General features: G+C 47.1%; 2 protein-coding genes across 8 annotated transcripts; one reads left to right on the forward strand and one right to left on the reverse strand.

Annotated features, from left to right (window-relative positions):
- Positions 1–26155: 26155 nt before the first annotated feature.
- Positions 26156–46099, reverse strand: RNASET2 (ribonuclease T2). The gene is made up of 10 exons (XM_033100474.1): positions 45970–46099; positions 45602–45778; positions 43420–43480; positions 38337–38392; positions 37125–37182; positions 33952–34022; positions 32005–32118; positions 29002–29047; positions 27583–27657; positions 26156–26553 (listed from the first exon to the last, which is right to left on the reverse strand). Exons 2-10 carry the CDS (start codon positions 45688–45690, stop codon positions 26353–26355), a joined length of 771 nt encoding a protein of 256 aa, XP_032956365.1. The 5' UTR covers positions 45691–45778; positions 45970–46099; the 3' UTR covers positions 26156–26352.
- Positions 46100–77128: 31029 nt separating this feature from the next.
- On the forward strand, positions 77129–106307 carry CEP43 (centrosomal protein 43). Of its 7 annotated transcripts, none has more exons than XM_033100418.1 (13): positions 77129–77335; positions 77974–78027; positions 81256–81310; positions 81650–81738; positions 82428–82565; positions 85089–85169; positions 88048–88107; positions 94945–95171; positions 97147–97259; positions 99387–99455; positions 103869–103908; positions 104796–104892; positions 106075–106307. In XM_033100418.1, the coding sequence occupies exons 1-13, from the start codon at positions 77234–77236 to the stop codon at positions 106153–106155; spliced, it is 1206 nt and encodes a 401-aa protein (XP_032956309.1). In that variant the 5' UTR covers positions 77129–77233; the 3' UTR covers positions 106156–106307. The 7 variants fall into 7 exon arrangements, with proteins under 7 accessions (XP_032956309.1, XP_032956310.1, XP_032956312.1 ...); XM_033100419.1 differs by having other exon boundaries at positions 94948–95171; XM_033100421.1 differs by lacking the exon at positions 88048–88107 and having other exon boundaries at positions 94948–95171.
- Positions 106308–140716: the final 34409 nt, after the last annotated feature.

Genomic DNA, 140716 nt, shown 5'->3' on the forward strand with positions numbered 1-140716 from the left:
TGATGTTTTCTACTACATTTTAATGAACCATCTGTCCAGAAATTATTTTCAAAAATGGAGACATTTCGTAATCGGGTAAATTATGGACTTGTTGCCGCCTGTATTACTGGTTGTGATCGAATGGTTGCCATCCAGCTAAATGTTCTGGGAAATGAGGAGGCGACTGTAGGTTTGGAAGTAGGACCCCAGGCAGGCGGCTCGAGGGATCACGTTAGGCCTACAAGTGTGACCTGAAGGCCACACACTCTCCAAGGGGACAGGGATGCACATCACTGTGCAGCCGTGAGAGCATTTTCAAGTGGATTCAAAACAAAACAAAACAGCTGGGTTCATGTGGACACAAACAGAGTCAAGAACAGAGGGTGCCCGTGACTCACAGAATGAAATACGGAGCCAGGGGGGTGGGGACCAGGAGCCAGCACTGGGGCAGCCGACAGCAGGCGATACACGGCCTGAGTGTGAACAAGAGAAGGTGTGAAATCCACCTACAGAAAGAACACAGGCTGGAGGAAAGGAGAGGAAGCCACCGAGTCCAAGCCCTGTCTCCATCACTTACTTATCACGTGACCTGGGTCGCTGGCTTCCCTTCTCCGAGCTCAGTCTCCTCCACAGAAATGAGGAGACTGGTGTTATAGTAACAGCAGCAACAAGCGACCCACCTGAAGACCGCAGCCCCAGGTGACCAGGGAGCTTCCCCAGCTCCACGACTGGCCGATGGAGCACTCCCGCCTGCGCTGCCAGCAGCCCCCAACCCGCAGGTGGGAACGCAGGGCCCAGGAAGGAAAGGCAGGACGAGTGGAGGAGGCACGGACAGCTCTCTGTGCACCGGCCGGGAGGGAGCTGAGCTTGCGGAGCATCAGGAGTGTGTGGGAAGTGAGTCCTGTGGGCTGACAGAGCGTTGCTCTCAGTGGTGGGCCTTCAGGGGCCAGGGGCCACCTTACGACCACGAACCCAGCGGGCGTGGAGAGATGGGGACTTTCCCCCTCTATCAATCTCACCAAGTCTTGTGGGGGTCAAATAGGTTAATGTTTGCGCAAGTGTGGAGGCTTTTCAGACCACAGTCAACTATGGGACATTAACGTATTCCATCATTGTTGGCAATTCATTACTCGTACTTGAAGTGTTCCTTCAAAATGTGCTTCCCCTGAGGCTTTCCTGTACTCTTCCAAGGCCATCGTGTGCCGCTGTGCAGGTCGTACACAGCACAATGCTGGGGGGCTCTAATGCCAGTGGTGCACTAGCATCGTCCTGGGCCTCCACGGCTGTGCAGTGCCCCCCCCCACCACCACCACCGCCGGGCAGATTTGTATGGTTCTTCTCTTAAATCCACATTGGACTTCATTAGGACCTTTACGACAATTACCTACGTGCCTTATACGCACTTTCGCACCTGTTCACTCTTCTGACCTAGAATCCAATTCATTGCGAACAGAGACCTTGAATTTCTGACTTTATCTCTAACATCTACACAGTGCCTGGGCATTTGCCTAATGAATTAACGATATGAGTTTTTATTGTATTACAACTTGAAATCTGCTTCCATCACAGGATGATCAAAGCTCCTTTCAGGTGGGACTATGTGCCAAGTGGCCCAAGGGCTAACGTGCGTCAGCAAACGGATAAGCACCTGGGCCAGGTGGCGGAAGGAGGGTGTCACGGGTTGGCTGGGAGGTTCCAGGCTGGACCCAGGCTAGGTCCAGAGAGGAAGCAGAGGGATGAGCGGTACTTTCACGTCAGTTCTACGGATGGGGATAGGGTGAAGAATTAAGTACATTGCATTTTTTTAAAGAAAAGGTAAAGTATGATTCATCCCTCAATGGAACAGCCTCCCATAAGTAACAATTGCTGACTACCGTGTGTCCCCAAAAGTAAGACCGGGTCTTATATTAAGTTTTGCTCCAAAAGACGCATTAGGGCTTATGTTCAGGGGATGTCATCCTGAAAAATCATGCTAGGGCTTATTTTACGGTCAGGTCTTATTTTCGGGGAAACACAGTACATGAGAAAATACAAAAACAGCTCCCTGAAGACTCTGAGAGTAAACTAAAGCAGGCAGATGCTGGAAGGGAGACAAATTTGGAAGAAAAACGCCACATGGCAAGCTCCTTATTTTCTGATTTTTTGTTCCAGTCACAGCATGGTACAGCTGAAAGCTTGGATTAAAAATCCAGAGATTTCTGTTTCCAGCCAGAACGGAGTAACGTGCTGGATTTACTCTTCTATCTTAAACTAAAAGATATAAGAAACAAACATATTTTTCAAAAAATGTGAAACAATGGATATGGGTCATATTTTCCTGTTTCTTTGCATGGCTGATAATTTTGACTGAACATTGGACATTTTAAATTTCAGCTGAAGACAGATTGCATTGACTACTTGCTTGAGAAGAAGGAAACAGATACGGCAAGCCCTCAGATTTCCCCACATTACTGCCTGGAGAGTTTCCAGGTGACGGAGCAGAAAGCATGTCCAGACAGAACCTGGTGGTCCCTAAGTTGAAGAGACACAATTAGAAGACCCAATTAGAAGTAACCGTTTCCCTGAGTTCTGGGGGCAACTCTAGCAAATTAATTGAACCCAAGGAGGGGGCTGTGGGAACCTCTGATTCATAACTGGTCGTCAGACGTACAGGTAGCACCGTGGACTTGCCACTGGCTTCTGAAGGCGGGTGGGACAGCCTTGTGGGGCCGAGCCCTTAACCTGTGGGGGCTGTGCTGTCTTCAGATTGATGGAACAGCATTTAATTGACTTGTAGGACACCCACCTGAGGTCACAGAACTGCTTGGTGTGGGGGCAAACCCACACATTTGATGACTAAAAGTGGCATACAAAGTATTCTGTGAATTAGCAAATAAGCGGAAATGAGTTCTTTTGTACAGGGAGCCATGAGCCAAGAAAGGCAGGAATCCTACGGAAACTGGACAAAGCAAGGAGACAGGTTCTCGCCTGGAGCCTCCAGAAAGGAACACAGCTCTGCTGACACCTTGATCTTAGCGAAACCCATGTCAGACTTCCATCCTAGGGAGCTGTAGATGATAAATGTGAGTTGTTTAAGCTGCTGAATTTGTGCTAATTTGTTACAGCAGCCATAGAAATCTATTACAGCCAATTTAAAAAATATACAAAAATCACAAATACTGGATGATTCTAATTTTGTTCTAATTGGCTAACCTAATTTATGGTTAGTTCTAGCATTGGCTGACCTAATTTATGATGGGAAAAAACTCAGAACAATGGTTACTTGTGGGAATGGGGGGTGGGGATTACCAAGATGGGCGTGAGAACCTCAGGCCCAGGGCTGGTGGTGATGCTGTACCCATCGGGTCAGGGTGACGAAAGTGTGTGCGTTTGGTCAAAGCCCGGTTAATGGACACATAAGATCTGTGCGTGCCACTGAGTATAAATATTACATCAAAAGTAAAAAAGTAAACAAATGTTGAAATTTAGTTCATGGTATACCTGACAAAGTGTTTATGGGGAAGTGTGGAGATGTCGGCAATCTATTTTGAAATGGGTCGAAAGCAAACGGGTCGATGGATGGATGGCGGGATTGGTAAGAGGATGGACGTGATTACACAAGCACCGTGACGTGCAATGGTGGGTTCTAAGTGGTGAGTATGGAAGTGTTCACTGCAAGAGTCTTTCAGCTTCACCGTTTGTTTGAAATGGTTCATTTCTTTAAAAAGTAACAGGTTGGATCTGGATGAAGAATATAAGCAGAACTATGAATCAGAAAACCCAAAGCTTTAGGTCATTGGTTGGAACATTGAGGAAGCTTTAAAATGTCATGCCTGAGGCACCCCAGAGTTTGAGACAATCGGTCTGGCCATGAATGATATTTTTAAGACACTTCAGTGACTTTAGTTTGTAACCAGAATTGAAAGCCACTGTGTTAGGGGAGAGAGTCAAGGAGAGACATTTTTTTAAACAGTTCCCTTTGCATTATGGGATCATGGCTAAATTTTATTTCCTTCCTTGTACCTATTTGTATTTTCCAGATTTCCTTTAGTAACCATGTATTCTATAATAATTAAAAGATTAATTTTAAAAGCCCAAGGTTGGACCGGCCTGGTGGCTCAGGCGGTTGGAGCTCCATGCTCCTAACTCCAAAGTCTGCCGGTTCGATTCCCACATTGGCCAGTGGGCTCTCAACCACAAGGTTGCCAGTTCAATTCCTGGAGTTCCGCAAGGGATGGTGGGCTCCTCCCCCTGCAACTAAGATTGAACAGGCACCTTGAGCTGAGCTGTTGCTGAGCTCCCGGATGGCTCAGTTGGTTGGAGCGCATCCTCTCAACCACAAGGTTGCTGGTTCAACTCCCGCAAGGGATGGTGGGCTGCGACCCCTGCAACTAACAACGGCAACTGGACCTGGAACTGAGCTGTGCCCTCCACAACTAAGATTGAAAGGACAACAACTTGACTTGCAAAAAAGTCCTGGAAGTACACACTGTTCCCCAATAAAGTCCTGTTCCCCTTCCCCAATAAAATCTTTAAAAAAAGAAAGAAAGAAAGAAAGAAAGAAAGAAAGAAAGAAAGAAAGAAAGAAAGAAAGAAAGAAAGAAAGAAAGAAAGAAAGAAAGAAAGAAAGAAATGTGACATGGCTCTTTAAAAAAAAAAAAAGAAGCCCAAGGTCAATGTCAGTGGCAGAGTCACTGCCACGGGTGGTGTTTGCTGGACCCACACAACCAGGCGAGGACCATGTGTGAAGTGCAGGACAGCCAGGGTTTAAGAGAATATGCAACGTGCTGGCACTGTCGCATGTTCTCCACCAACGCCACCTCGTTTCTACCAGTGTTTTGAAAATACAGATAGTGTGTCTCTGGAATTAAGGAATTTTTCATCTGAAGATTTGCATCGGGTCTGTGAGGGGGAAACAGAGAAACACAAGAAAGGGCTCTTGACAGGCAGGACCCCACAGTAGAGTCCAGAAGAGCAGGCAGAGAGGAGGGCTTGCTGGTCTGCATGGCCACCCGTTCCCATGGGGCTCCCTCCGGAGAGACACATGCCTTCTCTCATCTCTGTTTCCCCCGCGCCCAGGGAAGGACAGCTCAGTGGGTCCTCAGAAATGTTGAATAGACAGAGACTGAGGGCTCCTGACTGATCTGGCCGGCTACACAGTCACGCTCAGCTGTAGACGTCGCACCTACAGACCCACTCACGCTCAGCACTTAGCTGGAGTCCCACGAGCCAGGGTGGTAGCCCCGCTTTGCAAATTTAACTTCATGCTTCAGGATGGTGAAGGGACTTGCCCAGGATCACTCCAGCTGGTGGCAGACCAAAAACTTATGCCCATCTGTCTCATCCAGAATACTGCTTCATGCCTGTGGTCCTGGCTGAAGAAAATTCAAATGAGAGAACCTCTGCTCTTTTCTGAAGAGAGGAAATAAGGGTAAATTCATTGAGATCCCTGTATTCTACTTTTCAGCAGACACCTCCCTGTAAAACAATTAGTCCTAAAAAAGTGTTGGCTGAAAGCCCATCTGTTCCAAGCAAATACGATTGCTCAAATAACACCCTTCGTTACCATCATGACTGCTCATTTTCTTCCAAAAGTATGACCTCTGCTTTGAGGGGGCAGATGGCACCTGAAGCAGAGCCCAACAAGGATTAGACGATATGTTTTTCCCTTTATAAGCTCAGGTAGTAGATGAAACATAGTATATGCACGCACATACATGGACAGACACACACATCGGAATAACGGAAAACTGGCATTGACATTGAGTACCAGGTTGAATGGTGTCCTCCCCCAAATTCAGGTCCACCTAGAACGTGTGACTGTGTCCTTCTTTGAAAATAGGGTCTTTGCAGGTGTGATAAGCTAAAGCCATACTGGATTAGGGAGGGCCCACATCCAATGTCTGGTCTCCTCATAAGAAGAGAGAACTTGGGATGCAGACACACAGGGAGGAGCCATGTGACAATGGAGGCAGAGATGGGAGCAATGCGGCCACAAGCTGTGAAGCGCCTGGAGTCCCCAGAAGCTGGAAGAGGAGGAAGGACCCTCCCTGGAGCCTGCAGAACGAGTGTGGCCCTGCTGGAGCCTTGGTTTTGGACTTCCAGCCTCCAGGACTGACTGGGAGAGAATAAATGCCCACGTGTGAAGCCATCCAGTTTGTAGTAATTAGCTGTGACAGCCCGAGGAAATGAATACCAGCAGGACATCTCCTTCAAGCTCCATCGCCCGTGCTCAGTGGAAACGGGCAGATCTGCAGTCCTGGCAGGCAGTGACACAGAGTGAGAGCTGACGCAGCCGCCCGGACGCGCTCCCAGGGCCATCTCTGCGTGGCCTTCACTTCCACAAGAGCGTCTGCCTGGAGGGCGTAGTTACCCTGTCCGTGTGACTGATAACACGGTGGCAGCTGGCCCGGTGCCCACAGGACCACGGATAACTGAATGCTGGAGGTCTAGTCCCAGGGTCACCCCTGTGCAGAGGCTCAGGGGACAGACATGGTGGCAGAAGACATGCAGAGGGGCTGCGGTGCTGACTGTTCACTTCTGTCCCTAGGTCTGCGATCTGTGCTTCAGGGGCTTCCAGGGCCACGACACGTCTGTCTGTCCTGAGCTGAGAAGCTGCATAGCCAGTTTCCCTTCCAGAAGCAGCTCTCACTGGTGCTACCTGAAGGCTGAATCCTACCCAGAATGAAGCTGGACTTTTGCCAGCTCTCACTCATTGAGGAGAGCTTTTGGTGGGTTTATTGACCACCGATACGAGCAGGCGCCCAGATTTAATATTTCCTCCCAGGGTTTGGAGAGGATATGCTGGGTTCATCACTATGCGTCAGAGTTTGGGAACACAACAGACACCAGATACTGAAACCAGAGACTCACACGTGGCCCAGTCGCTAGTTCTGGCCAACAGATGTGAAAGAGGTGAGTGTCCTTTCCCAGAGGTGTTAAGAAGTAGCTGTGCCGCCTTCCAGTCAAGATGGCAGAGCAGGTAAACGCTGTGCTTGGCTCCTCCCTCAAACACATCAGAATTACAACTGAACTACAGCACAACCATCATTGAGCACCACCTGAAGTCAGCTGAACCGAAGTCCTATAACTAAACACATATAGAAGAAGCCACCTGAAGACAGGTAAGAGGGACAGAGACATAGAACAGGCTGGTCCCACACCTGTGTGCAACAGTTAAAAATCATGAGGGATTTCCCAGCTGCAGAGGTTCTCCCCTGAGGAGCGCGGGGTCCCAGGGCCACACCAGGTTCCCCAGCCCAGGGTTCCAGTGATGGGAGAGAAGTCCCCACAGCTTCTGGCTGTGAAAACCAGTGCAAATTGTGGCTGGGTGAGACGAGGATGGCTGCAGTCACAGCCACTCCTCCTAAAGGACCTGCCCAGCTCTGTGCCCCAGTTGTGTCACCTGAACCCACACTTCTCACATGTCCTCTGGGACCCTGTTAAAATGCAGACCTAGGAGGGGCCCGAGTCTGCATTTCTCACCAGCTCCCGGGTGGTGCTGATACTGCTGTTGCCTGGGGGCCACACTGGGTGACACTGACCTCCAGGACCTTGGTTTTCTAGCCTTTACAAGGAGCATGAGCTGAACGCGCTCAACCAGCTCCCTGGGCTGCCGAGGACCACGTGTGTCACAGCAAGAGGAAGCACTGAAGCCACAAAGCACAGCTCACACCTCAGTGGTCTGCTCACTGCCTTGGGGACCTTTGGGTTCCTGCTGCCAGTCTCTGTGGAATCAGAGGGGAGAGTTAGCACCTCAAGAGGGATGATGGCAGGGGCTGGCTGGCTGCCAGGCCACACAGAGGATGAGGACAGACAGCAGGGGCCAGCGAGGATACAGCAGCCATGAGACGCCACTCATCTGACGGTTCCTGGCTCAGCTCCCGACAGGGGTGACACGGGCTCGGAACAGCACTGCATGTTACAGTTCTAGGGGCACAGTGTGCCGGTAAATCCCAGGCTAGGATGGGGCTGGGGTGGAACTGAAAGGTGAAAACACTGTGGCTCTGGCGGTCTGTCCCTTGCCTTTTGAAGGTTTAACTTTAATAAATGTTAGAGCCACTGCACACCTGCTATGGGGTCCCCACAAAGGCAGCAACCAGTCACTGGCCTTCTGGTCTACCCGGTCATGCTCTGAGCACACACACAGCTGAGAAAGAAACCTCCATGGCTGGGTGCCGGACGCCGGGCAAAAGAAGGAACATGGGCACGTCAGCGGGCTGCTGCCTGGGAGCTGCACCCCGAACCCTAGCCTGACCCCAGCCAGACGTGGGCAGTACACCCTCAGGTCACACTTCCCAGCGCTGAGAGCACAAGTGCAGCATGGAGCTCTCTGTGCTTTATGGCAGAATACATGATATTCTATTCCACTGCTGGCCTCCTTCCTGTCTCGGCGGGAGGGGGACCACTGGCTGAGCAAACGGGGCTTCCATGGAGGTGCCACATGCTCTGTGCCCCCCACCCCACCCCAGCACTCTGCTCTGGACGCAGACAAGAGCGCGTGTGTAACACCCACAGCGGTCAGCAAGGACAGCCAGTGGTCTTTACTTCCTCAGACGCTTCGGGGCTTTGCAGAGACAGATTTCATTTTTTTCTCTTCTGGAAACCATGGAGACAGGGAGGGGTAGAATCTCTACTGAAGAAATCAAACAGAAGGTGGGAGCAAAGAGAAGAGACACGTGGGTGTCCTGAGCGTGGCCTGTGACATCCTCAGTGGCTTCCTGTGCCCCAACGCTGTGCCGGCCCTGGCTCACCCTCACCACCCCCATCACACTGGGCCATTTAAGTGTCGGTCTTCTCTGGTCAACAGAAGAGGGAGGGGCTGCACTTCTCCTGCTCACATCATGTCCCAAGCCCCTGGCTCACTCCTTACCCCCCCAAGTAGGCACTCACGAATAAATAAAAGTGACGCCGAGTGGGAAGAATGAGAGTTGCAGAACCAGACTCACTGGAACGTCTCCTGTCACCATAAATACACCCACAGCACACGTGTTTCCTCACAGTCCAACTGTCTGCATCGTATCCCTTGCAGAGGCCTGATTCATTGCCGAGTCTACGTGGCTGCTCATACCACCCAGGCTTCTGGGAGGCCCTGCCTCGCTCTCCCACCTGTCAGCGTCCTCCAAAGCCAGCTCAAATCCCATCAGGGGCCGCTGTCCCTTCCTCGTCGTCTGTACCACGTTCGGGCCAGCTCTCATTTCCTGCCTGTGCAGCGAGTTTTTCTGAACGTGCTGTCTGCCCAGCTCTATGACAAGCCCCTGAAGGCTGGGGCCATGTCCCATTCTCCTCTGTACCCTTTCTGAGGCCTTACATGGGGTCCTACGAATGAATTGATCATGAAGATACTATGAAGCATCCCCTGGGCACATCACGACAAAAATGTCATTCACTCCGAAAAATCAGGGGCTAAAATAAGCCAGGTGACAGGCAGGACCCCCCCTGAGTGAGCAAAAAGTCTGAATTATGCACATTGCAACAAACTCTATCCCGTAATCAGCACACATGAATTGATTACAGCCACGTTTCTTGAGCTTATAGTCAACAGACCCTCCTGCCTGTGAACTGGTTTCCCTTTTCACACAGTAAATACTCTCGATCCTGACCACTAAGCCTGAATTATGAGGTTATTCCTGCTGATCATTACTAGTAAGTCACTCAATATCCAGTGTCCTCTTCTTGTGCACAGATGCACGGTCCCTGTACAGGAAGGGGGCCGTGATGGGCAGGCAGCTCAACCCTTTCGAGGAAGGTGCGAAAACTCAGACCTTCCGGCTCCCGCTGAGAGCCTGCAGGGCACAGGGAATGGAGGTGCCGCTGACAGTGTCCCCTTTCAGCCACAGGCATGCTCCAGATGCCTCCCGGAAGGCCCTGAGATATCACGATGAAAAAATCCTTTCTTTAGGGGGATCAGACGCCCCCAAGATGACTGTATTTGGAGTCACAGGCTCAGCTGGATTTGGTTCCTGCTAGAGACCGAGTATCTGTGTTCCCAAATATTCATGTCGAAACCTAACCCCAATGTGATGGTATAAGGAGGAAGGGCCTCTGGGTGATTAGGTCATGAGGGGGGAGCCCCCATGAATAAAAGGGACCCAGAGAGCGCCCTGGACCTCCACCATGTGAGGACACAGAGAGCACAGCGGTGAGTGAACCAGGAAGAGCGTTCTCCCGACACAGACCCTGCTGGCGCCCTGATCTCAGGCTTGCACCCCCCAGACTGCGAGGTATAAAGTTGTGTTGGTTCTAAGCCTCCGTCTGCGGTGCTTTGTTCTGGCAGCCGGACGGGCTGAGACAGTCCCAGCCACAGGACGAGGGTGGTGTGTCCCGGGCACTGGGTCTGCTCTCTCAGTGGCCGCACTTCTGACTGAATGGATACCCAGAGTTTCCAACATGGCCAGTGGCTGCATCACCCACAGAAATGGGTAAAAATGATCACGGATGCCTGGCTGCGTATCTGGATAGAAGAAAACTGTCACTGAGATGGGACAAATGGCAGCGGGGCTTCAGACTGGGGCAGGCCTGAGCTTGAATCCTTGGCCTGGCATTTGGCATCCGTGTGGCCTGGGTCAGGTCACCTCATGTGTCACATCTGCTTAGCACTCAGACACCCTTTGTGTTGTGAAATCACGGGCAAGATGGAAGGTGCACACTCGGCAGAAGCACTCGAGCGCCAGTTACACATTAATACATTAATAATAAACATTACAGAATTCATGCGAAAGGAATAATTAATTACAGCCATGGATGAGAAGGTCAAGGAGGCGGTGTACGGAGACGGACGAGTAGAAGGGGGGTGCGGTAAGGGTGGCACAGGGACGGGGAGACGCACCGGCCTGGAGGGGTCTGGGGGCAGGGCCGGCACGAGGCAGGGAGCTGGTCGTGAGTGGGGCAGGCAGAGTGACGGCTCATCCGAGCCTCTGACGGGAGGAAAATGAAGTCACGGGTCTCCTGCACGTGCTTCCCACAGAGGCATGGGGTGCACACCAGCTGGGCCCTAGGAAGCCGTTGTGCCGGCATGTTTGGGGTGCCAGTGCCCCCTCAAAGCCCTGGCCCAGCAGACGACAAGCATAGCGGTGTCCGAGCTGGCTAAACACCAGTGGACACAGGTGGACGAGGCTGGCTTCCCACGGGCTGCAGGGTCACGAGCCGCTCTACCCCCTCCCTTCTTGGATGAAAACGCCCCTGACACTTTTCTTTCATGCTGGTTAGTGAATCCCACCTGACCGACTTTCTCCTACTTTAACACATCTCGCATTTTGTGAGTGCTGTCAACGGCTTCTCACAGCAACCTGAGAATCACGGTGGACATCTGGCTTAAGCTGAAAAGTTAGTCCTCATAATACAAAAGATTTAAAAAGAGGCTTTTATTCCCTCATCTCCTGAACGTCCCTCTCCACTGGGCTCTCGTCCTCTGTCCCTAAGCCATACGCGCCCCACTACCCTCCGAATTGCTCTCCCGCCTTGGGGACACCATGCAAGTATTGCTCTCAGGCGTGACTAGACAAACGACAATTGAGTAGGAGTCGCAAGCTCACATGGCCGCTCCCTAATAAACACCCTACTAGGGATCGGTGGGGCCCATGAGTTCAACAACGGTGTTTGCCAGGATTTCCTCAGCTTCATTTTGACCTCTTTTGACCAAGACAGACCACGTGGGAGACTCAGGTGTGAGGACCAAAGCACAGGCATAGACACGACTTGGGGGTGACGGGCAGATTCTGGTGGCCACGTGCTGTGCCTGCCCTTGGCCCCTAAGCCGCTGATGGGCATGTGATGGTCGGTCGGGGCGGGCACTGGCTGAGGCTGAGGGGCAGGTCTGAGTGCCGCCTGGCAGGGCCCCTGGCGTGTTGCACGACCCCTCTCATGACTCATAAACGAATGACAGTGTCCCCCTCGTTCCACTGGGGGTGAAACCAATGGAAGACGGCATATAAACAGCAGGGGAGTCACGTACTGAATGTCCAGCGTGTCAAAATATGGAGCTTTTCACACCCAGAATTTCTGCTTCCTTGGTCTCCTACCTTTGGGGATTTCTGTGGTAAATCGGAGAGGGAAAGATGTTTTCAAAATGACCCTGCATGCTACACACCTCCACGTGACCTCTGGGGAGAGACGGTGCCCGTGCCATCACATGGCTTCACTCAGGCCACCCTCGCTGGACACGTGTGAAGCTCAATGGTATGTGCAGTGACGTGACATCTCTCCCCACAGCTCAAGGTCATTTCTCTCGTGCTGGCTCTTTAAGAAGGCAGGGCGCCTGCTCCTCAGCTTTCCTGGACCCTTTCCCTCCTGCTCCCTCGGGTCACCTCCAGGCTTCCAGCTGACACTCTCTCCTGGGGACGCACATATCCGTGGAAGGCCCCAGGGCCCCTGCCAGTCAGCCCCGAAAGCAGATGTGGCGAAACAAATTATTTTTAAAAGGTGTCATGACATCATCACCAAAGTCCAGGATAAAGGGAACCAGAAACGCCGAGTCGGCAGGAGGGGACTCCATGCCAGCTGGACCTCTGCCCGGCGGGGAGATACCTAGGCAGCCTCCACATTCATGTAACACTCGGACGAGGCTCTTAGCAGCGCCCCAAACAGCCGTGCACGGCAGATAACTACGCTGCAAGTATTTGAGCGTTAGCTGTTGAAACACTTTTATTACCACATACAGGTCCTCCTCTTTTCTTACCACTTCCGTTTTACATCTTCTTGAGAATTTCAGTGCCCAAACATGCACGTGCACGGACTTCATACACTGTAAAGGGCAAACACTGTAACAATGCCTTGAAAGGTGCTAAAACTTCCCTATCTCTCCCCGTCCTTTCCTCCTGCCTTCCCTCTGGGCTGTTGGGGACCCCAAGAGGATGAGGACGACAGAGGCCCAGCGTGGGGTGTCAGACTTGTGCACAGTGAGGACACATCCCGGATCTGAGAGGAACAGCAGCTGGGACAGGACATGGATCGATCAAATAAGCAAAGACATGGAGGATAATGGGAGCCGAGTTCATTGACATTAGGAAGAATCACAGAATGGAGAGGTGACAGCCCGTCATCGCGGCGTGCCTGGGTGGGACTGGAATGTTGCTGTGAACTCAGGTTTGCGACACACGTGCATCGGTGAAGAAATACATGTAGATATCAATAGTACAAGGCCTTTTCTTCTTTGGAAACACGGCTGGTTCCAGCGTTCGAAAGCCCAGCAGGAGCTTGGGACACCCTCCTACATCAGAAAGTAAGAAAGTAAGAAAATGCTCACACAGCGGCATGGACATGTGGAAGGACACGGAAGCCAGCCTGAGGGCCCCACGGGCCACATCAGGGGCTATTTAAGCATCAGAACAAATAGTGAGAGTAATGAATTATAACTCATGGAATGAAACAGAAGGCTTGAGTCCATGTTGACTAAATGAATTGAAAATATGACGAAGAATGGGATATTTTCGTAACTTCAGAGTCTTTCCACACAAAAAAGTTATTAATTACAAAGAAGACATGAGAAACCCAATAGTGGGGCAGCTAACAGACAGCAGTGTGACGGGATGTGTAGGAGGCAGGCGCCATCTGACAGGGTGCCCGCTGGGGCCCCGTGTCCTGCTGCAGCGGGCTCGCCAAGCAAGCACCAGACCTGAGGAAATCCGGGCGAAGCCATGTGGAGAAACAATCCTCAAAATAACCTACCTACAGCTTCACAAGTGCCAAGGACATGAGAGTCGCAGAAGCCCCGAGGAACGTTCCAGACTGAAACTGACTAAGGGGCACGGCCACTAAGTACAAGGAGGGGGTCACCTCAGCCCAGGCAGGGTGACCCACGAAATTCACTATCAGTCTGCTCTGAGCCTGCTCATCTTTCTTGGAGGTGGACGGGAAGCCCTGCATGGAGGGGTCATGTTATCTCTCCATTTGCCCTTGAAAAGGAGAACAGGAACCTCATGAAATCAGCTGGGTGCGAGCCTGGCAGGTGTGAAACAGACAATGTTATCTTCACCCAAAGTGTATATATTTGTCGGGGGTCCCCAGAGAAGCAGAACCAATAGAACCAATCTCATTTAGGGGACGGGAGGGGAGATTGATTTAGTTTGAGGACTGGCTCATGCAGTCACGAAGGCTGGCAAGTCCAGAATCTGCACGTCAGGGCTGAAGTGTTCTGGAGAAATCCCTCTTATTAGGGGAGCTCAGTCTTTGTTCTCCCCTGGTGGGCCGATCAGATGAGCCCCACCATTTAAAAGTTAATCTCATCCAAAAGCACCCACACAAACATCTGGAATAATGTTTGCCCACGTACGTGGGCGCCGTGACCCAGCCACGCTGACACGAAATTCACCCCCACAGTGGATCAAGACGCTGTTGGTTAGAAAGACCAAAGGGAAAGTAGAGCAAGGTCCATGTTGCCATGTGATAGGTTCATTCTCTTACTGCAGAAATGGTGCACTTCACAGCTGCGGTCCAACGTCAGTGCCTCCCAAACATCCACACCCCTGTCCCCTCCTTACCACGTACGTAAAGGGCACAGTGACCCCAGAAGCACTGAAGATCACACAGAGCAGAACCATTCTGAGCTCAGGTTAAAAATGACTGACCAGTCTGTGCAAATTAAAATTAGTCTAAGATGTGCCACATTCAACAGGCTCTTTCCAAGAGAGAGTGTCAACTACAGAAAATCACTGATGGAAAAACATGGATCCCATCAGACAGGGAAGAAACAACGTTAGCATGAAGACCAAGGGGAGCTGCACAGCAGGGTCTGCTTATGGGCTGCCCATCCTGTTTTGTGAACTAAGGAAGGGGGCGGGGAGAGGGCGGGGGAGGGAGAGAAGCCTACGCTAAGGCTTCAGAGGAAGCCCACATTTCCTGCTCAACAAGCCGGACTCACCTGAGGAAACACTAACTGCCACCTGCCTCTGCTTATAGCCTCAGGCAGTTAGCATCCATTTTCTTCTAACCCACAAATAGGGCTGTCACTGGAAAATTAACTCTGAACAGGTACATGAACGCCCCTGGTCCCCAGCCGCCTGCAGTGAAGGGAGGCCAGCTGAGGACAGGCTGAGACCCACACGTGCTTCCAGATCCAGTCGGCGCCTCAGGCTTAGGCTCCTCTCACCCAAATCTGACGTGTTTGGTGTACGTCGAGATTTAAGAAAACGGACTGTGACATGAGGCAAATAGCACACAACCAGGAAACAATTTTGCTTCAGTCTCAGATGGTCTTCGGAGAGCTCATCCCCAGGACACAGATGTCAGGGAACCCTGCCTCCTACCTTCAGCATAAAAGGAGGTGGAGCTCTCACTCACTGGACGCAGTCACTGCAAGGCTGGCAGCATGTGACAGGCACCGAGCAGACAGCGCCAGGCCTGAGTCACCACCTGCCTCCTAGTCTCAGAAGAAAGATGGAGAAAAGGGGGTCATCACACACCCAATTTGCCCTAGTGTAAAAAAAACTGCTCGGTAGTGAATCGCATTCCCGGCCAGTGGCAGGGCTGCCCTGAGCGCAGCCTGATGTCTCTGAGCGGGAGTAGACGCCCAGGTCTCAGTGCATTCTATGAGTCGCACTTTGGCGAGTGGGGACTGCTCCCTGCCCAGTGGGGAGGGGCAGTGTCTCCAGGAGCCCTGTCCTGCAGCGCTCCCTCACTACAAACGTGGGCATGTGGGGTTTGCACCTTGTACTTTGTGCAAAGCCTTGGTGTAAGAGCTACCTGTCCCAGGACAGCCCTGCCAACTCCTCTCTCCCTGTGCAGGAACTGGGGCCCAGAAGAGAGGGTGATAAAAAGGCTCGGCCTCAGGGCAGCTGGTGAGCTCAGTTGGTTAGAGCGCGGTGCTCTTAACAACAAGGTTGCTGGTTCGATCCCCACATGGGCCACTGTGAGCTGTGCCCTCCTCAACTAGACTGAAACAACTACTTGACTTGGAGCTGATGGGTCCTGGAAAAATACGCTTAAAATAAATAAAAGTTTAAAAAAAACAAACAAAAAAAGTTTCTTCAAGAAAAAAAAAAGGCTCAGCCTCAACCTCAGAGTTAGGGAAGCTGGAAGGCGCTGGCAGTGGGCGGCTGTGTGTGCTGAGGATGGAATGACTGCGTCAACTCAGCTCCACAGTGCCAGCTGTTTGCACAGAGCCCCGGTGGCTGGCGGCGGGAAGTGCCCTGCAAGGCAGCGGCTGCTCCCTCTGCCTCCTTTACTCCTTTCACAGAGATATCTCGGAATCTGCTTCGTGGTAAGGAGTGGGCTCAGCTGGTGCTTTGAAAAGTTCAAACGCTTTTCTTAACTCCAGGCACCATCACTGTGTCCCTAGGAAGCTGGGTTAATTACCTATTCCTGTTTTCAGGTGAAATGGCAACGATTATACCCTGCAGGGCTGCTGGGAGAATTAAGTAAGAACATACACAAAAAATACCCAGATTATGGCTTTAGGCACTTACTATATATTATAACCAAACATAGAACACACAATGTGGTCCTTTCACTACAATCCTCTAGCTCTGAATAATGCCTTAGGAAGGGGACCACCTGTCCTAACGCCTGCATAGAAAAAATGAGAGAGGCGTCCGGTCAAGACGGTGGAGTGGGTCAACGCTGTGCTTGCTCCTCTCACGACCACATCAATTACAACTGACCCACAGAACCACCATCCTTGAGAACCACCTGCAGTCTAGCCAAACAGAAGTCCTGCCTCTAAGGACACACAGAAGAAGCCACTTTGAGAATGGTAGGAAGGGTAGAGACGCGGAATAGCCTGGTCCCACACCTACATGTGGCGGTTAAAAATCAGGAGGGGTATCTCGGCTGTGGAGGTCCCCCCTGAGAAGTGAGGGGTCCTAGCCCCACACCAGACTCCCCAGCCCAGGGTTTCAGTGCCAGGAGGAGAAGTCCCCATGACTTCTGGCTGTGAAAACCAGTGATTGTGGCTGAGTGACACAGAGGGTGGCTGGAGTCCCAGGCACTCCTCTTAAAGGGCCCACACATGAACTTACTCACTGGCGGACTTACTCACTCTGAGCTCCAGGACTGGGACAGCAGCTCAAAAGGCTCCAGGAACATACAGGGAGGAACTGAGTTGTCTGGCCTGAGAGCGAGGACTGGAGGGGTAGCTTTCTCCCAGACAGAAGTGCTACCAGGTGCCATTGTTCCTTTGTTGAGCCCTCCCCTCTCCTGGCATGCAAACACAGGTGGCAGCCATATCTGCGTTTCCATCAACCTGGCTAACACTGTTCACCCCAACCTGGTGATTCCCTGAGACCCTGCCCAACTTGCGGACCCACCCAAGCCAGTTCCAGTGGCTTTTCAGTGCAAATGGCCTGTTTTAGCTCAAGCTATGGACTTTCCTAAAACTTCTCAAATGTTCACAAACCCCAAACAAGCAGCATCTCTCCTCAACATGTCTCATACTTCTTGATAAGCAGCCCTGAGCCCAGCATTGGCGGCAGCTGGCCTCAGTTTACAGCTTAGGCTCTCTTGGGCACCTCCAAGCCTAGCACAGGTGGCAACCATCTGCAGATCACATTGTAGCTCATATCAACTGGCCCCAGCAGGGCACAAGTGGCAGCTGATTCTGGCCTGCACCAGAGCCACTCCTAAGAGGCCACAGAACTAATACAACTGGTGGCCAGCTTCAGACAATATCAAACCACCACCCAACCACCTCCACAAATGACACACACAAAGGGAAAACTGGGCAGGTACCGAGCCCTGCTAAAGTGAGTCCTGCTCTGTAGGGTCAGCCCCTGCACTACAGCTCCTCCACTGTAGTCATGGCCAGTCCTCACAACCAACCAGCCTGAGGGTCAGTCCCTCCCACTGATGTGACAACAGCAACCAAGGTTCAACTAAAACAGGAGGACACACACAACTCACACAAAGTAAACACCTGGAGTACCTGGCTCAGGTGACCAGGGAGACTGCACCACTGGGTCCCACAGCACACCTGCTACATAATTTCACTCTACTAAGACTGGGAGACATAGCAGCTCTACCTAATACACAGAAATAAACACAGGGAGGCAGCCAAAATGGGGAAACAAAGAAACATGTCCCAAATTAAAGAACAGAGCAAAGCTCCAGAAAGAGAACTAAACAAAATGAAGAAAAGCAATCTACCACTCACAGAATTCCTAACACTGATTATGAAGATGCTCAATGACTTCAGCGAGAACTTCAACAAAGAGATAGGAAACATAAAAAGAGAGATAGAAAACATAAAAGAGAACCAGTCAGAAATAAAGGATACAATAACGGAAATGAATAATACATTTAGAAGGAATCAACAGTAGGTTAAATGAAGCAGTGCATTGAATCAGCGATTTGGAAGATAAGGTAGCAGAAAACACCAAATCAGAACAGAAACAAACAAAAAAAAGAATCAAAAAAAAAAAAAATGAAGAGAGTTTAAAGGGTCTCTGGGACACCATGAAGCATACCAACATTTGCATCATAAGGGCACCAGAAGGAGAAAAGAGGGAGCAAGGGATTGAGAACCTATCTGAAGAAATAATGATGGAAAACTTCTCTAACCTGGTGAAGAAAATAGACATACAAGCCCAGGAAGCAGAGAGTCAAAAACAAGATGAACCCAAAGAAGCCCACACCAAGACACATAATTAAAATGCCAAAAGTTAAAGACAAAGAGAGAATCTTAAAAGCAGCGAGAAAAAAAGCCATTAGTTACCTACAAGGGAGCTCCTATAAGACTGTTAGCTGTTTTCTCAACAGAAACTTTGCAGGCCAGAAAGTACTGGCATGAAATATTCAAAGTGATAAAAAGCAAGGAATTACAAACAAGATTACTCTACCCAGCAAAGCTATCATATAGAATCAAAGACCAGACAAAGAGCTTCCCAGATAAGAAAAAGCTAAAGGAGTTCATCACCACCAAACCAGTTTTACAAGGAATGTTAGAGGGACTTCTTTATGAAGAAGAAAATAAAGATAAAAAATATGAATAATGAAATGGTAATAACTACACATCTGTCAACAATTCCTTTAAATATAAATGGATTAAGAGCTCGAATCAAAAGATATGGGGTGTCTGAATCGACAAGAAAACAAGACCCCTAAATATGTTTCCTACAAGAGACTCACTTCAGATTGAAAGACACACACAGACTGAAAGTAATGGAAAAAGATATTTCATGAAAATGGAAACAAACAAAAAAAGCTGGGGTAGCAATACTTACACCAGACAAAACACACTTTAAAACAGAGCCTATAACAAGAGACAAAGAAGGACCCAATAGTCCCACTTCTGGGTATTTATCCAAAGAAACCCAAAACACTAGTTTGAAAAGACATGTGCGTCTATATGTTAATTGCAGCATTTACAGTAGCCAAGATATAAAAGCAACCTAAGTGTTTATTAATAGATGAATGGATAAAGAAGACCTGGTACATATATACAATAAAATATTACTCGGCCATAAAAAAGAATGCAATGTTGCCCTCTGGAACAACATAAGTGGACCTAGAGGGTGTTGTGCTGAGTGAAATTGAGTCAGACAGTGAAAGACAAATACCATATGATCTCATTTATATGTAGAAAGAAGAAAAGCAAAATAAATGAACAAACAGAAACTGACTCACAGACACAGAGAACATGCATCTCATGGTTGCCACATGAGAGGGATTGGGGAGATGGGTGGATAAAAGGGAAGGGATTAAGAAGTACAGATTGGTAGTCACGAAGTAGTCACGGGGATGTAAAGTAATGCACAGGGAACATAATCAGTAATATGGTAATAACTATGTGTGGTGTCAGAAGGGTACTGGGCTTACTGGGGCAATCACTTCATAAATTATATAAATGTCTAACCATTAAGCTGTACACCTGAAAGTAATATAATATTGTGTTGTATGTCAACTGGACTTGAAAAATAAAAATTATTTTAAAAATAAATAAAAAGGAATTATTTTTAAAAAAACACACACACATGAAAGAGAATAAGGATACGTTTAGGGAGACTTGATTTGAGGGAAATGTTCTGCTTTACGAAGGAAACGACTTGGAACCTTCCGGATGGATCAGAGGCCTGGCCATAGTCCGTGTAGAAGGCCGGGCAAAGCCGCCACGTGGAGGATGACAGAACCCAGCCAGCTGCGCAGTAACTGAGCTGGACCCCTGATCACATTGTACCTGAAGGCAAAGTTCTCAATTATCTGAGCCAATTAACTGCCTTCATTTTTAAGACAGCTTCCACTCTTCTGTTATTTATAACTGTAAGGGTCCTAAGTGATAAGTATATATGTACATCGTGTTTCCTTGAATGTGTATATTTCTATTTACTTTGGTGATACCTATGATAAATGTAAAAGAAATATCTATAAATGTGACGGGGGTCACAAAGTCACACACTCACAGGGCAAGCGTCTCCCAGGTCTAGTAACGTGCTTTCAGCAGTGCCCGCCTGATACCACCCTACACCGCAGATCTCTCACCCCTCTGCGCCAGAGAAAAACCCTCCCGCTAACACTCAAGTCTGTGATTGGTGGGGTCCCATGCACCTGAACAAGGGAAAGATGCTGGTGGTTGGCTAATTTTCCACATTCAGCTATTGGTGGCTTTTGATGAAAAAGGTCACCTTTGGGCCATTACTGACCGTCTCTCTTCAATTCTGGTTAAACATTTGCTAAGCACCTACTCCGTCCAAGCAGCTGTGGGGCACTGTGCCAGCACAGGGAGCTCCCACCTCTAGGTGAAGACCAGAACGTACCCCAATACTAGAGAGAGCAGGGCAGCATGACCGGGCCACCCGAGCTGCACCAACATCTTTGCTGTAAAAATGGGGTCGTGGGACTCTGCAGGCTCTTTGCAACACCAACAAGAAATAGGAAAAGTCCTTGCATAATCTCTGCTCCCTGAAAAAAAGGGATTGTGAATGTATGAAAGCTGCACAGGTCTGAAATATCCGAGGCAAATTAGTGTAAATTCAGTGCAGCTGGTGACAGCTCTTAACCTCACACACCTGCAGTTTTCTAATAACCTGATCATGAGGCTGAAACACTAATTCTGTCCTTTAGGTCTAAAATGAATGGAAGGCTCATTACAGTTAAACCCCCCAAAAAAGAATTCCCATCAGAAAAATAGCGTAAAGTTGCAGTGTTTCTCGTTGTCTGTCATAGGTTTTTGCTTAGGATAAGGAAATCCTAGCTACTGCCTGCTCCCTTCTGTGGGAAAATCGGCCCACCCCATAAACAATGTAAGACGTGTCTTCTTACCAAAACACAATTTAAAATCTGGGACTGTGGCCACTCATTTCATTTCATGAGTCAGAGCCTGTGAAGGATCGCTATCTTAACCTCATCTAAGTGTCTTCAGCGCTCTACAATGATGAGTACAGGTAACACAGTTGAATTTTGGAAAAATATTTACAGCACAATTTTCAATTGTCTCGGGACCTGGATTAAATTCTCTGTGTTCCTGGTCCAAAGTTCACAAACACCACCGAGCAAATTCGGCAGCTCATTGCTTTCCCGTGTGGGCTCGGTGAGAAGCGACTGGCTGCTTCCCCCTCAGGACTGGGTCCCACAGCAGAGAGACGAGGGCCATCTGTCATAGTGCTGAGGTGCACTTATGACAAAGACTCGTCTGCAGTCAGTGAGTGGTGCTAAGTCAGCGAGGAAAAGGAGGAAATGAATACGCTTAAGAAATACTTTGCATGATCGAGGGGAAACAGTAACGAAAAAGAAAAGCTCCAAGTCAACTCTGTAGTTCTCACCTGGGTGAGAGCGGGGACAGTGACATCACTGAGACCGAGGGGAAGAGGTTTCCACGGGGAGATGAACTCAGCGAGTGCGCCACAGCAGCAGGGCAGGGTGGTGGGCACAGGTGTGATGCCCTCGGGCTGTGAGCCCCACGGAGGCTGTGCTACCCTGAGGCCGCAGACAAGCCCCGGGATGGGGGGGCCGGCCACCTCCCGAGGCCACACACAGGCCTCAGGCGACCCTGCCGACCAGGGGCTGTGGTCTCTTCTCACTTTGCTCAGCGTGTCTTTCCACCACAGACACTGTCCTCTGGCTCCACTTCCAGGGTCCCCTTTTGGATGCTCCCAAAGACGAGCTGCTCCGCCAGCCCCCAGCAGGGCCCTGGGCTGCCCTCCTCCTGGGGGGCGTCAGTCTGTGGTCGCCCCTCCTGCCCCAGCCCCGGCTTGCACACCACCCCTCCCCGGACCCTCCACCCAGCTCGGCCCTGAGGCCTTGAGCGGCCTGTCAGCGACCACGGCCGGCCCAGAGCTGCGTTCTGAGTGGTGTAATCACTTGGTGCTGAGCCCTCCGGATGCAGACCTCTACTTCCCCATCTCTAGGGGTCATCGTCATGCCTTGGACTCACGCGATTCGAGCCAAGTTACCAAACATGTACTTACTACCGGCTACCATGCTCTCCTCCAAACAGAAACGTTGATAAAAAGTCACAAGCACTTAGGGAGCCACGCGCACGTGACAAACGGCGAAGCTTTCTCGTGGGTTCTACTCCGTGTGGTCCCCACAACAGCTCTGAAGCCTGCGACCCACGCATGTCCCACAGCCCGTCCCTCTCACCATTATGCCTCCTGTTGAAGCCCAGTCTACCCTCAAGACATGCTCAGCCTGGTACAATAATACATATATCTTACTCTTATAGGAACAGCTTATCAAAAACCGAAACAGTCCATTTAGGCAGACTGACGGTGCCAGACCTGTGTGCCTCGATTCTGCAGGGCAGAAAATAAACGCAACCAGGCAGGAAGTTTGTTTAAATTCACCGGCTAGTCTGCAAATAACGAGACGTGGAAACCCCAGCCGTGAATCAGGTATTTGCAAAAATGATTCAAAAGAAACAGCCATCTTTGAAAGGACTCTAAGGTACAAAGGTCCCACACGAAGGGCAGTGCCGGAGGACAGGGGCGTAACAGGGACAGCGTACAGGTGACGTCCCTTCACGTTTTCACGAACAGCCCAACACAGTGACCAGTCAGAAGAGAAGCACACTCCGGCCGGGGGCCCGCAGGAAACCCGGGAGACAGGGCTGCACACCTCGGCGACGCTGGCAGGGGACGCCTCTCTCCCACGGGGCTGCACCGGGCCCCCACGCACAGCACACAGAAAGCAGGGCCGAGTTCCTCCCTCCATTACAGAAAAAATAAAGGTACCGCTTTTATCAAACTCCTGATATGGCCACTTTGTGAGCCATCTGAAGAAGCACCACCCGGCACCACGTAGCATGTTTGGGAAAACCTCAGGGTGGTGCTTGCTCTCCGGCCTGACCAAGCTGTCGCTGCCCGAGCGCCCCCGGAGACGTGGACCCCGCCGGGTCTGGTATGAGGGCCACGCCTGCTTCCCTGCTGTCTGCATTACCCAGCGAACCTCTGCCCTGCATGTACTTTTTGCTTTGCTGAATGATGCATTTCAGGTGTGTCTCTTTTACACACCATGGAGCTAGGCTTTGCTTTTGAGGCAATTTTAAGATCTCTTTTGAAATGGCCAAGTCCACTCACACGTATTTATGTGGCTATTGTGTCTGGTGTCAGGTTTGTCATTCGTATCACGCTGCAGTTACTCCGTGTATGTTGTATGCACCGTTTCCCTATGTGGTGTGTCCTTGCTTTGTTAAAAATTTTGGTACTTAGGAAGGTTTGTATTTTCACTCACGTGGCTACCATTAAGACTCTGCACAGTGTATGTAATTGCTGCCCCTAAAAAGGAAAAGCACTAACAGTTATAACTACAATCCCTGAAAACATTCCGGAGATAAAGGATGAGCCTCTGCACGTGGGAGCTCCCACTGGTACCAGGAGAAATTGACTTCAGGAACCGCTGAGACACATCCCGGCAAAACTTCCCCAGGGAACCAACGTCGTGGGCCTTACCAGCTACCACGTCCTCTCCCCAGGGTTAGGCTGTTCGCAGCCTTCTCTGTGCCCGTTTATGCATCTGTCAGGGTCCCGGGTGCCAGTTGGCTGTGACTACACTGCACACATCTTGAATGTACCTGTCGAGACTCTATTAGGTGTGATTATCTCCGTTTAGTCTTTACACATTATCAGAAAGGCAAAGTCACAAGGGATAACCTTCGTCCTGTTTACAGAATCCCTTCAGCCCTGACCAATGAAGCCAACTTGATTGCACGGGTTTTACCTGCGTAAGACCCTTCAAAGCTCTCGTTCTGTGACTCCCACTCCTCGTTTTCTTATGTGGATAATTTGTAGCGGGCTCCTCTTTGGAGCATTTAGACATCATGCCAGTAAGAACTGAAAAACACAAAGACAGGCAGCCAGACCGGTCCTGCCTGTTGGTAGGTGTTGTGGGTGAACTGTGTTCTCTAAAGACATGTCCACATCCAAACCCACGGCTCTGTGAAAGGAACCTTATTTGGAAATGGGGTCTTTGCAGATGTGATTAAGTGAAAACGAGGTCACTAGGAGGTACGCCCTCTTCCATGTGGCTGGTGTCGTTCTAAGAGAAAGGAGAGGAGATTTACATACAGAGACAGACACACATACAGGGAGAAGCCATGGGACCAGAGGCAGCGATTGGAGTGATGTGTCTACGAGCCAAGAATTGTCAGAAGCACCCTTCCTATCAGACCAAGGACCCTCCCTGAGCCTTCAGAGGGAGCAGCCCTGGCCACGCCTGAGTCTCTCAGACTTCCGGCCTCCACACAGTGGGAGAACCCACTGCTGGTGTTTTAAGCCACCATTTGTGGTGATTAGTCACGGCAGCCCCAAGGACACACAAAAAGCCTTAGTGATTCACCCTGCTGGGAACTAAAACCCGATTTCCTCTGATGAGGAATTCAGTACTTTTTAAAGTCTTTATGCTATTGGAATCAATCATAGCTACGTGTTAGCTAAGGATCGTTACAAAACATGAAAAGGGAAACTCTGCTCCTAACAGGATCACCCTGCAGAGTCATTCAATGACAGCAGTCCCCCCCATCTATGGTTTTGCTTTCTGCAGCTTCCGTTACCCAGTCAACCATGGTCTGAAATATTAAATGAAAAATTCCAGAAACGATTCATAAGTTACAAACTGCTCACCATTCTGAGTAGTGTGATGAAATCTCACGCTGTCCCATTCCGTCCCGCCCAGGGTGTGGACCATCCCTTTGTCCTGTGTCTCCACGCTGTACGCATGTACATACGAGACATTTTTCAGAGAGAGAGAGACCACATAACTTTTATTACAGTATATTGTTCTATTGTATTATTAGCTAGTTGTTAATTTCTTATTGTGCCAAATTTATAAATTAACCTTTATCGTGGGTAGAAATGTAGAGGAAACACAGTATATGTAAGGTACGATATTATCCGTGGTTTCAGGGTCTTGGAACGTGTCCCCTGCAGATAAGGGCGGACAACTGTAATAGGTTTTTTAAGACAGGATTATTTTGAAAATATGGTTGTTCTGAGGATTAAATAAATTGATATATTAAAACACACAGAGCAATGCCTCACAAATAGTAAGTTCTATTTTAAGTGTTTATTAAATAAAATAGATAGGACATCAACCTGATTTAGACAAACAGGTGAGCTGTATTTTAAACCCCACAGCTAAAAACATTAAAAAAGGGCGAAGACCAGGGAGAAATAATGGTAGCAGGCCGTTTTAACAAAGCCTGGGAAGTCCACTAGGTGTCCTCGTTTTACAAGCCCAGTCCCACTGCCGCAGGTGGGACTCTCAGAGCCACCTCATCATCCACCTACAGGAAGGGCTGCACGGGGCCACATCTCATCAATATTTCTAAGTACGGACTTACCAGCAGCCCAGGCCACCTTCTGACAGAAAGCACGTGAAACCTCTACAAACTGACCTGCAGGTCTTGTTCTCCAAGGCAGCATGTACTGCCTGGACAGGAAGCCACCTGGCACTTGGTAAAGCACCCACATTTCCTCCGGCGAGAGGAGACTCCTGAGCCATCCTCAGAGCACCTCACTTGGAGGACCAACGCCATCAGAGAGCACGGCTGTGCCCACACCAGGCCACAGAGGGAGACGCTCGTTCGCAGGTGACCATGTTTTGTCACCCCTGGCTTCGTGGAACAATGAGAACTGTCAACCCTGAGGCAGGAGGCAGAGACACCCTCCAGCTTGAGAGCAGGTCCCAAGATGCCCCCACCGCCCCCACCTCCAGGCCAAGAAGGCAGCTTCCTGAGGAAACTGGCGAGAGTTGTCCTGGGTCCGTGCCATCTGCCCAAACACCCAGGTGCCTGCCCTGTCTTCCAAAGATGCCACAGAGATTAATAAAGGAAAAAAAAAAGAAAACCTAAGCTTTATTCCATGTTCTACAAAAATCAACTCACAGACTGGAAGTGAAAAGCAAAACAACAAAACAGGCTGACATTATAGGAAGTTGTAAGACCGTGATTTCACATTGGAGTTGCCCTTTGAAAAGCAATGCTTTGCGAATTTCTCTTGCTGTTCAAAACAGAGTATTTCCAAAATGTGGACATCAGCGGTTGGTCTCCTGGGGCGGGGGGTAAAAGACGGGGCCGTCCTCACAGACCTGCAGGTTCATGGCTGCCCCTGCCGGCTGTGCTCCCTGCCCGACGGCCACAGGCTTCCCAGGCTTCCCAGGCTCCGTACAGTTTCGCAGCTGCAGGTCCTTGGTGAAGCACAGCTCGATCTGCCCGATGGTCTGTACCTCCTCACCCTAAAGATGGGCAATGGAAGACATGTTAGGATTCAGAGCTGGGATTACGGTCACAGCTGTACGACCATCACGACTCTGAACCCGAACAATAGGCAGCTGCGACCTGGGGTCTGGGCTCCAGGAACAAGCTCCTTCCTTAATGCTGAGCTGGGCAAGGGGCCCAAAGCGCCCGCTGTGACGCCAGGTCCGCACCCAGAGGCTCTTGCACCAGCCTGACGGCCGTCTGTGAAACACTTTCACCTCAGAAATCTGCACAGCCAGGGAGGCAGTGCAGACACAACCACACACGTGGCACAGGCGTCGGTCGCGATCCCAGGGAGCACAGGCTCCCGCAGACACACAGGTGGAGAGCATCCTGCCGCTGAAAGAACTGAGTCTCCATCAGCTGACAGAGCAAACCACAGCTCATGTGTAGTTGGACAGGTAACCCCAGCTGATGTCACTAAGACTGACAACGTGAACATCTCCACCCCCGAAATGTTGACTACAGCAGCACCCCACTTCCCACTCCACTGGCCCTTCCAGAAAGATGCCTTCATGGGAGGGGAAGTCAGGAGAGAGCAAACCCTGTCCTAGCATGGTGGCAAAGGACAGCCTGCTATTTCAACACACACAGCACACGTCCCGCACATGCCCCAGTGCAAATGCACACATATGCACGCACAGCACGCGCCCCGTGTACGTGCCTGTACAAATGCACACACGTGTACACACAGCACACCCAGAGCATGTCCCTGTGCAAATGCAGATGTATGCACACACGTGCACACACGTGCACACACAGCACAAGCCCAGTGCAGGCCCCTGTACAAAGGCAGACGTATGCACACACATGAACACACAGCACATGCCTATATGCAAATACACATGTGCACACACAGCACATGCTCAGGGCTTACCCAAGTGCAACTGCACACACGTGCACACACATGCAACTCCACCCCAGGAACTCCACAGAGAACACAGCCGCCAGGAAAGGGGGACTTGTGTTCTCAGTAAAGACAGAGAGGACAAAACAGCACATCGCACCTGCTTTGGCAGAAGACACTGGATCTTAGGTATGACTCCATATAAGCCAGCTAGGGCATCTTTGATATCCGCAATCTGAAATTCAAGAAAGTACATTAGAAATGAAACTTCAACAGAGAAAATCGAAGAGCTGTGTATTCAGACAGGACAGATGCTGAAAACGAGCCCCACCCCCCCCAGGAACAGGATGTGGCCTCCACCCACCCACCATCACTCACTTTCTGTTCTCCTCTATCCACTCTTCTGTCTACACCCAGAGCCCGCGTGCCAGCTGCAAAGCAGACAATCTGCTGATGGTAAATCACACCAGCTCTCACAGGCCAGCACCGACCTGTCTCGGTTAGGCATCGCGCTAGCTCTGATACCTGACTGCTTCCAGCACAGAGAAGCTCAAGAACACTTGCTGTCATTGTCGCTTTTATTATCATTGAAATTGTTCTCTGCACGTCAAGTCCGGGCAACAGCGTAACACACATTCCCCTTATCTACTTGAACGTGTCCTGATGAGAGCCGAAGGGATCACACACACACCCGCAGGGCTTCCTGGAAGGGGGGTCACAGGGCAGCCGATGCTGTCCCCAAGGTCACCACCGCCCCCGCCTCTACGCTCCCCGCAGGGAGGGAAATGGGCTGCCAGCGGAGGCAGACACCACAGGGCAGGACAAAAGGGCATAGATTTCAACACCGTCAAGACCCCTCAGATGCTTCCATCTCGGGCCACGATGCCAGAACCACAGGGTTACTCTCAGAGACTAAACTTTTCCATCCACACCTGTGATAAATATAGAAACTATCTCCAAGAATCTGATATGTTTCTCTAAAGCGAGTCAACAAGCTTCTCCAGTAAAGGGCTAGAGAGTATGTCAGGCTCTGCAGGTCACGCAGTGTCTCTGCCGCACGGCTCCTCTGGCAGGTACCACAGACGACAGATCGGAAAAGGGCAGGCGTGGCCAATGCGACACTGCTTAGAAAACAGGCTGCCCCGAGCTGAAAACAGCTACCTTTTGTGTATGCTTACCAGCCAGTAAGATCTGGTCATGCTTAAGTTTCTATAGTTTTATCCTAAAAACAAAAATCATAGTTTCATCATAAAAACAAAAACAAATTGCATGTTTCTTCCTCAAAAATAGAAAACCGAATGCTTTCCAAACTTATTCCACCTGCCCTGTCTGAACCTGAAACACACCTCTGTGCTTCAAAATCACTGCTTTAGTAGTCTCCAGTCCATACCCACTGGGCACAGGAAAACAAAATTGAAACAAAACCTATTTAGAAACGTAACAGTCATGTAGTAAGGGAGCTTGTTTGGGTCCCTGTAACACCCACATGCAGCTAGCTCACAGGCTGAAGTGACAGTTGTGTTGCCAGGTGCTCCTGGTTACAAGAGGCATTTGACAAGAAGCTGAAAGCAAGACTCACCTGATAGTAATTGCCAGAAGGGATTATCCCCAGTTTCTGCAGCATGCTAAAAGGAAAAAACAGGAGCTGTAGAATGAAGCTACGTGTCCTTCACTGTTCCTTTCAAACATCACATTTCACAGTAAAAATTAAGACGCTCCTAAAGGTGAGTGCTTCCTTCCAGGCCTTTGGGCAGTAAATCTCTTAACAAGGACAGTAAATAAGGGCTCCCGCACCCCAGGCCCCACTGAGCAGGCTCTCTCCAGGCCCTGGATTCTCTCTCGTGTGGTGTCCAGGCAGCCACCACCAGCTGAAGTCGGGGTGTGCACTGCCACCCACTGGACACCTCCCAGAGTATGCAACCAATTTGGATTCTAGGCTCATCCTGAGAAGGCATTTGGCCAAGTCTTTAAATGCGTTTAACACCTGCAGCCTGGAGGCGTTCCCTAAAGCAGCTTCAACCTGCTCTGGCGAGTCCTACCGAAGTACCAAGTGCTTACCTTACTACATTATGGAGGTATATTAATAGAATTCTTAGCTTCCAAATTCCAGACAACTACTCCAGCCCCATATCGCCCCTCGAGTGACAACCACAGGGCCGACGTGGGCACACGGGCTGCCTCTCTGAATGCGGACGTCCTTGGGCAGTGAGTGACGGCGGCCTGGGAAAACAAGCCTGCCCAGGACGCGTCCTCAGCCATGACTTCCGACAACCGTATACCGCTAACACGACAGCTTCTCAGGACAGCTGGTCTCCAGGTCTGGGCTGTGGTACGCCTGCAGCAGTGGGGGCAGTGGTGGGGTGGGTGAGGGTCCTTGAAGCCCCTAAACAGACTTGCCCACTGCCTGACCTTGTGTTGTCAGCGTGGGATAAACTTCAGATTTCAAAGACTTTGTGCCCCAAGAGGCAAGATTTCTCAAATTTTTATACTTACTACAAGTTGCAGTGATAATGTTTTAGATATGTTGTATTAAACAAAATATAAATTTAACCTGTTTGTTTTTGCTCTTTTACATGAGGCTACTAGAAAAGTAAAAAGTGCCCATGTGGCTTGTACCTGACATGCCCTGGGCTGCACTATTTAGAACCCTCCTGACAGGTTGAGGAAATAAGGGAGAAATGTTTGGGGAGGCGGCCTCTCGCCCCAAACAGCGCAGTGTTTTCCCGCGGAGCTCAAGCTGGTCGGGCATTCACCCCAGGCCCACCCCGTGGGTCATCCGACAACGTCCCGGATAGTTTGCATTTTGTCGGGTTGGCTACCTTCACATTCTAAAGTGAATAAAAACTCCTGCTTTATGATAACGTGACAGCCTTGCCTCTGAGAAAAAAGTCTGTAGCAATGGTTTATAATAGAGAGAAAAAATACAAGGGATTTTGAGGTTGCACGTAATGTTAATTTTGGGAGTGCTAAGATTTTAGATTTTCCTTGGAGAAACTGGAAAGGAATATGATTTCTCTGTAATTGTCCTACTTAGTTTTTGACAAACAGGAGCTCCCCAGTCACGCTCGTCCCTCGGCACACACCGTGTCTCCCCCACCCACGGTTGGGCCATGCTAGCTTGCTTGTGAGCATGGGACGTGCCACTGTGCACACGTGTGTCCACATGTAAAGCTGCCGAGATCCAAAGGTGTGAACAGAAGTACTTAGTGAAGAGTCGAGATATTTAAATCTTGCAGCAGTGTCAACCTCTTCTCCTCGCCCGGGGCTGCAGGCAGCTGGAACTCACACAGGACACGGTCTGTGCCTGGACATCTCGGCTCACAGTGGACTCCCTCAGTCCTGCTTCTCCCTCCCTGTCCTCTCCGCTGCCCCCGGCACTGGACACTGTCATTAGTTCTGTAAGGACCTAGGAAGCTGACGTCACCTACATTCTCGGGCAAGGGAACGTTCCTGCGAGAAAACACGGCTTCCCGGACAAAAACCTAGATAATCACATAACCACACTACACAGGACTGGGATACGCTGCTGTCCCCGCCACGTCCCGAGTCCATGTACTCAGTGCTGCAGACGGAAAAGCTGGAAGGGACTGCAGAGTCTGGGGAGCCCCAGCTATTATCCCACAGCATGGAAAGAGGCCTGAAGAGGAAGAGGGCAACCAAACCAAAGGTCCAGCTGGTGGGTCAGGGCACAGCGGAGTCCCGCAGGAGCTCGGTGAGCTGGCCTGTAAACCGTATGTGAGGGGCAGTCCTGCTGTCCCATCCCAGGCGTCACAGCAAATGCGACAGTATGTGTGGGACAGCGACGGCCTTGGGGACGCCTCCAGACGCTGCGGGGCGGAGGCTCAGCCATCTCCAGCAGATTTCATTCACAGCCGATCAGCAAAGATTCTCCACAGTGCTCTAGCTTGGTCTAACCAACGCACGTCTTCTGTTCCGGTTCTGAGAACTAGTCAACGGTTTATTATGACCACTTACACAAGGGAGAGTAAGAAGTCACAACACCAGAAACGCTGCTCGGTGACGGGCCAGGCCTGACGAATGGGCTGGGCTGGCCCTCAACAGGACAGCTTGGTGGTGGTTTTTACAAGTTTGGCAGCTCCTGGGCGGTGACCTGCCCGTCTCCAGGGCTGAGACGAGGGGCAGGCAATGGCAGGACTGCGCAGGTCTGGCTACGTTCTGAGGCTTCAAGGACCCTCAGCCACCACCTCTCCTTGCTTGTTCGAGGACCATACAGCAAAGACCCAAAGGGTACTGCTCAGTCCTGAGAAGCCGATATGTTAAGGTATACTGTTGTCGGAAGTCATGGCAGAAGACGCGCCCCGGACAGACATCCGTGCCCGGAGAGGTAGCCCAAGTGTCCGTGTCCACCCTGCGTCCACCCTACACGGCCATCACCCAGAGTGACTTGGGAAGGCCTGGCAGGACACGCGAATATTAGACAGATCCCACTGGCCGTTCACTAGGGTCCCCAGCACTCGAGGCAGGGCTCTGCTGTCATCCCCATGATGGGGACCGTCACACCTGAGCGTGTCAGGTGCAGAGGTGACGCACCTGCATGGAGCAGCAGCTGAGCATCACCTACCTGTTTAGGGCGAGTCCCTTGTACAGATCCAGACCTTTCCCGAAGTATTTCTTTTGTGAATTGAGAGCGTCCAGCTGGGCCGCACAGGTCCCGTGCTTCTGCCACTCATGCTTCCTGTGGGAATGTTTAAAACAGTCTAGTTGAAAAGTAATGGAACTAATAAAAGGTTCACAGGTTCTCTCCTAGTACAGGGTATTCACATGCCAGGGACATTTCACTTCTTTCACGAAGTAGGAAAACTAAAAGTCCTTGTTTGTAACAGGCCGTGAATTAAGCTTCTTCTCCTCTTAGAACAAGGCTGTGATTTAAGCTTCACCGTCCGCCCAGGTCTGCACGGCCGACCAGCTCCATCGCCTCCTACCATTAACCACAAGCAAGGCTGAGAGCAGAGCAAACGCCACGGCGCCCGCACCACCGACACACGCATTCTCCTGCCAGAGCTGGTGCTCTGCCCAGGGCCTTCCACGGCAAGGGTGAGGCACACGGCACTTCTAAGCAGCGGGCAAGAAAGCCAAGAAATGCCCGAGGCCTAGTCCCCATTTCAGCCTCTGCTCACTAGGACAGCCTGTACGGCAGTGTAACCACAGCCAAACCAATGTCTGCAAACACACAGCCATTTGTATCCAAGAAAAATGTTGTTACCGGTAATAATCCCCTACATTTATTGCAGATCAAAGTTTTACAAAATGTTTTCACAATCTTCATTTTCACAACTCTCTAATGCAAAAATATCACTGCTGGTTTAGAAATGGGGAAACTGAGGCTCGGAGGAGTAGCTGGCTGCCTTACTGAGGGCCACTTGGCCCGGCAGTCCCAGGGCTCGCACTTCAGTGCCGTTCTGACCCCACGTTCAAGGCCATCCCGTGTTGCGGCCACACAATCCTTCCAGTCAGGACTGAGGGTAATTACAGCCACTTCAGAACGGCCACCAGCCCGTCAATGCAGGCGGTAGCCACTGTGAGCACGCAACATGAAACGGCATCAGGTTTCCGGCGGCTTTATCAGCGGCTAACCCATGAGGTGTCCTAAGTGACATCCAGGCGCGCTTTCACGAAGCGCTCGGACGCAAACCACCAGGACAGCACCAGCACACGCTCCCATTCACTAAGCCCGGCCAGGGAGCTCTTCTCAATGCCTGCAGTGGCTGGGGGTCAGCCCGTCAGACCCAGGCAAGCCGCGAGGAAGACCACACATGGTGATTAACCAATGCTCTTCACCTAGAACAGTTTCTAGAACCAGTTATCTGATGACTTCCTCTATTCTGTGGAGCAGGAATGGGAGAGTCTTTCCAATAACTGAAAATGTAACCTGAATTGTCGGTGTCTTAGTTTCTGCCATACAGGAACCATCGTCCTGGAGCCTTTCCCTGGGGTGTTGGAGGGGTGATGAGAGGAAGCCCCCATTTTTACACTCTGCACAAGCAAAAACACTTCCTAGCGCATAATAAATATTCGATGTCAACTATTACTATTTTTGGAGCAGGTTTAACTCAACAGACATTAGGGAAAAAAATATATTAAAGTATCAAGATTAATATAATTCAAAATATTTAATCACACATCATTTGGAACTGGACACTTTTCAGGTAACAGAGTTGTCAGTTACCAATCAGAAGTGACTGTCGTGTGGCCCTCTCAGAGCCCCAACCCCGCCCAGGCAGGGCCCAGGAGCAGATGCTGGGATCACCCTCCCGCTGTCACCTGGCCACCTCAGGGATGACAGGCAACTAGGCCTAGGGACTGACCGCTGAGGCCCAGGGCCACCTCGCACTGCAGGGCTGCCTCCCCAAGCTGGGCATGGCTCAACTCGGGTTGTTTTTCTGACAAACCAAAACAACAGACCAAACCCTATGCTGCTGAGGGTTGTGTACATAGCATTTTTAAATTCGGCTCATTTTACTAATAGATTTAATCTCAGGAATGAGCTCATGAGGGCTGTCAGACTCACCAGAAGGAGCTGCGATTAGCAGATGAGTGGATCACATCAGGCCAGTATATCTTCATATCTTGCAAAAGATCCTATGCATATAAAAAAAAGAATGTATGTAAGATCTAACACCCAGAAACCTAGAAGGCAAACTTGAGAAACTGATACACTAAAAGAACTGAGCTCTGTTCACTAACAGTGCTCAGGTGAGTAAAATGATTCTATGCTTCTTTTGCCCCAGTGTTACATATCTAAAGAGAAATTTGAGTAATGAAAAAAGTGCATTTGAAAATACAAGCTCATAGGTGAATGGATAACAAACTGTGGTCCACCCAGACAAAGGAATATTATTCAGCTCTAAAAAGAAAGAAGCTATCAAGTCATGAAAACAAAGTGAGAGAAGCCAGTCTGAAAAGGCTATACACCGCGGGTTCCAGCTATAAGACGTTCTGGAAAAGATAAAACTGTGGAGACTGTAAAGGGATCCACGATCGCCAGGAGGTGGACAGGGGGACGCAGGGACGAACAGACAGAGCACAGGTTTCAGGGCAGTGAAACTATGTGTGACACCGTAATGGTGGGCACAGGTCATTGTACATTTGTCCAAAACCCACACAATGTACGACACAAAGAGGGATCCCAATGTAGTCTACAAACTTGAGTTAACCATAAAGTATCAACACTGGTTCATCAGTTGTAACAATGTGCCACACTAATGTCAGCCACTTAATTTTCCTCAAGATTTCTAAAACCACCGGCCAACTGAAACAAACAAGAAACAAACAACACGAAACACAGCTCTCCTCCCTTGGGGCTGGGCAGTCTGCGCCCCTACACTGTGCGCTAACCTAAAGTGAACGGTGTTCCAGTGTACTTTTCACTTTCCAACACCCGCTACACCAAAAGAGAAGGTTCTGTTAAAAAGGTGCACAAACCAACAGGATGAGTTTCTCAGATTTGTCACCACGCGCAGTGTGGGGGCCCTGCCATCAACCCCTCAGTGCTGAGCAGATTCAGCCCCGGCTCCCTGCCCGCCCAGGCAGCCGTAGCCTCAGCCTCAGCCTCCGGGGGCTGAACATTTCTCGGGAAGCTGTCTGCGTCGCTGTGTGCATTCCCACCTCCACGATGTGGCTTCGGCCCCCACGAGCCCTGCGGGGACGAAGTACGGTGACTGGGCAATACATTGCCCGAACTAGGCCACTTTGGCTTGGGACAAATGCTCACTGGGACACTCTGCTACAAGTAAAGCAACACTACCTGAACAAAGCCTAGGTCACGGTCACCTCCCTGCTTTGACAAAGGGCATTTCAGTGCCTTTCACAAGCCTGTTAACGCCCTCAGGTTCCGAACCTCCTTCTCCCGGCTGCTCCTGCTCCCCCACTTCCCACTCGTCTCTCCTGCTTTTCAGACACCAGGCTCCTGGAGGCTTGCTCGTGCCTTCCTGCCCCATCCATTCATACCCACAGTGTGAATTTGGCGTCTCTGTGCTGATTAAGTTCATGGCCAGCCCAGACCTCTCTGGGGACACACTCAACCCACCTGAGCTGACATTTCCTGGGCACTTCGAGCACAACTCGTCAATCAAACCTCTGCCAAAGCCCAGTCCCTTACCAGTGTCCCCTGTGCCTGGGAAGGAGACTGACGCCCACTGCACAAGCTCATAAGCACAGTCCTGCCTGACGCGGCCTCTCCAGGCCAGTCAGTGAGCCCAAGCGTCTCCTTCTAGGACCTCCTCTCCCCTCTCCTTGGCACAAGCGGCCTCCATGTAGTCAAGTCTTCACTCCCCGCACCGACTCTCAGCACTAACACGACAGGCAGGCAGCACCAGCAAGACCCCCTGGACTATTTGTCCTCCGGCTGCAATGCTTCGAGACTTCCCACTGGGACTTAGGTCAGAGAAACGATTCCTCCCACTTTCCCAAAAGCTCCGTACTTTCTGACCCAGGGCCTTTGCACATGCTGCTTCCGCAGCCTTCCTCGCCTTCACCTAGCTGAGTCGGATTATAGCTCGCGCATCACTTCCTCAGAGGAGCCGCGCTCAGTCCCACCGTCCTAAGCTCTGGCCACTTTTCTCTCCAGACACCCAGGCTGTAATTGTGTGTGTGCAGTGACGTCATTACTGCCCGTCCCCCGACTGTGAGCAGGTGGACCAGACGCCCCGTCTGCTTCTGCTCACCGTGCGTCTCCAGCCCTAGCACAGCACCTGGCCAACAGCAGACACTCAGCACAGTTACTGAATAAATTCAGTTCTAATTCCACTTATAAGATCACACAATTTACCCAGAAGCATCCCTAAGGTATTCGGGGAGGTGCAGTGAGACTGGGAAGAGTGTCTGAGGAGGCAGATGTCACCAGGCTTTGGGGCGCACTGATTTCTATAGCTGGCCCAGCCTCTCGGGCCACCTGGCCCAGGCCACGGAAGGACAAGGTAGAAAATCATGCCTTTTGGCCCAGAGCCTGAGAAGGCTTTAGAACTAATTACTTTGTCCTTCTGGGGGCTGCACATTCCTGGGAAGGACACATCATTCTAGCAAATCCTGACTCTGCTGGCATCGTCAGGGAGGCCCCAGTGATCTCGGGGACGCTGCCCTCTAAGTTCAGGTACCAGTTACCCTGACAGATGACTGGTTACACACAAGGCTTGTTGGCACACGTGTGTGTGTGAGTGCGCGTGCACGTGAGGCAGGCGTCTCTCCAAGGAGCACTTCCGCTAACACCTCTCTTCATTCCGTCCTGTGAGTTACCTGGTAACACAAGCCCTTGGACTGACTGGTAAGGCTGGCCCATCACTGCCCCTCATCCCCGTGCCTCCTGAAACCTACCCCACCCACAGCCAGAAAGGCCAGCCATGGGCACCGCGTGCCTGTTTCCCAAGCCCAGCCGTCTGGAAGTCCCTGACCAGGAGTGACAAGATGGGGGACTGTGGAGCTGGCAGGCGAGAGGCCCCCCCCCCCCGGTGCTGATGGCCGCTTGCACTTCCCAGTGGGTCACTCCCCACGGTTTGGGCCCCGGACAGAGGTTAGTTCTTGTGTAATTTGTGGGGACAGTTTAGATACTCATGTGTACTAAAGTACCAGGAGTTCAATCCTGGTGAGCACATTCACGATCCCCTCATTTTGCAACTCGACTTAGAGGGCACTAAGACAGGACCTCGTGCAGTGCCCTGCAGCAGTGATCTAATTAAAGGTTACTACCTTAATCTCTTCTAAATGAAAGTGCCAGGATCGATTACATTCTTCTGCTTTATCGGGCCTGAAAATTAAAATGAAAAGGACAGAGAGAGAGAGATTAGTCCTAGGTTGGGGTGGGTTCCAAATGACATGAGAAAACAATGCAAACACATCGGAAGACTGATAAACACCGGAGCCGTTAGGGTTTGCAGCTGGGTCCAAGCAACTGCCCTCCGCAAATCCCGCTCCACAAACACAGCATCACAACAGCCGTGTTTCCGCCTCACTAGATGGCGGCACGATTAAGGGGACAAGGTGATCAATGGGCCCAGTGCCTGGTAACGGCAGAGGACGGCCCAGGGTGATCTTTTTACACCATCAAGCACGTTGCCTCACACGTAACTCTGTCCTCACGTGTCAATTCCGCATGTGTCAACTCTCAGTCTTGAGATGCGCTTAGTCCACGAGGTCACCAACTCTACTCCCTAGACCCCTATTGTGTGTCTACCGTCAACAGCTGGCCCTGACCTAAAACCAGCGTGACCCAGAGGGAGGGGAGCGTCACTGCACTGTCATCCCTGCTCACAGGTGAGGCAGCAGAAGCATCAGAAAATTAGGGTCCCAGAGACCTAAGTGTCCAGGTCACCGACAAGCCTGGGAGAAGGTGGGACTCCAGGCCGGGTCCCCAGGCCCCAGTTTAATCTGCCTCCTGCTCCCCGTTTCCGCGGGACACACGTGTGTCAGCAAAGGCTGGACAGGCCTCCTCTTACCCCAGCAGTGGGATAGGACGATCCCTTTGATGGGACAAGCTACTGTGCACACTAACGCCACGAAGACAAGTGCAAGTAACGAAACAGTAAAGAGAATGCAGGCAAAACCAGAAAAATAACTGGGCGTCTGCGAAGTGTGCACGACAGTAGAAAAAACCTATATACACACATTTACAGATTGCTCCAAAAGAGTAACATGAGGAAATTAAAATTTGGTGATGCTAAAATAGACCCAGAATCCTTACATGCATATTAAACTAGACTGTTACTGTTCTATCAAAAGAGAACAGAATTAGCGTTATTTTCAAAAGACTAAAGATATTTTTAAATGAGGATCTAGTCTAATGAATGAACTACAGGGTCCACTAAAATAATATTAAAACCAAGTCCTAACAGAATCACAGGGATAAACGTGAGCCCAGACTCGAGCTCCAGTCTCCAGTTCCCAGCACGTTGAGTGCTTTACCATAACCCGTGTATCGTCCAGTAATCCGGGGGATTTCTGCAGTCATTTTCAACTTCCTAGGGAGCAAAGACACAAAGAAAACAGTTGGGTCGTGGCTTATTTAAATTCACCTAGCAACCTAATTTTCTTTTGACGTGCATCAGTGACATACAGTACAGGACCAACACAAAATAAATTCCGCGTTTACAGTAAACTCATCTGGCGGTACGTTCATGGGGAAACCACACAGGGCCAGGTGTTCTATTTGTAATGAGGGGACATTGTTCAACCTAAATAACAGAATTAAAAACCTATGTTAGCTCTTTTTGTACGTGCTCAGAAATTAAGTATATCTGATGCTCACTCATACTTGCCCAGGAATAATCTTATCATATAACCATAAATAAACGTTTGAGAAGACTGATGGTAAAGTAATAGACTCAAGTTTGTTCAGGCAGCAAGTTCAAATACATCAGTGACATATAAAGCATTGAAAATTTGGAGCCATAAAAATGCCAAGGTGAGATTAGGAGAATGTACTTAATAACAGAGATAAAAATCTCAGTCTAACACTTTTTAGGGACCTCCAAATTGTTCAGCTACAATGGAGTTTTCCCCAAATAAACAATCATTAAGAAACAGATTTTCACTTTCAAATCCCCGTGGTGACTGCACAGATAAAAAGCAGACGTCGGTGGTGAGCAGCACGCGAGGCGGCATGCCACATTCTGGCCCCCTTCCTCTGCTATCGCTGTGTGAGGGGAGGCAGCTTCTTTCCATGGGTGCTCTGGACATGAGGTCTGGTGGGTGACTGAAATATCTGATGTCAGGAGGCTACAGAGTAACAAGGCAGAAGAGCAGGTGACAAAGCGCGGGACCAGAGCCACAGGTCCCAGATGTCGCCCGTTTCATCCCTAAGAAACCACAGGCAGAAGCAGACAGGTCATTTCCCACAGTGCCCGGCTGGTGAGGGGCAAAGCCAGGACCCAGGGCCCAGCGTGGGTCTTCTGCCGGCTCTTCGTCCAGGGTCTTGGAGGTGCCTTTACGGGGTGACTGGGGCCAAGGGTCGCTCTCTTTCACGGGCAGCAAGTATTCACCTGCTCCTGGCAGGTGCCCGAGGTGTGGTGCTGAGCACAACACAGCTGTCCCAGAACCTGCGGTGCTCACATCACTCATGGGGAAAGGCGCCCAGACGCCCGGTGCCCAGGGGACACCTTGACCTTGTCCGACTAACAGAACCTCTGCCATGGACTCCGGATTGAAATTAATTCCCTAACAATGGCACTGCACTAGTAATTCATTTTTTAATCTCATTTCTAAAGCCTCAGGCAAGAAGGCACTTCCCTGCATATTTGCATCAGCACACAGGCACACCCACATTGTGTCACATAAATGCCTCACCCACCTAAAGATACCGTGTCCCACACCCAGAAGGACAGAACCTCCAGCAATACCCAAGACAGGAGCTCCCGGGCATAGGTCCTGCCTGCACGAAGCAGGGGCTGCAGCAGTTCCTAACTGCCCGGGGGCCAGGTTTCCAACAAAACTGAACACTGGGACAGACAACTGCACTCGCCTCGTCCAGGGCCACTCTGTCCCAGAGCAGGGACAGCGGCGGAGGGAGAAGGGGACAGGAAGTTGCAGAGAGAACGAGAGCAGAATGGCCTCACACAGTCAGTGCACATTTTAGAAATGAGTTTCCACATCGAGAGTATAATTTGGTGAGACTAACAAGTGAAATTTCATTTTCACTTGTGAACAGGAAAATAAATCAGTGAGGAGTGGGAAAGAATGCCATGGTTACGGAACGCTGGAGGACAACCATTCTGAGTGCTCCAAACGGCTGACAAGTCAAAACTACCCAGCAATTACAGGCTGCTTCCAGCTCATAGAAATTAAAAGACCTCTTCTGATTTCTTGAGTGAAAATATCAGAAACACTGTCAGTAAAATTAGAGATAGCCCAGCAATATGATGAAACACATGCGAACTGGAATGCATACCAGCTTTACAAACTGCCCAAAAGTCAGGTGAGCAGGGGCAGAGCCTGTAGGGAGCAGGCTGAGGCAGAGCCCCTCCACTGAGCCAGGGCCCCCTCCATCTCAGGCAGCCCCTCCACTGACACAGGGTCCCCTCCATCTCAGGCAGCCCCTCCAGTGAGCCAGGGTCCCCTCCATCTCAGGCAGCCCCTCCACTGAGCCAGGGCCCCCTCCATCTCAGGCAGCCCCTCCACTGACACAGGGCCCCCTCCATCTCAGGCAGCCCCTCCACTGACACAGGGCCCCCTCCATCTCAGGCAGCCCCTCCACTGACACAGGGTCCCCTCCATCTCAGGCAGCCCCTCCACTGACACAGGGCCCCCTCCATCTCAGGCAGCCCCTCCACTGACACAGGGCCCCCTCCATCTCAGGCAGCCCCTCCACTGACACAGGGCCCCCTCCATCTCAGGCAGCCCCTCCACTGACACAGGGTCCCCTCCATCTCAGGCAGCCCCTACACTGACACAGGGTCCCCTCCATCTCAGGCAGTCCCTCCACTGACACAGGGTCCCCTCCATCTCAGGCAGCACCCCTCCACTGACACAGGGTCCCCTCCATCTCAGGCAGCACCTCCACTGACACAGGGTCCCCTCCATCTCAGGCAGCCCCTCCACTGACACAGGGCCCCCTCCATCTCAGGCAGCCCCTCCACTGACACAGGGTCCCCTCCATCTCAGGCAGCCCCTCCACTGACACAGGGTCCCCTCCATCTCAGGCAGCCCCTCCACTGACACAGGGTCCCCTCCATCTCAGGCAGCCCCTCCACTGACACAGGGTCCCCTCCATCTCAGGCAGCCCCTCCACTGACACAGGGTCCCCTCCATCTCAGGCAGCACCCCTCCACTGACACAGGGTCCCCTCCATCTCAGGCAGCCCCTCCACTGACACAGGGCCCCCCCCATCTCAGGCAGCCCCTCCACTGACACAGGGCCCCCTCCATCTCAGGCAGCCCCTCCACTGACACAGGGTCCCCTCCATCTCAGGCAGCCCCACCACTGACACAGGGTCCCCTCCATCTCAGGCAGCCCCTCCACTGACACAGGGTCCCCTCCATCTCAGGCAGCCCCTCCACTGACACAGGGTCCCCTCCATCTCAGGCAGCCCCTCCACTGACACAGGGTCCCCTCCATCTCAGGCAGCCCCTCCACTGACACAGGGTCCCCTCCATCTCAGGCAGCCCCTCCACTGACACAGGGTCCCCTCCATCTCAGGCAGCCCCTCCACTGACACAGGGTCCCCTCCATCTCAGGCAGCCCCTCCACTGACACAGGGTCCCCTCCATCTCAGGCAGCCCCTCCACTGACACAGGGTCCCCTCCATCTCAGGCAGCCCCTCCACTGACACAGGGTCCCCTCCATCTCAGGCAGCCCCTCCACTGACACAGGGTCCCCTCCATCTCAGGCAGCCCCTCCACTGACACAGGGTCCCCTCCATCTCAGGCAGCCCCTCCACTGACACAGGGCCCCCTCCATCTCAGGCAGCCCCTACACTGACACAGGGCTCCCTCCATCTTAGGCAGCCCCTCCACTGACACAGGGTCCCCTCCATCTCAGGCAGCCCCTCCACTGACACAGGGTCCCCTCCATCTCAGGCAGCCCCTCCACTGACACAGGGTCCCCTCCATCTCAGGCAGCCCCTCCACTGACACAGGGTCCCCTCCATCTCAGGCAGCCCCTCCACTGACACAGGGTCCCCTCCATCTCAGGCAGCCCCTCCACTGACACAGGGTCCCCTCCATCTCAGGCAGCCCCTCCACTGACACAGGGCCCCCTCCATCTTAGGCAGCCCCTCCACTGACACAGGGTCCCCTCCATCTCAGGCAGCCCCTCCACTGACACAGGGCCCCCTCCATCTTAGGCAGCCCCTCCACTGACACAGGGTCCCCTCCATCTCAGGCAGCCCCTCCACTGACACAGGGCCCCCTCCATCTCAGGCAGCCCCTCCACTGACACAGGGCCCCCTCCATCTCAGGCAGCCCCTCCACTGACACAGGGTCCCCTCCATCTCAGGCAGCCCCTCCACTGACACAGGGTCCCCTCCATCTCAGCCAGCCCCTCCACTGACACAGGGTCCCCTCCATCTCAGGCAGCCCCTCCACTGACACAGGGCCCCCTCCATCTTAGGCAGCCCCTCCACTGACACAGGGTCCCCTCCATCTCAGGCAGCCCCTCCACTGACACAGGGCCCCCTCCATCTTAGGCAGCCCCTCCACTGACACAGGGTCCCCTCCATCTCAGGCAGCCCCTCCACTGACACAGGGCCCCCTCCATCTCAGGCAGCACCTCCACTGACACAGGGCTCCCTCCAGCTGACTGCTCCACGAGAGCCTCAGTGGTGACACTCTAAAAGGGCACAGGATGAGACAGACACAGACAGACCAACCCACAGGGGAAAGCAGAGCCAAGGAGGCAGGGAACTGCGTCAGCTCCCATCCTCTCTTGGGAGACATTGAATAAGACTCGCAATAACACAGGGAGAAGGCAAGTAGGTGCCTGTGGGGGGTCGAGTGTGTCCCCCAGAAGTTCTGCTGAAGTCCTGACCCTCAATATCTGTGAATGTGACCTTATTTGGAAATAGGGTCAAATGTCATCAAGGTAAGGTGAGGTCAGACTGGATTGGGGCGGCCCCAAATCCAATCTCTGGGCTTCTTAGAGTAGCAGAGACACAAAATGGACAGCAGCATGGGAAGACGGAGCAGAGACTGGAGTGACATGTCTACCAGCCCCGCAACAGCAAGAGCGAGGAAAAGGCCTTCCAGAAGTGCTGACCCTGTCATCCTCTTAGCTTCAGACTTGGTCTCCAGAGACGCGGGACATCTTTGACATTCTGAGTCACCAGTTTGTGGTGCTGTGTCACGGTCCCCAGGAGTCTAACACAGGCCCTCCTGGAGAAAGTGTCCTGAGGGAAGGCCCCGCTGTGTGGGAGCAGCTCGCTACCCCCACCCCTGGCAGGACAAGGGCAGGCCGCAAGACTGTCAGCCAGAGGAACTCAGGGAGAAAACATCACATAAACCAGCTCTTTACGGGTTCCCCGATCCAAGCGTTTAGTGGAGGCTGACACACTCACCTTGCACACTGTTGCAGGCCAGTGATGGACCATAATCAGTTTCTGCCACTCTTGGTCACCACTGTTAAAAGATGAGAAACTCATTTTTCAAGAACTTTTTTAAAGTAACAGAAAAACTCATCCATCCATCCATCCAACTATTCACGCCATCATTCATTCAAGAAACACTGAGTGCCTGCACAGGCCAGACACTACGATGGGAGGCGTGCAACACCCTGAGCGCAGGGCGAGTCCTGTCTCCTGAGGCGCACGGGCCTGTGAGGGCGTAAAGCACATTCCTGGTGTCTGACAGTGAGAAGTGGTGAACACTGTACCTGAGGAAGCAACGGACATGGCAGGGGACGAGACGGGGGGCTGGCGTTTATTTAGAATGGCAGCCAGGAGGTCCTGCGGGCAGCAGAGACCTGCAGTGAGGGAACAAGCCGCCAAGTGCCTTAGCGGCACTGGTGAAACCCACAGGCCCCAAACACAGGACTGTTTGGTCGTCCATTTGGCAGCAAACAGGACCTGCATTAGCCTGCGGAGCTCCAGACAGCACCCACTCGGTGTGAAGCTTCCCTGGTCTGCAGAGGCGACGTCTGATCCCCAGGAGCTCCTTCAGACCCCAGGCTCTGTCTAGACCTGGCTAGGACTCCACCATAGGGGACAGCAGAGCTGTGTCACACTGGGAACTCTCAGCAGGAAGCACCAGAAGGAGGCAGAAAGGGCTGCAGGCGAAAGCACTGACAGTACAGATGGAAAGCAGCAGCAACGGAGTACGGAGTACGCAAGCAGATGCTTCATTCGGGGACATCTGAGGCAAGAATCACAAGTAAAAGAGAACTAAGTCCTTACACATTCGCTTTTGTAAATAAGTGAGCACTGCTGAGTAAGTACAGAACTCACAACACCTGAAACTTGGTTTTAAATAGGAAATACTGATGCAAACGCTCAATACGAGAGAGAGGAACCACAGCATGAGAATTAGAGCGGGGGAAGTGTTAGAAGCTTTCACCGCCCCCAGGTGCAAAATCCTTGTTTTACACAGGTGAATACTGAGGCTGGAAGGTTAGGCCATGGCCAGGAGACGCGACCATCAATCATTGTGCCATTGACAATACAACTATCAAGACTCAGAATGTCCGTCTGTAACACAACGTCCACCTGCAACCCAAGCAAAATGCATGTGGGGGCAGAGAACCATCTCCCCAAAAGCACAGGCCCCACTGAGCAGAGGACGAGGCCCATCCCCAGATACTCGGGCCGGCTCGCACTTGGGAAACCGCTCGCGGACGTGTGCAGCCCTCCAGGTCCAGGGCATCAACTGTGTGTGCCACAAGCCTTGCTCAGGTGCTTGTCCAGTTCAATCAGGTGCATGAATGGGGCCGGGGTGGGGGGGGTACCACACATTCCAGCCTAGGTCTGCAGGTCCCATTGATTGATGACTCTCGGTCAGGCGGGGTTTCTACAGGGTTCTACGTACAGGAACTGATTGAAGGGCAGATGCTGTTTTTATTTCTACTTTACAGATGAGCACACTGCCACCCAGAGAGTCCCGAGCTCACACACCTACATCTGAACCAGCAGCTCACACTCAGCCAGCACAGCACACCCCCCTGCAGTGACAGACTCCTAACACGAGGGGCAAAAAGTAACCGATGAAGCTCTTCTTCAGACAGCGGCTTTCTGGGAAAACTGAAATGCAACGTTACCTTTCAAAGTACACGATAAAACAGCAAGGGTTTAATTAAAACGTCCATTAAAAAGTTAAAAGCCACCTTTTCCCACACCTACTATATGAGTGTGAAACCCTTCTATTAGGTCGACCATTAACCAAATACAATAGAAGGAAAAACTTCGCAGCTGGTGTTCAAACTTCAGTTTCCTGTACAAAGCGAAGGGTCCTCCACAACACTGCCCATTTACCCGAATTCGTCCGCTGCCACGGAAACAATGAAAAGGGACCGCTGAGGAGGGGGAGGAAAGCTGGCTCAAGAAACTCAAAAAAGGGAACTATCACCATGTCAGATTACTGCTCTGGAATCTAAACTAAAGGTGTGCCAACCACCGCTGCAGGGAGGGAGGACCTCAGAGCACGGGGACACTGCGTCCGCCCGTGCGGCACCTTCCCCGGGGAGGCCGGGACCCCCCGCGGCCCGGCCCTCGGGCCGCGCAGGAAGCCGGGGCGCCCCAGGCGGCGCACCTCCTCCAGAGCCGGTGCGCGCAGCACAGGTACGCGAACGCCAGGCACAGGCAGCACAGGAGCACGTGGCCAGCGGCTGCAGGCTTCATGGCGCCGCGATCGGTGAGAACGACCAGGCGGGGCACAGACGCTTCCCAAGCACGCGAGGCACGCTGTCCAGCGCCGGCCCTGCTGTCCCTGAAAACGGACATGGTTCCCTAAGCCAGTCTGTGCGCGGGCCCCGAGGAGCGCCAGCGGCGCCTTCAACCCGCCCACCAGGCGGCTCCAGCCCGCCAGGGCCCCGCCCCGAGCCCGCCGTCCCGAGTGCGCCCCGGGCCTCGCCCGCAGACCACCCGGAGCCCCCAGCGCCGCCGGGCCCGCCGCCTCACCGGAGCCCGCCAGACGCGCACCGCGCTCCCCCCGGCACCAAGGGCTCCGAGAGTTTCCGCCTCCGGGCGCCGCACCCCGCGGGCCCAGCCCCAGACACGCCCCCGCATGCGGACACGCCCCCGACGCCGGCCGCCGCGCGCCCAGCCCCAGACACGCCCCCGCATGCGGACACGCCCCCGACGCCGGCCGCCGCGCGCCCAGCCCCAGACACGCCCCCGCATGCGGACACGCCCCCGACGCCGGCCGCCGCGCGCCCAGCCCCAGACACGCCCCCGCATGCGGACACGCCCCCGACGCCCGGACGCCGAGACCCCGGACACGCCCCCGCATGCGGACACGCCCCCGACGCCCCGACGCCGAGACCCCGGACACGCCCCTAGCCCGGAGGACGCGCCCCCGCCCCGGGTTATCCTTTTTGTCCTTTGTCCCGTTGAGTAGGCTTTCTTTTCAAGCTGATCCTGCCTGCCTCCCGTCCTGCACCCGCGAGGTAGATTTTAGAGACCCCTTCTCTGACGTCCTCGGTGTCCCGTCACCTCCTCCCCGCGCTGCGGCGGAGAACGTTGCTTTCTTAGGCCAGGCTGGTATCTTAAAGGAGCTCGGACCCTCACGGTCCAGGCAGGCGGAGTGTCCCCTGTCCCCCTGACCGCCCTGCTGCGGGGCCTGTTAGAGCAGCAGCCTTTGATCTCCATCAGGGTCGTGTCTGTCCCTTTCCAGGACCACGGAGGGCACCCCTACACTAACCCCCTTACTTCTGTCTGGCTGGGTTCACATGGTCCCCACTGTGGCAGCACTTCAGAGACTGGAGAAAAGGGCCGGACTGTCCGACCTGAGGCTGCTCCCCTCTTCTCACCCCGCCCCCCAACACCCCATGGTTAGGTCTCTGAATGTTAGGTCTCAGAGACCTTGACTTACAGGCAGAGCCATGTGTGCCAGGAAACAACAAAATGTCTGTTGGCCTGCACCTGCAGACTGAGAAACTCGCGATAACGGAAAACGCCACAAAACAGCTACTGGCTTGCAGGCAGTCAGCATTTGCTGTTCAAACAATGCTACCCTGTCAGCACAGCCCCTATAAAACCCTCCTCCCTCCCTCCCTCAGGGCTGCAAGTCTCCTTCAGACACGCAGCTGGTGCTGTAGTGGTCTTTGCTCAGCCCGATATACTTTTCTCTCTTACAATAAAAACTTGCTTTACTTGTCTGACCATGCGCGTTCCTTTACCAGCTGACCTATCACCCATCAGCCTTCGAGAACAGTCAAATGGGAAAGCAAGGCTGTGGAGCAAACCTGCCACCAACCAGTAGCAAATGGCCTTGGGCCTAAGAACCAGGGAGTTGCAATTGATGTAGATGATGTGGGATCTGCCGGCAGTTTCTGGGTGTGGGCCGGATGGGGTCTCGAGAGACCAAGGAATGGAAACACGGACCAGGAGAGGCAAAGAGTTTTAAAAAGCGGACAGTTTATTGAAAGCAAAGGGTCAGAGCTCTCGAGCGGGAGGGGGTCCCGAATGGGGGTGCTCCGTGACTGAGGCAAAAGCTCTTCCTTTTATACCTTCCCTTGCCTGCTTGGGGAAGGGGGCTGGAGACTTCTAATGGAATTTATCTATTAGGTTTGTCCGGTTTGCTCATCGTGAAGGGATTAATGAACCAACCCATTTCTATTATCAGATCTGCTCCTTTGTCTGGCCAAAAGGGATTTGAGATAATTTATTAACCTTAAGGCATGTTCTCAAATCTTTGTCCTGGAGTGAAGGAGACATTCCAGAACCTGGAGTTTCAGGATATGGCTGCTTTTTGTTTATTCCACCAGGAATGCCCCCCTACCCCTTTCTCCTTGGCAAAATACTAACTAACCTGTGTCACAATTCCTCCACGCTGGGGTGGAGGGAGGGAAGGGTGAAGAGGGAGGGAGGCCTGCTCCCAAATGATGGCCCTCCCACCCCTTTGCCACTTGCTTCCCAGGGCTTTACAGCCCACATTACTCCTTCCAGGTCCTCAAACACTCTACCCTCAGGGATTGTTGGTGACCTTACTGCAAAGAATGCCTGATCCTGTGGGTTTTCTGCAGCTCTGACAACCCTCACTCTCCATGCTGAGGCCCAAGGGTGGCTTTAAAATTAGACATAGTCTGATCAGGGCAATTCCCCCGGAAAAGGGTTCAGGGTCTTGTAATCAGTCTTTGGGTATAGGACAGGAAGCACACACCCATCCCAGAGGCTCCACTCCACAAACGCTGACCTTTTCCATTCCTTAGCCATTGCTCCGTTAAGATGCTCCACTCCTGCCATCCCCTACCCACACACACATTCCCAAACTAGTTAATGCCCATTTTTATCTACCTCGTGAGTAAAACATCATATGGCTTCCTCAGGGTCCTCTGCCACCCAGGACTGTCTGAATATCAGATGCACAGGACGTATGTGCTGGCTAACCCTGCCAAGCTAACTGGCTTCTCTAAGGCCTGGGCTCCTCATTTGTAGAGCAGGAGAGCGATACTCCCTAATAGTGTGTCATGATGATTAAAAGATGTCAGCTGTGGCCTAGTGTGAGCCCTTTGTGCCTGGCAGGTATTAGCTCAGTGCTGCTTTATCTCTTATTACAGAATCAACGAACCCTCACCTGGGAGGGAAGGAAAGCAAGGGGATCCCGGTGGGAAATCTGGAGATGCTGCCTCTGGCCAGAGCCTGGCCTTGGGGGGTTGGTTAGACCCCGTGTGTTAAGGTGTGACAAGAGGACTTTGTCCCCAGTCTCTGTTGCATCCATTCAGGATTCTCAAGCTCTAAACAGCTTTCTTATGCTTTCAGGAATCTTCCCTTAAAAGCTCTTTTACAGTCTAAATTATTTTCATACTGGGAAAGTTAGGACATCTTCTGGGCATTTGCCCTCTGAATTTCCTCTTCCTCTAGTACGAAACCATGGCCTACCCACATCAGCCTGGCTACCGTGGTACCAGTGTGGCGAAGCTGGTTTATTCCGAGCTATGGCTACGGCTTTGACCAAACAGGGACAGGAAAGGAACAGAAAGAGTCACTCAAGTGTTTCTCACAGTATAATTTTTCTCGAAGACATCACTTTAATAGTTGGAACCACAGGGAAGAAATGTTTTGAAACAGAAAGACTAAATCAAATCAAACAGCATGATATTCTGAAATGTGAAATAAAGGAATGTATTACCTTTCTTCTTTGATGACAAATTTTAGACCTCAAGGCCAAAGAATCATCTCCAAAATTTTACCTAAAAAGTCATTATTTGTAATGTTTCTGACTCTTATTGCAAAAGGCTCCAAAACAGGAAAAGAAAAAAATAAGCTCACTGGAACACGTGTACCCATGTGCATACCCCCACACACATTCATGTAAACTACATGATATTAGAAATGACTGTTTCCTTGGAGGGTTTTCAAAAATTATCTTAAAAGAGTTTATCTTTTATATACTTAAAAGAGTATATAAATTTCTGAGGTTTTACTACATAGCTGAGCTGCTTTTCTTTAGAGAAGCACGCTGCATTATGGATAACAGTTGAATATTACGTTAGCCATTAATGTAGTAGATATTCTATAAATATTTAGTCTTGACTGATAGCTTTTGGTACTGTGTTCCCCCAAAATTAAGACCTAGCCAGACCATCAGCTCTAAAGCATTTTTTGGAGCAAAAGTTAATATAAGACCCGGTCTTATTTTAAGACCGGGTATAATATAATGTAATATATAATATACACCGGGTCTTATATTAATTTTTGCTCTAAAAGATGCATTAGAGCTGATAGTCCGGCTAGGTCTTATTTTTGGGGAAACACAGTAGCTGATGTAAATACAAAGAAAGAACTAATGCCCAAATATCTGGAAAGAGCGCTGGCTCCAAAACCAGCCCCCGACGTGCACCACAGCGGTCTTCACTGCCTCCACCGCTTTCGACAAGGTCACATGAGGTTTCAAGGTGTGGCCACGAGCGCCTAGGAGAGCGCCTGGCACACTGTACTCATTCCACCACCCCCACCCTTTCCCTAGAGAGACCCTCTGAGTGAGATGGGCAGACGGAGTCCCTACATGTTATGTAGGAGCTGCTGCACTTGCTTTGAATGTAAGTCCCAGAATAATAACTATCCCTCATGTAGAAGCGTTTACAAATCAGTTTTTAAAAATCTCAACTCCTTCAAACAGGAATAAGCTTCCTTATTCCTGTTGACTGAAAAAATAATTCTGCAGGTAATCCACCAAGAGAACGGTTTATTCAGGAAAAGAAAACGCAACAAAGCCCCCAAGGAGTGTGTATACGCACACTCACTAATGGTGTCCCAAACAGCCACCCACGCAGAAACAAGAGGCAAGACCAACACGGCCTCCCTCTTTGTTTGCATCCCTCCCACAGAAGTTACCACAAAGCTCAACAGGAAGTCAAGACCAGAGTTAACAAGGGGCCCAGCTTCACCCCATAGTCCTCCCAGCTCTATGGTTAAGCATCTTAAGATGCCAGTTCCCTTTTACCACTCCCCATGGTAAATGGAGAAATATGGGCTTCCTGCTGGCATCACAGATCAGTTCTCATTCTCAGTTCTTAGGCCCCACGTCCTTTCTTGTGGCTTCTGTTCTCCTTGTCACCACCACGGACCAGAGCCAACACACTATGGAGGCTGTTATCCAGCTTTTCCCTTTCTTCTCCTGTCTCTAAACATTCAAAATGGAAGGGCAACTCAAAACCTCATTAAAATGTGATACTTCGCATTTTCCCAAAGTGGCCATGGCATTCCTTCCAGCCCAGAGACCCTTCCAGAGCTCGCTCACTGCATTGAGATTTGGAGACACCCGTCCCCTGTGCTGGCTGGTCCCTGCCAGGCAGAAGGCAGCAGAGGGATGCTGTGCATTTCTGAGGTCACGTGGCCTTCACAGGCTTCTTGTCCATTATCTCAGGAAACCAGCTAGCAGGCTGTGCGGAGAGGCCCATGGCCTGTCCCCCGGGAAAGGCTGAGAGCCAGCAGCCCTGCTACAGGCGCCCCACACCCAGCCTTGGACTCTCCCAGCTGAGGCCCGCACATGAGGAAGCAGAGTCAACTCATCCTGTTTGGCCTCTGAACTGCTGACCCACAACGTCAGGGAGGGTCATAAATGGTTGCCCACTCACTAGTCTCGGGTAACTTGTCCCACAGCCTTAGGAACTGGAGCAAAGCATTATCCATGGAGGGAACTAACAAAGGGGACAAGTATGGGAGCCCGAACTCTTTGAGAGCGATTGTTTTGTAGGCTTAACTTTAGAAGCATGTAGACGGTGCACATCACTATGAAACACAATTTAATTCTTCAAGAGGCAGCTCCTAACAATTGAAAGCAAAGGGGAAGAAATGGACGTTAGGTAGGTATTGAGTAGCTTGCTTAACCACATGCAGAAGAATTTCAAGTAACTTTAAAATACAGTAATTTGTACTTAGGAAATGCAAGGATGTACCCTCAGGCAAAAAGCCTGCAAAAGAAACTTAAACTTTTCAGTCCCAATTTTGTTAGTAGTTACATAATAATAAGTGTAATACAAAGACGATGCAAAAATAAAAATTAAAGAAATCAAGAAATGTATTAAAAAGGAAATAAAAGTTCTGTCATGCTAAATTTGAATTGTAAATCACAGTAGGAAATCATGATACATTTTCTGCAAAAAGAGAGAAGAAAAACCACAAACAGCTGTTGACGAAAAAACATCCAGCCTAAGAGAAAACTTACAAGAGTTTATTTGAACCAAACTGATGACAATTGCTGGGAAGCAAAATCTCAACGGATTGAGAAAATGCTCTGGAACGTGGCAGTTTGCAGCTTATTTTATACATATAATCAAAGAAGGAGGGTTCTATGAAATCCACTGGTGGTAGATTAAGGGGGTGGGAGAAAGCAAAGCGGGAAATCTCTGGGATTGGATAAAAAATAAATTGGAGATACAGGTACTTCTTTCACATTAGTGGGAACAGGGCAATTAATAGTAAGCATTTTACAGCACATAGAGATGGTCTTCAGGAGACAAGAATAACAATGAGGAACTCTGTAGTTTCCTGCTTTGGTCAAAAAGGGATGACTCTGCCTTTCGAAGGGCACGTTATCTTAGATGCACAGAGACAACAGACAGGCTCAGTTAAGGTAAAGACTGACCTTTGTCAAGGAAGCTACAGGCCAAGGATGTGACCACCAGCCATGACCCACTTTTAGTTAGGACTTTTCATGTTCAGACCATCCTGTGTGGCTACTGTCAGTCTCTGAGTTTGTAGGGCCTGCCATGCGGCTCCCCTGAGCTCGTCAGGTTTGGTGTGTGGCCCCCTTTTCATCCACACTGCCAAACAAAACACCTTATTACCTAGCTCTACCCACCGAAAAGTCCTAGTAACAATGCCCAGCTCAGTACACACAGCACCAGGACTGTGCTCTCTAAATGCAACTGTTTCCTGAAAGAAACCAGGGCTCACTGGAGAAGTGGCTACTTCCAGGTCTGAAAGAGAAAATGTTCAACACAGTCCTGGAATACGCGGTCACATCAGAAAGCGTGGAGGCTGTCCACGCCTCTGGGCCAGGTCAGAAGAACTCAGAAGCGGACTTGAGGGGCGAAATGAAAATGACTTTTGAGCATCAAAAAGAATAATCACTGCAATGGGGTGAAACACATCAACTATGTTAAAATCCATGAATGCTTAATGAAACCCCCAGGAAAAAGCCCTCATTTTGTAATGGTGTCGTGCGGGGCGGCCTGCGGGGTCTCTGGTCCCGCTCCCCACATAAGAACGCAGGACATGGCTAGGCCTAAAAGGAACACCCACGGAGCCATAGGTAGGGGAGTCATACCACTATAGTCTCACTGGAGGCCGGATTCACACGACGCGTGACCTGCTGTCCACTTTTCTGCTAACCGACCCACTCCCCACTTGCTAGCTGCAATCCACCTCTCTGCAATCCGCAATCCATATTCCACAGCTTGCTAGCTCAGCCACCATCTTCTTGCTGGCCCCCATTTTTCTGCTAGTGTAGCCATGGCAGTTATGTTAGTGGCCAATGGGTCACTGGTTACAGCTGACGGCCAACTAGCCACAGCTGATGGCCATCAAATCACAGTTGATGGCCATTTACTACCTGAGTGAGCACCTTTCCACGTGAGGCCGAGAGCCTGGAAACTGCACTCCTGGCTCTGTCCCCACAAATGGTGACCCTGTATCTTCTATTTTAAAAATTTAAACCTCTGATGTAACTTGGTTTGACTGAGGTTTGGCTGGGGACTTTTTAAAAAATTTTTTCTTTGCTTTCCTTCCCTCCCACCAAACCTTAACTCCATTTGCTATACACTTACTGTGCAAACCAGTGTCAATGGTTCTGTGTACTTCAGGCCAGTGTGCATGCCTGGAAGCCCTTTTTCCTGAGTTTACCTGGCCAACTTCTCCTTCCTTTGTTCTGCCGCTCCATTGCATGTCTATAAAACCTTTTGGTAGTATTAAGAGAGGGAAGGCAGTCTTTGTGACAGGGAGTCCAATGTCTTTCCCTAATGCAGGCATTTTGGAATACACCTGCTTTTCTTTCCACCAAGTTCCTCTCTCGAGTTTTGCACCTGCTTTTCTTTCCACCAACTTCCTCTCTCAAGTTTTGGCTTTCGTGCAGCGAGCAGCCAGACCTTTGACCTGGTAACAATATGTCACCTTAGGGACTGCAAGGGAAGCAGCTCGTTATTCTGAAAACTTGTGACTCAAGAGTAAGAATCATTCATTTATTCTTCCCTTCCTATATGAAGCGCACCTCAGGCTAATCAAATAATTGGTGAGGAAAAGTTTGCCTTAAGAGAATTCCAGCTAAAAAATGAAGAACAATAGTATTACAGTATTACCATTTCGCAACTCCCCTTCCCCCCAAAAAATAATGAATCAGGGTGATGAGCATGAACAGAAGTTAAAACCATGAAGAAAAAGCCGAGAGGGAAATTTAAAAAGGACGGATTGCTGTGACATCCCCTGAAGCCTCAGTAAGAGGTGACAACCGGATGTGACGCCTCCCTGATTGGATACCACAGGAATCACACTGCACCGCGGGAGTCCCGTGTGTCTGCGCATTTTGCTTTTGGGTCATTTGGTGCTCTAGCTTCAGGTTTTCTTGATAAAGTTTCCCTTTTATAATTAAAACAAATCCCTTTTTTATAATATATTGGCCTCCAATTCCACAGCAGTTAATATCCACATTGCTGCTCCTGCCTGATTGTGTTAAGAGGAACCCTGGTTTCTTTCAGCAAAAATTTGTATCTGGAGCCCACGGTCTTGGTGGTTACTGCTATGGGGTTAGTCACAACTTCCAGGCCTTTGCGGTGGACAGAGCTAGGAAGTAACCACCAAGTTGTTGGTGGTGTTCTGTGTGTCCATTTGTTTGGTTTTTGTTTCTTTTAGAGAAAATACATCATGAGTTATACTGACACTTATGAATCAAACTAGGATGACAGAACTTAATTATTTTGTCTTATTATTTTGATATATCTTTGTTTCTCCCTTTGATCTCTTTTCAAGCATTTAATTGGCCACAGATTTAAAAGGGGACTCTACTTAGTCTAAATGCTATCTTGCTCCTTCTTCAAAATCTAGCTAGTCATTACAGTAATCTGCCCTCTCCCTTGGGGCTGATTTTGGCCTGGGAAGCTGATGAAACCAAAGGATAGTTCACCTGGACCTTATGAAGACGCGGACTCATTGTGCTTTAACCAGCTTAAACAACACTTCAGCATAACTTGGCTTTCATCATTATCTTAAGAAGTCTGTGTTGTGGGGGAGTGCTTTGCGTCACCATTAATATTAACCTGTTGTACCTGTTTCTAACACAACATCAAATACAGCACCGGGAACAAGAGTTAAAAGCGGGTCCTGGGGAAGAAAGCGAAGACTGCTTCTCGCTAGCCCAGCAGTTGGACTAGAGCCTAGCAGGGCCCCAAATGTAACCCAAATGTAAAGGTGGCCATGGCCGGGGGCCTGAGAATCCCAGAAGTCATGCTTCCTCCCAGGCCTTAACTGTTCCTGCTGAGGGGCCAGGTTTTATTTGGGTCCCGTTGGGGCTGCTGCTCTCCTGTACGTCAGAGCCCGTCCTGCGAAACCTGCAATGTGGGGACAACACCAAATGGCACATGTGAAAGCTGCTAAGAGAGTAGATCTTAAAAGTTCTCATCACAAGAAAAAAATGTGTCCCTGTGTGGAGATGGGTGTTAACCAGACGTATGGTGGTGATCGGTTCACGGTACAGCTGACCCTTGAATAACATGGTTTGAACGGTGTGGAGCCACATAGGCAGCTTTTTTCAATAAATTCTACAAATTTTCTCTTCCTCATGATTTTCTTAGCCATGTTGTCCTTAGCTTACTTTAAGAATACGGTGTATAAGCCACATAACACACAAATGCGTTAAATTGACCGTGTGATCGGTGAGGCCTCCGGTCAACAGTAGGCCATTAGTAGTTAAGTTTTCGGGGAGTCACGAATTATGTCAGGATTTCTGACTGTGAGGGTGGTCGGTCCCCATGCTGTTCAAAGGTCAACTGTGCAGTATGCACACATATCCGGTCATCATGTCGTACGCCTGAAACTACTGGTGTCAATGATGTCTTAACAAGAAAAGGGAGAAATCCTGTCCTCAAGGCACAACTCCTGTTTCATCATTTCTTGAAACTTGGCCCTTTCCTCTCACCCTCTAGTCCCACACCTGAACTCTGCTTTCTCTTACAGCCTAAATCCACTGACAATATCGTCTTGCATGTTGACTTTACCACTCTCGAACACAAAATTATAAGCACCTCAGGGCAGAGCTGGGTCTTCTGCTTCTTGCAGGCCACGACCATGCTGTGACGAGGGTGGGCATTTAGTAGACACTGGCTAAGTTATTGTTTTAGCTGTGCTTCATCCGCTGGCCCAAAAGCACTTTGTCCACAGCCCCATAAATGCTAAAGAAAATACATTTACAGGGATTAGAAAACATTTCACTTTAACGATCTTATGTAGTCTTCTAACAACCCTGTAGGTAGACAAAGCAGGTGTTTGTACCCATTTCCCAGAGGAGGGAAGTGAGGCCTTGAGAAGCTCAGCATGTGTTGAAGGAGACAGCTTCTCGGTGGGTGACCCCGGTGTCCTGAGACCTCGTAGAATTTTCTTCCCCCAAATCACAGCGGTTCTAGAAAATATTGAAGAAATATGAACTCTAATAGAAACAATGCGAAATGTTGATCTCAGGGCCTTGCAGTGTCATCCTGGAACATCATTTCAGCAGCACAGCCAAGGCTACTTTATTCTTTATCATAGCAGTTCTCAAATGTGTTGATCTCAGGCTGCCTTACACTTGTAAAATTATCGAGGACTCCAAATAACTTCTGTTTATATGTGTTATATTTAACAATATTCACCTTATTTGAAATTAAATCTGAGAACATTTAAAACATTTTTTAGTTAATTTAAAAATAATGGTAAACCCATTATGTATTAACATAAGTAACATTTTTAATACAAATTACTGTTTCCCTAAACTAAAAAATTTAGTGGGAAGACTGGCATTGTTTTTACATTTTTGCAAATCTTGTTAATGTCTGCTTTAATGGAAGAAAATTGAATTCTCATATCTGCTTCTGTATTCAGTTTGCTTGGTTAGAGTTTATAAAGAAAATTCAGTCCCACACAGATATGTGCTGGGACGGGCAGGAGTAATAGTCCTTTAGATGCTAGATACAAACTCTCAATTTATAAAACATCAGCTGCAATGCGCAATACAAAACTGTTTCCGAGCACTCTGCCCACTTAGAACCCACTGCTCTGTCTGGAATTTGAAGGCATCTGTTGTCCATGTGTGGCAGGCAGAAAAACGGCCCCGAAGGCATCCACATCCTGCCCCCCCCCATCCGGGATTTTGTCACCTCACCTGCCAAAAGTTTGCTGATGTGACTATTAGGAACATTGAGAGGGAACTTGAACGACAGAAGAGAGAGAGATGCCATGTGGAAGGTCTCAACCCACCTTTGCTGGTTTGGAAGAAGGAAGCAGAGTCCCATGGATCAAAGAAGGTGTGGCCTCCAGAGGCTGGAAAAAACAGGGAGTCTCCAGAAAGGAACGCAGTCAGTACAGCAGCTGATCCGTAGCCCAGGGGCACTGCAGACTTCGGGCCTGCAGAACTGCAGCGTAACAGAGTTGGATTGTTTTAAGCCACTACGTCTGCATCTGCGATAGTTTGTTCCAGCAGCAAGAGGAAACTCCAACAGCACACATGACTATGTGGCACCAGGCATCGGTCTTTGGGGAACCAGTGGTTGCCTCAGTTACACGCAGACTTTCCCACTGTCAACATGTTTCACTGTACACGATCAAAGAATCACCTTCACTAATATCCCACTGACCTCATCAGAAAACTTTTCCAATGTTGGCATCTTTCAAGTACCTGTGGCATGACAGACACCAGCTTTCCAAAATTTTCACTTGAAAACTCGAATTTTATCATTGGCAACAAATATTGTAGGTTGTTTTCCTTGAGGTGATAGACTGACTTCATTCATTTTTGAAAAAATGTCTTCTAAAGACTGATGCTTGAGTAACCAGATTATCTGTCAGTTGTTGTTTCGATGGCCTTCCAGCTGGTGACTCAGCCCTGACGTGCTTTGGAGGCATCTCAGCACCGGGGTGCAGCTCCATAGGCCCCCACTTCTCTCTGAGATTGTTTGGATGGACTGTGCACAGGGTCAGGACTGGATAAAGCGACCACACACTCTACTCCCTCATCAAGGACACTGCACGTGAACTGACTTTTCTGGAAATTTGTTGTTTTAGTTTAATTTTTAATTCTATTTCATAAAACAGCTTTTTATTTAACATTAAAATGATGTTTTGAATAGCGTAACACAGTAGTGAATAAAGTTGACCCTCAGAATCAGGGCCTGTTCTCGGCCCTGCTGACACTTGGGTCCCAATAATCCTTGCATGTGTGTTGGGGGGTGGGGATCAGCTGTGCTGGCCCCCCCACTAGATGCTCGGAGCGCCCCTCAGCGGTGATAACCAATAATGTCTCCAGACTCTGCAAATGCCCCCGAGGGGCGAAGTCGCCCCAGCTGAGAAGCAGCGCCCCAGAATGCACCCAACTCCTACCACTGACCTGGCTGGCATGTGACTGATGTGGCCAGTGGACTTCAAAGGGTTGTGCTCTCACACTTCTGAAAGAGTTTTGGAAACTAAACATTTTGTCAGTTCACATCTAAGCGTTTTTATCATAAGTTCAAATAATTATAAAGAATATTTTCTACTGTATTATATATTCGAGGCATGCTCTATTTTATTCAAACCTTAAACCTGGAGAGAACTGATTCAATTTGTGGAGCGTGTCAGCTAGAAACCTAATCTTGTCCTTAGAATAAAACCCATCGGCCAACTCAGGCTTACTGCTGATTAGAAAAAGAATCTTACCTTCCTAATTAAAATAAGCATATTAGGCTCTCACTATCTAATTCTATTGTGCAGATAAGGCATCTCAGGATTAAGTCTTTCCTCTCTGGGAAACTCCCTGAGGGGCTGTCTTCTTTACTAGTCCTTTTGTTGCCCTAGAATGTTTGTTCCAACTAGGAACACCCCAGGCAACGCCCCACTGAGAAGGTCTCCAGGGGCATAAGATGACATCTTTTATATCTAGGATAGGAGGAGGTATATACGGAGATCCTGGATGGGCCAGAAAGAAATCAGTGGGTCCTAAAGCAAATGGAGCCTGAGACATCGCTGGCGGCAAGTGACAAAATGGGAGCTGTCCGACTTCGGGCACATCAGGAGAGGGCAGGGTTCTTTGGGAAAGACAAGTGGGGAAAAACAGAAGGCTGTGGAAAAAGAGGAAGGTCAAACCAGATGGACGGACTCCATCAAAGAAACCATAGGCTGAGTGTGCAGGAGCTGAGGAGGGCAGTGAGGACAGGACACTCGGGATGTCACTCATTCATAGGGTCACCAGGGGTCGGCACTCACTCAATCTCATGTAACACTCAGGAGAAGGCTCCCTCGTCTCAAGACTCCCTTTCAAGAAGGTCGGTATTGGGAAAAATTATCCTTGGAAGCTGTAATGTGGCACTCAGCCTTACAGTCCTGCCATCCTGCAAAACCTCTGTGTCCCCAAGGATGTAAGCATCCTTAGAGTGACAAAAGACGAAGGCCCACAGACCGAGCTGGGACAGAAGGTTTTGCTTCACCGACTAACAGCTCCTTGAGGAAGCGCTCATACAATTTTACTCACCTTATTATTTATTAAGAAGTCTCTGGTGTAAAATGAGGGCTCGTGTTAAGACAGTGGTACAAAGTTACTGTGACTGTGAATCGTCTTCATACACAAATACAAATGCCCTTTGGATACGGTGGTGCCTCACACTCTTGGTGGCACTGCCTGGGCTGTGCCAACAATGGTGACATGCGCTATGTCCGTTGGGACCCAGACCTCAATCCTTGGAAGTGTCGACAGTAGAAAGCATGTGAGATGAACTTCAGAGGTGAGAAACCTGTGCTAGGAGAAGCATGCTTTTGGATCAAGGAAAACTGCTTGTTTCCTCCTGATGAAAGTGAACTGACATCTTGGGATGCTTACCCATGGAGCTGGAGGACTGTGGGTGGAGCTGGCCCCCCCCCCCCCACTCTCTAGCCCTGACCTCCTGCTGAACTTTGTGGTAACTTCAGGGGGAGGGATGCTGATAAACAGAAAAGCCATCTTGGAACTGGGTCATTATTTTCTTTTTCACGTGGGAGCCTGTTGGAGCCCCGGGTTGGAGGTTCCTGCACTGCAGTGGTGGTTTTTGTTTCTTTTTCCTGTTTCCCCCGAATAAACCGCTTTTCTTGTGAATTTATCTGGAGTTATTTTTGCCAGTCAACACTCCACTGGTAGAGGTGTACGCATTGGAGGCTGGCAACCAGCTCTCATCTGAGAAAACCTCAGAGGCAACTCGGCAAAGGAGACTTTGAATGTGGCTTTAAGGAGAAACCTCTCGATCCTTAGGGTGACAATTTGGATCGAGCTGCAAACAGAAGTTTGGCGCTGTGTTCACAGAGCCCTTCAGGAGAAGAACAGGTGGCTGCCTCCTGGGGCGGGTTTAGGAGCTTGTGAGGCTGAAGTTAGAGGCTGGCCCTGCACCTGTTCAGGTTTCTTCCGGCTCAAGGAGGCCATGTACGCAAATAATGGGTATTTATTGCTATTAAATATTAACCCATATAGGTCGTACTGAATCGTATGCAAACCTAAAAGTGAGTAGTGTTGTCGGTGGAAAAGCAGTGGAAATTCTGGACCCAGCTTTGCCCGTAGTAGCGGTGGGTTCTGGAGCAGGTCACTTAGTCCCTAGGTTACAGCCCCTCTGTGCTGTGCATCGGTCTGTGGGTGTGAGCAAACGCTGTCATGCAGGGGAAAGCACTAGGTAAATGCAGGTTAGAAGTAAGACTGTCAGCAACAGGCCCAGTTGTTTCCCTAAGCCCGGGTGCCCTCATCAGCCTAGACATGCCGGCAGCCTAACCCCCCCCAGCCCCCGCTGACACTGCACTGCCTCGGGCACATGTATCCGTCAGTCCTGTCGAAATGCCCCTTGGCTCTGTGCTGTCCTCTCCAGGCTGGGTGTTCACTCTGCTGCAGAGAAACCACTCCAGGCTTTGCAGCATGAACCAGCAACACTGTTATAATTGTACAGACAGATGGAGTAGAAAGGCCCAGCTGGGAGTCTGTCCTTGCTCAGGCGTCTGGGGGCTCTCCTGGACAGAAAGACTCAGGGGGTTTGCTTCGTTCACAAGGCTGGGGCTTGGAGGATGCACTTCCAGGCTGTGTGCCTGGGCTGGGATGGCTGCAGGGTAGCCCCACTGGGACTATCGCCCAGAGCCCCTGCATGTGTCCTCACCATGTGGTCGGGGACCTCCCACTGTGGCGGGCTACTCGGAGAGGAATGTTCCAGCAGGCGCTCGTAGAATAAGTGCCACGGAGCACCACACTGACGCTGCAGGCCCCCCTCCAGCCTACTCGGAAGTCTCATGGCATGGCTTCACTCTGTCCTGCTGGCTGAAGTCGTCTCCACTCACCCAGATGCCAGAGAGAGGACAGGGGTGGAGTGTCAGAGAACTGGGAGCATGCGTCTCCAGGAATACTTGCCTAGGTTGGGTCAAGCCGTGCGTTGGGCCCACTGCTCTAGTCCATTCCTCTTCCAATCCACTGTAGAGCATATAAAATGTATTACATATGTTGGATTGAGATTTACAAAGCAAGTTGTTTGCTAGTAGGGACAGGACTATGGCCACACATGTGTGAGACTGCTAAGAGTGAAGTAAAAAACATGGTTTTCTGTGAAACTGAACATAACAAAATTGAGTGATAAACACACTTACCAAGCAACTTCTGGTTATCACCTAAGAGGTAAACAAGTCCAGGGAAAAGGGGATAAAAGCAGAGCTCCAGAGCAGTGCTGTGAGCCGTCTGCCTGGGCGCTCGGCTAAGCCCCTCTGCGAGGCTCTGGGTGAGACACTACCCGACAGAGTCCTGTGCGAGGTGCAAGCCGCGATACTCCGGGACTCTCCGAAGTTCTTCCCTGCAAGACCAGCTCGCCTCAGACCCGGCGTGGGCCCAGTCGTCTCTCCCGGACAAGGGACCTTCTTCACCTCAATTGACTCTGGGACTCGGTTCCTTATTAAATTCTATTCTATTCTGTATAACCTCTGTGCTGACCAGAGCACTGGCTTCTGGAGGGACCTTGGCTCCCAAACAAAGCTGTGTTACTCACTCTGAACCTGTGTGCCGGGACTAGGTTCCCCACTCGCCTCACGAGTACCACGTAGGGTCGTAGGGCCCTGCCAAAGAGTTAATGTCCCCTTGACTTTCAGGAAGAGACTGAAGTATGGCGACTGCCTTACAGGCGCTCGCAACCTTAAATTGGCGTGGTCGGCAGGATATGAAAATTTTTTTCTTAAAATCTATCTGGTGTTTGAGGACAGTGGGTAACAACGTATGGCATGTTGGATAGCCAAAATAATATATGAAAGAGCTGACTGGTGTGAGGAAAAATTGAGACAGAATTTTTTAACAGCTGGACCTGTGAAATTGAATTTATTTTTTTTTAAATGGAAATTTTTGGTTTGGAAAACTAATTGCTTATATTCCTTTGCAACCAAACTTCTATAGCATATATTCTGTTTCTTTTAGATCTCTCTCTCTCTCTCTCTTTCTCTGTCTCTCTCTCTCTCTCTCTTCCATAGTATGTGGACCCTAGCTAAGTCCCTAAAAAATGAGCTTCATGTTAGATGTCCAAATACTGTGCTTATTAAGGAGGACCCATGGTATAAGACAGAGGTAGAAGTCAGGAAACAGCTTCCTGTACAAACCCCCAAGGATGTATGGATGGACCTCAAAAATCCTAAAAATGTGAATCCTTTCATTTCGAGGGCACCCACACAGGAAATTCCTGCGATTTTGCTTCAAAGCCTCTCGCAGGTCGGTGAGGACAGGAATAAATGAAAGACACTGACCAGGACAGTTTTGAGCAGATCTGCAGAAAACCTAAAGGTTAGGTTTAAAAATGACGATGAATGGAAACCAAGGGATCGCACCCGGAGGATCCAGGAGATTATAACAACCCGTGGGCCCCAGAGGAAGTCTCCCAGGCTAGACCGGTAATAACTAGAAAAGAGGTCACAGATTATAACCATGGACAGGGAAACCACAACACCTAGGGAAGGAAGAGGAGTCACTAGAGCAGAACTCCAGACCATGAGGGCTGATTTCTCACAAAAAGATTTGGCAGAAACAGAGTGGCTCCTTCATATTTGGGATAAAGGAGCAAACACTATCACGCTTACAGGAACAGAGATGAGGCAAATATCAGCCGTCACTGAGCAACCTCAGTTGAATGACCAGCTATTGGCCATAACTCAGGCATCCCCAACAGGGATACTGACACTGTGGGATTGGATCGCAGAGGCCTGGCGAGCCACAGACCCTACAGTGGACCTACCTTCTCTGCGGGATGGTTTACACTGGAAGGACACAGCCCTAGCCATCAAAGTCACTAGAAAATTGGCAATTCTGGCGATGATATATGACAAAAATATTAACACTCCCATGCAAGTTACTGCTTCAAATGCAATAGAGAAAGCCATACTCAGAGGAGCCCCGCCACACCTAAAAACGTCATATCTGAATTCAATAGCACATGCATGGATAATTGAAGACATCATTAAAGTCTTCAGACTGGCTGAGGAACTCCATGGCATTCCAAAATTTACATTCAATGCACAAATCAGGAATCCGAGCAGAGGCTCTATGCCACAGCAACAAACCAGGAAACAGGAAAATCCTAGGCAGATATTTAACAGGCCCTGGAATGGCAGATTTTTCCAAAAATCAGGACCAATTATTAATATGTTCAGGGGATGGTCTCCAAGAAATTGGACTCCAAGAAATCAGCACGTGAATAGCTTTTCAGGGTATCCATAGCGGAATTCCAATTTTCAGGGTAATTCTTATAGGAGCCCTAATTTTCAAAATAAGTCAAGGGGAAATATACAACCCTTAAGACAACCTCTGAACAGGAATCCTAGATGGAATCTTAGACATGACCAACAATCACAGGTACAATATACTCAAAAATTCTTTTCAAAAAACAGGTAAACCTGCGGGTGGACACAGCTAACATCCATGATTGACCCGGGGATAATAGACCTTATATAAAGTTATATAGAGAAATTTTTTCACACCCTCAGGTAGTCGAATTCTTAATTGACACAGGCTCACAGATTGCTCTGTTGAATCAAACATAGAGCAGGAATTTGGGGACGTTCCCATCCTGCAATATTGGAGGGCTTGGGGGTACACTCTCCAAAGCATATCAAATTCCTATCATTATACATAATTATGATAGGAACCCAATTAATACCTGTGCCTATATGGGACAAAATTTAGAAAATATCCTGGGGATGGACATTTTACCTACTTTATTTTCTTTTTTTATTCCACTTAAAACCTGAAAAAATAATGTAGTTGGCTTCACATGTAATTTAGCGTCCGTCCAGATTGATCCAGTAAAATTACCAAAACCTATAGGACAATGCTTAACTAAACAGTACCCTCTTAAGGGGGGACATAGGGAAATTACTGCTAAAATTCAGGAAATGGTGACTGAGGGCATAATCTCTAACGGTCACTCCCACAGATTTAATAGCCCTGTGTGACCGGTTTTAAAACCAAATGGGCAATACAGATTGACTATTGACTACAGAAATATTAATAAAAATAGTTCCAAAATGCCAGTGGCATTGCCTGGCTCTGAGGAGGTAATTAATAAAATTTCCCAGAGAAACAGCAAATTTTATGTGACAATTGACATGTCAGATATGTTCTTTGCCATTCCGATTACAGAGGACAGCAAGGAATATACCACCTTTACATGGAAAGGTGCACGATATCGATTCAATAGGTTACCACAGGGATACTTGAATAGTCCAATCATTGCACGTTCCATTTTGTCATCACAAATTGACAACTCCAAATTCTCTTCTCTTATTATCTCCTACATTGATGATCTCATTATGATGCATGATGAGGAACACATATTGGAACAGGAAAAACAAAAATTGATACAGGACTTAAGATCAAAAGGATGGACCATAAACGAGGAAAAGACCTTGGGTCCCACAACAACTGTTAATTTTTTAGGCATAACATGTAATTCACAAAGCAGACAAGTACCACAATCATCCAGTGACAAAATTAAAGTTCTAACACCACCCAAGGATAAAGTACAGGCTCAGAGGCTGATAGGATTATTTGGCTATTGGAGACAGAGCATTCCTTATATGGGAGCGTTGCTGGCACCATTGTACAAAATAACTAGGAAGGCAGAACATTTTGCTTGGGACTCAGAACAGGAAAAAGCTTTTCAGCAGTTGAAAGACTATATTATTACCTTTCAAAGCCTCGTATATCCAGCACAAGGTGATGGCTTGTGCTTGGAACTAGTACAGATGGGTGATCATGGCACACGGTCTCTATGGACCAGAAAGAAGGGGGATAAACTGGTCAAACCATGTGGTTTCTGGACCAAGCAATTTGCATATTCTCCTAATAAATATACAAAATTTGAGCAATCAGTCTGGCTCTTGTATGAAGCTTTAAAATCAACGGAGCCTGTCACGGGCAACACCAAGCTCACTGTTGGAACCGCAGCACCTGTCCTACGCTGGACTAAGCTGACGCCAGAAGAAACAATGGGTGTCCCATGTGACCAGTGGTGGCTCGCCTGGAAATGGTACATCCAAGGCAGCGACATTGCCACGAAGGTGCAACCTAGTCTTCTCACAGAGGAGATTCACAAGGCAGAGATAGACTTGCAGAACCCTGGTCCAAGGGATGAGCAAATCCATGTCCCAGTTGGAAAATGGGGCTCATCCTGGTCTCCTGTCTCACAGAACGTCTGGTTCACAGACGGCTCAGCAGTGGTAACTAAGGGCGTGAGCGCTTCGACAGCAGCAGCTTTCAGGCCAGAGGAGGGGGTGGTTCTCAGAGAACAAGGTGAGAGCAGTTCTGCTCAACATGCAGAGCTCATAGCTGTGGTGTTGGCAGTGAGACACTCAGTACAGGAAGAGCAACCTATGGTCAGAATTTTTACTGAGTCCTGGCAGTTGCTAATGGAATTACAATTTGGTCACAAAGATAGAAAAAGACAGATTTCAAAATTAATGGCAGTGAGGTCTGGTGCAGGGATTACTGGAAAGAACTAAGCCTATTGGATGAAGAGATTAAGATCTTAGTTACACATGTATCAGCGCATAGAAAGGGAGAAACACCAGAAGAATAATAGCATTGCAGACTCTCTCACCAAAGAATCAAGGGTAAGGCTAGCATCTAAGGACTCACTATCTAGGCCAAAGAGACAAATCAAATTTCCTATTAAATATCAGGACTATGATACAACTGGAGCATTTAAGGTTCCTAATGAACCGGACAAAACACAACCCTTATACCCCAAAACACAATCACATAGACCACAGAGGGAGCATTAGCCTCCAGCTCATCTAAAGGACTATGCAACACAAGTTACAGAACAAAAACCTGTTATAGTTGATGATACTATTAAACAGATCCATAATGACTTAGGGCGTTTAGGAACACATTCCCTTTATAATTGGCTGACTAAAAGAGGTCTACAAATTCCAAGGCAACGCATTAAGCATGTTATTTCTACATGCGTTGACTGCAAAACATTTAGTGACAGATATAGATACAAAGAACCACCGGATACTACATCTATACACACATTTCATTTTCTTTGTCAAATTGATTTTATTGGACCCTTAACACACTCATACACCCAAAAACCTGCATGCACCTTAATGGATAAATACTCTCGCATCGGAGTTGCATTAGCCTGTCACAAACCCACATCGAGGGCAGCCCGAGCGATTCTTCGATGGAGTTGTTTCTATGGACCACCTAAGGTTATTGAAAGTGATCAAGGATCACATTTTACCTCCACAGCAACTAAAAAACTGGCACAACTTTTAGAAATCCAATGGCAATATCATTTGCCTTATAAATCCACTGCTTCAGGCAACATTGTAAGATTCAATCAACTTTTAAAAAGGGAGCTAAAATTACCGGAGCAACATTCTTCTTTTTAATCGGCACTGGATGTTGCATGTTTCCAATCAAATCAAAGGGAAAGACTTGGTCGTGAGCCACCTCACTCCTAGTATCTAAATCACTCACCAGACATTGTCAATTTGCCAATTGACAACAAACCTTGTAAATTTCCTTATAAAGTCACCATTAAGGATCATAAAAATAAACTCTCCCCACAGAATATAATCGGTGATGCAGGAGGGAGTACTTACTGGACTCCAGGAGGACGCGGACAGTTACAGTGCCGCAAAGCGAACCGAATCTCCCGACTTTTAAGTATTCTTGCTTCTTTTATCTATGCACTTATGAAAACTCAATGACTACAAGAACAATATGAGCAGTTAGAACACAATGTTTTCTTTCTTAGATCCCAATACTTCAAAAACCCGCTAAGAGGACACTGTGATAAAATGTACACCTTGCTGCAGCTTGCCTATGCTGACATTCAGAGACTCCTTAATTGTGGTGTTGCATCTACTGATTCTTGGAGCACTTCTTCTCTGTTAGAAATGGATTACTCCAGACCATCTGGCTGTCCAGCCGATGGTGAATGTCAGGTAAATCTAATAGAACGAATAGATACAGCTTCAGTACTTTTCTATGACACTTATGCGACACCCATCACAATTCAGGGACAGACCTCTGTTCCTCTTGAAAGCCCCTTTTATCTGCAAAGCTATTACCTTTCTAGAGATCTTGTACATCCTTTAACTTCATCTATTTACTTCACTGTGCAACCTGTGGAAGTTACCTTTTCTGATATTCCTGTGGTACAAATTGAAACCCCAACATTTCTAAAGAGCTTGGGTGATGGCGCATGGATTTTGGGTACACAAAACATATCTCAGTTATTCTATTTTAATCGTATAGCCATGTCAGATAACAAGTTAACCTTTACAACTTGCGTTCATGTTTTGAATATTAACATTTCTTTTAATGGCCATAGTTACATGACTTCTACTAGTACACATTTCTCATACCTCTTCCTTCCACCCACGGTGGCAGATACTAGCAAACCAGTTCCTTGGATTAATTCCACCACAGTCAGGAAACTATTCATCAAAATCTGGACGTGCTAAAGACCCCTCATGATGACACCATGAAACACCTCCACGCACTGGAGGCACATACAACCAAAACACAGGCCTTGGTTTATACCGTGAATGCAGGGTTATCCAAGGAAGGCCTGGCCACTGGATTAAATACAGCTTGTTCCTTCTGGGGACTCATGAAGAGACCCCTGCGCCTACACACTTGTTGTGGCTCGTGGAACACATATAACCAACCCTGTGTATTTCTTTTGCAATACCTGGAACTCTATCGTTGGAAATGTTTGGGGTGGACCTAGAGAAATTTTGCTTTTTATGATATGTATTATTTTTGGATGATATTTGCTGAAGTATATAATACACACCTGTTGCACAGGTAAACTTTTTGCTAAAACACAATAATTGTGATTTCCTCAAAGTTTTCTTTGTAACATTTCAGAAATCAGGGGATGGCATGTATAGAGCATATAAAATGTATTACATATGCTGGATTGAGGTTTACAAAGCAAGTTGTTTACTAGTAGGGACAGGACTATGGCCACACATGTGTGAGACTGCTAAGAGTGAAGTAAAAAACATGGTTTTGTGTGAAACTGAGCGTAACAAAATTGAGTGATAAACTCATTTACCAAGCAACTTCTGGTTATCACCTAAGAGGTAAACAAGTCCAGGGAAAAGGGGATAAAAGCAGAACTCCAGAGCAGTGCTGTGAGCGGTCTGACTGGGCGCTCGGCTAAGCCCCTCTGCGAGGCTCTGGGTGAGACACTACCCGACAGAGTCCTGTGCGAGGTGCAAGCCGCGATACTCCGGGACTCTCCGAAGTTCTTCCCTGCAAGACCAGCTCGCCTCAGACCCAGCGTGGGCCCAGTCGTCTCTCCTGGACAAGGGACCTTCTCCACCTCAATTGACTCTGGGACTCGGTTCCTTAATAAATCCTATTCTATTCTGTGTAACCTTCTGTGCTGACCAGAGCACTAGCCTCTGGAGGGACATTGGGTCCCAAATAAAGCTGGGTTACTCACTCTATCTGACCCTGTGTGCTGGGACTTTGTTCTCCACTCGTGTCATGAGTACGATGCAGGGACGCAGGGCCCTGCCGAGGGGTTCATGTCCCCTCGACTTTCAGGAAGAGACTGAATCGTGGTGACTGCCTTACAGGAGCTCGCAACCTCCACCCACACTCCTGCATGAAGCACGTCTTTTTTCTTCTTGTTTTGGATACTTTGACAGCTGGGGCAGTGGTGACTGGAGGGACTAGCCCTCCCCCGGCAGATAATTCCTAGAGCCAGTGGAACCTCACCTTAGAGAAAGCCTTTCATGTGCAAAGCAACCAACCCAGAGCCCCACCCCCACCACCTCCGCTATGGCTTTCACACTCGGACCACATCCTCCTGCTCTTCCACAAGGGCAGGTACCAGACAACCAGGGACAGCCCCCGTGCTGTGCTGCAGAGCCTGCCGGGATCATTCCAACTAGCCGATGCTCACCCTGACACCCTGTCTCTCCTGGTCCTGCCCACGGAATCCGCAATAAAGGCTCTTGACCATGCGTCCCTCACCCTTGCATCCTGACCAGTACAGTGCTCCCCCGTGTGGCACGAATGGTGTGGCATGGTGTGTCCTGCCTCCTGCTTCTAGGGCTCCCTGAAGATAAACTTCATCCTCCATGACAGTCATTTCTGTGTCTGCCTGGCTCACCACACCAGGTTAAAACAAATCCCTGTTATTCTAAGACCACTCCCACCAGAGTGCATTTCTGAATGTAGCCTGATGACTTCTCCTCCGAGAGTTCTCAGTGTCCCGTTGTCGGCTGTTGGGTACATTCCAGACTTCTTAGCTCGGCAATTCCTTCATGATGACCCCCATCCCGTTCAACCTGTTCTCCCCACTGCCTGTACGAACTCCGCTTTGGCCGAGTCCAGCTATTGTTCAAGGGCCCTGGACACGGAAGGGCCGCACAGTCCTCTCCACTCCCCACCTGGAACAGGCTTCCTTGTGTTGTCTGCCCCTAAACCCCTCCTCCCCTTGAAGATCCAGCTCAGGTGTGTCTCAGGGGCAGCGTAGCCGCTTCTCTTTCCGCGTCCACACAGCAGTCACCCAGCCTCCTCTGTCACACTTCCCACACTGCTGCACTTGTGTGCCGCTTACGGACCATTTACAAGTGTTTGTCTCAGTAGATCACAGACCCTTTCAGGAAAGCAACCGTTTTCTTTTTGTACTTATTTCCCCCAAATAGACGCCAGGCATAGGCGTCAACATGTGTTGAGCGAATAGATTACTGGAATGACTATAGTGTCATCATCTATAGAAGAGATATTTTCCTTCTACAAGAAAATATAGGGAGTAAAAATGCAGACATTACTCTGAGTAATACTTTTACTGATATATTCCCTTGGGCAAGGGAAGTAAAAGAAAAAATATATGGGATTACACCAAACTTAAACGTTTTTCACAGCAAAGGAAACCATCAATAAAACAAAAAGGCAACCTACTGAATGGGAGAAGATAATTGTCAATGATACATTTGATAAGGGGTTAATATCCAAAATTTATAAAACACTCATTCTGCAAACTCCAAAAAAACAAACAACCCAATTACAAAATGGGCAGAGGACATGAAGAGACATTTCTCCAAAGAAGACATACAGATGGCAAACAGACACATGAAAAAATGCTCAACCTCTCTAATCTTTAGAGAAATGCAAATAAAAACCACAATGAGATACCATCTCACTCCGGTCAGAATGGCTATCATCAATAAATCAACAAACAACAAGTGCTGGTGAGGATGTGGAGAAAAGGGAACCCTGGTGCACTGTTGGTGGGATTGCAGATTGGTCCAGCCACTATGGAAATCAGTATGGAGGTATCTCAAAAAACTGGAAATGGAACTACCTTATGACTCAGCAATTCTACTCTTAGGTATCTATCCAGAGAAATCCAAGATGGTAATTCGAAAAAATATATGCACCCCTATGTTTACTGCAGCACTGTTTACAATAGCTAAAACTTGGAAACAACCAAAATGCCTATCGGTAGACGATTGGATTAAGAAACTGTGGTACATTTATACAATGGAATATTACTTGGCTATAAAGAAGAATGAAATCTTACAATTTGCAACGATGTGGATGGACCTAGAGAACATTATGCTAAGTGAAATAATTCAGTCGGAGAAAGACAAATACCATATGATCTCACTTATATGTGGAATCTAAAGATCTGAATAAATGAGCAAAGTAAACAGAAATAGTCTCAGATATAGAGGAAAAACTGATGGTTGCTAGAAGGGAGGCGGGTGGGGATGAGGGAGAAGGGGAGAGGATTAGGCAGCATAAATTGGTAACTACAAGATCGCCACGGGGACACGAAAGACAGTGGGGGAATATCATCAGTAATGTTGTAAAGATTTTGTAGGGTGTCAGATGGACACTTGTCTTATTAGGGAGACCCCTTCATGGACGGTGTAGATGCCTGACCACTGCACTGTACACCTGAAGCTGAAGCTGAATAGTACTATATATCAACTATAATTTAATATATATATATATATATATATATATATATATATATATATATATATATAGTCACAGGGTATGGAGTACAACATAGGGAATAGAGGCAATGGAATTGTAATAGATATGTACCATGTCAGAGGATTAATAGATTGGGTGGGGGGTTATCACTTTGTGAGGGGACAAATGTCTAACTATTGCATTGTTTTGTACACCTGAAACTAATTTTTAAAACATGTATAAAAAATAAAAGATATTTTCAACCAGCACACACATGTGATGTGTATATATACATATATGTGTGTGTACGTGTGTGCATATGTGTGTGTGTGTGTCTGTATCTCACAGGCAATGTTTTGCAAGAGAAACCAGAGACAAATATAAAGTCTCTGAATTTTTCATTCTTTGTCCTTTTAGAGGCTTCCTTTCTATTGGTTAGCATTTGAGTGGCTCCTAGGATAGTTCCTTGACAAACAGAACGGAAAATTTAAGTTCTCTGCACTTTATGATTTATACCAATTTTACATAATTTAAGTAATTTAAAACAGAATTTTTCAGCTTATAACTAGGGTTTTAAAGCACCCAGTTTGGAATTAAAATAGTACTGGTATCTAATGGCTTTAATTAATTTATCTTAGCCTTCATGCGCTGGCCAAATTCTGAGCTTAAATGTTAAAGACATTTAAGTAATGGGTTAAAATAGTGACTCAAAATATAGTAACAGCTATTCAAAGTCATTTTTGAAAACCCCGATTCTTCAAGCATGAGTAGTACACAGCTTCTGAAACACTGAGAAGGTGCATTTTCAAGGTTTGACTGGATAGATATGGCTTCCGTAACAATCAGTTATGTGTACACTTAGCAACAGGCTGATTCAATTCATCAAGAGGGCTATGCATTGTAAGGCTAAATAAATAAATAAGACCGCAGAGAAGCAGAGGAGGAGAACGAAAGTGCTGTCCTATTCTTCTCAGCATTGAGGAACAGCTCATGTAAGGAAGTCAGTTAAATGCACAGTCCATTAACTGATGGCCCCAGCTGTCCACTTCCACGTCACCCCTTTCAGCAGTTAATGAAAGACAATGAAGGGGGCCCCGGCCATTTGTCATGGTGCACGCTGTCCCCTGGTGGCAATGAATGTGTCTTTGGGAAGGTAGAATCACCTTTCCTCTCTCGTTTAATTAAATTACATTCTGTAACTACTGGGAGGAAAACATATGGTGGAAAGAGTATGTGTTGGGAACTGAATAGACTTGGTGGTTAATCTTAGCTGCCAGCTGTGTCACTGGATAAGCTACCTAACTTTTCTGAGCATTAGTTGCAACAAAATAACAAGTAACTCAAAAAAAAAAACATCAAGGAGAGAATGAAATGAGGTTGTACATACAAAACAACTACTAACAGTTAATACTTATTGTATGTTCTGTGCTTCAGACATTCAGTTCTACCTACGTATAGCAATCATTCTATCATTCTAACTACCTGCACGGGGAGATTTTTACCCCGTTTACAAATGGGAAACTGGGGCACAGAGAGATTAAGGAACTTGCTACAGTCAACACCACCAGAAGTGAATTTGAACCTGTGTCGTGGGGCTCAAAAGTTCCTTCTGTAACCGCTACACAAAACCTGGTATCAAGTCCTTGTTCAAATGATGAGCTAAGCAATTTCAGTAAGTGTGATAACTATTCCAATGGGAGAGACGCAGGCTTCTTCTCCTTCCCCAGCATGCTGCTGGCTTTTGCACAAACTATAAAACATTTATGGAAACACATAGGCCATTGAGCACCTTAATCATTCTCCACCTCTATGTAAACTATCCCGACCCTGACACACACAGGATGGCTGACCTCAAGAGAGAAAGCATGGATATTCCTAAGTTCACACTGAAAGGCTACCACCGTGGTTCAGTACACCTTTTCTATGTTTGACTGTTAAAGACACAGGGACTGTCTAGGCCAAAAATGTGCGACTGGGAAGTCAAAGGCATTTCCCCTGCTCTGGCCTCCTGCGCTCCCTGTCAGAGTCTGGTTGCAGAGTTGGTCCCTGTAGCACATTTGTAGCTCAGATCCATTCTCTTCTCTGCACCATCGCTGCAGCATAAGTCCAGGTCCTTCCTCTTTTTTTTTTTTTTTAAAGGCAAGTTGTCTTTAATTTTAGGTGTCAATCTGAAATATGCTGAATAAGTATATGTTCACACAAAAGCTTGTATACGAGTTTTCATAGCAGCATTGTTCTTGACAGCCCAAACTAGGAAACAAGGCAAATATCCATCATCTGATGAATAAACAAACAGCGTTGTAATACAGGGTCTCTGGTCCAGCCCTCGGCAGGTGGACAGAGAATATGGTGAGGCCAAAAAGGAACACCCACGGAGCCACAGATAGGGGTCATACCACTATATTCTCAATGGCAGCTGGTAGAGATACAAAAGTAAACATCCGCCAGTACCCCAACAGGGGGTCTTCCTGCACCCCAGTCTCACTGGCAGCCAGGCCCAGGCAAGACACAGGAAGTAGGATCAACAGGATCCGCAATCTGCCATCCGTGCTTGCTAACCCCACTTGCTAGCTGCAATCCGCACTTGCTAGCATAGCCACGGCAGTTGAATCAGTGGCCAATGGCTAACTGGTTACAGCTGATGGCCATCTGATCACAGCTGATGGCCTCTACTACCCGAGCCAGCACCTTTCCACGTGAGGTCGAGGGCCTGGAAACTGCTCTCTGGGACTCTGTCCCCACAGGCGTTCATCCATTCAATGGACTATTACCCAATATTGGTAGTAAAACATTAATCGTTGGTAGGAAATGCAGTAGGGACACAGGCTACAACATGGATGAACCTTGAATACATTAGGCTACGTGAGAGAAGCAGGTCACAAAAGACCACGTTATATGATTCCGTGTATAGAAATTGACCAGATAGGCAAAATTACAGAGACCTCAAGTAGAGTCATGTTTGCCTAGGGCTGCGGAGTGGGGTGCAGAGTGAATGCCAGTGAGTATGGGGTTCCTTTTAGGGGCACGTAACTATCCTACAACTACAATGTGATGATGCTACACATTTCCGTAACTACCAAAATCATTGTACACTTTAAATGGATGAACATATATTTGAATTATTTCTCAATAAAGCTGTGAAAAAAAGAGCATCATGTAGAATAGCTGGGATGAGGAAGTGAATTAAATAACATAAAATCGTCAACTGTGCAGTTGTTCCTTCTTTATAATGTTCTAACATAAAATATGGAGACCAAATTGGTAAAAATAAGAACAAGCTAAATGTGAAGCACATAATTAGTATCACATTTAAGGGCATTTTTTTTCATCGTTTTAACCTTAAACCATCAATTTTGGTGAGATATGAAAATTAATAAGTTAATAGCTGTCTTAACTGCCAAGCCAACCAGTGATGCATTTCCCATTTCTTCCTTCTTAATTTAAGGCTTATTTGGGATATTCTTTAAATGTAATAGTATGTTTTCCTTCAATTATTAAAAATTTTAAGCAACAATATTAAAAGTCCCATGTTTACGACTATATAGATGGCGACATCTGCAGCCTTAAATTCCTCAAGGAAATGGATGTTTTCAGACAGAGCTTTATTAATTTACTTTATTAATTTTATGATAGGAAAAACGCATGTATTTTAGGGCAAATTCCCTCATTATATAAGCCACTCCCCAGGAGTAAAGAGGTACATTAACTCTTTTGATGAAGCAGTAATTGAAATAATTAATACCATAGTGACTTGGAAAGTTATCTTCTAAAGCTGCTAAAAGAAATGAAATAGAGAATTGTAGTTTAGCTGACAGAGGAGCTCTAGTTGCAGACCTAGAAAAAGTCAAATAAGAATCAAGTGTGACTATTTAATAAAGAAAATCCCACGTGTTTCCAATAAAAAAAAGAATCAAGCGTCCCTTCCACCGCCATCACTCCCTCACCCCCGCCCCCACTCACTCACTCCTTGTTCCTTTCACTGAGCCCCACCCTGCCCCCCCCAACCCTCCCTACGAGGTCCTTTTACTCTGGCAGGAGGTTCGCTTTTCATTACTTAGCATGTTTACGCTGCTTACATAACACTTACCTTTTCATTGTTTAGAATATTAGGAAAAGTTCCTCTCTTTCCCGGATTTCAGTATTTCAACTCGTAGGAAATGAGCTGCATCATTTTCTGAGTAACTTTTTGATCTTAGACAAACCTTTCTGAGTCTCAGCTGGCTCATCATATCATCATCTACAATGTTCATGGTTATCATGCAGATAAAGTTTAATGATTTACTGCATGGAGCTTAAATTATGGCTCATTGTAGATGCTAAATGACAGCTGTTCATTGATGGTCCTCTGTATACATACGACCGTACTGAGTAGTAACAGTGTCACAGAAGAAGTATGCTGCAGTCTCCGACTGACTTTTAGGAACTTACATTCCTTTCTTAAAAAAAAAAAATGTAATTTTATTATTTCTTTTATTACATGCATGTGGTAATAGGTTCAAGGAATTTACAGCTATTCCATATGCCAAGAAATTAGTGAGCTCTTTCTCCTTGAAATCTGATGAAATAATAGAATCTGCACAGTAAATTTTCTGTAGAATTCCTGATAAGCGACAGAATCTACACAACAAATTTTCTTTAGCATTCCTGATAGGCGATTAACCTTCCTTTTCGAGTGGAGTCCAGGCCCGTCTTTCTCCCCACTGGGCTCCTGGATTGTTCAACTGTCTCCAGTGTCACTGCATCCAACTCACCCCTCCCCTCTTGCTTCTGGATGCTTCTAAAACCCAAATGAGCTAATGTCACATTCCTTTTCAAACCATGTTTAGCTTGCTATTTCACACCTTCAAGATGAAAGTCAAACTCATAGTATCAGTGGCTAATGCCCTTGCTGATCCATTGACTTCCTGTCTCCAGCCCACTTGCCATCCCTGCACAGAGCACACTGCCCTGTGCCTCTTGGCCTTGGTGCTCTGGGCTGTTAGGCTCTGTCTGCGCAGAATGCCCCTTTCTTTTTCAGGCATCAGTAAACCCCCCACTACGATTGTGTATCTCACGTCAAGTGTCCTGTCCTCCAAAAAGCCATCCCTGTCCCTTGGTCGTGCAGGGTGTTAGGTGGGGGTCTCCTGTCCCGTTCCCCGCACAAGAACGCAGGATGTGGTGAGGCCTAAAAGGAACACCCATGGAGCCATAGATAGGGGTGTCATACCACTATAGTCTCGCTGGTGGCTGGGTTGGAAACACAGGAAGCAGGAGCCACACTATCCGCAATCTGCCATACACTTCTCTGTCAACCAACCAACCCCACTTGCTAACTGCAATCCACGCTTGCTAGCTCAGCCACCACCTTCTTGCCAGCCCCCATTTGCTGCTAGCGTAGCCACTGCAGTTATATTAATGGCCAATTGCTCATTGGTTACAGCTGACGGCCAACCAGGCACAGCTGACGGCCATCCAATCACAGTTGATGGCCATTTACTACCCTAGTGAGCACCTTTCCACGTGAGGCCGAGAGCCTGGAAACTGCACTCCTGGCTCTGTCCCCACAGACCTGCTTTACATGACTAAGTCTGGGATAAGGGGCTTGGTTTGAGTGCCCCAGAAGCAGACCAAGAGACAACAATTGAGTGTAAACAGTTTTTTGGGAGGAGATCCCAAGAAACACCGGTGGGGTAGTGGGGAAACAGGACAAGGCAGGGAAGGAAACGACAAAGGCTGTGCTATCAACTTACTTGTCTGAAACGTAACTTACTTTTAACCAAGTGGCCCCGCCCCCATCCCACTGCCTCACTCCAAGTTCCCGGGTCCCCCCGCCCCCAAGCCAAGGACCCAGGGCCTCGCTCCGCCCCAAACCCCGGCCCCGCCCTACCCGATCCATGCCACAGCCCCGCCCCTGACGCCCCGCCCTAGGCCCCGCCCCCGGCGTCAGGTTGCGCTCCGAGGCCCCGCCCCTGGCGTGAGGGGCTGCGCACCGGCGCCGGGGCGTGGTCTCGTTCGCGTTGCCGCACGCCGCGAGAAATCTGCGGCGGCCGTTGGCCGTTGGCGCGGCTTGGCCGGTTGTCTTGGAGAAGCAAGATGGCGGCGACGGCGGCTGCGGTGGTGGCGGAGGAGGACACCGAGCTGCGGGACCTGCTGGTGCAGACGCTGGAGAACAGCGGGGTCCTGAATCGCATCAAGGTGGGGCGGGAGACCGGGCCGGCAGGGCCTGGCGGAGGGGAGGCCGGCCGCGCCTGCGGGCCGTGGAGCATGTGTGGACGGTTGGCGTCACAAAGGGACGCGGGGTGCGTCAGGCTGGCCTCCCGGGCAGGGTCCGGGCCCGTGGGCGGGGGCGGGCGACCTCGGGGGTCGAGGGTCACTCCCAGGGAGACCCCGGGCCGCGCGGCGCCTGCGGGAGAGGAGGCCGAGCAGCGGCTTGCGGGCGGTTGAGTCGCCCGGCGCTCCTCGAGTCCCGGGCGGTGGCGGGGTTCCCTCCGGGTCGCTGTAACTGGCGGGCTGCCGGCCTGGCGGGGTGTTTCTCGGCGAGTCCAGCTCAGACCTGTCGGGGCTCGTAGGCTGGGCTAATCCGGAGGGTGGCTGCGGAGGGACAAGGCCAAGGGGCGCGGAGAGCTTGGGGCACTGTTCCAACGCCTCTGGGGGCTTTTCTGGCCTCTTTGCACCTGCCCACTAAGCATTGTCTTGCCAGTGTGCGTTTTTGACTTCAGATGGTGTGGGTGGTGCCAGTGGAACTGAACGTCCTATGCTTTTCTTGTCCTGAAAATTGTCTCGAAGCAGTTTCTGTTCCATTACCCCCCAACTCTCCCCCCCTTTTTTTAAAGGCTGAACTCCGAGCAGCTGTGTTTTTGGCACTAGAGGAACAAGAAAAAGTAGAGGTATGAAATCTACGAATTTTAATATGACTATGTTCATTTTTGTGTCGTTTCTACTTAAAATCCATTGTAAAATACTACACGTGGTCGTGGGCACGCAGGGATCATTTTGAACTATTAAGGATTACGTTTCTTTACAATAGAGTGAACATTAACCTTTTTGTGTATATTTCAGAACTTTGGGACAATCTGAGGAAAGTTAAGGAACCACAGTACTCCTGAGGCCAATCTGAATCTTAAGTGTCATAGATCCTCTTGTATTGGGGACATCTGAAACACAAGGTCATGGGAGCTAGTGGAAGAAATGCTTCTATTCTCAGAGTTTACTGCAGGACTCCTCAGAACCTTTCCTATGCATTGTGAATCCCCACCAGCTGGGGGAAACACAGTATGCCGGTTTTCCCCAAACTGTCAAGACCACCTAGTTATTTTAAAATCATGTCATCTTTCTTGCTGTCACAAGTCCAGCCTCCTCTCTGTATTTAAGTGTTTAGTCTTTTCTCCCTACTGCAAGTCTCACCACCACCCTGAGTAAAGGTCCTGGATCCTTGTCCACATACGCACTCCATAATGAAGGTCTTCAGCTTGTTCTGTGACAAATCAGCCTCCTCTCCTGTCACTTCTTCAGACCTAGATGCCTGTGCCTCTCTAACCTCATGAACCTCTTCAGCTCTTGGCTCTTGGGTGTTCATCCAAGCATCAGTCCTCTCTTGGCTGCCGTTCGGCCCTGACTGGTCTGGACCCCATGGTCCAGATCTCCAGAAGCCTGACTGCCTGGCCTTCCCGCTATACTTGGTAAATCTCATTGGTCACTTAATTCAACAAACTAACTCCCTTCTTGTTTGTCACCCAAGCCTGTGGATTGCTGGTGTCACTGAACGGTGGTTGCAACCTGAGCAGGGCCCTGTCAGGCCCAGGCCTCTGCTGTCTGCGTAGCAGCTCCCACTCCAGCCTCACCATAGCCTTCTGCCCGACCCCCTTCTTCATCTTGACAGCGGGTCTTGTCTCTCCCTTGCAGGGAAACAGAAGCCTCAGGCGTCAAGCCCTCACTGTGTGTGTCCTCCAGCTACCCTGCGTCTGCACGCTGCACTTCTTTCCTTCCTGCTTGCTATCGGAGGCTCTTTCTTCACCAAGAATCATCACTTTCTCTGGGTTTGCCGTGCTGGTACTCTCGGCTCCTCCCTCTTTGTTGGCTCTTTTGAGCGTGGAAACAAGTTTATATCTCAAGGAGAAAGCTGTTGCCCTCGTCTCATGTTCTGCTTTTAATACCACTTTTTTCCCCCCACTGTCAAGTTTTGAAAGAATGTGTATGTCTTATACGATTTATATTCCAGGCACCTTTTAATCCATTAACGTCTTATGCTACACCTTAGTACTTTCTTTTGCTGCTGTCAAGAAGAATCCTAAGTGAGTATATGTTCTTACCTATCTTAGTGGCTCTTTGTGGCATTTGACATTCTTAATTCCTTCTTCCTTCCTGAAAATCTTTGAATTTTGGGACTTTTTTCTCTTTCTTTTTCCTTTGTGCATTCCTTGGTTTTTGCAGCATGACCTTTTCCTGGACACCGCACTTGAATTCTTGGTGCAGTATCCACAGTCCCTGTCTGGGTTCTCTGCCTGGGTGACCTTGACCACCTCAGTAACTCAGCCCTGTATCTCTGGGCCTTATCGCCCTCCTGAGCTGCCGACTGTAGGTCACACTGTTTGCCTACGGGGACCGTCACTTATCCAAGTTGGAAATCCGAGAGCCCTTGCTCTTCTTTCCACATGTCTGTCAGTTCTGTACCTGAGGTGTCTGAGGAGGTTCTCTGCTGACCTCCTGGCCTGCGCTTGATCTTTCCAAATCACTTGACCCCTGCCTTCTCTCCTTCACTGGTAGTCCTGACGTCTTTCCTCCACATCGCTCCTAGACTGGCTAGTCCTAACTCACGTTTGATCTTGCCCCTCCGTTTTCTTCAAATATTTCAGTTGACCCAATGTCTTCAAATTTCCTGGACCAGCCTACTGAGGACCTTTGTGATCTTTCCCCTTATCTTTTTTGGGTTTTCTTAAAACTTGATTGAGGTACACTTGACCTACAGTAAACTCAGCATACTTAAAATGTACAATTTGATACATTATAACATACTTACGCACCCATGGCACAGTCAAGATGGTGAACATATCCATGACCCGCAAAAATTTCTTCCAGCCCCTTGGTAATACCTCCACCTCCACCTCCAACTCTGGCACCCAAGTGTTCCTCAAAGCTGTGCAAATGGAATCACACAATCCGGACGTTTTTCCTTTTTGTTTTTGGTCTGGCTGCTTTCATTCAGCATAATGCATTTGAGATGGACTCATACTGTCATTTGTATGAGGAGTAGTTCATTCCATTTGATTCCTGTGTAGTATTCCATTGTATGAATCTATGACAGTTTATCTAGTCATTCACAAATTGTTGATGGACATTTGGGTTGTTTCCAGTTTTCAACTCTTATAAATATGGCTGCTGTGAACATTCATGTACATGTTTGTTGCTTGGGTCTGTGCTCTCTTTGCTCTTGAGAAAATACCTAGCGGTGGAGCATTTGGCAGGGGCACGTTTAACTTTGTAAAAACGCCCCCATCGCTGTCCAGAGTGCTGGCGCCATTTTACGGCAGCCTGTGTAAGACTGCTGCTGTGCCTGTAATTCACGTGGTCTGCTTAAAGAAGCTTTGCTGTGCTCAGCATTTTTCTTTACTCAAATAATTGTCTAATGACAAGCATAAATTGGCCTGTGCAATACGTAAAGTCATCTCACATACTTTACAGAATGGACTGGGGATTGTAAGTGTATAATTAAAGTCTTGTTCATAATAAGTATGCCACAAATGGTACATATCTAAGATGACAAAATAGCAAACTTCATATATTTGAAACAATAATCAGTTTTTTTAAGTAAAGTTGAGGTCATTTCACATGAGTATTTGAAGATCTAGCTTCTAAAGCAGTTTAATCAATTTATAAAACATTTAAAAATTAAAAATAAGCACAAATCTATATGTGGCTTTCTTTTATTAACTTTGAGATATTATTAAATAGCACAAAACAGTTCTTTTAGTAATCAGTTGTGGAATGGGGTTAGCCATCATTTTATGAAGGACAATATTTTACTTTCATCTTTGCTAAAAAAATTAAACTTTAAACCATATTTTGTAGTTGTTCTTAGGGTAATCACATGACACTTACAGTCTTTCATTTTTTAACAGAACAAAACGCCTTTAGTCAATGAAAGCCTGGAAAAATTTTTAAATACGAAAGATGGTAAGATGTTTAGCTTGTTCTTGTTTATTTTGTCTGTCTCTGAATTTTCAAATCTTGACTCTCAGGAATTTCAGGTTATTGTTTGAAGTCTGATTCTTATAGGTCCTTACTTTAAAATCATATTTTATTGGACAACTATTAAGTTGTTATAAATTTTATTGGTCATGGGAAACTGTTGGATGAAACCAGTTTTACTGTAAGAAGCAGAACACTGAAGTCCATTTATATTGAGAAGCCTCTTTTCTCCCATTAATTTAGTTTACCCCTTTTGACAGCGTTAGTGAAGAAGCCCCAGGGCTCAGACCTACTCACCATCTCTCTCCCTCTCGCCCTTCGCAGGCCGGCTGGTGGCTAGTCTGGTTGCAGAATTTCTTCAGTTTTTTAATCTTGACTTCACCTTGGCCGTGTTTCAACCTGAAACTAGCACAGTAAGAATGATGCCTTTTATTTACATCTACCTTTGAAGACTGACACAAATGAGTTCATTATAAGCTGAAAGTTAACAAAATTGGACAACTTACAGTGTCTTGCATAAAGATTATTCTTTGTAGTTAGCGGTTTTTCCTAAAAGCCATCTGAGTCCCTATTTTATGAACTCGAAACGAGCGTTATTGTAGAGTTAATTTGTTAAGAGTTAGACTGCACCTGTTAATGTAGACTTTGAATGTAGAGACTTGGTAAAAGAAATACATAATTTAAAAAAAATTGACTCTTGCATTTCCCATATGCAGAATTTCAAGTAGAAATTTGCTCATGAGTGGTGGTGTATTTTATGGGTTTTTAACAATCACATGAGCAACGCTGCTTCCTGTGAAAAGAAAAAAATACCACTGAACAGTGTGGGTGTTGGAGCCCACTGTTTCATTCAGTGAGTGTGTATTTGGGAGTGAGCCTCAGGGAGGGGTGAACTTATGGCTCCCATGGCCACTATTACTCAGTCCCCCTGCCCCCAGATGTATATAATTTATAAAAATGGACATTTCATTCATCAGGAAAACGCTCTCTGAGTTTAGAGATGTTTTTGAGTTCTGGAAATATTTTTCTTTAAACTCTAAAAATAATTTTGCTATATTTTTGTGCACTTGTAGCTTATTTTTACATCTTATTTTTTCCCTAGTTTCAAGGTCTTGAAGGTCGAGAGACTTTAGCCCGAGATTTAGGTATTATTGAAGCAGAAGGGACTGTGGGTGGACCCTTATTATTAGAAGTGATCAGACGTTGTCAACAGAAAGAGAAAGGGCCAACCAATGGGGAAGTAAGTACAATCCTATCCTTTGTTATTTCTTTAATTATTGGCTACCTAGTGTAGCCATGCAGATTAGTGCATACGTAGCGAATCAAGGTTTAAATAAAAAAGGCTGTTCCTTAAAAACAAACTGAAGCACACTCAGATTGTACAGATGCACATTTCAGTGAAAATCAGAGAGGTGGCCACTCAGGCTGCTGCTGGCCCTGCTCTGTGGATTGACACTCAGCAGTGTTGGGCCTGGCTGTGGGGGACCCACCCCAGCTGCTCCGCCGCCTGGCGCTGCTCCTTTCCCGGGTCCTCCTCTGAGAACGGGGGCGGGGGACAGGACAGCACACTGGGGGCGTTGTAAGGCTTCCTTCCACACAGGAGTCGGTGCCTATGGAATGGGATGGCGCCCAACCTTGTTACTGTCCCAAACAGGAAAGGGCTGCGCTATGTACGTGCTCATTAGCTAAGTCTGAACTGAAAGGCTTGTTTAAACTATGCCTGAAACTGTTTAAGCAATTGATTTTGCTGAGTTTCTAAACATTGTTAAATTTCTGTTTTTTGAATTAGCCATTACTTTTCTTACTCTTATCCTTTCCTTTTAGCAATACTGCTAATGAGATTAATGGTCTGATTTCTATTTACATACATTAGCTTTATATAAAGATACTATTCTCGATGTAGACAGCACCCTAACTGGTCCAGATACCTGGTTAAGTGTGTGCTTTCAGTCACAAGTTTACAGGTAAGAATGTGCAGGGCTATGGCTGCCATTCATTCCGTTTGGAGAGGCTCAGAGTATGTTTTCTGGTAGAATCTTTGGAAGTCAGTAAACTTGACTGAGTACTCGTTGCATCTGAGGCATAATAAATAGATTCTTTTAATTAAACATGTACTAGAAGAGTTGAGAGCTATTCCAGGTAAGATGCTTTCATAAGAAAATGGGCATTTAGACAATGGTCTATGGCTGTGGAGGAAGTAGCATAGAATAACGATTAGTTCTCAGCATCCTGAGTAGTGAGTTTTAGTTAAAAGGGGGCAGTGGTGGTTTCATGGTGAAAGTTTGTTAAACTCAGCCTCGGTATGAGGACTGAGAAGGGTGTTTCCGGAAGGACGTGGAAGCTGATGAGAGGGCGGGAAACAGGACCACAGCTGGCAGTGGGAGTTGCCAGCCAGCCCCCCAGCCTGTCCAGGGCACAGGTGGTCACCACAGCCCGTGCGTTTCCGTTTCATTCCTGCGTAATTATATGACGAGTTTTTGTATGTGCTTATTATGTGACGGGCATTGTTCTAGACGGTAGTCAATAAGAGAGCCAGAAATGTAAAGAATCCTAAACAGTTTGGTACCTGCTTTCTCCTGAGCCAGCAGTCTGCAGCTGGTGGCGACATCTGGCTTCTGTGGCCCTGACCTCTGTCTCTTTACCAACCTTTCATTTCTTTTCTTACTTGCTCTTGGGTTCACCCCTGGGTTGCTCACATTTTCTGCCTGTGTGCTCTCCCTTCGTCAGCCTCCCAGGACCAGCTTGGACTCTGGGGCCAGACTGATTAGGTTCGCCTCCCAGGTCTGCCACGTCCTGTGTGTGGCCATCTGAAGTCACTTAAGCTTCCTGTCCCTTAGGTCCCTCACCTGTGGGATGGAGCTAAGAGAAGTATCAGTGTTTGGGTTTGTAGTGGGAGGGCTGAAGGGCTCAGCACAGGGACGGCCTGGGAGCAGTGCGTGGCGTGTGGTGACCACACAGACTGGCCGTCCTCCTTACTGTTCCTGACTGCACCATTACTGTCGGATGGCTCCCGAGGCCAGCTCAATCCTCGCCCCAGCTCGAGACCAGAGCCTCATACTCTTCACGTGACATACCCGCCTGCTTCACCCTCCAGCCACTGGAGTCCCGTGTGAAAAACAGGGCTTGATTCTCTTTACTTGTGTCAATAGTGGAAGCCATAGGAGACAGAAGACCCCCCCAGCGCTCGTTCTTCTTCCACACTTCTCTCTTCCGCAGACTCCTTGGTTTCAGCCCAGGGAGTTGCCCGTCCACTTGTTAGAGTATTCTTTAGTATCCATTTAGCTCTGTGAAGTCGGGCAGAGGCAGCTGGACCGGAACCTGTGCTCTAAGAAATGAAAAGGAAGTGATGGGTGTGAAGGAGGAAGGCGAGTTGTGCCATTTGAGGAGAGCACGTTGCACGAGAGGCTGGCTGTTTGTTATGCCGTCTAGAGACAAAACGAAGCGGGAGGAAGACCAGCTGTTGAAGAATCCCAGGACCCTGGGACAGGGGCTTCCTGCTGGAAAGGAAGCTGGGGGCATATTTAAATGCCAACTGATGAAGTGACAACGTAGGTAGTTGGGATCTAATTGAATTTTATTTTGTTGTGGTTTTTTAATTAAAATTAGGGGAAAATTGAAGTATGTTTACATCAGTCAGGAAGAAATAAACATACCAACATGTATAGTGGTTTTATAAGCTGAAATTCTGTTGAGATATAATTGTTAATAGTATATTTATGTTTATTTTAAAATACGTTTTAATTTTAAACTGTGGCTATTTTAGGGTGCACTAGATCTGTCTGATGTACATTCTCCACCGAAGTCACCCGAAGGAAAACCAAGTACACACACAACACCCAGCAAGGTGAGTTGGCCACCCAAGGAGACCCTGCACTGAGACCCTCGGGGGCTGGTCTGCTCCCTCTGGTGTTACTTCTTATAGGTTGTGTTGTTTGGCAACACAAGTGCTGTTTAGTTTCTTGAAAGTGCTTTTTCCCCTTTGATGAAGTATATATTTTAAAAAATTAATTATTTTGCTTTGTTGGTAGTTTTTGAATTTTGTGTCATAGAAAGGAATATGCTATTAAATAACAGTTGTACAGTAGTTGGGCTCATTTGGTGCTTTGAACATTTTTTTCCTTCATTGAACTAGGAGGTTTACTTAGTTTTCATTTACAAAATTCCTAGCTTGAGAATATTAGGTTCTAGAATATAAAACCATTGTGTTGAATATGTAGATGGGTGACCAGGCTTGGAATTGTAAATCATGATGGATTTTTTTATATGAATGAGCCATTTTGAGGATTTACAAAAAAAGCTGTGTGTTCTGGTTATACAGAGGGTGCCAAAAAAATGCATACACATTTTAAGAAAGGAAAACTATTAAAATTGTAATACTTGATATATACCGATAACAAAAGATGAATACAAGCCACGTCTGACTTCTGCAATTACAAGAGGTGCTCAAAGTGGTTCCCATCGGCGTCCAGACACTTCTGATTACGGCGAACTACTACTTGAGCAACGTTGACCAAAGTGTCACTTGTACACATTTCTTTGGCACCTCTAGCATTTGTGAGAATTGTTAAAGGTAAGGCCGTCTTATTCCAGGGATTTGGTATAATGGAGAAATAAGTTGAGTGGAACCCTTGAATTTAAAGTCAAGGGTGTTTGTGCTACTAGCAGGAGTGGATAGAAAGATGATTGCCGGGAAGCTGCGGTCCCCTGCGACTTGGAGTAGAGAGTGCATTGGTAGAGCCAGCCCGTGTCCCCAAAGGGTGTGGTTGCAGCCGAGTGTGGGCTGTCCTCTGGTTTCCACCCCCCCGCAGTGGACTGGTGTCCTGGAGTACATCACAAAGAGTCCTCATAGATAGACGTCGTGTCCCTAAATCAGGTGATCTGGGAGAGGGTAGCCATTATTCTGCTAGATTTCTTTTTCCTCGGTGCCTGGGCACAGAACACTGGTGAGTGGTTTCTGTTTGTTGCTGGTTCTTTGGTGGTGTTGCTTCTTTTTATCTTTTAAATTTAGAAGTGAAAGGAATTCTGTGCTTTATTTCTAATCAAAGAGAGAGACCATCATGCTGTTGATACTGTGTTTCCCCGAAAATAAGACCTCGCCAGATAATCAGCTGTACTGCGTCTTTTGGAGCAAAAAGTAATATAAGACCCGGTCTTATGTTAGATAAGATGTGGTCTTACGTTATAGTAAAATAAGACCGGGTCTTATATTAATTTTTGCTTCAAAAGATGCATGAGAGCTGATTGTCCGGCTCGGTCTTATTTTCGGGAAACATGGTAGTAGTTCCTACTCTCGGAGATCTGGTTAGCCTGTTCCATAGAGAAGGTTGGTCTTTGAAGGCTTGTCCCGTTGATGCTGTGGGAGGCCGTAACCACGGTAACAGAGAACGCAGTCTTGAGGAAATGTAAAGTCCTTTCAGTGGACTGCCAGGTATAGAGCCTTTGTAAGAAAGCTTTGCTTTCTGTGACAGTAACTGGCTTCAGAGGGGTTAATATGAACACATAGTCCAAAATAGTTATCATGAACTTTCGGAAGTTTTCTGTTTAGCAAATTACTATTTTTTAAAGCAAATTAGCAATACTAACCTTCCACAAGTTGTTGTCTTCAAGACAAAGTATTAATGTGTGTTTTACATATAAGAGGATTCTCTTTAGATAAGTTTTTTTTTTTTTTTTTTTTTTTTTTTAAGATTTAAGAATTAGGATAAGAATCTTATGTTTTAAGTTGAGTTAGGAAATGTTGCTCTAAACCAGGGGTGTCCAAACTTTTTTCAACGTTTTTCACCAAGGGCCATATGCAGTAAAGTACACAAACAGCTGGGCCACTCACTCGAGGTGAAGTATGTATTGCCTCACCTGGTTTATTTAAGTAAATTAAATATATTTTTGGAATTTGCTGTGGGCCAATAAAAAATGGATCGCGGGACGCAGTTGGGCCGCGGGACGCAGTTCGGACACCCCTGCTCTAAACAGTCTCAGGAATTGGTGGTGATTTTTCAGGTTGGTTTAGAGAACAGTGATGTGTCCTGCAGGTGCTGCCACACTCCTACTGTCTATGGTTCTCAGTCAGTGTCCTAGGCCTGTGGTGGCAGTGGTCACTTCTGAGACACTGGAGCTCTCTGCTGGGGCTGGGGTGGGTCTGTTTTAGGACAGGGCTTTTTGGGGGCAGCTAAAATGCAATTCCCCTCCAGTCTTGAAGGATCTGGATTTGGGATTCCGGTACTTTGCTCATCCTTTTCTTGCCAGCTGCCTTCTTTCTCTCAGTGGCCTTTGAATACTTCTCAGGGTGCCTCCTCAGACTGGGAGCACTGGGGACTCCAGGGAGCTGTAGCCCAGCCCAGGGTCCAGCCCGAACCTGGGGAGCCCGCCTTGTGCGCTCCTGACGGAGGTCGGCAAAGCCGGGGCTTGTTAAAGGTCGTCGCTCGCGACTGGGCTGGATGGAGTGTGCTGAGTGCTTCTCCACGGTGCTGGCACCGGGTGGGCCGGCAGGCCGGGGGCTGCACTGGGGCAGGTACCTGCTGGACAGGAATCGACGGGAGCTGAAACCACTGCAGGAAGAGAGTTAGGAAAAGACCAAAAAAGGGGATTTAAAAAAGGAACATGTTAATTCGATTTTTCCATGTTTAAGAAATTTTCTAATAGGAATCTTTTAGTTTGGTTATGAATTACTTTATTTTTAAATATTTGTGCTTTGTGGTAAAATGTCATTTTATTCTCATGCTCAGATACCAAGGTATACAGGACAAGGTAAGAAGAAGACAAGCGGGCAGAAGTCTGGTGCCAAGGTAACACGCGTGAGGGCAGGCCGGGCTCTGCTAGCGCCGCCTGCGGTGGGCCTGGGCTCCGTGGGCCTGGGCTCTTTGGGCCTGGGGTCAGTTCGCTTTTCAGACGGCACTCTCTGTCTCTAGTCAGAACATGACGGCGGTGGGGTGGCGTAGAACTACAAGTAACCTGACTTCCAGTTTTTACCTGGGTGAAAATCATACTGTTGTAGTTGAAAACTACGCTCTCAGTTTGATTTTGAGAATTCCTTGGTTTTTGGCAATAAAAAATGTTGTAAATGTTTATTTTTTGAATTGATCGTCATGTTGAATGGATCGTCATGACCTTGATGTTATGATTTTTATCTCAGGTAAATAGAGCATCCTACTACTTTATGGATAAGTTCCAGTCAATAAATTAAAGGCTAAACTTAGTTTCCTTGCAGACGTCTTTGTGGTCAGCAGCTTATGAAACCACATTTATTAGCTGCCTCTGGAAGTGGGGCCCCGCCGTCATCGGTGCCTTGGCTGCTTCTGTTTCGTCCCCAAAAATGACAGAAGGTGACTGAGCCAGTCAATTTGTGACCTTTAAAATGTACATATTGGAGGCCTTAGAGTGTTACTATCCAGTTCTTAACAATTAGAATCAGAGTTATGTAACTGAATTCTGTGAGATTGATTAGTCCTGGTCAAACCTTGGTTTATGTGTAGATTATTGAGGACCTCCAAACGAAAGGGTTGTTAAAAAATTGTGTTTGTTGTGTTAGCTGGCTTTAGGTCTGTTTTCAGTGGTAAATTCCTATTGTATTTTGTTCGCACTATTTTTTCTGCATTGCTGCATGAGAAGATGTGAGATGTGATTTAGCAAGCATTTGCACTGACCTCGTGAAAGTCACCTTAACACGATGCTCTGGGCAAAACCCGTCGGAGGTCCTCGCTCGCTCACGCAGTTGACAGTCTTGTTGGAGAGCCAAGACAGAAGGAAGAGAATTTAAAATGTAAAACAGAATGTTTTCTATAGATGCTTTTAATCCGTTTCCTGGACTTCTAAGAAAAATAAGAGTATATTTCATCATATTAAATTTTTATAATCTTCCTGGTGCCGTGGGTTTTAAAGAAGTTAAAACCTTCTGGAGAAATTGACCCTAGGCCCAGAGCACACGGAGATGCATTTGCACGGTGTGAGGCCCAGCTGTGACTTTCACTCTGGGATGGGCACAGCCTCCGCTGCTTCCCTGCGCTGGGGGCACTGAAGCGGCTGCCCGGACCAGCCCCTGTCCGCGGTGGGAAGCTGTTTGTCGGGCCCCTTTTACTGACTTCATCATTGTATTCCTGAGCCCGGGGTACTTCCTCCATCACTTGAAAGGCTGCTTTTCTCTACTTCCTAATCTGGTTTCTGAATTGCCTGCTAAGGAGTCTCTTGTACCCAGCACTGAGAGACGGGCCCTTAGCTCTTCATCCCTTTGCCTTTCTGCTTTGCCTCGTGCATGTAGTAGGTCCCCAGTATCCTTAATGTCCTAACATCTTAACAAGTTAATAAGCCAAATACTAAGCTACCCATGGAGCTTGAGGTCGGACACAGCAGGACTCCAGGGGGAGCTATTGCTCAGCGGGGCAAAGCCCTAAGTGCTGGCCTTGCTGGTCCATGAAGCAGGCCTTCAGTGCGCGACCAGACTGGGCCAGCGGGCGGGCCCAGCGCACCCAGCAGCCGTGTTGTGTTGCTCATCTGTCTGGTGGCTGCTGTTGTAGGCAGAAGGCACGTGTGTTAATGGCTTGTTCTGAGGCCCTTGGCTGTTTTCAGAGAAGTTATATTCATGTCACAAATGAACTTGTAAAGTCATTCATGTGTATTTAAAACTGATTTGTACTTCTACCATGTACCTGTCAATATGCAAAGCAAAATCTAAGGTTTCTGAGCTAATTTATTAAGTTAACGTGAGTAAAAATAAGTTACATTTCTGGCTTGGTTATTATGAGAGTTATGGACGGATAGAAGAATTGGAATACAAGGTGGATAGATACTAGATAGGAGGGTATTTCTTTAATGAGTTAATATTGTTAAATATATGTTAACACTTACTTCCAAAGTATCATGTTTCACTGTAAACCATGTCCTACCAAACATGGTGCTAGTTGTCTGAAAACAAACAAACAAAAGAAACATCAAAATACAGCAGGCTTTTTTTTTGGTGGGCTCCATTAACTTAGGTTTTTACACTCAGTTGGAAAACCCGAATAAGATATTAGATGTTTTTTATTTTGAATATTTAGAATAAGATGTTTTTTAATCATCATATTAAATGTAATATGAATGGTTAGCTTTTTTATAATCAGTTTTCGGGTGTTTTAAAACTAGTGTATATTGAGGAATTTTTTTGTTTCAAGTTCTTAAAAGAGGACAATTCTTAATCCATTGCTCCTTATTTTCAGGAGCTTTGGATTGATTAGGGCAGTGATGGGAGTTACATTGTGTGTATGCTGGGGGTGTGTCTGCGGTTAGTCTCTCAGTCACACAGGGTTTTCTAGATAACCCAAGGATCATTGTCCCCTGCACCCCCTCACCGCCGCACCCTGAATGAATGAATGAATGGGTCCACACGGAGGAGGAGGAGCAAGCGCGTGCCCCACGCTTTGCCCTCGGCCGATGCCTGGCTGGCGGCTTGAGCAGCGCCAGCTGCTGCTGCACACACAGACCGACGCCTTGGCACTACTCGTCGCTCAGCCCTGAGCGGCAGGCTGTGTGGGCACAAGCAGGGCAGCGGTGCAGAGTGCCGCCAAGTCTGACTTGGGAGCCCGGGAGCCAGCTGTCCTGTGCATCTGCGGGGGTCACAGGTGTTCACACAGCGCGGCGGCAGCGTTTCTCTAGAAACCTGGGTTTTCAGAAAGGGCTTTACGTTTTGTGATGCTAGAATTCCACAGTGTTTACTTTCTAGGTGAGTGAACGCAAGTTTCGAATATGTGAGTGTGTTACAGCTGTGGTAAATCACTTTTCCAAGTAACTGAAGGCAGGGTCGGCGCTGCCGTTGGCGGGGCGGGGGGTGGGGGTGTGGGCAGGAAGCCAGTGTGGCGGGAAGTGTTTGTGAACCTGCAAAGTGGGGTCTCCTTGGCTTTGATGTTTCTCTCTCATGAGCAGTACAAATCAAGGCTTTTATTTACAAAAACAATTTTTTCTAGGTTCATAAGACGTGCTAGTGGTAATTCAAGTTTTTGGCTAATGGAAAATTAGTAGTTACTTTTACTGTGAAACAGCTCCATGATGCCGATTTTCTATTAATCTAGAAATGCTCGCAAGTTTGAATATATTACTGTACTAGTAGAAAATTAAATATGTACTAAAACTTTCCTACGAATTTACTGTAATTTACCATAAAGCTTATTAGTCTTGAGATCCAGACAAGGGAATTGAATGGCTGCTCCCATGCTGTGCAGGGGTCTTTCGCTTTTGTGAAGAGACAAACTTTTTTGTAAGTTGTAGTTACTGTGTTTATTATAAACACCTCTCAGTTCCTAGGTTTGCTGTGACAAAGCACCACAAACTTAGTGGCCTAAAACAGCCGAAATTTCCTGCCTCGTGTGTGTTCTGGAGGCTGGATGTCCGAGACCGAGGTGTGGCAGGGTCGGTCCCCAATGAGGGCTGGAGGGGGAGTGGCCAGGCCTTGTCCCGCTTCTGGTGGCTCCCGGCAATCCCAGGCGGCCCTCGGCTGGTCTCGAGCACCATGCTCACATGGCGTTCTCCTGTGTAAGGACACTGGGGCTATCCCACTCGAGTGGGACGTCCGCTGGCTCCCACTATAGTGACCTGCCCTGTGCATAAGGAATGGCATGCTCTGGAGTACTGCCAGTTAGGACCCACTAACGTTTTTAGGGAGACGCAGTGTAACCCGTAACAACGCTGAGGCCACTGGGGTCGTCCAGGGAGTGAATTCCAAGGCGTTATGGTGGTGTTCTTTTTGGTGGTTGATGTTCACATAACTTGTTTTAAATAGTTCTTAACCTTAGCTGTTGATTCATCCTGAATCTGAACTCTATCCCCAGCTAGTTGATAGAACCAGTTACCGAAGTTTCTGTATGTGAGGTGAAGACTGCTCTTAAGCCAAGATGGAGGTTTTGAAGCAGATCCCGTGGTGGACGTCAGGAGACGGTTTGTTGCTCAAAAGATGTGGCTTCCATGGAAACTGCTCTTCAATTGTCCTTTTGTTTTAATCTGCAGAATGTTTTGATAAATCTTTCTCCTCTTAGTGTGGATCTTAGTGTGGATGCTTTAAATAGTAAACATTTGGAATTAATTTAGTGAATATATTAGTAACCCAGTGGGTAGTGGTCTTTTTGGTTAAAAACATAAAGCCTTAGTTAATAAAGTAATGATACCTTCCTATGTGGTTTAGACATTGATTTTGAGAGCAGTTCCAAAGCAAATTGAGTATTTTAAAGTTTAATTTTACTCCATAAATAGAATTGTAGCTGTGAAACAAACTACTGTTTTTAAAAATACGTGTTGTGTTGGGCATCATGGTGTGCTTTCCTCCATGAAGCGTGTTGTCCTAAAACTGTTCTCTCCATAGCAGAGGTGTTACTAAACCCAGTCAGAAGGATGGTGGGTACACATTAGCTACTAAGTAGAGAGCTCATTACGTGGCCCTGGATTGTGCTGGTATTGGAGACTGCTGGAATAATTAATTACTGCTTGTCGTAATGTTGCTGTACGTTTACGTTTCCCTTGGTTTTTATGCCTGTTACCTTTGAATCTTCTCAGTGTTTTCAAGGAAAGAATCTATAACTATTGTAGTCTCTATAATTGTAAATGTGTTCCGATATCACAAGACTTGGGGTATTTATTTCCAACAGCATGTGCCTTTGAAAAGGTAGAAATCAACTTTTAAAACTTTTGTAAATCAGAAATTACAGTGGGCATGAGTCTAAGAAGTGCATAGGTGGATGTTGCTTCTCTACGTTTGAAAATACGTACCAGGAAAACGTCGAGAAAGGTGTTATGACATTTTTTAAAGCTTCCACTTTTTTGAAAGTATCATGTGTCGTCTGAAAGGATGATAACTTGGTATTTGTTTCTCTAGCCATCTTTTTACAGTCATTAATTGATCTATGTTAATCACATATGGAGTGCATAACTGTGCAAGTCCTAAAAATTGTATAGCATATATCTTGGCTGCTGTCAACTAATCGTGGCCTGTTACTAGTATAAAAACGTAAACGTCTGAATATATACACAGTACATGTTGTCTGTTCACATATTAAAACTGAAATCATCCTTAGAGAGAGTCTTACTCAGTAATTTCTAACCCACGTTTTTACCACCTCGCTTCAAGTCGTTTACTTTTCCGCAGCCTCCCGTTCTTAACTTGTAGTAATAGTGTGATTTGGAAAATCCTAACTCTGGTTCAATTTTTTATTTTAGTTAATTTTATTGGAGTGACAATTGTTAGTAAAGTTACATAGATTTCAGGTGTACAATTCTGTATTACATCATCTGTGTATCACATTGTGTGTTCACCACCCAGAGTCAGTTCTCCTTTCATCACCATGTGTTTGTGGTTTAATTCTTGAGGAAATTCATGCCTGGGAACATTAGTTTTCAAGATTGAGTGGTTAGTAGCGGTGTGAACTGTGCTCCCCATCTGCATTTCCGGAGAGCGCTCTGTCGCACACCACAGGCTTCTCACACAGCGCTGCTCTCTTTAGGGTGGAAGGCTGAATCTTGAGAAATTGCCATTTTGAACCCACGAAAACTGCAATTTTGTATGACTCAACCTAATAGCGTAACATACGTATTAAGAGCTAACCCCTGGCGTCAGATTTGATGCTGCCCTGACCCCTTAGCTCCCCAGGGACCTTGGCAAGTGCCTGAAATTCTGTATGTTTCCTTTTCCATATCTGCATAGAAAACAGAACCTATCCCTAGGCCATAGGGTTATTTTGAGGATTAAAATGACGTAACAGGTGGGGGAAGCATTTGAAAGCTTTACGTAAATGGTAGCTACTTTATTATTACTATCTTGATGTTTTGTTGTTATTTTTATTGTTGATGTCTAAGGGCAAAAGGAAATCTGAAGGAGGGACTAAATTAGGTTATCAAGGTCAGGGTTAGCTGCAAATGGGGAAACACCACGCTGTTTTGTGCCAGCACTGCCAGCTCAGTAGGATGTGTGAGTCGAAATGCTTGAGAATGTTGTACATTGGTGGTTTAAGATACGTAGGGACATGGACATACACGTGTCCGTGGACATTTAAGAGGTGTGGATTAGGGCGTTACTCTGAAAGTCTGAGTCAAGGTCAGTGTTGAGACTTTACTGGTAGCAAGTCTGTATGTTAGAAGCAGGAGTGGTCCAGGCATCTTTCAGCTTGATGTCACATTTGGCGCTGGATGGAAAACTGCTGTCTTTACTGATGAGCACTTTGTTTTACTATTTGGTTTGTGTGTGTGAACTAATTTTCTCTACTAGTTATCCATTCTCCTATTTGCAAGTTGAAAGCAGTAAGATAATGTATGAAGCAGTGATATATATGTAAGAAGAAATGGAAAAGTCATTTATAAATGGGATAGGTACAGCAAACATACTTCCATTTAGGGAGGGTTGAAAGGAATGGTGTGGGCATGTTTCTTTGACATTTTCCCCTTCAAAAGTTAGCCATGGCATGAAGCCCAGGGATGAGCTGATAAGTCGCAGGGTTACTCTGGACCTCGTGCACTTCAAGACCCCCCTGCCCCCCTCCCCCCACACACACTTGTGCTCACACGCATACAGACCCAGGTCTGCATATGTTCACGTGACTTTATATTATGTAAAATATTAAAGTTTTATTTCACCAAGTAGACCTTGTCTCTTTCCCTCTCTCTTTTCCTAGAAGGCCAGCAGTGATGCCAGTCAGAGTGATACAAGCATTTCCTCCTCAGAACCCAAAAGCAAAAGTAGTCTTCACTTATTGGCCCATGAAACAAAAATTGGATCTTTCTTAAGCAACAAAGGCCTAGATGACAAAGACGGAGCTGGTCTTTGTCCAGATGAAGATGATATGGAAGGAGACTCTTTCTTCGATGACCCCATTCCTAAACCAGAGAAAACGTATGGGTGGTGAGTAAACTGTGTTTATGGATTATCAGACTAGAGGCTTAAAAATACAATTTATAAATGTTTTACAGTTAAAAAATAGAGAGCTGCTAAAGGTTCTAAAATGACTGAATTCGTAGGTCTGATCTTGTGCCATTAAAGCCTCGTGCTGTAATGCAATTCCAGATTTGTAAAAACCTAGCGAGGATGTCGGGAGGGTGTACACTGAGCGCCCCCCACGTGCCAGGTGTGGTGTGAGGTGCAGGGCGCAGCGCTGAGAAGAGGTGGCGAGAAGTGAGAGTCACATGTCGTGTAGTGTCGGGTGGGTGTAGTCGGTGTCCGGGAGAACAGGGCAGTGGAGGGAGGGAGAGGTGGGGGGCGTGTGTTCAGTGGGGTGTCAGAGGGGCCTCTTGAGCTAAGAGCCGGAGGAGGTGCGAATGGTGAGAAGGGCTGCGGGAGCTCTGGGACGAGCCTGCAGAGGGGGTGACAGGCCGGAGAGGCAAGGAACAGTTGTAGGAGATGGGTTTGGGCGAGGGGCGGACCCGCCGCAGGAGGGGGCTGGCTTTGCTTGGAGACTGCTTGACTGCACCCCACGCACCCCTGGCTGCTGGGATTCAAGCGCAGGCGCAGGGCTTCCAGGCGCGAAGCTCTTGGGATTGTCCGGGTGAGAGGTGGTGGTGGACGTGCTGAGAAACGGGTGTGCGGAGGTATTCTGGGGTGAGGTCAGGAGGACGAGCTGGGGAGGGTTAGAGAAAACAGCACGTTCCTGTCTTCAGGCGGAGAAGCAGGAGGGGGGCCGCTCCCTGTACTGAGCTGAGAAGTGGGAAGAAGGCGGGCCACGGGGGGCGGGCGGGACCGGCGCTCACTTCCCACCCTTTACGTCTGAGAAGACTGTATGGAAAGGTGAACGAGTCTGGGCGCTGAGGGAGGGTCTGGTGCCTGGTACCCAGTAGGGACTCATCAGTGTTAGTGCAGAAGCGCTGGGACACAGGAGCGAGTGGGAAAGGGCCCAGAGAACCGCCAGCGGCCCCCTTGAAGCAGGGGGCGGGCTGGGCGAGCAGCGTGTTGCCTTGAGCCGTTGCCTTGAGCAGATGACCAGGGGTCCAGTCGGAATGGTGGCAGGTGGGGGGCGGGTCTTAAAGGAGTACAGTGGGTTCAAGAAAGGGCGCCGGAGAGGATTGTGGGTGGGGAAGACTCTTCTGATGAGTTGACTGTAAAGGGGTGCTGAGCATGGGGTGAAGGCTGGAGGATGGGGTGTGCGGTTCCGGACCTCAGACGGGGAAGGATAACAGCAGTGTGCGTGGCGATGAGAAAATCTGGTTTTGGAGAGGGAAAGGTAGCCGTGTCGGGAGTGAGGGCCCCTGGAGTGCTGCCCGAGAGTGCGAGTGTGGAATCCAGTCCCCAGGGGAGGAGGGAGAGAGGGACCGGAGGTTGGCGGCTGGAGGTGATGGTGGGAGCCGCGGGCCTTCTCGCGAGTCCCAGTGAAGGACGGAGGAGGGCTGGAGGTGTGAGGTCGGCAGGAGGCACGAGCAGGTGCAGGCAGTGGGCCGGGGCACTGGGCAGTGCCAGACGCCACCTGAGGCTATGAGCGAAGGCGGGTGCAGCCGGCGTGGCTCCCAGGCCCTGGTCTCATGTCGCGGCATCGTGGCCTGTGCCAGCCGAGTCCTGCGTTGGCAGTTGTGGGCATTCCTGGGCCGTGGAAGCGGCTTCTCATAGGATCGCAGACGGTGGAGATGAAGTCGAGCAGTTTAAGTGTAAGGTGTCCAACAGAATTCTAGAGACCGGCGAGCGAACGCCTCCCCGCCACCTCCTGGATGCCGCCTCCCCGCCGCCGCGCTCCTGGGCCTCTGTACCCGGGCCGCCTCTCCGCTGGCACTACCTGTTGTTCGGCATATTCTTCATCTCCGGGCCACTGTGTGCAGATATGATCTGTTTAAGTTCTACTGTTGTAGTGCAGAGCCTAAGAGGACCGTTTAACTGTACACTTGTTTCTTGTTAGGAGAAGTGAACCTAGTAGGCGGGTCGGAAGCCTGGCATCGCTCTCTGACGCAGCCCCCCTAAAAAGTGGACTCAGCTCTCTTACGGGAGCCCCCTCATTGAAAGACTCTGAAAGTGAGTGCCGGCTCCCTAGATGTGTGACTGAAGACGTGCACGTTGAATACTGATGTTATTTTTCTCTCTAATGAATTAAGTAGTATGTGATCACTGTTTTTGTTTTTTCCCAGAAACAATTGTATTAAATCTTAAAAATAGCTCATAATTTTACCACTCAGAGATTGTTCCTGTTAATATTGTGTTCTGTTCCTTCATTTCTTTTTAATATAGTCTGTATTCTGCTTTTCCTGTGCCATCAAAGTATGTACTTGTAGGAAAATGATGTTTTAGCTGCCTGTCATAATAGATATGTAATTTTTAGACCCTCTCCCTTATTGGACATTTAGATGGACTTGAATAGGATTTAAATTGAATTAATTTTTAAATGTTTGTTTTCTAATTTCTGTGCCACCACAGCAGTCATCACAGGGTGTTAGAACAGGCTGCTGCCTTCAGGGCTTGGACCTGACAGAGCTTTATGTGCAGCAAACAGAGGGATTGTTAGCTACGTCCACATGGAATGGCCGTGCTGCTGTCCACACGGTGACAAGACCAGGGGTTTAGAAACATGGAGATGTGTAGATGAACTTGTATGTACATCATAGTAAGTATAGGATTTAATCGGCAGTGTTTACAGCATAAACGTGCCCCTTCTGAGAACATTCTCTAAAAGCAGATCTTTATTAGGAGATTAGAGAGTGGTTTTGCATAGCTGCAGTCCTTACTAACCTTTTTTTTATTTGTAAACACTTCTTCCTCCTCTTTTTTTTTTTTTTTAAATTTTATTGGGGAAGGGGAACAGGACTTTATTGGGGAACAGTGTGTACTTCCAGGACTTTTTTTTCCCCAAGTCAAGTTGTTGTCCTTTCAGTTTTAGTTGTGGAGGGCGCAGCTCAGCTCCAGGTTCAGTTGCCGTTGCTAGTTTCAAGGGGCGCAGCCACCATCCCTTGTGGGAGTCGAGGAATCAAACTGGCAACCTTGTGGTTGAGAGGACGTGCTCCAACCCAGCCATCCGGGAGCTCAGCGGCAGCTCAGCTCAAGGTGCCATGTTCAAGTTTAGTTGCAGGGGGCACAGCCCACCATCCCTTGCGGGAGTCCAGGAATTGAACTGGCAGCCTTGTGGTTGAGAGCCCACGCTCCAACCAACTGAGTCAACTGGGAGGCAGCTCAGCTCAAGGTGCCGTGTTCAATCTTAGATGCAGAGGGCGGAGCCCACCATCCGTCGCGCAGGACTCGAGGAGTTGAACTGGCAACCTTGTGGTTGAGAGCCCACTGGCCCATGTGGGAATCGAACCGGCAGCCTTCGGAGTTAGGAGCATGGAGCTCTCACCGCCTAGGCTACCGGGCCAGCCCCTTACTAACCTTTTTGTGTTACATGATAGACCTGGAGGATACTCCAGGACATGCACAAGAGATAGCTTGTGGCATCTCTTACCGTCGAGTGAACTAGCCATGTATCTGAATATGGTCCACCTCAGTTTCTCTCTTAATGCTTCTTTCCCACGGTTATTGTCACCTTCAGTAAAGAAATGCAGAATGTCATGATTGAGTCACTCTTAACACTGATTAGGGAAGAATGATTTACAGAGCACATGGAAAACTAAGGACTGGGGTGGCCGCTTGGCTCAGTTGGTTAGAGTGCAGTGCTCATAACACCAAGGTTACCGGTTCGATTCCCACATGGGCCAGTGAGCTGCACCCTCCACAACTAGATTGAAAACAACTTGACTTGGAGCTGATGGGTCCTGGAAAAACACACAGTTCGCCAATATTCCCCAATAAAAAATAAAAAATAAAACTAAGGACTGAAGAAATAAAACCAGTGAAAGGAGGTCAGTTTGGTAAATGAAATAGTGATTGAATTGAAGCAAAATTTAGAGGTTCAATGAAAATGAATGAGAATCGCTATAGTCCAAGAATTCGTACCCAGTGGGGCTTTAAAAGAAAGAAGGTGGTATCTGATAGACAGTTGGGCAAAAAGTTATTTGGATGGTCAAGTTCCAATAAAGAATAGTATCATGTGTGGCTGAAAAATGGATGTTTCTGTTGTAAAGAAACCCTGTTCTGTAGACACTAATTGATGTGTTTTAGAGAGCGTTGTATTCTAAATGTTGATGTAATGTGGATATTCTTTCCTATTCACAGGTAAAAGAGGAAACACAGTTCTGAAAGATCTGAAATTAGTCAATGACAAAATGGGATCCCTGGGATTAGGTAAAGAGATTTCTAATTTTCGTGCCGATTGCTTGAAGATGATCTTTTTTAGAGTAACATCTTAAATGAAGTGACTTGGTCTGCCTGCAGCGTGCACCTCATGAGCACACATTTGCATGGTTTTTATGTCTAGGCTCACTCCGCGTGCCAGGCGTGGATATAGTGGCAGCCATGCAGGCTGTCCTCACGGAGGTTTGTTCTCGTAGGATAGATGGGCAGCGGACAGGTGCTGCAGACACACTGAGTGGTGGCAGAGTCAGGGTACGCTGCTGTGAAAACGGGGAGTGGGGTGACTGGACCCAAGCCAGGCATTCCGGGACTGCCCCTCCTAGGAAGTGATGTCTCTGCTGAGACCTGATGGTTAAGGGAGCGGGGAGGAGATGGTGGTTCAGGCTGGACCGTTTGTGCAAAGGCAGAGGCACCCCTGGGTGCCTGGAGGCCCTAGGCAGTTGGTCTAAGGGAGGAGCCAGATGTGTGCCCGGACGCACGGGGCGTGGGGTGCCGCACACTGTCCTGCAGAATTCAGAGCCCCTGTGGACCCTATAGCCTTGGGCCACTTGTGGAGAACGGGGTTCGCATCCGGGTTTCTGTCTGTGCACAGCTGCAGACGCTGCGACAGGCATATTTTAGGCACGCCTTACTCAGTCGCTGACCAGAAGGAAGCAGACGGCTCAGCTGGGTTCTCACTGACCATTTTCTTCCTGTCTGGGGATGTGAAGTGTGTGTGTGAAACAGTGTTAGGCTCTCCCTGGTCTCAGGACTCGCTCGCACGTGGGGGGCGCTGGGGCACGTGCCACAGGCAGGTCGGCAAAAGGGATGTGTAGCCCCTGGCCTCTGTACCTCTGTGAGTGCAGGCGTCTGAGTGGGACAGCTCCGAGAAGTGCCCTTCCCTCTTCTGGAGGGACATTCTAGAGAGGGGCATAGATTTAAGTGACATCGCAGATGTGGCATTAATTGCTTAGTACAGTAGGTGGGCAAACTGAGCTGTTTCCTCGTCTGTGAAGTGGGACTAATAACAGCTACCTCGAGGGAGGGAGGCAGGGAGGGACTGTACCTGCCGTGCAGTGCCGAGCAGGGCAGGTGAGTGCCTAGTAAATGCTGGTTCCCTCTTATTCCCTTGTTCCCCGTTGGCAGCCATTGCCACGGAGCAGGTGGTCCCTGAGCCGCTGGACTCTGTTCACCGGTGACCTGGACTCGTGGGAACTGCCGAGTTGCTGGTTGCTGGCTGGCCAGCTAGGGGCTGCTCCCCTCTTGTTTCGTCCCCATTTTCAGTTAGACACTCTCTTCCCCAGCCTGAGGTACGAGTCTGCTCCAGGCTTGGTTCCATTGGATAGCCACCTGCCTGTCAGCTCTGGGTTTTGTGTGTCTCCCCTTTGAACTTGCTCTTGCTGAGCCCTCTCGCTTCCCCCTGACTGCTCTGTTCCCCCGTCTGTGGTTGGGGAGGAGCTGCTGAGAATTGTCCTTGGTGAGAACCCCCTCAGCAGGGGTTCTGCTGCCTCCGAAGGGGCTGTGGGGTACGGAGGCTGTCTGAGTTTCACCCCACTCCCTGCTGGAGCCTGGGCAGGCTTGGGGCTGGCGGTTTGGCTGGTCACATGGGTGAGACTCACCATTCCCAGGCTGGGTGTCTGGTCACCAAGCCAGACGTTAGGATTCAGGGTAAATAAGGTTTTATTCAGTTTTGTTGGGTGATATTGCAACAGTATTGTTTCCTGGTTGTTTTCACTTCCATTGTAAATACACGTTCTTCTCAGTATTGTCACAATATGTGAATGTTGATGGACCAGCCTGGGATGATGGCCCTAGTGGTTTCCCAGGCACTGTGCCAGCACACCGTGTTATTTCAGTTCTGAGTCCACGCGGCAGGTTTGAGTATCACCTGCATTTTTACAGGTGAAGAACTTGGGTTACATTAGTTGCCTAAGATGCGCTGCTTTTAGAACCCTGATGTAGCACTGACCCCGAACCAACCACGTGCTTCATGGCGCAGACATTTTCTCATGGGAAATCAGCTCTGGGTCCCAAAGAAACAGTTGACACACAAAGCTTTAGAGCACAACTTGCTTTAGTTTGGTAGAAGATACTAGCCACAGGCACCCATGTTCGGACAGGCTCTTCCCATGTTTAAAGCACAAATCGGCAAACTTTCTGTAAAGGGCCACGTAGTAGACCTTCAGGCTTTGTGGGCCACCTGTGGTGTCTGCTGCATTGCCTTTGTTTTTCTTTAAACCATCCTTGAAAAATACAAGAGCCATTCTTCGCTTGCAGGCCGTACAAAAACAGGTTGTCAGCTGGACGTGGCCTGCGGGCCGCGCTTACATGCTGTGTCTGGAGTCCATAGGTAACGGAGTCAGTGTCAGGGTGTGCTCCCCACACACTCGGGGCCTCTTGGGTCTCTGCGTGGCTGCAAGAGCTGGAAGGTGGGGTTCGCTTAGCCCTTCGTCCGCACTGCAGCTCCGCTGTCCCCACTGTCTTGGCTGAGCTTTCACTTCTGTCTGCACTGGAGTTCACATGGGGACACCACGACTGGTCTTGGACGCTGCCTCCCGGCTCTCGGAGTGGCCGCTGCTGTGCTGTGTCGTGACATTTGCACACCAGCCACCTGTGTGGCTTGTTTGATCAGATGGTTTCCACCCCCATTCTGTCCCGCGTTCGGCGTGATGGGTCTGCTTTCTTTGGAGCATCGTACACCCCTAACCATTGAGTCCATGAGCTGTGTTGGCTGCGGAAGCAGATGGGCTGTTTATCCGAGAGAGGAAAGCGACCTGGAAACTGTGCCCACCTGCTGCCTCTTGTCAGGGACTCCTGATTCATGTCGCAGTGACTGGGAGCAGTCGCTGTGATTCTTGTTTCTTTCGTTTCCTCCATTGTCCTCCCGTCCCAGCCCATCTGCACCCCTCCAGCCTGCAGGACCCTTGCCTCCCCACCCCTTAGCCCTGTCGCCTGGCCTGGGCCTCGCAGTGGCCTTCGGCTTCCCTGAGCACATTTCTTCGCAGCGGTGGGTGGTCTGTGGAAAGGAGAACTCAGACCTCACTTACCTGTTCTCTGTCACTCCTGCCTCCCCCTCCTGCCCTCCCCCCATTTAGGCTGAAGCCCTGACTGCGACCTGCAGGCAGCCGTGCTGTGCTGCTCTCCTCTCTCTCCTCGTCTTCCCCCCGCCACCCCCAAATCCATGATTCTGTGCTTACACTGGCTTCCTCTCTTTTCCAAACCACCACCCATCCCCCATCAGGGCTTTTGCACGTGTGTCTTCTAGGAGCGCCGTCCCCAGAAATGTGTGCGTCGCTGCCTTCTTAGGTTTCCTGTCAGCGGCCACCCCCGGCGTCTGGTCTGTGCAGCTGCTGGCTGCCCCTTCCTTCCGCTGGACTGTGGGCTCGGTGAGATCCGAGCTGTCGCCTCACCGCTGTACGTCAGGGCCCTGGGAGTCCCTCGTGTGCCGTGGGCGAATGAACTCTCCATGACTCTGATGGGGACAGGAGGCTCAGCCTGCCGGGCTGCCCCGCCTCGGCGGTGCCCGTGACGTAGGGATGGCCCGGCGTGACGGGCCTTCGAAGGACGTGGGCACCCACACCAGAGCTGCCTCTGTGGTCTGTGCCGTGCTGGGTGACATATGACCCCACGTGTCTTCTGCACGCCGGTCATCCCGGTTTAACACGGCTCTCACGGCCCCTGAGCCTTTGCTTTGAGGTTGGCAGCCCTGTGTGCTCCACCATCGATGTCTCAGCGGGAGTGACAGGTGATGTGACCGTCCCAGGCTCCCGTGGTGCAGATGCGAGCAGCCGGCTCGGTAATCGCCAGCCATCCCCCATGCCATGATGTCCCTTTAGGAAATGCGGCTGCGTGTTAGCACTTCCCACCCTGCGCGTGGGTGGGTGTGCCACGCCTAGAGCTGCGGCCACCTGCCTGCCCGCGGCTCGCGACCTCTTCAGGGCCGGGGCCGGGACTTGAACCCAGTTCTGTCTGAGTGAAGGTGCTCGCGCGTGCTGTGCTCTGCTGCTCCTCACACCTCGGGGCCCCTTGTAATGTTAGAGCCGGACTGAGCCAAGGCTTCAGCGGTTCAGACGGAGCCACTGGGGCGGGGCGGCTGTGTCCCATGTCGTCAAATCCTGCTTGTAATACCAAATGACGTTGTACACGCACAACATGGTTCAGGTTTTGAGCACTTGGAGTAAAAGGCTGGACATTAACTGTATTTTATGATAGGATGTAACATTTTATCATTTCTTAGGTAGTTTATTTTGTCCTTTGCTTTCATGCTATATGTGGTAAAAATATTATCTCTGATCTTTGAGACTTCTTTTTTAATGACGCAGTATAATTCAGTGATGTAGTTTTCTTGGAAGGAAATGTAATTGATTGTAGATAAATCGTGAGGTGTGTTTGTGTAAAGGTAACGTGTCTTTTTCCTAAACTTAGGGACCGGAGAAGGTGACGAGTACGTGGATGACTTTAATAGGTAAGAAGAAGAGCAACAAAGAGAGAGACTGAAACGTCTGTGGGCACAGGACGCGGGACAGACTCCACGGCTGCTGATGGCCGTGTATTGAAAGTCTTGTTTATATTCATGGACACTGAGTAAAAGATGGTGGTTAATCCAGATTTACACGTTGGACTTTGAAGCATGGTTTTGATCTTATGTTAGCGTGTGAATGGACATCTACGCTATGTTCAGGAAACTTGATAAGAATAGATAAGAAATGACACTGAGGAAGTGACTCTGAAGTCAGAAGCAGCTGAGTCACATGTGACAGGTGCTTTCTCCTCTCATCTGTCTCTGGTGGGAGTAGTCCTCGTTCAGCTTAAAAGATTGCCTTCTCACGCTATTTTTCTGATTCAGACGACATTTCTTAACATTTTGGTTCAGATAACATTTTTATATACCCGTACATAATCTGCGTTAGCTGATGATTAATTTGGAGGCGGTATCTCTTGTGGGTATGATTAGGAATTTTAGAGTCTGAGATTTTTATATGATTGACAGGTTTTTTCCCTCCCTAAATTGGGAATTTATATTTATTTTTTAACAGTGATTTATCATGCAGTTGTTTTGAGAAGATGGCATGATATCGTAGATGAAATCGTAAAAGTCTGGGTTTGCTTCTGTCTTGCGGTTGTGATCAGTGTCACCATTATGAAGCTTCATTTTCTCCTCTGTCAAATTGACTTCCTGCTGCCTTTGCTAAATTATTTTAAGGGTCAAGAGAACATGTATGCAATTAATGATGTTTAATCTTTCATTATGTTTTAAGGATTAAAATAAATATTTGAAAGGTTGAAGAATGGCAGTTACTCTTTAAGTGTTTATATTTAGAATTCTTTTTTTTCTTTTCCACCTGAAATTAGTACCAGCCATCGCTCAGAAAAGAGTGAGCTAAGTATTGGTGAAGAGATCGAGGAAGACCTCTCCGTGGAACTAGACGACGCCAATTCCAGTGACAAAGTATGGTGGTGTGCATTTCCCATGGAGTGCTGCCTTGATTTACCATAAAGCTTCAGGAATTTACACAAATGAGGAAAAATATAGTTGAAAATTGTGAAAAGTTTATGGCAGAGTTACCTGATCCAAGTCTAGAAAGAATGCCTTTACTGAATAATGTAAGATTGTTTTCGGTTGTCACTTAGTTAGGTTGCTGATCAGGTGCTTCTGAAACGTGTGCGTATTGTCACTGGGCCATCCCTGCGATGGCTTCAGGTGGGCCACGTAGGTCAGGACTGCAGTGGTGTAGACCGTCGGTATATGCAAGAGGTCATTTTCAGAGAAGTCGGCACCAAAAACTGGTGTGTGTGTGTGTGTGTGTGTGTGTGTGTGTGTGTGTGTGTGAGAGAGAGAGAGAGAGAGAGAGAGAGAGAGAGAGAGAGAGAGAGAGAGAGAGAGAGAGAGCCCTGTGTGTGGGGTGTGCAGCTGAGACTGAATGCAGTGTTGGTGAGCTCTGGGCTTCAGGTCGGGCGTGAGACCCCGGGGAGATAAGACAGCTAGCACAGAATCAGAGCATAAAATGAGGAGTCTGTGCCGGAGACCCGAATTGGACCTGTATGTTAGGTGGAGAGAGAATGCTCTTCTGAGATGTGTGTTAGATGTGCGAGGTGAGGTTGCATTTGAGGGACGCATATGGGTGCCCACAGGATGCTGGACCCTGGGCGTGGTTCTTACTCCTATGTAGTTGTTTTCTTAGGCAAGCCTTTACCCTTTGGTCCTCAGTTTCTGTCCTCATGACGTGGAAGTTTTAATGCCTGCCTCATGGGATTGTTTGGAAGTTAAGTGATATATGTGAAGTGCCTTCTCTAATTCCTGACATACAGGCTTATACTTCTTTTCTCTTGCCTTTTCACGTTATGTTATCCTTAAGAGGCCTAAAAGTGTTGCTTTAAAGTAACCAAAAGAACTACAGAAGGATTATTTTAACAATCAGTTTTCTTGTTTACGTCGAGTTCAACTGTTAGCTTAGCCTTTTGGTCTTACCACAAATTTCAAAATAGGAAGAAGAAGGTGAGGTAAAGGACTTTTGAGCATGAAGCAGTTTGTAGCGTGTCAGATAATATTTAAAGTACAGCAGTATATTTTAAAACTTATTTATGACTCTGCTTGCATTCTGACACTAATCTTTTCCTCTGAACACCAAAGCTTGACGACCTGACGCAGGACCTGACTGCGTCCCAGCTCAGTGATGTCGCGGATTACCTGGAAGATGTGGCACACACATGAGGACGGAAGGACGGACGGAAGGACGGAAGGAAGGGAGGATTCTCATCCACGGAGGACAAAGGACTCCAACCAGTTCCTTTTTTTTTTTTAACAGACAATCACTCTGCTGGAATGTCTGCTCCCTATTGGTGCCTTGTTTAAAAAAAAAAAAACTGCAGATATTTTTAAAAATTAACTTTTCATTATGCTAAACAAGGTACTTCCTATTTGAGCCCACGTGTGGAAGATTTACTATTCTTAATTTGGTTCACCAACACGTCTGAGGAAATTGATTACACTCAAACTCATGACCAGGAGCGAGCCCACGAAAATCCCAGGATTAAAAGCATCATGAAAGGTGTCAATAAAGCTGTAGGTCCCCACAACTCTACGTGTGTGTGTGGGTTCAGCCATCTGGAGTCAGCGTGTCTGATGTCCTGTGGTTCTGCAGGCAGCTGGCAAGGTGGCTGGTGGTACTGAAGCCTGTCACTAAGTTCAGTGTGATGTGGCAGCTCTATTTTGTATTTCCTTCCATTTGGAAGGTTTGTTAGACCATGAAGGTTCTATTCAAACTCTCCTGTGTGTGCTGCCGAATTTTGCTCCTTTTTAAAAAATTGTAGAGGTGGTGATGACTTTTAACGAACGCACTTGTCACTGGCAGCATTTGCGCTGCTGCCTCTGTCTGTGTGAGGTGCTTCAGTCCTAGGTCATCGTCGTCGTCGTGGCTCTAATTTATTATTCATGGATGCCTGGAAACATTAAAGACCCAAATGCGTCTGAAACCAATAAGCAGTGCTTCTTTCAGGTCTGTGAGTTGATTATATTAAAATCCAGGTTGGACTGTAACAGTAGTAATGGCCTAAGACCATCTCCGGACGGGCAAGCTGTCTACACTGTACGCAGTTTCATGGTAACCTTTAAAATGGAGTCCGCGGTGGCGTTTCAGGCAGTCTCGTTTACATTGTCCATCGTGCTATTTATTTATGTAGGTTACTGCCGTTTGTGGCACTGATGTACTGAAAAGAGCAGTCGGAATGGATGCATGCTATAAATGTAAGTAAAGCTGTGAGTGTGTGCGTAATTTTGTACATTTTGTTTCAATTAAATGATGGCTTTTTGTTAAAAGTCAGCAAATTATACCTAATTCACTGATTTTAGAAGGCGAGCCGACTTTGTGGTTTGTGCAGTGCCAGTTCTCATTCTCATTAGCCTCTCCATCACCAGAGTATCTGCTGGGCCCTGTTATGTAAAGGGAGGAGCGGAGTCATACAATATTAGAATCTGAACCTAGAAAATGGAAGTGAAACTGAGCTGTAAACACCGAGAGGAAGCAGGGCAAAACGGGCTGCCAGCCTGCCCCTCGTCGGTGGGCCTGGAGCTCAGTCTCGAGCTTTCTGTGTTTATGTGTGTGAACAGCACTATGTGAAGACGCTAAAAGTCCCCCAGTATGCTCGTTACAAAATGCATTTCCTTGGATGTCAGCTCTGTCCTGTCACTTCCTGTAAAACATTCTAGTTCTCTTTGGGCCTCTGGAATCTCTGTCAAATGTGTGATTTATTTTTGATATTTGATAGGAGCTAGATTTCAGTGAAACGATTTGAAAGTATAATAGGAGGTAGCTTTTTAAATTTGTGAAAAACTTTTGAATAGTAGCATCTAAAATTTGTCGTTTTTCTGTTACCCAGAGAATCTGACCTTTTGATAATATCTGGAAGAATGGGGAGAAAAACGCCAAATGTGAAACTTACTTTGTCATCAGCACTGCATACATCTGATGGAATAATTTTAAATAACTTAAAATTCAGCTGTGAAAATGTCTTCTTTACACATGTTTTCCTTGATTAAATAGATTTTGAGTGTGATTAGTGTTTTCTTCGTGTTAGGAAATATACTTAACAGTATGGAGGTTCCTCAAAAAAAAAAAAAAATCACAAGTAGAACTACCATATGACTCAGCAATTCCACTTCTAGGTATTTTCCGAAGTAACTAGAAAAGATACATGCACCCCTAGATTCATTGCAGCGTTATTTACAATAGCCAAGATATGGAAGCAACCTAAATGCCCATCAATAAACGAATGGATCAAGAAGATGTAGTAGATACAATGGAACATTACTTCACCATAAAAAAGAATGAAATGTTATCATTGGTGTGGACGGACCTAGAGGGTATTAGGCTAAGTGAGAGAAGTCAGGCAGAGAAAGACAAATACCATGTGATCTCACTTATATGTGGAATCTAAAGAACAGAATAAGGAAAACAAAAAGACTCACAGATACGGAGAACCAGAGGGTCTCCATATGGGAGGGGTGTTGGGGGCTGGGTGAAAAAGGTGAAGGGATTAAGAAGTACAACTTGGTAGTCACAAAACTAGTCATGGGGATGTAAAGTGTAGCAAAGGGAATATAGTCAATAATACGGTAATAACTACGTATGGTGCCAGGGAGGTGCTAGACTAGTCGGGGAATCACTTGGTAAATGACATAGATGTCTAACCACAATGCTGTATGCCTGAAATTAATATAAAACAAGATTGAATGTCGACTGTAATTGAAAACTAGAAAAAAAGTTCTCAAAAAATTAAAAATTACATACTGAACCGTTAACCCATGAAATGCATTTTTATGGTGTGAAACTTGTATTTTATAGAGGAGTTTTCAAGTGCGCGTGTCCCTTTATTGGTGGTAACTAACAGTGAAGAAGCAGCTCCCGCCCTTGTGTTCTGTGCTGTGCGGGTAACCAGGCGTCGGGTCTCCGTCCCGGCCCCTTCCCGCCCTGCCCAGCGCAGCACAGCGCCTGCCTGTGTACTTCTCATCTGGCCGCCCGTCCCCAGACCTGTGCCAGGCTGGCTTGTCGCCGCCTCGTCCTCGGAGAAGTTCCCGCTTGCCCCTCGGTCGCGTTTCCCTTGTCCCCCTGCGTTGTACTCCTCTCACCAGTCTGAAACAGGCCTGTCTGTTGCCCACAAGCCCCATTAGAGCAGGGGCTTTTCAAAGCACCGTGTCCCCGGTACCTGGAAAAGCATGCGGCCCATAGCATGTGCTGAGTAAGGCTCTCGGGATGCACGTGAGCCCTTTAAGCTTGGACGAGACAAGGGGGCCTGGTAAATGTAGTTTCTGGGGGGACAGCTGTCCTGTCCTTTCCCTGGAAGAGTGTGGGCTCCTGGTTTAGTAAAGGCTCTCACTATAATGGACAGCAGGTCCCTGGCTGCCCCTTCCACCACGACGAGGTGGGACATCACTGTCAAAGGAAGTGGCTTGGTGTGGATGCCGCACAGGAGAGAAGCGGAGCGGGTCCTAAGTAGCTGACTGACCCCTCTGGACAAGGAAGGGGGGCAAGCAGAGAAGGGCCGCGCTGTCCAGATAGAACCACCCACCGAGCGAGGTGGGGCGTCCAGCTGGCTGGGGTCACACCACGTGGCCCAGGCCCTGTGGGTATAGTCTGTGCTGCTGCCTTCCATTCTAGGGAAGGGCGTGTTTGGAGAAGCTATGGAGGAAATTGGGGCGTCTCCATGTAGGAGCCATCCATGCGACTTGCGGAATGAAGGAGCCTGGCCTGGAAGGAAAGCGAGCCACGTGTTTGAAAAGGCTGAGATGCACAAACAAGTTTATCTTGGAAGAAACAATTCAGAGAACAAAATAAGTAAAGAATGAAAACATCACGCTACACATGGTTGGAGATAACTTTTGTACCTGAGACTGCTATGAAAAAGGTGTGATCAAAATGATGTTCGTTAAAAAGTGGTGGGCTAAGTCATTCTGTAGGGAGGAGCTCAATGCTGGGGCCACTGAAAGCAAGGAAAACTAGTAAGTGAGCTCTGCGTGTTGAGCAGAAAGACCGAGGTGGCAACAGAAGGGCCCCGAGAGAAGGACAGGACCAGTTAGGGACGGCAGCCTGGCCAAGGCCAGGATGGGGGCCACGGGTGCAGATAGCAGGCAGAGGTGGGTGCTGAGCCGGATGGAGAACATGGCCCACAGTGATGTGTCCTTGTGACACTGGGCGATTCTTAGTGTAAAAGACTCTTCCCAAGTGACTTCAACCGAGCGAGAATGGAGCCTCCTACACTGGATGCTGGCGATAACGCCAATGGCTGCATGTGAGGAGGCCAAACGATTCTGAACGTGAAGCTCTACCTGGTGAGGAATCTTCCTGCCAGGAGGACACGAATCCAAAGGTGCCGTCTACCCCACAGGGAGGAGGACCCAAGAGACAGCCCTGCCTGGGACACACCGCACCTCTGTCCCTGCCTCGCCTGCTAGTGGCACAGCCGCTAAGTCGTGTGAGGTCGGCCGCTTCCCCAGAAACGGAAAGAGAGCCGGCAGGGGACGTCATGGGCCCTGGGCCTCGTTCTCAGGGTAGACGCACCGGCAGGAAAAGAGATGGCGAGGCCCAGCGTGACGGGATCCAGACGATGTCCTCTGCGATGGTCATTTCTCGTTTTAACTTGAGTTTGTTGTTTTGGGCAATTGATGTAGTCTTCAGATTTGACAAAATTATTTTTCCATAAATGTTTAGTTTCAAACACTTGTAGTTGCAAAAAAAGCCAATTTTGGCAAGTTGCCACACTGTTGGGTATAGACCTGAAACTTTCTGTTAAATCATTTCTAGTTTGTGAAACTGAATGGCAGCTTTTCTGAAATGAGAACTCTTGATGAGCTTCCATTTTCATTTGGAGCATTTAGCATTTCTCAGTCCATGTGGTGTGTGGTTTTGATCTGACCTGACTCGTTTTAGATTTGGGGAGACAGGGTGGTACCCTGCGCCAATCACACTTGATCTTGTGTCCGGGCCCTGAGGCCACGTGCCTGGCACTGCTGTCTGTCGCCCGGGACACGCCGCCTTCCTGCCCTTCCCCTGCCCCTCTTCCTTGCCACACACACCTGGTAACTCCTCGTCTTTCTCTTTCAAGGCCCGGGTCACAGAGCAAACATTCTCTGTTCCCTCCGTGTGCCAGGTACTTGTCACTGTTCCCTTTTACTCCCTGCACACCCTGTCCCCAGGAGAAATGGCACCAAATTTTCTACAAACGTTTAGGGTTCTGGGAGCGAGGCACTGTGCCAGGTGTGCCCACAGGCAGTGCCTGGGACCTGCAGCGGGGGAGGGTGTTGCCCACTGTGCCTTGCAGAAACCTCACGTGGGAAGAATGGACTCGGTCCCTGCGTGGGGCCTGGTAGAGTGACACAGAACTACCAGAAAGACCATATCTGGGATGATTTTGAATTTTGGTTCCCTGGCAAACATGGCTGGTAGGGTGTGCCCAGGACTGATGGTGTCACATGCAGTGAGCAAAGGGCCGTTCTGAGAGGGCGGGTGTCACCAGGCACGCGGTGGGCGGAGCGGAGACGCAGGCTGCGCAGTGGCAGGTGCACATTTTGGACCTACTGCGTACATTAGAAGCCCGGGTGCCACATTCTCAGCCTGCTCAGGTGAGAGGGAGAGCAGACGCTCCGACCTCACGGGGCTGCTGAGTAATGCAGGTCACGCCTGTGCTGTGATTGGCATTGTCCTTGTCAGACAGGAAGTACCCGTCAGTGCTATGGATTCTTCCTGAGAATGGGAGTCACAGGACGAGGTGTTACTTGGATGTTGAGGGAAGGAGAAGAGAGAGTGCCTTGGGTGATTGCTCACTTTCTGATGAATTTCTGTTCCTCCTCTAAGGCCCGGTTCACATGTCACTTCCCCTAAAGTCTCCCCCTGCCCCCAGCCACTTCCCGCGTGACATCGTCATGATCTGGTCTCTCTCACACACCCCTGTCGATGGCATCAGAATCTGCATTTCCAGTCGTGACTCCTCCACCACTTAAAGGAGACGGGCATATTAACAAGATGAAAACCAACATGGAAAAATCAGGGTACGTCATGAAAGTTCACATTGGATTTGATCCTGACACCCCAAAATGCACTGTAATTCTGTTCCCAGGAGAATCAAAGGATTGACAAGTAGCCCCTGCAGACACTGTCCAGGGATGTGGTGCAGAAGCTCTCCTGACGTCAAAAGCTAGTTGTCACAACATACCTTTGAGATTATGCCAAAAATAGTAATTCATGAGTTAAATTTTGAACAGAAATAATGAATACACTCTTGCATTGTTTGATAACCGAATTAATGAGTGCATCAAGTAAAAATACTTAAATTTATTTCTGATTTGACACAATACTGATAAAGCTAAAGCTACAACATGCCACTATGACAAGGGCATTAATTAAAAACTGGTGAATATCATTAAAAGAGCATTTATATTACGAATAGTTACCAGTCACTGAAAGAAAATTTAAAATACTGTAAGTCCTAAACTCATAGGTGAAAAAAGAACTTGAAAAAAGTTTCCATAATTTGACAATGCTGAAACTTACATGACATTTCCAAAAGTGAATTGTAAAGTTCGATGGTGCTCTTAAAATACATCAATGATTGAAAAAGCATTTTGATTCATCATTCTACAGTAAAATTATTGTTTGTTTTCATAGAAAGATATCTATATCTATCTATCTATCTATCTATCTATCTATCTATCTATCTATCTATATATTTAAAGATTTTATTGGGGAAGGGGAACAGGACTTGATTGGGGAACACTGTGTGCTTCCAGGATTTTTTTCCAAGTCGTTGTCCTTTCAATCTTAGTTGTGGAGGGTGCCATTTAGCTTCAAGTTGTTGTCCTTTCAGTCTTAGTTGTGGAGGGCGCAGCTCAGCTCCAGGTCCAGTTGCTGTTCCTAGTTGCAGGGGGCGCAGCCCACCATCCCTTGAGGGAGTCGAACCGGCAACCTTGTGGTTGAAAGGATGCACTCCAACCAACTGAGCCATCCGGCAGCTCAGCGGCAGCTCAGCTCAAGGTGCCGTGTTCAATCTTAGTTGCAGAGGGCGCAGCCCACCATCCCTTGCAGGACTCGAGGAATTGAACTGGCAACCTTGTGGTTGAGAGCCCACTGGCCAATGTGGGAATCGAACCGGCAGCCTTCGGAGTTAGGAGCACGGAGCTCCAACCGCCTGAGCCACTGGGCCGGCTCAGAAAGATATTTTTAAAAGTTATTTCAAAATAAAGAGCTGATATTTAAAAAGTATGCCATTACATCAATGTAGGAAAAATATATTTTAAAGAGATGTCAGGCAATTAATGAAAGTATGTGATTATTTTAGTATATGTTGTGACGTTTGTGGTATTTGTCAGCTTTTTAAAATTTATACTTTGTTGGGATTCTGTTTCTTATTACAAGTATTTATTTTATAGTTCATTGTTGTATGCCTTTTCTAAAAGAAGGTAATCCCAAATGTTACAGCTTCAAGCCTGCAAAACAAACCCCACCTGGTCAGTAGGTGAGGGGTCAACGGAAAAAAATAGTGCAGCTGGAAAAAATATAAATCCGTTACCAAGTAGCATTAGTTTTGGAAAATATGCAGTAGTCTGAGATTTGAGCAGAGTTTGCACATCAGATAACTTTGAGAAATACTGAGAGTTTCTTTCCTGAAACTCAGATCCTGAGAACCTTTGATGGAAGGACCTACCCCTTATGTGACCACCCGCTTCCTCCCTCATCCTCACCCCATTTTACGGGGATGAGTGCGTGAAGCCGTTGAGTTGTGACCTGCGCCTTTCCTGACGAGGTGCTCAGGAGCAGGACGGGGGTCCGTTCGGAACGCAGCCTGTGGAGAACCTGGGGGCCCTTCTGCCTTCACACAGGTCTGATAGTAATTTGTGTAAGTTTGGGTTGGAATCGGTAGAGTGGTCTAGGATTGATTCTGACAGTGACAAGCTCAGACACGGACATGGCTTCATACGTTTTCAATATCCGTATTTATTTGTATTGTCCTGAAAGTGGACAAGGGATTCCTCGGAAAGGGCCATATTATGCCTCAGAGCAATAACCAGATTTGTCTCCTTGATGCTAGTTCTTTCTCCTCCTGAGGCGATGTGGTGAGGGCAGGCCAACACCAGGTTACCCATTCCGGGGTCTGTATGTGGGGGAGAACCCCCAAAATAAGAGGCTGGGGGCTCATGTGCACACCGTTCCTCTCCCGTCTTGAGAGAGGAAAAGAAACTTCCCAAAGGAACTAAATGCTCCTCAGGAAGAGAAGGGGAGATTCTGGGCCTTCCTCCTTGGGGTATAATTACAAGTCTCAGGAGGAGAGACTCCAAGTGTCTCTGTGGCTCCTGGGCCTCAAACCCTCTTGCAGTTAAAGCACAGACCACAAGAAAGATGAACCTCTTATTCTCTCTTCAGTGACTTCCGAGGCCTATTCTTTGTCCTGGGTCCCAGTATAATTTGTTCGGAAAGCCCTAACCGTGAAGAAATAGAAAACTACTTCTCTACCACCTGCAGCCCCACACCCAGCATCTACTGGGCAGAATGCACCAAACAACAAGCCGACGAGCCGTGAGCTGGAACTGCTGAGGCAAACTCCGGGGCCAGGAAAAGGCTGGGCTGAGCATGGCAGGGCAGGTCATGCCATAATGTACATCATGTCACTTTCCAATAATGATTTTAACAGCTTTATTGCGATATTGCTCACACACTGTACAAGTCACCGTGTAAATGTAACTTCAGTATTTTTAGTCATTCACAGCATTGTGCTGCTATCAGCACAACCGATTCTGAAACATGTTCATCACTCCCAAAAGAACCTCATACCCGTTAGCAGTCACTCGCCATTTTCCACCACCCCTCCCACCTCGACCCAAGACAACCGCTGCGTGTCTCTACAGAGCTGCCTCTTCCGGACCTGTCGTGTAAATGGAATTACACAACATGGCATAATACGTTGTCTTTTGTGGCTGGCTTCTTTCACTTAACATAATGTTTTCTAGGTTCATCCATGTTGTGGCATCTTTTCACTTTCATTTTTTTATTGTCACATGCTGTTCCACTGTATGGATCTGTCATATTTGATATAGCCATTCATAATCTGGTGGACATGTGTTGTTTCCACATTTTATTTCTACATTATGAATGATACTGGTAAGGACATCCACAAACAAGTTTTTGTGTGGACGTGTGTTCTTTTCATAGGTGCATACATAGAAGTGGAATTTGTGGGTCATATGAAAACTGTTTAGTATTTTGAGGAATTGCTACAGTGAATTCCAAAGCAGCTGTGCCATTTACACCCCCACCAGCAGTGCATGAAGCTCCGTATTTCTTCGTGTCCTCACTCCTCTCTCTTTTCAAATGTAGCCATTCTGGTAGGTGTCAGTGGTATCACTCTGTAGTCTGAGTTTGCATTTGGAGCATGTTTTCTGTGCACTTGAGAAGAATGTGTGTTCTGCTGTTGTTAGAAGTATTCTTTAGACGTCTTTTAGGTCCAGTTGATTTGTAGTGTTTGAGTTTTCTCTTTCCTCACAATTTCATTCTTAGTTGTTCTATCCATTATTGAAAATCGGGTATTGAAATCTCTATCGTGGAATTATCTATGTCTTCTCTCAATTCTGTCATTTTTTTTCTGTAACAGTCAGCTTTAAAATCTCAGTGACTTAACATACTGGAACTTTCTCACTCACATAAAAATCCAGTCATCTAATCAGCCTTCAGGAGGGAGTGACAGTGTTATTCCACACAGCTACTTATGGACTCAGACTCCTCCCTCTTGCTCCCCATTCTCTGTGGCCTTTGTAGGGTGACTTCAAAGGTGACAGACAAGGTAACAGCTGGAAAACAGTCGCATTTGGGTGTAAATGTAGTGTTTTCCCCTACTGCTCTGCAGTGAGAACTGAGACAACAATTGACATTGAAGGATGATGATCCTGAGTTAATGAAAGATCCTAAATTATTTAAAAAGTTGAGTATTCATTAAGATGATTAATTTGTATTTTAAACATGGTTTCAATGTTAAAGTTTTCAAATCTTTCATTTAAAGAGAAAACTCGTTTAAGGAGAGCACTCCGTCTCTGAGTCATCTCATGAGCCAGGGTTTTATCTTATGCAAGTGTGGCTGAAAAAAGGCAGATGGACAAGGAGAGTACAGTCGCTATTACATAATAGAACAAACTTTCAGCGTACGCATTATTTCTAAAACCACAGAGGCCAAACCACAGTGGAAAATTCAGCTACTCTGGAGAGAAATAGCAAGATAATCTTGTGCAAAGTTTCCTATTTTGATATACATTCTAAGGTGGCCTATATTTCTAATGCTTCTTAAAACCCACACAATTAAGGAGGAGTTAGTCTCTATGCAGAAAGTGTACATATAAACTTCATATTATGATGGTTAAAATTGGGAACAGATGGTATATTAAATAGAGCTTGTAATGCTATGCTTTGTGGAAAAGAATCATTTATCCATTCTTTCCTTCCTTCATTTCTGCTTTTAATACTATGAGGTATCTACCCTGTGCTAGGTATTGTACAAAAATAAACCCTTTCTACTAAGTTGTTTTCTTTAGTCTTAAGGTAATGAATTAAGATATTTGCTTTAGTCTTAAGCTAATGAATAGAAATAAATTTTAGTAGAATGTTTCTTATTAGAGGGATTCAATCAAAGGCAAATTTTACTGAATTACTTGAGGTAAAATAACACATTGGAGGGAAATAATTACAATAAATCAGGGTGATGAGGAATGGCAATGACTATCACTGAAAGATTACATTTTCTTGCTCCTTTTCCTGTACCGTTAAGAATAGTTCTTATTGACCAAAAATGATAGCCATGCCAAGAACCTGAGCAGGACATTTTTTGTTGTTGTTTAAAAAATTAATGTACTCTTAATACATAATCCTGGGGAAAGAGATCTATTAGAAAGTCAATAGCAGAGCAAAGATGACAGAAGAATGAATCGGTGAACTGTAAGACTGATCAACAAAATTGTATAATTTGAACAACAGAGGAAAAAGAAAATGAACAGAGTCAGTGAACTTTGGAATAATATCAAAAAAGGCTAACATTTGTGTCATTGAAATACCAGAAACAGATGAAAAAGAGTGTACAGAAAAAATATTTGAAAAAAATAATGGCTAAAAGCTTTCTAAATATAGCAAAACATATAAGCCTACAGATTTAAAAACCTTAGCAACCTCCAAACAGAATAAACCCAAAGAAATCCATCTCTAGACAATCAAACTACTGAAAACTATACACAAAAAAAGTCTTGAGAACAGTGGAAGTAAAACAGTACATTACTTAGAGAGGAAAAAAGATTCAAATGAATGCAGATTTCTCATTAGAAACTGAATGAAAGAAGGATGTACTGAAATAAAAGAATTGTCAGCTAAGAATTCTATATCCAGTGACAATGTTCTTCAAGAATAAAGGTAGGATAAAGATGTTTTCAAATGAAAGAAAACAGAAAATTCATTGGTAGGAGATCTGCTCTAAAAGAACTTTTAAAGGAAGTTTTTCAGACAAAAGAGATGCTACCAGCGGGGGATCTGAAATGTCAGGAATAAAGAGAAACATCACAAATGGTAATTATATAAGTAAATATCATATAGTAATCTTCTCTTGAGTTTTTAAAATATGTTTGGTAATTAAAAACAATAAACATTGCATTGCCTGTTGGGGTTTTCAGTGTATGTAATGTATATTGACGCAATACATAATAATATAAAGGCAAGAAGTAAAGGGACCCACATGGTGATTCAGTCTTTCTATTCAGCTTGAAGTGGTAAAATGTTGATTCTAAGAAGACTATGAAAGTTAATTATGTATAGTGAAATCCCTCAAGCAACCGCTAAAAAAACTGTACAAAGAGATATAGTAAAAGATAAATAGCAATAGAATACCATAATATGTTCAAATAATCCCAAAGAAAGCAAGAATGAAGAAACAGATAAATGAAAAACAGACAAAAACAAAACAAATAATTAAATGTAAACCTGAAGGCAAATGTAGCAATTAAATTGAATACAAATGATCTAAACACCAATTAAGACAGACAATGTCAGAATAGATTTAGAGATAGAGCATAACTCTGTGCTGTCTATAAGAAACTCACTTTGGTTAGAATGATATAAATAAGTTAAAAGGATGGAATACATCTTTTACTTTTTTACAGAGCAAAAACTGACAGAAATGAAGCAAGAATTCAACAATAATCATTGGAAACTACAATATCTCATTTCAAATAACTGATAAAACAACTAGAAAGAAGATCAACAAGCAAACGGAAGACTTTGAATAATTCTATAAATCAACTAAACCTAAGAGACATCTATAGAACTCTACCCCCAACAACAGAGTATACGTTCTTCTCAAGTGCACATGGAACATTCTCCAGGATAAACCATATGCTAAGCCAAAAGCAACCTTTAATAAATTTAGAAGTCTAGAAATAATATAAAGTATGTTCTCCCACCATTTTGAAATTAAATTAGAAATCAATAACAGGAAACAAAATAGGGGAAATTACAAATATGTGGAAATTTAAAAACAAAGTAGTAAGTAACAAATAGACAAAGAAGAACTAAAAAGGGAGATTAGAAAATACTTTGAGATGGGTGAAAATGAAGACACAATATACCAAACCATAGGGGGTGCAGCTAAAGCAGGGATTAGAGGAAAATTTATAGCTATAAATGACTATATTAAGAAAGAAAAAAGATCCCAACTTAATAACCTACACTTCCATGTTAGGATACTGGAAGAAGGAGAGAAAACTAAACCTAAAGTTCAGAAGAAAGGAAATAATAAAGATTAGAGTGGAAATTAATGAACTAGAGATTAGAAAAACAATAGATAAAATCAATGAAACCCAAAACTGGTTCTATCATAATTATCAACAAAATTGACAAACCTTTAGCTTGATTGACTATGAATAAAAGAGGGAAGATTCAAATTACTAGAATCAGAAATACAAGACATTAATTCTGAACTTACAGAAATAAAAATGATTGTAAAGAAAAGGTATGAATAATTAATTATATGCCAACAAATTAAATAACTTAGATGAAATGGGAAAATTCCTAGAGAAACATAAAAAACCATAACTGACTCAAGAAGAAATAGAAAATCTGAATAGACCTATAACAAATGAAGAGATTGAATTATTTGCCAAAAAAAATTGCCCACAAAGAAAAGCTCAGTCCCGAATTGCTTCACCATTGAATTCTACCAAATACACACACACACACATGCACGTAAAAGAGGTAGTCTCAAGAAATATTAGAAAATATTTTGAACTAAATGAAAATAAAAATACAATATCTCAAAATGTATGAGTGCTTAGAAAGAAGCCATACAAGCAGTGTTTAGAAGAAAATTTAAAGCATTCAGGGGCTTATATTAAAAAAGAAAGAAATCAATCTAAGCAACTAATCAAATCAATCTAAGCAACCTTAAGAAACTACAAAAAGAATAAATAAATAGATGATAGAAGTTAAATGAAGTTGAAAACAGAAAAACAGTAGAGAGAATCAATGAAACCCAAAACTTGTTCTTTGAAAAATCTTTTTTTTTTTTTTTTTTTTTTTTAGGAATTTAAAAAAAAATTTATTGGGGTGACAATTGGTAGCAAAATTACATAGATTTCAGGTGTACAATTCTGTATTACATCATCTATAAATCCCATTGTGTGTTCACGACCCAGAGTCAGTTCTTCTTCCATCACCATATATTTAATCTTTGAAAAATCTTTATGATTCATTAAGCTTTAGTAAGAAAAAAGAAGACACAAATTGCTAATATAATAATAAATAAAATATATAGACTGCACTGACATTCAAAGGATAATAAAGGAATACTACAAACAACACTATGCACATAAGATTGACAACTTAGATAAAATAGACAAATTCCTTGATAAACACAAACTACCATAGTTCACTCAAGAGGAATAAACCTGAATGGTCCTAAGTCTGTTAGAGAAATTGGATTTGAAGCTGAAAACCTTTCAATAAAGGAAACTCAAGATCCAGATGATTTCACTGGTAAATTCTACCAAATATTTAAAGACAAAAATAATACAAATCCTTTACTAGGTCAAATTCAAAGAAGAGGGAACACTTCCAAACTCATAAGGCCAGCATTAACCCGACACCAAAACCAATACAAGAATAGGAAACGTGTCAATGTCCCTTATAAACATGGATACAGAAACATTCAGCAAAATATTAGGGTATTGAATCCAGCAACAAATATATAATACGTGATGACTAAGTTTCGTTTATCTGGGGAATGGTAGGGTAGTTCAATATTTGAAAAACAACCAGTGTAATTCAACATGCTAACATTCAAAAACACACCACATGATCATGTCAATTGATATTGATAAAACATTTGATAAAATTCAACATCCAGTCATGATTTAAAAAACTCAGAAAACTAGGAATAGAAAGGAACTTTTTCACTCTGATCGAGCACATCAACAAAAAACCTACAGCTCACATGTTGAAGAAATGAATGCCTTCCTTCTAAGATTGGGAACAAGACAAGAATGTCTTCACTCCTCTCTAATATTGTGCTGGGAGTGACAGCCAGTGCAGTAAAGCAGGAGAAATAAATTGAAGGCACACAGATTTGAACAAAGATGCGAAACCGTCCATATTTACAAAGTATGTGATTTTCTGTGGATAAATCCTGGGCTTGTGACTTCGTGCAGCCTGATCCCCTCCCTCTACCTTGTCTGGCTCCTTGCCAAGTGTATGTGTTTAGCTGTGGGACAAAGGGCCCTGACCTCTGCAGGGCCCTGACCTTGTTGCCAAGGTCAGAGGCAGCAGGAGCTGCCCCAGGTGTGTGTCTGTCCTCATGGGGCTCCAGCTCATGCCTTCGGGTCCAGCTGCCCTTCTTTCTCGATTTATATCCATATTCCTTCATGGCTGTCTGTCCTGTGGACTTCAAGCTCCAGCATGAGAGGCACAGAAAACGGACTTAGAGACTGAATATGTACATATTTTACTGGTTTTGCTTCTCTGGTTGAACCCTGACTCAGTTATCTAACCTGTCAGTTGATCATCTAAAAAATGGAGATAATTGTACCTGTTTCCTCAGTTCATGTATATTAAAACTGAGGTAGCATATGTTCAAAGTCTGTATTTATTATGTCAGATTCTTGGAGGATTCTCTGCTTTCATTATACAATGATTTTTTTTTTTTTTTTTTACTTTATTGGGGAACAGTGTGTACTTCCAGGACTTTTTTCCAAGTCAAGTTGTTGTCCTTTCAATCTTAGTTGTGGAGGGCGCAACTCAGCTCCAGGTCCATTTGCCGTTGCTAGTTGCAGGGGGCGCAGCCCACCATCCCTTGCGGGAGTCGAACCGGCAACGTTGTTGTTGAGAGGACGCGCTCCAACCAACTGAGCTATTTGGGAGCTCAGTGGCAGCTCAGCGCAAGGTGCCGTGTTCAATCTTAGTTGCAGGGGGCGGAGCCCACCGCAACTTGCGGGACTCGAGGAATTGAACTGGTAACCTTGTGGTTCAGAGCCCACTGGCCCATGTGGGAATCGAACCGGCAGCCTTCAGAGTTAGGAGAATGGAGCTCCAACCGCCTGAGCCACCGGGCCGGCCCATTATATAATGATTTTTATTTTAGAAAATAAATGGAATTAGCAAACTGTGGTGTCTTTCCTAAAGAGAAGTGATATACATTGTGTGTTGTGCATGGGAGATGAGAGTGTTTACAAAATGTGTTATGTTTACAAAATTCCTGTGAAAATTCCCTTTATTTCTAGAAGTATGCTACCTTGTTATTTTTTCTCTTAGAGAAAAAAATAAAAGGTAAATCCCTTTTCTCTTTTTTGTTTCAAATGCAGTGAGAAGGATAATTAATGTCCTCACTGAACCCTGGCCCAAAGACAGGAGTTATGTTTGAATAGCAACATTGGTCTACATTTCTGTACAGTGGGACTTGTTTAAAGGGGTGAGAATACCCCCCTTTTTGAAGGTGTCACTGGCCAGTGCCGAGTTCAGTGTGGCAGAGCACCTCCCAGCGTCTGCCCCTGAAACTCTGTGAGCTCACGCAGGCGTGGGGCGGGTGAAGTGGTTTGGGTTGGACTGTTGAGACAGTGAAAATGCTCCACTTTCAACAGGGGGCTGGAGACAAAGCAAGTGACATTTGGACACTAGCAAACATTGTACCTAATAGGGACAAGGGACAGCAGGATCATTTGGCTGGACTGTTTCTTAGTATCCTGGGACGTGCCTCACTGTAATCCAATCAACCCTAGTTAGAGTTTGTCCAGGGGGGTAAAGCCACCTCTAATTTCATCCCGATTCTGAGTCAGGTCCTGAACCACTTAGCGTTTGGACCTGCTGCCTCACCTTCCCTCTCCTGGGTGTTTACATGGAGCATTTTTGTTGGTGAAACTCTTTACAGTGGAGGGCGTTAGACATGCATTTTGTACATCCCACTTAGTAGATTTCTTAAGTTAAATTTCCAAATAGTTTTAGTCTAAACTAAAATAATAATTCCTTGATTTTTAATTAAAAGTAACCAGGATAGAAATCAAGTTGGCCCTTCAATTTTTAAAAATTTTTTGTTAAATTTATTGGGGTAACATTGGTTAGTAAAACTGTGTAGATTTCAAGTGTACAATTCTGTAATACGTCATCTATCTATTGCATTGTGTGTTCACCACGCAAGAGTCAGTTCTCCTTCCATCACCATGTGTTTGACCCCCTTTTCTCTCTTCAATCATCCCCTCTCACTCTGGTAACCACTAAACTATTGTCAGTGTCTATTTTTGTTTGTTTGTTTATGTGTCTTGTTCATTTGTTGCTTTCAGTTTTATATCCCACATGTGAGTAAAATCATATGGTTCTTGACTTTTTCTGTCTGACTTATTTTGCTTAGCATGATAATCTCAAGATCCATCCATGCTGTCGCAAATGACAGTATTCCATTGCGTATATATACCACATCTTCTTTATCCAGTCATCTATCGAAGGACACCTTGGTTGTTTCCATGTCTTTGACACTGTGAATGATGCTGCAGTGAACATAGGGGTACATATCGTGTTTCCCCGAAAATAAGACCTAGCCAGACAATCAGCTCTACTGAGTCTTTTGGAGCAAAAATTAATATAAGATCCGGTCTTATTTTACTATAATATAAGACTGGGTTTAATGTAATATAATATAATATAATAATAGTGTAATGTAATATGATAATATAATACTGGGTCTTATATTAATTTTTGCTCCAAAAGACTCATTAGAGCTGATTGTCTGGCTAGGTCTTATTTTCGGGGAAGCACAGCATATCTTTACAGATAAATGTTTTCAGATTTTTTGGGTAGATACCCAGGAGAGGGATTGCTGGGTCACATGGTAATTCTATTCGTAATTTTTTGAGGAACCTCCACACTGCCTTCCATAACGGCTGCACCAGTCTGCATTCCCACCAACAGTGTATGAGGGTTCCTTTTTTCTCCACAGCTTCTCCAACACTTGTTACTATTTGTCTTGTTGATGACAGCCATTCTGACTGGGGTGAGGTGATATCTCATTGTGGTTTTTATTTGCATTTCCCTAATAGCTAGTGAAGTTGAGCATTTTTTCATATATCTGTTGGCCGTTTGTATGTCTTTATGCAAGAAGTGTCTGTTCAGGTCCTCTGCCCATTTTTTAAATTGGATTGTTTGTTTTTTTTTTTGAGTTGTACGAGTTTTTTTTTTATGTATTTTGGATATTAGCCCCTGATTGGAGGCGTTGTTTGCAAATGTGTTTTCCAATTTGGTTGGTTGCCTCTTTATTTTGTCAATGGCTTCTTTTGCTGTACAGAAGCTTTTTAGTTTGCTATAGTCCCATTCGTTTTTATTTTTGCTTTTACTTCCCTAACCTTTGAGGTCAAATTCATAAAATCCTCTCTGAACCCAAGACCCATAAGTTTAGTACCTATGTTTTCTTCTATGCAAGTTATTGTGTCAGGTCTTTTGATAATATATTCTCCAGCTGAGTGACCATGTATCCGAAATGAGGGGAGAATGGATTTGGTGGGAAAAACAGCGGCAATTAAATTAAATTGACTTTTTCTCTCCAAAGTGAAATCTTAGCAGTTTATCCAAAAAGCCGTTAGATTTTGATTTCTCCTTAAAAGAACCTGGACAGTTGGTGATTTGAGTCAGATCTGACTGGAAATGGAAGCAGCTTCCCTCTGACCCGTGGCCTGTGGGACGGAATTCTGAAGCAGTAGGGCTTCCTTCCGCTGCCTTTTCAGCATTTCTCGTCCCTCGTGTCCGTGGCCCTGTTCCCCACGCTGCAGCTGTCCAGGAACCCGGTCTTTCTGGAGACCTCCAGGGACACTTACGTGCCCTCTGCAACCCAGTTCTGTGAGGCCTTGCGCCGTGATATGGGGAAAGGAATGACTTGTAGGAATAGCATCTTCTAGGAACTAATGATCAGATAGAGATGGATTTGGACCTGTACACTTGGAGCCGGAGCAGTGAGCTTATCAGTGAGCAAACCTGCATATAAATGGTCCTAATCGCTATTAAGTGTTTAATGCATAATTTGTGCAGCTGAGATGCTGATAGCAAAACTTTTGCAAAAAAGAACAGATTCCTAGAGACTATATTCCCACTTAAATAAAACATTTACATAAAATGTCAGAGGAAAGTTATTATTATTGGTGACAACTTTGCTGCTGACAGATCTGTTATTAAATAAGACCCCATGAGTTCTCTGTTATGTCAGGGAACTCGTCTTTCCTAAGATCTTTCTTTAAGTAAGAAAGATCGAACTGCAGTGTGCACATTTCCAAACAAGTGGTAGCTTTAGGAGGTGATCTCAGCAGTTGGCTTTAGTAAACTGTGTAAACTGTGTCACTCAATACAGAGGCAACACTCACAGCAGAAACACTAGGCAGACTAAGTAATGACAGTGGCAAGGACAAGTCCAGTTGTCAGCCGGGTAAATTCCAGGGATTAGGGGATTAGAAATAGTCAGACAAAAAGAAGTGAAACTGACAAGTAACAAATTTATAACTTTCCCCAGGTGTGTGGTAATGCTTTCATTTGCCTAGGGTGCATTTGTTTGGAAAATAAGTGAGTAACGACCACTGGGATAACAACACACCTAAAAATGCTTCGCTTGGTGTCTGGCTGAGAGTGGGTGCTTGATAAAGGCTCGTTGGATCACAGGCGTGTTGCCTGGAGCTGCCACTAGTGGTGCTCTGCTGCGCGCTGGGTCTGCCTGGGAGCCTTGGGGAAGTCCCAGCTGTCTCACCGAGGCCCTTTAAAAAAGTGTCAGTTTCAGGTCCTGAAGGTGAGAGACGTCCTTTCAGCCAGCTTGTGCCACCGCCAGTATCAGAGCCTCGTGGGGCCTGTGAGTGCCCTTCGTGCGCGGTGGGCCCCCATCCAACTCATGGTCTGTTCCAGCACCTGCTGCCCTAAGTGGGGTCCTCGCACTGTGTCAGCTTCGTGTGGCCCTGAGCTCATTAGACTTGCAGCCTTTCGAGCCCAGGGCGGTGATAGCAGCAGCTGAGTTTTCATAAGAGTTCATGCATGTTTGAGTTTGAGAAAGCACCAGCCTAGGAAAAAACTCAGCATTCCTTTCAGATTGAAAATGATGCTTTTCGGGGGTTTTCCCCTAAAAATGGACAGATGGACAGCTAATCAACAAAGACTGCTTTGCAACCCCTGACTTTTAAACTTCTGGCAGGGAGTCATGGCTTTCTTTTCTCCCACACTTTGCTCTCCATGATGATGACCGGAGCTCCTCATGGGACAACAGATCACTGACACTCAGCCCAGCCCATGGCAGGTGACCCAAAGACAACGCTGTCAGAGTGTGCCCTCGTGTCTGGTCCTGGCCATGTCCACCTGCCTCGTCTATGCTGGCCATTCTGACTGTCAGCTGAATGTGGAGCATTTGCAGTGTTCTGACTACGTCAGCCAAGGAGGGGCCAAGTCCTGTGGAGGCAGAGCCAGTGAGGTGAGGTGAGCACCTGGTCCCGGGGTCCACAGGCTCTTCTTGGAATCACGACTCTGCCTGCCTTTTGATTTTAACGATCTGCTCTGCAGGTGTATTTCCTTGCTTCGCAGCTATCATGGCTTTCCCTCATGTGTTTGGCCCTGCTCTTAAGAGCCAGTCCCTGGTTTCACCTTCTGCCCTCCCTGGGACATGGCCTGTGGTCACTGTTCCCAGTCATCACTAAGCCTTTACCTGGTGCGTCACCTTCTTAGCCTGGTCAGGGCTCTAATGGATTTTACCCAGCCCAGAAGCAGGGGAATTGAACACATTATTGAGAGGTGAGAGTCTCCTGTGAAGGGGATGAGTTGGTTTGTCACAGCCCCCAGAGTCACACAAGTGTTTAGAATTGAATGCCAACTATTACTAGATGTCTGCCTCTTCTTTCTGTGCAGAAAGCCTCAGGAGAGAGTTGCTCCCATGCTTCAACAAAACCACACTACGTCATCTACAAAATCACAGCTTTTCTTGAGCCCTTCAAAGACCTTCAGGTGCAAGACAACTATGTGAGCTGAATTCCAAAGAGAAGAAAGCCCCTTTGGGAGACATGGGACGCACGAGCTATGCCAAGCTTGGCAGAGGAGGTAGAAAGAGGTGGCTGCCATACCATGGGTAAGAACAAAGCAGTTAGTTTTAAAGCATTTGGGCTAACAGAACAGTTCAAAATAGGGGGGCACAGGGAAGTTCCTCTGCACTAGCAGACTCTTTTCTATGGCCCCTCCCAAGAGATTTTGGGGGTGAGGCCTGGAAAGAGCCCCTTAGTGCTACAGGCTTGTAGGAGGCCATTGGCGGCTCCTGGGGAAGAGACACAAAACTGTGTCCTTTCTCCTTTACTTTTTCTGCCAGTATAAGCAAAGCCTTGAGCTACTGAGAGAAGGGCAGGTAAGCCTCTCATCCCAGAATACACACAAACATCAAGTGCTGCAGGGTAAGGACAGGAAACTTTCTCCCACCAACACCAACCACAAACACAAGGCCAAGTTTGGCTACCATGTGAAGGAGGAGCAGGAATGCTTAGAAAACCTTGCCTCCAAGGCCCAGAATCACAGGGTCTGCCTAAGACTCAGGACAATACAGAATCCTTCCTTTGATCACTAACAGCTTAGCACACATAATGAGCAATAGTTGTCTATTTCTGCAAGAGGGGCAAGAGCAGGAGAGAGAACCTCTTTCTAGCACAAACAGGAAAGGCTGAGAGGGGAAGATAGAACAGGAACACTGAGAAAAATCCTCTATCACTTCAGTGCTGGAAGCAGTCTAGAGGGTTTTGAAGTCTGTGGTACACAGAACGTAATGATTAAAGACAAAACAAAACTCAAACCCAGCTCAATTCCTGACGAGACTGACAACCACCTTGCCCCTTGCACCATACATAAAATGATTTTTGTAGGCATAAGAACAACTTACTTCAGTCTCTGCTATGTATGCATAATTTTCAGCAGTCAATCAAAGGTTGACACAAAACAAAACAAAATAAAAACAAAAAAATTTGTTGCCAAAGTAATCAACAGAACCAGAACTAGACATGACCTAGATGTTAAAGACAGGGATTTTAAAATAACCATGATAAATATGTTAAATGAGTTAGAGAAAAAAGTATATAGCATACATGAACAGATGGGAAATTTAAACAGAGATAGAAGCTATGAGAGACAACCAGGATTGCTACAAATAAAAAAAAAATACAGAAAACATAAGTAATTCTTTTGGTCAGCCAATCAGTAGACTAGTCTCAGCTGAAGAAAGATTAATGAACTTGAAGATAGGATAATAGCATATAAAGTGATAAACAAAAAGAATAATAGAGTGACCAAAAAAGAGGGACATCCAAGTGCTGTGGGATAGTGTAGAATAATCTAATATACATGCAATTGGAGTTCCAGAATAAAAGAGAATGAATAGAGTATAAGAAACAAAGATAATGGCTAAGAAATTTCCAAAAATAATGTAAGACAATAAATCTCAGATTCACAAAGCTCAGAGAACCTCAACAGTATAAATAAAAAACAGCAACCAAAAAAACTCAAAACAACCAAAAGATAGATAAATAAATTAAACAAACAAACAAACAAATCCCACTGAGACATGTCATAACTGAACTGTTAAAAACCAGAGACAAGGAGAAAATAGAATACATCCAGAGGGGGAAAAACATTATATATAGAAGAAGAAAGACAATTATAATAGATTTCTTGTCCAATATTATGAAAGCTAGAAGGTAATGGTGTGACACCTTAAAAGTGCTGAAAGGAAAAAATCTATTAACCCAGAATTCTGTACCCAGTAAAAATGTTTTTCAATATTGAAGGCAAAAAAATTAAACTTTTGTGGACAAACAAAAACTGAGATAACTCATTGCCAACAGAGCTGTGCTACTAAAAAATGTTGAAGGAAGTTCTTTGGGATGTAGGAAAATTATACCAGATAGAAATTTGGATCTGCATACAAAGAAATGGAGAGCACCAGAAATGGTAAAAATAAAGTAGATATTAAAAATATGTTTTCTTTGGGGCAGCTGGATGGCTCAGTTGGTTAGAACACGAGCTCTCAACAACAAGGTTGCCGGTTCAATTCCCGCATGGGATGGTGGGCTCTGCTCCCCACAACTGGATTGAAAACAGCAACTGGACTTGGAGCTGAGCTGCGCCCTCCACAACTAGATTGAAGGACAATGACTTGGAGCTGATGGGCCCTGGAGAAAGACACCGTTTCCCAATATTCCCCAATAGAATTAAATATATATATATATATATATACACACACATACACACACACACACACATACATTTTTTTCCTTATAGTTAATTTTTTAAAAGATTGGAGAAAATAGTAAAGGGGTTCATGACATGTGTTGAAGCAACAGATATGGAAATAATTACACAAAAGATGGGACAGAGGAGTTGGAAGTATATGGTAAATGCAAACTACTCAGGCATGATAATTTTTTGAAAATTTGAGATTTTTTTAGGCTTAAAGTAGTAATTACAGTTCAATTGCTAGGGTCAGTGAAAACTGTTATATGTGAAAAAGTGTAAATAGTACAAGTGTCAGTCTGAGACCTAGGTTTTGAGGAAAAAGAACCTTTTTATTTAATCGGTGGTTCTCAAATTCAGCTAACATCAGAATCACTTAAGGGAGTTCCTTAAAATATTGAGCTTTCTGGGCGCCACCCTGACAAGTCAGATGACGTGGCTCTCCCTGAGGTAATCATGAAGCTTCCTTGCACGTCCTCCAGAAGGGCACGGGGCGACCCTCTGGGGTGGGTGACGTGGTGTGGCTCCTGAGCCAAGTGGGGAAGGCCGGGCCACTGCCAAGACAACACCTCCCCCCCAAGAGATTGTGTTCCAGCAGTGGTCAGCGTGGGGAAATGGGGGTGTCTGGGCACAAAGGGATGTGCTTGATAAGTCTAAGGGCCTTTCACTGCAGGAACTTGGGGACCACGGAAACTGGGCCACGGGCGGCCATGTGGTTTAGAACGGAGCCTGTGTGTCACGGAGAGCTCCCGCTGCCCTCCCCTCCAGAGCAAGGCCACAGGTCAGCAGCAGCATCTCTTCAGGGACCCAGGCTGGCCGTGGGGGCAGCATGTTCCGTGAGCTCTCGACATACAGACAAGCTTGCCAAGAGCTCCTGAGTCCAACTCGGCTTCGGTCCAGAGGTGAAGACGAGAGCAGAAGCAGCCCTGAGTGCTGGGCCCAGTCCCCAAGGATGGGGATCAGAGGTGGCTGGGGCAATGGCAGCAGGGACCGAGGCTGGGCCCTTAGGCTGGGGCGCCAGGGCAGGACCAGAGTGGGCCCTTCCTCCCACGGTTAGAGCAGCAGATGGAGGGTTTTCTTTGTCCCACTCAGGAGGGGAAGTTTGTCGGCTCTGCCAAGTAACCCAAATAATAGAAACTCTGACATCTCCTTAATTAGCCTTGCATCTCGTCCAGGTGCCAGGAAGAACAGCAGTCACCCCGCCTCTTGTGGCTGTTTTGTTTTCCCCTTCTTTTCTTGTTCCTCCAGACCCACTTCCTCCATTTGGGGGTTCCTGTATGTAAAGCACTGGCGCGCTGACGCAGTGACTGTACCTGTAAACCTTACACCCAGTGAGTAACTTTCCTACCAGCTTTCTGCAGAGATGGGTCCCCGGCGGTGTCGCTGGCCGTGCCTCTGCAGCCGTCGTCCGGAGCTGTGGCTGTGCCTCTGGAAGGTGCTGTGCCCCTGACAAGTGGATTCCTATAAAACTTGATGTGCCCTGCTGTCTGAGCCGACTGCGGCATCACGGGTGTGCTCCTCGCCTCTCAGCTCTGGACTCTGTAACGCCCACTGCATGTCCAGCACACCCTGCCCAGCACACGTGGCCACATCCCCACGTGTCACACGTGAGGGAACAGGCCCAGAGAGGCGAGCGCTTCATACAGCCTCCCAGGAGTAAGCGGTGGGGCCGTCAGCTCCGCCCGAGCTCTGGGGCTGTTCCCCCGAGTCCTAGTCCAGCCCAGTGAGCCTGGCCTCTGCACTCACCCCCGCCAGTGTCCCGACTGTCACTTCCAGGTCCTAGGCTGGGCCTCTGGAGTCATTTACCCAGGAGGGAATTTCAGCTTTGAAAGGAAATCCCAAAGTAACAAGGCCCTGGGATTGCATCCATCTCCCTGAAATGCGTTTGTCCAAATGCCAGAAGCCTGGCTGTGTCTTGTGTCAGACTGAGAAGCTTTGGTGCACATGGGCTTTACAGATGCCGGTGGCGTCTGGCCGGGCACTGAACGTGTGCAGGGTGTCCAGAGCAAGGAGAAGTGGGAAAGGAAGTTGCCTGGCCCCCGCTGAGCTTCGGGTAGTGTCCCACATAAAGGCCACCCACATTTTTTTCTCTTTCAAGGGAAAATATCTTCCCGTTTTGAGATGACAAATCACAAAGTCGGCTTGCCCCAGATTGTGGCGATCTCCCCCTATCTTTGCATCAACTACAGCCTGATAGGAAACCAGGTCTAAAGATTGCTGCAAAAATGAAATAAGCTGTTAAAAAACCTACGCTGTTTAATTTTCATGCCAATCACTACTTCACTCATTTGTTCCCTCAGCAAGTATTTCGGGAGTGGCTGCCGTTGGCAAGGCTGTGTCCCGGCGCATGGGGTTTAGCAGTGAGCAGAACAGGCAGACCTCCTTGTCTCCTGGTCACACGCTGGTGGCCACAGACTGGCAAGGGTACCAGACGGGAAGCCTAGAGCAGGACCTGGGAAAGTGCTGTGAGCCCAGTGCTCAGGACGGCCTGGTGTCTGGGTAGACACCCAAGGAACTGACGGGGAGGCCTGCTTACAGAGAAATAGCAAGGACAAAGGCCCCGAATCAGAAACATGCTAAGCAAGCTCAAGGAGAAGCCTGGTCGCCAGGGTGACTGGTGTCAACAGCCGGGGATGTGGGCTCGGGAGGTGATAAGGCAGGGAGGGGGCGAGGGCACAGGTGGGCAAGTCCTGTGTGGGCCCTGGAGGTCATGCTTAGGAAGCAAAGTTTTTTTCTGATGTATTTGGGATGCCCCTGGAGAATTTTAAACAGACAGGATTCGAATAATTTTAAAAGTCCCACTTTGTCGAATGGAGAGCAGACTGCTGAGGGCAGAAGAGCCCTTAGAAAATGAAAACGTTGGTCTGTCCAGGCTGTCAGTGGGGAAGGGGCTGAGAAACCACTGGTTTGGGATCCAGGAAACATACTAATCCCAGGAGAGAGCGAAGAGGATTTGCTGACGCGTTTGATGGGGAGCAGGAGAGAACTCGGGGTGACTCGGTGGTTTGTGTCCTGACCACCGGAAGGTGCTGTCCATTGCTGAGACAGGCAGGGCTCGTAGAGGAGGTACCTGGGATTCTTCTGAACGTCCTGAGTGGGTATCTGAGTCTGGAGTTGCAGAGAGGGCTCTGGACTAGAGATACAATTGAGGGGGCGTGGCTGGTTGAATAGCATCTCCCTGAAATTCACATCCGCCAGGAACCTCAGGCTGTGACCTTATTTGGAAAGAGAGTTTGCTGACGTAATTAGGAGCCATCTTGGCTTGAAGATGAGGAGCCTTCCCGCCCTTCCCACCCCCCAGTGCAGTGTCATTATAAGAGGAGAGGACTCAAGGGCTCCGGGAGACCAGAAAAGAAGACGGACGCAGAGACTGGAGTGATGTGTCTTCATGCAGGGGGCAGGAGGGAGGCGTGGGGGATTCCTCTGTCAGAACCTTCAGAAGGAACCAGCCCTGATCCTGGACTCTGGCCTCCCAAACTGTGAGAGACTACATATCTGTTGTTTTAAGCCGCCAGGTTTGTGGTACTTTGTGACGGCAGCCCCAGGACCCTGGAGCAGGGTGTCAGGGCACCACGATGTTCCCGGGAGAGCGGTGAGAAGGGTCAGCAGAGAAGCTGACAAGTCCCTTCCCTTTCGCCATTCCCATGGAGTTTAGAGACAGTAACCTGTGGAAAGCAGCAGAGGAAATGGGGAGTATAGTTGCCAAGGACTGACGAACACTCCTGCTGTGGCCTTCTCTGTGAAAGATTTGTGCCTGATTCACCATCATTAACTCTTACCCCTACCCAAGCGCCCAGTACTAGAAAGCAACCCGATAATATCTCGACTAGCTTGGGTGGGGCGTCATATTTTTAAAATCAGCTTTATTGAGATATAATTTGCATACAACAAAGTGCACCCATTGTCAGGGTTATGTCTGCGAGTTCTGACAAATATATACCCGGGTACCCACAACTACAGTTAAAATATAGAGCACCTCTACCACCCCTCGAAAGTTTGCTAAGCTCCTTCCCTATCAGTCTCTGCCCCTCCTTCCCTGCTCCAAGCAACTGCTGGTCCTCTTTCTGTCCCTCTGTATTAGCTGTTTCCCCTGGAGTCTCACGTCCACAAAAGCACACAGAAGGCTGTGTGTGCTGTGTTCGGAGTCCTCCTGGCGTGGTGTGTCTGATGTTTGGCTGGTACGAGCTGTGCATTCCGCCCAATCCTGTCCCCTAGCATCTGGGAGGTGGCTCAACTGGCCAAGGCGGGAGTATTTACACCACAGGAAGGGGCAAGTGCTGTCACTCAGGGATCTTCCTCTCCTGAAGAGCCTGTTGATAAACATCCACCAGCCCCCACTGGTCATGTCATTTAGTATTCAGAGGAATTTCCACATCTCTCTGGTCACGTTAGCAGCAAACCAGGTCTGTTGCTGCTCCCGTCTTCCAGCCCCGCTCACGCCTCACTCCACCATGTCCCACAAGAGTCCTGGCAACCTGTCCTCAAGGGCTTGTCTACCTCCAAAGGCACCACAGAGACCCATGAAGGCTCTGATCCCTCCCCTAGCTTGAACACGTGGGGACACACTTTCTGTTGTCATTGCTTCTGCCACACGGAGAACTGGTCCTGTGGCAGGAAGGTGAGTGGTGCCCTGCCATGGTTGGTCTAGAACCGTGTGCAGGCCGGAGGGGTTTTTCAAAGGCAGCTGATGCCACCCCTGAGTTAAGGGTATGTTCCGTGCTCACACACACTCCATGTTAGGCCGACAGGCACTCAGCTCGCTGGTGGGGGGACAGGAACCTCTGACCAATCTTGTGTGAGAGTGTTGAGTCCTGGTCCCCTTTCTTCATGGCTTATTTCCCCCAGGGCCTCTTGATGTTCATTTAGCTGGAACACTTCAGCTGTGACCAGCCACCCTGTGCATCAGAGAAGTTTTAATGATGTGGAACCTAAAAAGAAAGATACTTCTTTTCTCCTAGGGGTGCCCCTGGCTCTGATGCCAATCTTCCCAGGTCCAATGAGGGACGTTTCATTCAATTTTGCAAACTCAGAGTCAAAGAACAGACGTAGTTGAGCCAGCGCCCAAAGGTCTCGTGGCAGCTCACGTCCCTGACCCACTTGTTCTGTTTACGTAACTTCTGAGAACCCAGATCTGCTTAGGGCGCCTCACTGTTTCTCCTGAGACAGCACGGCGGCTGTCCACTTTGAACTCCCAGCTTTGGTGGTTTTTGATTTCTGGAGACTCTGCTGTCACAGCACTTCCCACCATGAACTCCTCGAAGCTTCATGGATATCGTGCCTTTGTCAGGAAACAGAAGCAACTCAGTGTGGTGCTCTTGCTGTCCACACAAACCCCACATCTCACAGTTCTGAATTGTAACGCTTGTTCTATTAACAATACGCTTTCTGTTAGCCTCAAGCCAATAATTTCTCTGTGGGAAGGAGTAAACTTCACCAGCTACATGGGAACCGTGACTCTACTGAGAAGTCAAGGCACATGGCATTCTCTCAGGGGCTGCGGTCAGAGCCAGGATGGTGTGATCTGCACACATCAGCACCCACAGTCTCTGTTTCACTTCCAGTTTATCCAGTTGTCTCACGTGATCTTAAGTCACTTAACCATCCTGTACTTTAGTGTAACAAAACAATTTACTAAACACCTAGCAAGTTGGGGCTGGTTTTAACATTGATTGTGACGTCTGACTGGAGCACTGCGTACATCTAAATGTGTTTGTACACACAAACCGTGCCAGAATGTGTTCCCACAGATCAAACCATCGGAGGCCAGCTTCTAGAGCTGAGAGCTGGTAGGTCGCTCAGACGGTAGCTCTGTGACCCTCATGGGAGAGGAATTCCCTTCATAATTCCTGTGTGTTAGTCCTTTTTGTTTCAGAACTCACCTGTGGCAGGTGAATTATTTGATAGTAATGATTTGTTTCACCTGTTAGAAAGTTCTCCTTTGGATGAACCAATATCTACTGAAACTTCACTCATTCTGCTTTTGTCTCTGCATCTAGCAATTCCTGGCATGTAACAAACCCTCAGAAAATATTAGGCAACTGAGAACAAGATGGTTTCTTGCACAGGATAGCTCTTCACAATTTGAAGATAGCTTTCATGTGGTCTAATTTCTCATTTTGGGACTGAACACGTTCAGTTCCTATAATTCTTTATAAAAAGGTGGTCCCAAGTTCCCAGCCATCCAGGCTGCGTTCCTGAATGCCGGCTATACCTCCTCTAAGATGTGGTGCCCAGGTCTGGAAGAAATGATCCTCTTGTTGTCCGATCAGCATAGATACCTGCCGTACCCCACTTCAGGTGGATCGATGGCATCAGTGACCCCAAATAAGGGCTCCCAGCATCCCTGTCCTTAGCTGTGTCATCTCAGAAGGCAGACTGGGCTTCAGACAGTGAACTGGCCTTGGCCTGACACTTGCTTTTGTCAATGGGATGTGGCAAAGGGTTGGCGTGCCTGTTCTGAGTGTAGGCCCTATCGTGAGGGCAGCCTTGGGCTGGTCTGGTGAGGACGAGAGATGAGTTGTCCCAGCTGCAGCCATTCTATAGCAGCCAGCAGTGGCTGACCTGCTGGCTGAACACAGGAGCTCAGTCATATTGTCTGTTTGGCCTGATCAATAGAACCACTTAGCTCACCTGTGGACTTGTGAACAATAATAAAGGGTTAGTGTTGCATGCCTCTGAGGTTTTAGGGTTGTTTCTCATATAACATACTACCAAGTGCCATCCAAGATTGAATTATTGTAGCAGCTTATGTCAAATTTGTGATCAAGTGCCTTCATCTGATAATTTTTGCCATTTTTTGACCTGTACTGACCAATATAGAAGCTATTAGCCACATATGACAGTGGAGCTTTTGAAATGTGGTTAGTCTGAATAGAGATGTGCTATAATTATCAAGTGCACATTTGATTTTGAAGACAGTACAAAAAAGGGTAAAATATCCCATTAATAATTTTTATATTGATTACATGTTGAAATGACTATATTTTGTATATAGAGTTTAAAATATTTTGAAGATTAATTCCTCAGTTTCTTTTGACTTTTTCAATCTGACTACTAGAAAATTTTAAATTACATATGTGACTCACATCATGTCTGTGCAAAACACCATTCAAGACAGTGTCCTTTCAGCCTATATGTTTATTATTTTCTTATCTCTCTTACAGCTTTCAGGTCAGAATTCCAACCACATGAAATAATATGGAACTTTGAGCATTGCCTGCACTATTAGTTATTCATCACAAAGCTTATAATTCAGAAAATTAGATAAATATCAAAATGATATTTTTGTCCAATTCATTGATTTAAAATAATTCTTGTGAGCACAAGAATACTATCATAATCCCATAACATTTCATTACTCAATTCCAGGATTTACCATTTCTGGTTGTACACAGTGGTTCAATCAGCTAAGAATCTGCCTAAGAGTAATGTCACTCAAACTACATTTTACTACATTATACAAAAAGATTTAAAGAGAATCTTTGTGAAATTCTTTGCTAAAATCAAGATATCTTGTGGAAATCAATGTCTGCAGTAAGGGGTGGTAAAAATCAAGATCTAGCTAGAGTACAGGAGGTGTTCCCTGAGGCACTGTCGTGTGGGAGACCCTGCTCGCTGCGCCATTTGTCGTGCGAGGTGCACTCTGGGACTCTGTCCCCATAGGCACCAACAAACTAACACACCCAGAAAGGAAACAAGGCAGGAATCGATCAAGATGGTGACATAGGAGATTCCTGAGCCCTCATCTCACATGGACACACTGAATATATAACTTCACATGGAACAAGTCCCTCTGAAAGATGTCCAAAAACTACCTGAATGACTGCCATACTTTGAATGAATGAAAGAATATCCTCATCTAATTGGATAGGAAAGGCTGAGGCACACTCTTACCATAAACCCCATTCCCACAAGACCATTTTTATTCAGTCTGGAAGAGGTGGCTGTTTTACCTAATGTGCAGAAACCAACACAAAGAGTAGAAGAAAATGAAGAAATAAAGGAATGTGCTCTAAACAAAGAACAAGATTAATATCCAGAAAATGATCTTAATAAAGCAAAGATAAGTGATTTACTAGTTAGAGAATTCAAAATAATGATTATAAAGGTGCTCACCAAGGTCAAGAGAGCAACGCAAGAACAAAGTTAGAATTTCAACAAAGAGATAGAAAATACAGTGGTACCTCGGTTTTCGAACGTAATCCATTCCAGAAGACCGTTAGAGTTCTGAAATGCTCGAAAACTGAGACGCATTTTCCCCATAGAAGGTAATGCAAAATGGATTAATCTGTTCCAGATCTTTAAAATCAACCCCTAAAACTGCAAATTTAGTATGAATTTTACTATCTAATGATACCATAGATCGATAAAATTTACAGCCTTCGTAAACCAAAATGTTCGTCAACGGAGATGTTCGAAAACTGAGGTACTACTGTATTAAAAAGTACCAAACAACTTCACAGAGCTAAAGAATACCATAACTGAATTGAAAAATTCAACAGAGGGGTTCAACAACAGACCAAGTCAAGTGGAAGAATCAGTGAACTCAAAGACAGAGCAGTGGGATTAAATTGGAGGAGCAAAAAGTATAAAGAATGAAAAAAAGTGAAGATTGCTTAAAGGATTATGGGACACCATCAAATGGATCAATATATGCATTATAAAGATCCCAGAAAGAGAACAGAGAGAAAGGGGCAGAAAATTTATTCAAATAAGTAATGGCTGAAAACTTCCCTAACCTAGAGAAAGAAACACTTCTAGATCCAAGAAGCCAAGAAAGTTCCAAAGAAGATGAATCTAAAGAGACCTACACTGAGACACATTATACTTAAATTGTCAAATGTTAAAGATAAGAAGAGAATCCTAAAAGCAGCAAGAGAAAAGCAACTTCTTAGGTAAAAGGAATTCCCCATAAGACCATCAGCAGATTTTTCAACAGAAACTTTGCAGGCCAGAAAGGAGCAGGGATAATATATTCAAAGTGCTGAAAGAAAAATGTTGCTAACCATGAATACTCTACCTGGCAAAGTTGTCCTTCAGAATTGAAGGAGAGATAAAAAGTTTTTCAAACAAACAAAAGCTGAAGGAGTTCATCACAACTAGAGTGGCCTTTCAGAAAATATTAAGGGGAGTTCTTCAAACTGAAAGAAAAGACCACTAATTGGTAACAGGAAAACGCGTGAAAGTGTAAAACTCATGGGTAAAAGAAATATACAGTTAAATTCAAAATACCTTAATGTTGCAGTGATGGTGGGTAAATCTAGTATGAAAAGGTTAAAAGACAAAGTATTAAAAATAACTATACTACCTACCATAATTTGTTAATGGATACATTCTGCAAAAGGATGCAAATTGTGATATAGAAATGTGGAAGTAGGGGAGATTTGGTATGTGTTCAAAGCAGAGTTATTATCAGCTTAAAATAGACTGTAATAAATATAAGGTGTGTTATGTAAGCCTCATGGTAGCCATAAAGCAAAAGCCTATAGTAGTAGATATACAAAAGATAAAGAAATACAAGCATACCTGTCATAAAATCACCGAATCACAAAGGTAGAGTGCAAGAGGGGAAGAAATGAACAAAGAAATACAAAACAGCCAGAAAACAATTAACAAAATGGCAACAGTAAGTCCATACCTATCAATAATTACTTTAAAGGTAAATGGACTAAATTCAGTAAAAATCATAGAGTGACTGAATGGATAAAAAATAAAACCCAACTATATGTTGCCTACAAGAAATTTACCTCAGCTTTAAGGGCAGAAATAGACAAAGTGAAGGGATAGAGAAAGATATTCCATGCAAATGGAATTTTTTTTTTTTATAAAGCAGCGGTAGCTATACTTAGACAAAGTAGACTTTAAGCCAAAGACTATAACAAAGAAGGTTGTTATTTAATAGTAAATGGGTCACTTCATCAAGAGGATATAACAACTATAAATATTTACGCACTGAAAATAGCACCGAAATATATAAAGCAAAAATTAACATATCTGAAGGGAGAGATAGACAGCAATACAGTCATAAAATGGGACTTCAAAACCCCACTTTTAACAATGGATACATCATCCAGACAGAAAACCAATAATAAAAGTTAAACTACACATTAGATCAGATGCTTCTAACAGACTTCTGGAGAACATTCCATCTGACAGCAGCAGAATACATTCTTCTCAGGTGTACATGGAACAGTCTCCAGATTATATGTTAGGCCACAAAACAGTTCTTCATAAATTTAAGAAGACCAAAACCAACAAGCCATCTTTTCCAACCACAATGGTGTGAAACTACAAATCAATTACAAGAAGAAAACTGGAAAATTCACATATATGTGGAGATTAGACAAGCCCCTGAGCAACCAATGAGTGAAAGAAGTCAAAAATAAAAAGTATATTGAGACAACTGAAGATGGAAACACAACATACCAAAACTTATGTGATGCAGCAAAAGCAGTTCTAAGAGGGAAGTGGTGAACATGTTCATTAAAACAAAAGAAAGATCTCAAACAACTTAATTTTACACCTCAAGGAACTTCCTACCTCAAGAAACTTGAAAAAGCAGAACAAACTAAGCCCAAAGTTAGTAGAAGGAAGGAAATTAAGATCAGAGCAGACAAATTAAATAGAAACTAAAAAGATAGTGGAAAAGATCAATGAAACTAAGACCTGCTTTTTTGAGACAATAAACAAAATAAACACACCTTTACACTTAAAAAAGGGAGAGAGGACTCAAATAAAATTAGAAATAAAAGAGATGTTACAATGGATACCGTAGCAGTGCAGAGGATCACAGAGACTACTCTGAAAAATTATACACCAAAAGATTGGATGACCTAGAAGAAATGGATAAATCCTAAAACAAACAACATATCGAGACTAAATCATGACCAAATAGAAAATTGGAATAGATGAATCACTAGCATAGGGATTGAATAGCAATCAAAAACCTCCCAAGCAAACAAAAGTACAAGACCAGATGGCTTCACTGGTGAAGTCTCCCAAACATTTAAAATAGAATTAAGACCAATCCTCTCAAACTCTTCCATAAAAGAAAAGAGGAGGAAACACTTCTGAACTCATTTTATGGAGGCCAGTATTACGCTGATACCAAAGCCAGAAAAAGACATTGCATGAAAAGAAAATTATAGACCAATATCCACAATGAATATAGATGCAAAAATCCTCAACAAAATATTAGCAAACTATATTCAACAATCTGTTAAATGGATCATACACCACAATCAAGTGGGATTTATTCCAGGGATGCAAGGATGGCTTAACATCTGCAAATAAATTAATGTGATACACGACATTAACAAAATGAAGAAAAATCTTATCATCTCAATAGATGCAGGAAAAGCATGATATCCTTTCATGTTAAACACTCTCAGCAACCTGGGTATAGAGAGAACATAGCTCAACATAATAAAGGCCATACAATGTGACAATCCTCTAGCTGTCATCATATTTAATGGTGAAACACTGGAAGCTTTGTCTCAGAGATCACAAACAAGGCAAAGATGCCCTCTCTTACCAGTGTTATTCAACACACAGTGTTTCCCCGAAAATAAGACCGAGCCGGGCAGTCAGCTCCAATGTGTCTTTTGGAGCAAAAATTAATATAAGACCCGGTCTTATATAAGTCCGGGTCTTATAAAAAAGTGGTTGTCTAGGGTTGGGGGAAACAGGGAGAGGTTGTTTTGAATATTACAAACTTTCAGTTATAAGATGAATAAGGTCTGAGGATCTAATGTGTAACATGGTGACTAATTGATAGCACTGTGTTGTATCATTTAAATTTGCTAAGATAGTAGAATTTAAATGTTCTCGCCAAAACAAAAAAAAAGTTAATTAGGTGATGAATGCATGAATTAACTCAATGGGGGAAATCCTTTCACAGTATATGTCAAATCATCACGTTGTATACTTTGATTATCTTACCATTTTTTTCATCAATTACATCTCAGTACAGCTGGCAAAAATGAAGAAATGAAGTTGCTT

The sequence above is a fragment of the Rhinolophus ferrumequinum genome (assembly GCF_004115265.2).
Source record: "Rhinolophus ferrumequinum isolate MPI-CBG mRhiFer1 chromosome 3 unlocalized genomic scaffold, mRhiFer1_v1.p scaffold_36_arrow_ctg1_4, whole genome shotgun sequence".
Classification (NCBI taxonomy): Eukaryota; Metazoa; Chordata; class Mammalia; order Chiroptera; family Rhinolophidae; genus Rhinolophus; species Rhinolophus ferrumequinum.

Coding starts and splice junctions, on each gene's coding strand:
- RNASET2 (XM_033100474.1), bottom strand. CDS start 45,690: ATGAAGCCTGCAGCCGCTGGCCACGTGCTCCTGTGCTGCCTGTGCCTG. Junction 43,481..45,601: donor GCGCACCGGCTCTGGAGGAG/GTGCGCCGCCTG, acceptor ATCTTTTAACAG/TGGTGACCAAGAGTGGCAGA. Junction 38,393..43,419: donor GGCCTGCAACAGTGTGCAAG/GTGAGTGTGTCA, acceptor TTTGCTCCCTAG/GAAGTTGAAAATGACTGCAG.
- CEP43 (XM_033100418.1), top strand. CDS start 77,234: ATGGCGGCGACGGCGGCTGCGGTGGTGGCGGAGGAGGACACCGAGCTG. Junction 78,028..81,255: donor AGGAACAAGAAAAAGTAGAG/GTATGAAATCTA, acceptor ATTTTTTAACAG/AACAAAACGCCTTTAGTCAA. Junction 104,893..106,074: donor ACGCCAATTCCAGTGACAAA/GTATGGTGGTGT, acceptor TGAACACCAAAG/CTTGACGACCTGACGCAGGA.